A 144,179-nucleotide genomic window follows, 5' to 3' on the forward strand; every position below is an offset into this window, starting at 1 on the left:
TGCATTAGCAAAAATGGAGAACTGGGTATCCAATTGTTGGCCCTTTCTGCCCCCCTCAGTATTATTTTTCAAAAGTAAAGTTGAAAGTGATTCAGGGCTCCCTGCGAGAGCTGGTGGTTAAGTGTACCACATGGTGTGGTACTCAGCCATAAACAACAGGAAAGACTTGTGTTTCACTCCCAGCTCTGTGCTCAGTAAGTTGGTCTCAGCTGGGCTGATTGTGCAGCTGCTGTAATTGGCTTCAGCATCTCTGAGCTCAGGAAGAGAATGTTAGTCAGGTTTCCCCATTCCTTGTCATTATGTAATGACCTTACTGGAAAGTGCACGTCTATGGATGTTTGAGGAGAAGTTTGAGCTGCCCCATAAACATGCTGTTTTCTGAAAAAAGTTCCAACTCTAATTGTCCAAATGGTCATATAAATCCCGAATAGAGTTATTGAGACCTGTGAGGATCAGCAAAAATGATAATTACTTGCACATTGTGGTCATTCTGTTGAGGTGCATATTCAATACTTGTATTACAAAAAGAGTGGAGAAAAGGGATTTTCAAAAACCTTTTCTCAATTGGTGTCTGGTCACTCAATTCTTTAAGGCTAAGGCTTTCTTTTCTAAACTCAGGTCACAGACGGCAAAAACCCTATAAACACTTACAGCGGAGAAAGTGAGGCATGCAGAAAAGCGTTTGATAGCTACCATGTGAAAAAAGTCTTACTACGGGATAACATTACCTTGAATTTTTCCTTTCCATCATTACAGATACCCATTGAACTAGACTCAAGTATTTGTGTAAGGATGACCTTTATTGCGTTGCCAGAATACCTCTGGTGAATAACAATCTGGCTTTCTGCAAATGTAACCTTCATTATCTGGGTGGGTGATAGGTTTAACTATAGTTGCTTCAATTGTTTTATTATTATATTGAAAAACAGAAACAGAATTGTGATTATTATGGGTTTTACAGACGATTGTTTAAGCTCAGACCTTTAGACTGAGCCATGAATCAGAATTATCTGTAACACTCTGCAGCCAACATTCAATTTAAAACTTCGTCTGGAATTAATCTCAAGTTTTGAAACGTAAAACATACATTTTAGCCTTCAAATGAACCCCAAGGTTGAAGGTTATTTTTACCTAAAGAAACGTAAACGTAAAACTATATCTCTGTCAGATTGCTAAATTAATCTCTTATTTGTGTATGTCGTGAACTTTTATTGTTAATACAAGACAGATCAGAATCCTACTGCCAGAGTGATTTTCCTCTTCAGAGATGTAAAAAAAAATCATGCAATACGGAGGTGGTTTTTGATGGGAGAAAAAATAAAGTAGCGATTTATGAATAAGATTTTTTTGTCAATTTTTTGCCCCAGAACATTTGCTGCTTGTGTCCCCTCTATATCCTCTATTTATATTTTAACAGTAGACATTTTGACTACAGTGTGCCTGAATATCAGTGCATAATCATCTGAACATTTTGTTTTTAATATTCGGTAGTAGTTAATTATTAAAACTAGGTATTTGAATTATAAATATACTAGTTATGCAGTAGTAGGAAAAGCAGCCACATAGCCTCAGGCAAAATTCTTCCAGTATCCATTATCCTCCTGCCTTCATTATGCTGCCTCCTATCTTTATGTCTTTTCTAAAAACACAGAGACATTCCTTCAAACCAACCTCCCCATCCCCTTGCCACCCCCCCCCCCCCACCCAAAACCACAAAACCCTCCCCAATATGTATGGAGGCCATTTCCTTGAAGTGGGATGTCATACTTGTCCTAAATATAATAAATTGCTGTCTTCAAGGCATTTCTGCATCTAAAGTACTCCCCCTGAAACCTGCCTGGTCCTTTTGAATCTGCTGGGCTGGATGTCAGAAATCATAATGCAGAAAGCGATATACAAGGAATTATTAACATTGTCAGGAATGAGCCAAATAGAAAAAAAACCCACAGCAACAAGGAAAGAAAATGCTGTTGATGTAGCAGAAACAAGGAGCAGTAAGTGAATAGTAACCTGAACCTGGCTTGCTTTATCATACTTCCATCTCAAATCGAAAGAGGCAGCAGAAAAAATTGTAGAAAACGTGTCAGGTGGTAAAAGAGAAAGCAGTGATAAATTCACTCTCTTAAGTAGCCCATACTTTGATTGATTCCACACTGTAATTTTTGGAAATCAAGATAGGGGAAGTTTGGAGATGCCCCAAATTCTCCAAATGGACAAATAAGTACTACAGAATCAGACTGACAGAGCACTGTGACATATAAATCTTTTGAAGCTTTTCCATCTCGCTCCTTGGCGATGAAGTTCGTCAAACTATAATTATAGTAACCTGAATGAAATTGCACAATTCTGTATCGCATAATTTTTCATTCTTTTTGTTGAAAATCTGTGGAAACATTTACATTGGATTTAAAATACAGGAACATATGCAAGATGTCACATTCTCCCAGTTGTAGTGCATTGCATATATCTTTAAAATGTATCATTGAATTCATTCCATTCTTTCCAAGGGTTGTATGATTTCAGACATAGAAATAGAAATTGGAGGATTTTCTTGAAACTGCTCCACGATCATTTCTGTGCAAGGTGTACAATGTTTTATAATCTGCGGCTATCATGAAAATTGTAAAGGCTGAAAGTGCCTTCCATACTTCAAATTATCTTTTTTACTCGTCCTTTAACCTGCCAATTTTGAACTCCACGGTCTAGCTAATGTTCTGCCTTAACCTCACCCAGCTGAACACAATGTTAAATGGAATGAGGGACTCCCACACTGCTATTTGAAGAGATCATGAAATACTTACAGATTAGCTACTGGATTATTGCTTCTGGTACAATTGTATGTGTTTTTGGAACTTTCCTATTTGGCTGGTGTTTTCAATCTGGGATGGCAGGCCAGTGCTGGAGTATTTTTTTGCTCATTTTAAAGCTTGTGCTGAAATAGGTTGTTTCTGGACTCTGCTTGTCTGCCTCTGGCAAATAAGCATGATGGAAAGAATGAAGAGGATATAAAGAGCAAAAGGGAAAATCTTGCTTGAACAACCCGAGTGAATGTTTTGAAGATTTAATAGAAAGAGTAGACAATGCAGTTCATGTAATTTATCTAGATTTTCAAAAAGACTTTGAGATGCCCCATCATAGATTAATGAAAATAAGGTTGGAGAATATGGAGTCAGGGGACAAGTGGCAAAATGGATTGTGAATTGGCAGAAAGCAGGGAGTGAGACTGTAGGATAGTTATTCGGAGTGGCAGGGTGGTGGGAAGTGGTGTCCATAGGATCAGTGCTGGGAACATTGCTGTTCACAATTTACTTAATAATCTGGAATCCGAGTGCATGGGTGAATCCCAGGAGAGCTCCAAACTGCACTCCGCAGCGGGTGCCAGGTCGATTGCGAGTCACCCAGCTCACTCTCCTCGGTGCAATTTGGATCTCGCTCTTGCTGGGTGAGATCCAGATCTGCATATTTAAATGAGCCATTAGGATTCACCTGCTGCCCAGGAGTCACTGGATGAACCTCGGAGACCTCGCCAGGGTGCCAGTTTCTACTGGTTCACATAAACGTGGTCCAGGGGTAATGAAACCTCGAATGGTCTCACAGGGCATTAGAGACCACCAGGTAGTTGGGGTTAGGGCAGGGTTTTACCCTGGCACTCCCTCTGGCACCCAGGCACCTTGGCACTACCACCTAGCAGTACTGCCCTGCCATTTAATGAGATCATGACTGACCTGTGGCCTAACTCCATATCCCTTATTATCTTTGCTTAACAAAAATCTATCTATCTCACATTTAAAATTAACAACTGTTCTCGCTTCAGCTGCTGTTTGTGGTAGAGAGTTCCAAACCTCTACCACCCTTTGAGTAAAGAAGCGCTTCCTAACATCTCTCCTGATTGGTCTGGCCTTAATATTTAGACGATGCCCCCAGTTTTAGAATCTCCAACCAGTGAAAATGGTTTATCTTCATCTTCCCTGCCATTTCATGTCAATATCTTGAAGACTTTGACCAGATCACCCCTTAACCTTCAAAATTCTAGTGAAAACAGTCCTATTTTTTGTAATATCTCCTCGGAACTCAACACCTGTAGTTCAGATATTAAGTTTGTAAACGTATGTTGCACACCCTCCAAGGCCAATATATGCTTCCTAAGGTGTGGGCCCAGAACTGCTCAGAGTGCTCCAAGTGGAGTCTAAACAGGATTTGTACAGCTGCAGCATAACTTCTGTGTCTTTATATTCCAATCCACTAGATATAAAGGCTAGCATTCCATTTGCTTTTTTGATTATTTTATGCACTTATTTGTGGCATTTTAAAGATCTATGCACCTGAGCCCCCAGGTCTCTTTGGACATCCATTGTACTTAATCTCTTCCCATTTAGAAAGTACCCTGCTCTAGCCTTTTTTGGTCTAAAATGGATAACGTCACACTAGCTTACATTGAATTCTATCTGCCACAATTTTGCTCATATAGTCTGTCTATATTTCCTTGCAATTTTATGCCATCATTTAGGCTGTCTATAATGTCGCCTAACTTTGAATCATCAGCAAGTTTGGATATATGACTTTCTATACCACCTTCCAAGTCGTTAATAAATAATTGAGGCCCCAGCACAGATCCCTGTGGTACAACACGAGTCACAACCTGCCAATTAGAGTAATTACCCATTATTCCCATTCTCTGTCACTTGCCACTCAACCAATTTCCTAACCATGTCAAGTATTTGCCTTCAACTCTCTGGGCTTCCACCTGAATTAACAGTCTCTTGTGTGGGACTTTATTAAATGCCTTCTGGAAGTCCATATAAATAACATCCATAGACATTCCCCTGTCCATTACTGTAGTCACCTCTTCAAAAATTCAATGAGATTTGTCAGACATGACCTTCCCTTCATGAATCCACGCTGGTTCTCCTTGATCGACTGAGATTTTTCGAGATGCAAATGCAGAAACACAAAATTAAACTTACTTAAAGCTATACCCTATTTCTAATGCCCACAAATACAAATGTAGATTATTTAAAACTACCTCTGTTTCTGGACAGATATAATGTGGCTGGTGACCCACAATATTAGATTGGGCTGCTCCTTAGGCATTTTTCTGCCCTTCCAAACAGGTGTGCTTAATAAAAGAGATTCCTGCACAAACACTCGTGTGGTCTCCTTGCCGATGTGATCAAGCACATAGCGCACATCCTGCCAAAATGGTTGTGATCAAATTTCTAGCTCAAAGTATCTCCACTATCTACCTGGCTGTGATTGACTAACTCAACAGAGGTCAAGTGTTATATCTGAGACCGTTCTTGGTCTGTATAGCTAAGTAACACTCACTCAGTTGATTTCCCTATTGTAGTGTCAAGGGAGAAACTGCCAGCATACTTTCAGTAAATCCTGATGGCAAACCACATTTCCTATCATCTTAGAGACTAGCGCTGGCTAGGGGAAACTGATAGATAATGTTTGAAGACAATCATACATTGCAGAACATAGACAGATATACAGTGGGGAATATCAAGCCAAAGAGAGTTAACAACCATGTACTGCCTTAATTAGGAAAAAGGGGATTTGTTTTTTCATGATGAGGGAAATTCCAGCAAAATTATTTATTTAAAAGCCAATTTAAAAAATCATTAGGAATGTTCACTCCTAAAACATCAATGGTTATTTTGCTTTACTCTGTGCAACAGAATTCTGTTTAAATTTTAATGTAAACTTTATTTTCATTTTTGTAAGGATGTAATCAATGTCATGGTTTGGCGTTGCCACATGCCACTTGAGACCATCATTTTCCTATTTGGATGAATTGAACCATCTAACTTTTTCCCCTTCCAACAGGTACATAGAAATTAGTTTTAAAACCATAATGAAAGGACCACCTATGCAACACCACGAACATTTGAACACACAAGTTAGGAGCAGTAGTGGACCATTCGGCCCATTGAGCCTGTTCCACCATTCAATAAAATCATGGCTGATTGGGGCCTCAACTTCACATTCTGCTTACAGTTAGAACCCATGCTAACTGTAAGGTTCCTGGTTCGATGAGATGAGCAAACTCAGTCACGGCGGTAGGGATGCTGCAGTGATATTGGCACCATTGGGCCAAGATAGGAAATAATTTGAAACATGATCTACTCTTGCCTTCTCTGTGAGTTCAGCTGGAATTTGTATATGTGTGGGCAAAGATATTGTTGGCTGCGATGGCCTCCACAGAAAAGAGTCTCCTGACTAAAACTTTCTCAGCTTATGCATATAGAAAGGCTGTTTGGGTTACGGCACTGCTGGACTCCTTCACGTGTCCAGATATCTGTATCCTACAAGAGAAAGAGAGAGGGGTGATAATTGGGGAAAGTCCTATAGCAGTGGGCAGCACGGTAGCATAGTTGTGTAGCCACCTGGGTTGGCCACTTCCCGACTTGAAATGGAGATCCGCAAAGAATGCAGGGAAATTCAGCCAAGCCAGGAAAAACTAGCAGGTGCAAAGTTTCCTGTGTATTAGATTTTGCAGAAATCCAGACAGCACTGAAACCAACAGCCATCTGCATATTAATGAGTGATCCCCGGGAACAATTGGAAACAGTTAAGGTAAATAAGGCCAAGCCAGACTCCTCGGCGCCAGCAGAAGCCAAGATAAAGGAAGGCCAACGGACACTTGGGAACCGCCCAGCGATCAGGGAACAGCTCCAGTATTGGAGAAATCGATCCAAGTGATCGGAACGTAGTCCAATCACTTGGAACCAGAGACGGGGTCCGCCCCGAATGGCGCGAAGCCCCTGGGGACTATAAAGTAGAGTCCCCAAGTTCAATTTGTCCTTCTTGACAGGGTCACTCAGCAACTCAAACCAACCCTTGACAGTGACCTGCCTAGCTGCCGCATCAACCAAGTAAGTCTCCAGTCAACGCACGCTACGAGATAGGTGCTCCTAGCTACCAGTCGATACCAGCTTTGAATTCTGCAGACTCAGAATCGAACGAAAGGCCATTTGTTCCCCTGACCTGGTGGGCCAGTCCCAAAGCTAAGTATAGGCCTTTTAGTGTGAGAGATGGTCTAGTAAGTAGAGTTTTTTGCATGAGTAGTGATTGACTGTGTATAATAAATGTGTTTTGATTTGCATCTTACTAATTGGTGTGTCGAGTTATTGATCAGTACTTGAACTTGAACCTCGTGGCGGTATCATAAAGATACCTGGCGACTCTAGAGCAAAGGTTATAGAAACAGAGCAAATTAAGTAAAGACACAACAGGCAACAAATTAAGAGCCAACCAAAGTTAGCAACAGTTGTTAGCACAGTTGCTTCACAGCTCCTGGGTCCCAGGTTTGATTCCCAGCTGGGTCACTGTCTGTGCGGAGTCTGCATGTTCTCCCCGTGTCTGCGTGGGTTTCCTTCGGGTGCTCCGGTTTCCTCCCACAGTCCAAAGATGTGCAGGTCAGGTGGATTGGCCATACTAAATTGCCCTTAGTGTCCAAAAAGGTTAAGTGGCGGTTACTGGGTTACAGGGATAGGGTAGATATGTGGGCTTGAGTAGGGTGCTCTTTATAAGGGCCGGTGCAGACTCAATGGGCCAAATGGCCTCCTTCTGCACTGTAAATTCTATGATCTATGAAAAGCATTTCCTGATTTGTTTTTGTGATATTGTATTAGATTCAGCCAGTGTTTCACAAAAGTAATTGTACATGTTTCCGATACTTGGGACTTGATTTACATAAAAATGGATTGAAATAAAGGTGTGAAACAAATAATAGAGACTCTAGTTCCTACAGGTTTTTTTGGAGGGGGAGGTGCAGGACAATGTTGAAATTCTGGACGAGCGTTCGTGGGTCACGTGACCCGCACGGGGCCAATTGTTTGGAAGCGCATGAACGACGGCCAATGGCACGTGGGTCTGGGGAGCAGATGAACCCTTAGTGTGAGCCCGAGAGTCAAGTAGTAAAGACCTGGATTGTAGTTGCTGTGCCTGTATATAGTTTTACCTTACAGTTGTTTGAATAAATCACTTTGTTATTGAAGCAGCCTCCTCGTTAACACCTCGTGCTATTTCTTAGGTGATAACAGTAAATTGGACTGCAGTTGCGAGTTTCAGAATTCGAAGAGGAAGGAGAGACGCAACCGCGGGCTGCTGTGCTAGACATGGCTCGGCAGCCTGGTGGGGGTGGGGGGAAACCTGCCAGGGCCGGGGGGAGGGGTGATGGGGGAATGGGCCATGTGGTCGGGGTGATCCCCCACGGACTGCGAGGGCAGAGCCCACAGTGCCAACTGGGGCTATCATGTAGGCCTTTCATCACCTGCAGACAATGGGTATTGGACTACAACCAGCAATGGTGTCCTTCCTGTTAGTCGTCGCAGCCCTGGGGGATGCCCTGCGGCTGTACGCGCTTGGGCTACACGAGGAGGAGGAAGCTGCAGCAGCGGAGCCTGCCCCAGAGGAACAGGAGACAGCTTCCCAGGATGAAGAGCTGGCTGCCCAACAGGCCAAGGAGGAGGAGGTGCAAAGGAGGCACCGCATGTGGCTGTGTGTGTACTGGCAGCGTCTGTCATTCGAGGACCTTCTGGACAGGGCATGCTGCCGAAGCATCCGGCTGAGCAGAGAGACAGTGCGATATATCTGCCAGATCATGTCGCGCCTGGCACTGTGGGAGTATGGGGTAGGATCCCCTCTCCCGGTTGCGGTGATGGTCGGCCTGTACCTTTACGCGACGGGGTCCTTTCAGGCGCCGAGTGGGGGTCTGTCTGGCGTCTCACAGAGCTCGTGCACTGGTGCATCCATGCCATCACGGAGGCCCTACATGCCCAGTCGACACAACACATTCATTTCAATGTGGAGCGAGCCCACCAGGATGCCCGGGCGGTGGGGTTCACCACCATCGACCAGATGTCCCGCGTCTAGGAAGTGATCAATGGGATCCCCTACAAGCACCTGCAGGTGACAGGCCGTTCTACACAAACTGAAAGGGGTTCCACTCAATGAACGTGCAGCTGGTGTGTGACCATCAGATGCGTATCATACACATCTGCGCCCGATACCTGGGCACTGTTGGGGTGGTGGTCTGGGGGTTGCAAGCCGGCCAGTGGGGGGGAGCACTATTTGGCAGGCCGGGCACTATGTTGTACGGCGCGGCCGCTGCAGGCCGCGACTGTGCGCATGCGCGGCCACGGACGCAGCAGTTCTCCGGCCTTACACGACAGCTAGAGCCTGGTGCTCTACGTTGCTCGGCTACCTAGCCCCCAGCCAAATGGAGGGCCGGTGGCCGTTTTGCGCCACATTTTCGGTTGTAAAACCCCACCGTTCCCACGCTGGCGTGAGGACATAGCAGGAAAATCGGAGAATCCTACCCCAGCTTTGTGATTGAGCGGCGCTTCGGCCTCCTGAAGATGCAGTTGAGGTGCCTGGGCCGCTCTGGAGGGGCCCTCCAGTATGACTGAGAGGGACGCCCACATGGTGGCGACCTGCTGCGGCCTCCACAATATCACGTAGCAGAGGGGCGACGTGCTGGAGGATGCACACCAGTCCTTGTCCGACGAGGAGGATGCGGATGAGGGGGAGGATGGGCAGGATATGGGACCCAGGCAGGCACAGGGGGCCGCATGGTGTATGCACCAGGGCCAACGCACACGGCACACTCTGATCACCTCCAGGTTCACCGACTAGGGGCGGGGTAGGGGGGCGGGGGGAACTGGCTAGGGGCATGGACATTGGCCATCCCCTCTACCCCTGACCCCCTCTCTGACCAGCCCAGACCAGCCTACCCCTAACACCCATCTGACAGAGCACCGAAGCAGGTTATAACAGTGTGAAAACATATGTACAGATACAAGCCTTACCCCTTATAACTAAACTGTGCCCTGTCACCCGTGCCGACTTAACTGGTGTCTAACTTTCTGGCCTTATGGGTCCTAACGCTACTTCTAGGTGGATCCCCAGGTGGTACATCAGGAGTGGAGGCAGCCTGCTGTGATACCCGCCCTGTGTCCTGGGTCCTCATTGGCGGGCGTCTTCTGGGTCGACTGAGCCTGGATGGGTCCATCTGCTGCTCAGGTGTCCCAGGCGGTATGGTGCTGCCCTGTTCTGCCCCCACCAGATGCGCCAGGGACAGGAGCGGGGTGTCCGAGGTGCTACGGTGTTCCAGCACCTCCCCTGCGGGGTCACGGGCATGGGCCCCATCACCTCCCCCTCTCTCAGGGTGCCCCTGTGGCTACTCCATGGGACAGGGTTGGGAGCGGAGCTATCCCCTGAGGTTCCTCCGCCACCTGGCGCTGCCATTCCTGGAGGCCTGCTCTGTTCTCGACTTGGGTCAGCATGCTCAGGGCCATGGAGTACAGGGAGTGGACCATCACTGTCTGCGACTGAGCCACATCACCCATTGACTGCGCCATTACCTTCTGGGTCTGTGTCACATCAGTGTCTGCGCCACATCACTAGCGCCCGGGCAATGCCACCAATGCTCTCAGCCATGGCCTGCTGTGACTGGACCACTCTCAGAAGGCCGCTGCAATTTCCAGGTGGCTCTCGCACATGGCTGCCTGTGAGGTGGCAGCCCTGTCCTGGGCCTCGGCCAGTGCCGGGAGTGAGGTGTGTATATGCGACTGCAGCTTGTCAGCCTCCTGAGTATCAATTGCAAATCCGGAGAATTGGGCACCTTTTCTCATTGGAATCGATTGTGTTCCACGTGGCGCCGGTGCTAGCCCCTCAACAGTCGCTGAATCGATCCAGATGTGGTGCCAGTTTTATTGTCATGGAACCCCACAAATCCTGCCCCAGTGTCAACACTTAGTCTCAGGAATGGAGAATCCCACCCGTGGTCTGTGCAGTAACAGTGAGTGAGAAACCGTGCCCCTGATAGGAAAACGTGGTTCTTTTGACCAAGGGACTGAAGCCGGCACCAACACATAGAGAGACTTTGGTATGTTTTCACTGCTAATGAGATTACTGGGGAAGATAAACAAAAAGACAGCTTGCTTATGGTATGCAGACCAAAACCTATCTCTTCATTAGAAGTTTAACATTTCCAGAGGCTCTGGATACCAAGTCGTTTGATCAGTTAGTGGCGTTGGTGATGAGCATTACAATCCCAGACCCTCAATTGTATTGCATTTGTCGCAAGACTTCATCAAATAAGAACATAAGAACATAAGGACTAGGAGCAGGAGTAGGCCATCTGGATCTTCGAGCCTGCTCCGCCATTCAATGAGATCATGGCTGATCTTTTGTGGACTCAGCTCCACTTTCCCACCCGAACACCATAACCCTTTATTCTTCAAAAAACTATCTTGAAAACATTTAATGAAGGAGCCTCAACTGCTTCCCTGGGCAGGGAATTCCATAGATTCACATCCCTTTGGGTGAAGAAGTTCCTCCTGAGCTCAGTCCTAAATCTACTTCCCCTTATTTTGAGGCTATGCCCCCTAGTTCTGCTTTCACCCGCCAGTGGAAACAACCTGCCCGCATCTATCCTATCTATTCCATTCATAATTTTATATGTTTCTATAAGATTCCCCCCCCCTCCCCCGCATCCTTCTAAATTCCAACAAGTACAGTCCCAGTCTACTCAACCTCTCCTCGTAATCCAACTCCCTCAACTCTGGGATTAACCTACTGAATCTCCTCTGCACACCCTCCAGTGCCAGTACATCCTTTCTCAGGTAAGGAGACCAAAACTGAACACAATACTCCATGTGTGGTCTCACTACCACCTTATACAATTGCAGCAGAACCTCCCTAGTCTTAAACTCCATCCCACTAGCAATGAAGGACAAAATTCCATTTGCCTTCTTAATCACCTGTTGCACCTGTAAACCAACGTTTTGTGACTCATGCACTAGCACACCCAGGTCTCTGCACAGCAGCATGTTTTAATATTTTATCATTTAAATTATAATCCCTTTTGCTGTTATTCCTACTAAAATGGATAACCTCACATTTCTCAACATTGTATTCCATCTGCCAGACCCTAGCCCATTCACTTAGCCTATCCAAATCCCTCTGCAGACTTCCAGTGTCCTCTGCACTTTTTGCTTTACCAATCATTTTAGTGTCGTCTGCAAACTTGGACACATTGCACTTGGTCCCCAACTCTAAATCATCTATGTAAGTTGTGAACAATTGTGGGCCCAACACTGATCCCTGAGGGACACCACTAGCTACTGATTGCCAACCAGAGAAACACCCATTAAACCCCCACTCTTTGCTTTCTATTAATTAACCAATCCTCTATCCATGCTACTACTTTACACTTAATGCCATGCATCTTTATCTTATGCAGCACCTTTTGTGTGGCACCTTGTCAAAAGCTTTCTGGAAATCCAGATATACCACATCCATTGGCTCCCTGTTATCTACCGCACTGGTAATGTCCTCAAAAAATTCCACTAAATTAGTGAGGCACGAACTGCCCTTTATGAACCCATGCTGTGTCTGCCCAATGGGACAATATCTATCCAGATGCCTCACTATTTCTTCCTTGATGATAGATTCCAACATCTTCCCTGCTACCAAAGTTAAGCTAACTGGCCTATAATTACCCGCTTTCTGCCTACCTCCTTTTTTAAACAGTGGTGTCACGTTTGCTAATTTCCAATCCGCTGGGACCACCCCAGAGTCTAGTGAAGTTTGGTAAATTATCACGAGTGCATTTGTAATTTCCTTAGCCATCTCTTTTAGTACTCTGGGATGCATTCCATCAGGGCCAGGAGACTTGTCTACCATTAGCCCCATTAGCTTGCCCATCACTACTCCTTAGTGATAACAATCGCCTCAAGGTCCTCACCCGTTGAATTTGTGTTGCTGTTATGCTGAAATAGACTAGTTGAAATGATATTGATTGGGGTGATTATTTTTGTCTAAACAATCCAATCTATCCTCTGTTATAACTCTACAGGAGGCCCAGGGATATGCAACCTCAAAGTCCCTGTGGCCTCACCTGAGTGCGATTTACCCAGATGAGGCAGTGGGGCTACTCCCCCTTTTCCTCAGACTGCTGGGAAATCGCTTTTGAATGGTCGCTTGCCAAAGGCTTTACACTTTCCTTTATTGCTGTGGCTCTAGCTGCTGGGATAGCACGATGGTGCAACAATTAAAGTGGTATAAAATCCTGAGGAACAGAGCGAATAGTAAAGTTCCCTTAGTGGCATATTCATTCTGTCTCTGAACTGAGTCAAATTTTAATCTTGGCAAATAAGCTTCAAATGGACAAATTTAGGATCATTGAAGGTTTCAGATTCAATTTGATATTCATCCCTACTGATTATTTCATGATTGGATAGGTTATTCATTCATGCAATAGTTTAATATTTCAGTTTATCAAACCTATTCTAAAAATGTTACCACTCACTCATCAAGCCATAGTTTGATGTAAGAATATGCGAAGCTTACAGTGGACGAAAGCCAAATCATTCATACCCATGTGAAATCTAGCTTCTACATTCTAGTCCAACTATGCATTCATAGTTTTGTTTTCAAAACAATGTCAGGAGATTTATGCAGAATAATATCTGAATATATGCCACAGTGGACAGATTCTCCGTTGGCCGACGTAAAATCGGGAAAGGCGATTGGACGTAGAATCGGTCGTGAAACCAAAATAGTGGCCAGCCTCGGGCTCCCACCAGAATGCCTTGTCCCGGAGCCTCGACATTGACGTCAATGCGTTCTACTCCGCATTGTTATAAACGTTGTTCACATCTCATTAGTGGGCCTGATCCGGCATTCTCCGGGGCCTCCGATATACTCCACCTCCGCCAGGAGGGATTACCGATTTGTGGTTTCAAACATCGGGAAAGAGGCGCCGTGGCTGATGAGGGAAAGGGAGGAGGTAGGATTTGCAGAGGCGCAACCGTGGGCTGCCGGACCTGCCATTGACAGGGCTGGCTGCGGGGGGGGGGAGGGGGGGAACGTCTGCCAGGCCCCGGGGGAGAGGGGGGGCAGTGGGGGTGATAGGGAGTGACTAGGGATGTACCGTGGGGTCGGGGTGACCCCCCCCCCCACGGGACTGGGATGTCCGGGCCTGGACTGCCATTGCCGCAGCCTGCAAGGCAGCCATCTTACTGCACACCCACTGACTGCCCACCATGGCCCATAGTTCCGGCGAGTGACACCAGCGTATATGTGCACCCACTCCACCAGCCCGGAATTCAAACCCCCATCCTCCATCCCTCCAAGCCCCCTCCACCCCGCAACCGGCCTCCACCCACCAGCAGGGCAGCATGCGGCCCACTCTAGGGCATCAGCCACAATCGCCTCTCCAGGAGGGTGCCGCATGGGGGCCACAAAGCGTATTTCTAGCCAGGGTAGCGCCAGCCACCGGTACCCCTGGCAGCAGGGACAGCGCCATGGCTAGAGGCCACCCCGGTGCCAGTGGAATGGCTGGGGGTGGGGGTGGGGATGGAGGAGAGAGGCGGACATGTGGAGGCAGGGGCTGCAGTGCAGACCAGGGCCACCGTGTAGCCCGTTAGACCTGGTTGGGCACAGGTGCACGCACCTGGCTAACATGTCTGACTTTCGCCCCCCTACAGACAATGGACTTCGGAATTCAACCAGGAATGGTGTCCTTCAGGGCAGCACGGTGACGCAGTGGTTAGCATTGCTGCCTCATGGCACTGAGGGCCCAGTTCGATCCTGGCCCTGTGTCACAGTCCATGGTTCAGATGCTTGGACCGCTCTGGAGGTGCCCTCCAGTATAACGTAGGAGAGTCTCCCACATCCTGGTGACCTGCTGCGTCCTCCACAACATTGCGCAGCAGAGCCACCATATTCAGGCCTCGTCCAATGAGGAGGATATGGAGGAGGGTGAGGATGGGCACAACATGAGGCACAGGAGACTGCACAACCTGTGCACCAGGGCAAATGTGTACGAGGCGCTCTAATCACATCCAGGTTCACTGACTACGGAGCCTGGGCATTGAGAAGGACATCACACGCTACGGGCCCTAACACTATGCTTCAGTGGTTCCCTAGTCGGTACATCAGGAGTGGAGGCGACCTGCTGTGATTCCTGCCCTGTGACCTGGGTTGCCGGTGGCGGCCGTGTTCTGGGGCAACAGGACCTGGATGGGCCCGGCTGCTGCTCGGGTGTCCCAGGTGATGTGGTGCCTCCCTGTCCTGCCCGCTGCCCATCAGATGTGCCAGGGACATGGGGGTGGGGGACGGAGTCGGAGATGCTGTGGTGATCCGGCACCTCCCCTGCAGGAGTCACCGGCATGGGCCCCACCACCTCCTCCTCCCTCGGGGTGCCCGATGACCCACGTGTTGCACCATGGGACGGGGGTGCAAGAGGTGCTAACCACTGAGGCTTCCCCGCCCCTGCTCCCGACCCGACCTGGGTCTCGATGCTCATAGACATGGAGCACGGGGAGTGCACCACCTCCCTCTGGGACTGCGTCACATCATGCTGTGACTGTGTCACCACCTTCTGGGTCAGTGCCACATCATTCAGTGCCCGGGTAATATCGGCGACGCCCTCAGCCATGATCCGTTGTGACTGGGCCACACTCTGGAGCGCCACTGCAATGTCCAGGTGGCCCTGGTACATGGCTGCCTGTGACAGGGCAGCCCTGACCTGTGCCTCAGCCACTGCCCACACAGAGTTCCCCAGGCCTTGGACATGCTGATCCATAGCCAGAGTGAGACAGCAAAGAGTGAGTTTGGGAATTTGAATCTAGGTGGGAATTTGAAGCTGGGTGGGGAGGAGGTGCTTGTTATCCCCGGTAAGTGACTGGTAAGTAGTTTTTCTTTTCATTGTCTAATTTATTTATTTTTTCTTTTGTTTTTTGGAATTATAGTTGTATAAGTTTACCTAAGGTTTAAGACATGGCAGGAGATCTCAGACCCGTGTCCTGTTCCTCGTGTGCGATGTGGGAGCTCAGGGACACGTCCACTGTCCCTGGCTCCTTCACGTGCAAGAAGTGTGTCCAGTTGCAGCTCCTGTTAGACTGCTTGACGGCTCTGAAGCTGCGGATGGACTCACCTTGGAGCATCCGCGATGCTGAGGACGTCGTGGATAGCACGTTTAGCGAGTTGGTCACACCGCAGGTGAAAGTTACTGAGGGAGATAGAAAATGGGTGACCAAAAGACAGAGCAAGAGGAGGAAGGCATTGCAGGTGTCCCCTGCGGTTAACTCCCTGCAAAACAGATATACGGCTTTGGATACTGTTGAGGGAGATGGCTCACCAGGTGAAGGCAGCAGCAGCCAGGTTCACGGCACCGTGGCTGGCTCTGCTGCGCAGCTGGGCAGGAAGAAGAATGGCAGGGCTACAGTGATAGGGGACTCAATCGTAAGTGGAATAGACAGGCGGTTCTGCGGACGCAATCGAGACTCCAGGATGGTATGTTGCCTCCCTGGTGCAAGGGTCAAGGATGTCTCGGAGCGGCTGCAGGGCATTCTGGGGGGGGAGGGTGAACAGCCAGCTGTCGTGGTGCACATAGGCACCAACGATATAGGTAAAAAACGGGACGAGGTCCTACAAGCTGAACTCAGGGAGTGAGGAGTTAAACTAAAAAGTAGGACCTCAAAGGTAGTAATCTCAGGATTGCTACCAGTGCCATGAGCTCGTCAGTATAGGAATGTCAGGATAGATAGGATGAATGCGTGGCTCGAGAGATGGTGCAGGAGGGAGGGATTCAAATTCCTGGGACATTGGAACCGGTTCTGGGGGTGGGGGGGGGTGGGACCAGTACAAACCTGACGGTCTGCACCTGGGCAGGACTGGAACCGATGTCCTGGGGGGTGTTTGCTAGAGCTGTTGGGGAGGGTTTAAACTAATGTGGCAGGGGGATGGGAACCGATGCAGGAACTTGGAAGGTAGTAAAACAGGGACAGAAACAAAAGGCAGTAAGGGGGAAAGTGTAAAGCAGAGAAGCCATAGTCAAAAATCAAAAAGGGCGTCAGTACAAGATACAGTGACTGAGGGGAGCTCAGTGAATAGGCCCAGTAATAATGAAAGGAATAAAACGGGAAGTAAAAACATTAATGGTAAATGACGTGGCAGTTTGTTACATGAAGATATGGGTTGAATGACAAGGAAAATGAGGAGAAAAGTTAAGAGGAAATATAACTTAGGAGATGTTACTGATCGAGGTGTTAAGATTCAAAACAGAGGTAAAAAAGCCAACATAAGTGTACTTTACCTGAATGCTCGTAGCATTCGGAATAAGGTAAATGAGTTGATGGCGCAAATCATCGTGAATGACAATGATTTAGTGGCCATTACTGAAACATGGTTAAAGGATGGTCATGACTGGGAGTTAAATATCCAAGGGTATCAAACTATTCGGAAGGACAGAGTGGATGGTAAGGGAGGTGGTGTAGCTCTATTATTTATGGATGACATCCGGGCAATAGTAAGGGATGACATCGGTGCTATCGAGGATCAGGTTGAATCCATTTGGGCAGAAATCAGGAATAGTAAGGTAAAAAAGTCACTGATAGAAGTAGTCTATAGGCCACCAAATAGTAACATTATGGTGGGGCAGGCAATAAACAAAGAAATAACGGATGCATGTAGAAATGGTGCAGCAGTTATCATGGGGGATTTTAATCTACATGTCGATTGGTTTAACAAGGTCGGTCAAGGCAGCCTTGAGGAGGAGTTTATAGAATGTATCCGTGATAGTTTCCTAGAACAGTATGTAATGGAACCTATGAGGGAACAAGCGGTCCTAGATCTGGTCCTGTGTAACGAGACAGGATTGATTCATGATCTCATAGTTAGGGATCCTCTCGGAAGGAGCGATCACAATATGCTGGAATTTAAAATACAGATGGAGGGTGAGAAGGTAAAATCAAACACTAGTGTTTTGTGCTTAAACAAAGGAGATTACAATGGGATGAGAGAAGAACTAGCTAAGGTAGACTGGGAACAAAGACTTTATAGTGAAACAGTTGAGGAACAGTGGAGAACCTTCCAAGCGATTTTTCACAGTGCTCAGCAAAGTTTTAGACCAACAAAAAGGAAAGACGGTAGAAAGAGGAAAAATCGACCATGGATATCTAAGGAAATAAGGGAGAGTATCAAATTGAAGAAAAAAGCATACAAAGTGGCAAAGATTAGTGGGAGACTAGAGGACTGGGAAATCTTTAGGGAGCAACAGAAAGCTACTAAAAAAGCTATAAAGAAGAGTAGGATAGATTATGAGAGTAAACTTGCTCAGAATATAAAAACAGATAGTTAAAGTTTCTACAACTATATAAAACAAAAAAGAGTGGCTAAGGTAAATATTGGCCCTTTAGAGGATGAGAAGGGAGATTTAATAATGGGAGATGAGGAAATGGCTGAGTAACTGAACAGGTTTTTTGGGTCGGACTTCACAGTGGAAGACACAAATAACATGACTGATAGAAATGAGGCTATGACAAATGAGGACCTTGAGAGGATTGTTATCACTAAGAAGGTAGTGATGGGCAAGCTAATGGGGCTAAAGGTAGACAAGTCTCCTGGCCCTGATGGAATGCATCCCAGAGTGCTAAAAGAGATGGCTAGGGTAATTGCAAATGCACTAGCGATAATTTACCAAAATAGACTCTGGGGTGGTCCCAACGGATTAGAAATTAGCAAACGTGACACCACTGTTTAAAAAAGGAGGTAGGCAGAAAGCGGGTAATTATAGGCCAGTGAGCTTAACTTCGGTAGTAGTGAAGATGCTGGAATCTATCATCAAGGAAGAAATATCGAGGCATCTGGATGGAAATTGTCCCATTGGGCAGACGCAGCATGGGTTCATAAAGGGCAGGTCATGCCTAACTAATTTAGTGGAATTTTTTGAGGACATTACCAGTGCGATAGATAATGGGGAGCCAATGTATGTGGTATATCTGGATTTCCAGAAAGACTTTGACAAGGTGCCACACAAAAGGTTGCTGCATAAGATAAAGATGCATGGCATTAAGGGTAAAGTAGTAGCATAGATAGCGGATTGGTTAATTAATAGAAAGCAAAAAGTGGGGATTAATGGGTGTTTCTCTGGTTGGCAATCAGTAGCTAGTGGTGTTCCTCAGGGATCAGTGTTGGGCCCACAATTGTCCACAATTTACATAGATGATTTGGAGTTGGGGACCAAGGGCAATGTGTCCAAGTTTGCAGACGACACTAAGATGAGTGATAAAGCAAAAAGTGCAGAGGATACTGGAAGTCTGCAGAGGGATTGGATAGTTTAAGTGAATGGGCTAGGGTCTGGCAGATGGAATACAATGTTGACAAATGTGAGGTTCTCCATTTTAGTAGGAATAACAGCAAAAGGGATTATTATTTAAATGATAAAATATTAAAATATGCTGCTGTGCAGAGAGACCTGGGTGTGCTAGTGCATGAGTCGCAAAGAGTTGGTTTACAGGTGCAACAGGTGATTAAGAAGCAAATGGAATGTTGTCCTTCATTGCTAGAGGGATGGAGTTTAAGACTAGGGAGGTTATGCTGCAATTGTATAAGGTGGTAGTGAGGCCACACATGGAGTATTGTGTTCAGTTTTGGTCTCCTTACTTGAGAAAGGACGTACTGGCACTGGAGGGTGTGCAGAGGAGATTCACAAGGTTATTCCAGAGCTGAAGGGGTTGGATTACGAGGAGAGGTTGAGTAGACTGGGATTGTACTCGTTGGAATTGAGAAGGATGAGGGGGGATCTTATTGAAACATATAAAATTATGAAGGGAATAGATAGGATAGATGCGGGCTGGTTGTTTCCACTGGCGGGTGAAAGCAGAACTAGGAGGCATAGCCTCAAAATAAGGGGAAGTAGATTTAGGACTCAGTTTAGGAGGAAGTTCTTCACCCAAATGGTTGTGAATCTATGGAATTCCTTGCCCAGTGAAGCAGTAGAGCCTCCTTCATTAAATGTTTTTAAGATAAAGATAGATAGTTTTTTGAAGAATAAAGGGATTAAGGGTTATGGTGTTCGGGTCGGAAAGTGGAGCTGAGTCCACAAAAGATCAGCCATGATCTCATTGAATGGCGGAGCAGGCTCGAGGGGCCAGATGGCCTACTCCTGCTCCTAGTTCTTATGTTCCTATGTTCTTATAGCCAAATCCCTCACCCCCAAGGCCTCCACCCTGACGCCACCCATACAGTGTTGGCCTGGATGGCACGCATGATTGGCACAATACCCTGCTCCTGCAGTTTGATTCCTCCACCTGCACATGCTGATGCTGGGTGCTCGCTGAAAACTCCTCATGTAGCCCCTGGCTCTGTGACTGCATCTCCACAATCGATGGAACTGTCTGTTCCAGAAACCCGAAACCCGTCTCGATGGCAGCAAATCCCTGTGGTCGGACCGCCCTCCAACCTCCCGCCCCCTCAGGGGTTCCTACCTCCACCTGCTGTACCATGGCACATGTGTGGTGAGCACTAGATAGTGTGCCAAGAGCCTCTTCTCTAAAGTACCCAACCGCGATGAGTATCTCTGGGATTATGGAGGGTGTTGGAGACAGCTGTGTTGCGAAGTCAGTGTCGTCCCCGGACTGGTGCTCGGGGATGTCTCGGGCTGCGGGTCGATAGCTCCCATCACTGTCCGTGTCCTCTTCCTCGCTTCTATCCACTTGGGGTTGGGGTGTTCTTGTGATTGGGGTCGGTGGCGGGGGACAGCAGAGTGGCCAGCCTCATCACCAGAAGATCCTGCAAGACACTAGATATGACGCATAATTGAATCAAGAGTTGGGGTGGCGGGTGGTGGTGGAGGGAGGTGCGGGGGTGGCCGTGGTGGAGATACGTGTGTCATGATATTCAAACACACACATCATGATGGACACACCAACAGGCAAATCAGAGCACACAACACCACAACCAATCACACACAAGAACACCAACCACATAAAAAGCACGAGCACGACACCTGGTGGTCAGTAGGTCTGGGGACAAAGACACGGAGAAGAGCTGTTACAAAATCACAAACAGGGAATCCCCACGTGCAGAGTGTCAAGACAAAACTGTACATAGTAAGTTTAAATAAAATAGCGTTGTACCATATACAACCGTGTTGGCTCATCTGTGTGTCAGAACACCCAACACCACATGGTACAGGAGTGGATCGATACCTGCCAACTAACCTGCCATTCTGGACATGGACCGCACCGACAAACCGCAGCCGTTGCAAGTCGCGGGGAACCTAGGTACCAATTGGAAGCTCTTCAGGCAGCGATTTGACCTGTACATCCGAGCCACCGAAAAACAGAGTGCCTCGGATGAAACGAAGATTGCAATGCTCCTCTTCTACGCAGGTCAGCACGCCCTCGACGTCTTCAACTCACTGGTGTTCGAAGAAGGCGAAAACCAATCCAAATATGACACGGTCATCCTCAAACTGGACCAGCACTTTAAAGTTGAAGTAAATGAAAGTTTTGAAAGATACCTCTTTCAGCAACGCCTGCAAGGTAAGGAGGAGCTTTTTCAACCCTTTTTGACGCACCTCCGGATTCTAGCGCAGTCCTGCGGTTACGGCACCACCACAGAGTCCATGATCAGGGACCAGATTGTTTTTGGCGTTGCCTCTAGTGGCCTACGCCAGCAGCTTCTCAAAATAAAAAGCCTCACCTTAGCATCTGCTGTGGAAGCCTGTGTCCTCCACGAAAATGCTACCTGCCGTTTTGCCCGATTTCAGGCATCCGAGTTGGCACGGAGGGGGTCCCCAGCCGTCGAATCGGCAAGCCAGGCCGCCCACGACGTCGAACGCATCCAGGCCGTCGATTACTTCCCGACCCACGGCCCGGACGACAGCGGCCGCTTCCCGCGCTTTTCGCGGTCTCCCGCGCTGGTGCGCACCAAAAATAACGGCCACATCGAGGGACGCACTGCGCAGGCGCGCCCACCGCAAGATCGCACTGCGCATGCGCAGTGGCGCAACGAATGCCGTGACGTCATGACGTGCGGCAATTGTGGAGCTCTACATTTAAAAGGGCAATGTCCTGCAAAAAACCGACAGTGCCTCAGATGTGGCAAGATGGGCCACTACGCTGCCCACTGTCGTTCGGCTCAACCCATGGATCCGGCACATCCCCGACAATCTCGCAGACAAGTCAGGACCGTCCAGCCCACGCATCAAGACTTCCAGTTAAGTGATGCAGATGACCAGGATGCCTTCTGCGTTTCCGTCATCGATGTCAACAAGGTCAATGCCATCAATCCAGCCGATGAGTGGTGTGCCACCCTGACGGTCAACCCGAACTCGTCACAAGCCCATTAGACTGGACTTATAATACCGTTCATATGTCTAACAAGTTGCACAATTTTACATGATAACCTGTTGTTGTTTATCGTTCCAGATATCGTCTGACTGGACAACTGTTCAAGTTTTTTTTTTCTCTCGTTCGCATTCATGTTATGTTATGGTACAACTTGGTTCATGTGACGCACCCGACATCGCCCCATGTAAGTAGTTCCGTCATATGCACATGCTGTACACGACACACACACACTCTTAGATGCACTCACGACACGATCATATTTATTACCACGTAGGCACATATCTTTGTAAAAAGGGGGGATGTCATGATATTCAAACACACACATCATGATGGACACACCAACAGGCAAATCAGAGCACACAACACCACAACCAATCACACACAAGAACACCAACCACATAAAAAGCACGAGCACGACACCTGGTGGTCAGTAGGTCTGGGGACAAAGACACGGAGAAGAGCTGTTACAAAATCACAAACAGGGAATCCCCACGTGCAGAGTGTCAAGACAAAACTGTACATAGTAAGTTTAAATAAAATAGCGTTGTACCATATACAACCGTGTTGGCTCATCTGTGTGTCAGAACACCCAACACCACAACGTGTAGGGTTGATGAGGGGGTGATGGTCGTGGAGGGGGTTGAGGGTATGGTAGGGGTTGGGAACTGCGACTCAGCGGAGCCTCCCTTGCTCATCCGATGCTGACCTCTGCCCCGGCAACCGCCCCCTTTCTGGGCCCACCAACCAGGTTCAGTGCCTGCTGTTCTGCTGTGGTGAGGGATTGCAGGTCTGACGGTCCCCTCGAGTTCTTTCCCTCTCCCGGTGGATGTGAGCCATCTTACCCTCGGAGCGGGGGGGGGGGGGGGGGGATGCACAGTGTTAGACAGTTGGATGTATGCAACACAGAGGTTGGGTAGCTGGTGGCCTTCGTGGCCAGGGTACCCGGCCTTGACAGCCGATATGGGTACTGGCAGCTGGTGCAGGGTGGGGATCCAGTCCCTCTCCAGGGAGTGATGGAGAGGTGGGGTTATGTATGTGTGGGATGGGGGTTGGTGCCAGGGGCGTAGTGCTGCCTACTCACCCTGGCTGCTCTGAGGAGGTCATTCAGTTTTTTTCCGGCACTGCTGTTCGCTCCTGGCCATGTGGCCCCCGGCGCTAATGACCTCAGCCACCTGCGCCCAGACTCGGTGTACGATGGCAGGTGGCAACCTCCTTCCCACCCCAGGGTACAGAATGGCCCCACTGTCCTCCGCAGCGTCCAGCAGTGTCTCCAGTTCAGTGGCGGCGAACCAAGGTGCCGCTCTTCGTGCTGCCATCATGTTGGCTGGGATGAGTGTGTGTTGGGAGTGGAGTGCTGATATATGGCTGTAGCTTGCCAGCCTCTCGAGTGGCAATCCAGACCCCGGCGAATCTGTCAAGGTTTTTCATTGGAATCGATCGTGTTCCACGTGGTGCCGGTGCTAGCTCATTAACCGTTGGTGAATTGCTCCAGAAGCGGCGCCAATTTTGCTGTCGTAGGAGTCCATGAATTCAGTCCCAGCGTCAACACTTATCTCTAAAACGGAGAATCCCACCCAATATATTTGGGTTTCCAAAAGGTCTTTGATAAAATAATCATCTAGTCGACTAGTGACTAAGGTAAAGCTAGTGGGGTTGGGGATTATGTAGCAGAACAGGTAGCGAGCTAGCTGCGAAACAGAAAAGTGTGGCGGTTAAAGGTAATTACTCAGATTGGCAAATATTGGGAACTGGTGTTCCACAAGGATATGTTACTGGGACCAATATTGTTCTTTATTCATGTCATCGATTTGGATTCTTTCATCGCTGTTGTATTAGATCATGTTTGTTAATTTTGAAATGTTTAATAAAATATTATTTTAAAAATGATTTATATTCAAGGATCGGGAGTATGGGCTAGATTCTGACCCTCAACCGCGTGTTACTTGGCGGCACGCCGTTCACTGGCAGCGAGATCCTATCGTCCTGCTGCTTGCAACTATCCCATGCTGCCGGAAAACCTGCGGGGGCGGGGGTGTGCTGCAGGCGAAACGTGCATCACAGCAACCGGAGTATTCTGCCCTTGTTCTTCTAGGTGATAGAGGTCACAGGATTATAAAATGTCGAAGAAGAGGGAAATAGGATTCGAATAGTTAGGTGGTTGTTTTTGACAGGCACAGACTTGATGGGCCGAAGGGCTTTTTCTCTGCTGTATGACTCAAAGCCTTGGCGAGTTGATGCAGTGCACCTTGAGCTGGTACACACTGCAGCCATGGTGTGCCGGGGATGCATGGGCTGCAGTTCAATCAGACTGCTTTTCCTTGGGTGGTGTCAAGCTGGCTGTAGTTGGAGCTACTCTCATCCAGGAAAGAGGGGAATATTCCATCACATTCCTGATTTCTGTCATGTATGCGGTGGACAGGCATTGGGGTGTTAGGAGGTGAGTTACTTGCCACAGAGTCTCTATGTCTGACCTGCTCCTATGTCCATTGTATTTATGTGACGAGTCCAGTTAAGTTTCTGGTCAATGATGACCCTCCAGGATGTTGACGGTGGGAGACTCAGCAATAGGAATGCTGTTGAATGCCAAGTGGCGATGTTTAGATTCTCTATTGTTGAACATGGTCATTGCCTGGCACTTAGCAGTCCAACATTGAGTTTGTCTTGTTACATGTAGGCATAAAGTGTTTGATTATCTGAGGAGTTATGAATAGTCCTGAACACTGTGCGATCTTTGGCAAACATCCCTGTTTCTGTCGTTATGATGGAAGGAAAGTCATTGATGAAGCAGCTGAAGATAGTTGGGCCTAAGACATTACCCTGAGGAACTCCTACAGTGATATTAACCTCCAACAACCACAGCCATTTTCCATTGTGCCAGGTATGACTCCAGCTAGCGGAGAGTTTTTTCCTTGATTTCCAATGATTTCAATTTTAGTAGGACACCCTGATGTCACACTTGGTCAAATAATGACTTGATGTCAAGGGCAGTTAGTCTTGTCTCACCCCTAGATTGGGCTCTTTTGCCCTGGTGACACCTGGGAGCATCTGTAAGCAGGTTATTGATGAGTAGATACCACTTGATATCATAATTGCTGATCATTTCCATCTCTAATTGAAAGTAGACTGAAGGGGCACTACTTATCCAGATTGGATCCACATGCTTGTTGTGGACAGCAGATAGCTGAGCAATTTTCCACATTGTCAAGTTGCTAGTGTTGTCACTATTCTGGAACAGCTTGGCTAGGGGTGTGCCTATTTCTGGTGCACAAGTTTTCAGGATCCATAGCTCTTGCTGTACAGGGTATCCATAAGGCTTAGCTGTTTGCTGATATCAAGTGGAGTGAATTGAATTATTTGAAAATTTAGCATCTCTGATGCTGGGGATCTCTGGAGGGGACACACAAGAAACAACTATTTTCCTTATCAAACATATTTAAAAGTCAATATTAAATTTGTTCAACCCACAAGGTAAAGAGGAGAATTTCCCAGTGGGAATTTCTGTGGGTTTAATGCAGGCAGCGGGAGAGGAATCAATGCGATGGGAGCCAATTGCCATCGGTTTCCCTGGAGCATAAAATGATAGTGAGAACATGTGCTCCCGCCCGTCCTGTCAGATTGCTATTCCTGCCAGAAGCTGGCATGAGAACATTTTGCGGGGGAATTCCAAAGGACCGGACACCCTTAGAGTCCTGAATGGAAGTCCCAGCGGTGTCCTCCAGCCACTGTTTCTCCCTTTGGGTGTCCGTGGGCTCCACCTGTCTCTTTGAGGGAAAGGGGCATCTGGAGAGAGGTCGAAGTGCTCTGTACCCCCTTGTGTAGCCACTGCAAAATTTCACCTATGGCTACAATGATGGACTGCAGGCCTGTGACAATCTTTTGCAGTAACTGGGCATTCTGCTGTACCAGGTTCTCCTGTCCCAGAGGCTAGTTATCTCACTTGAACATCACAGACGCCCTTTTCCCAGCAGTCCTCCAAGTGCCAGAGAGCTTGACTTTTTCTGCTGCAGACACGTGTCCATGTGGTGACTACCAGAATGTGAGACCCTGCCTGAATCAGATCTATTACCCATTGAGGTGTGTGTCCGTGGGCTGGAGGATGGTGCAGGTGATTGCTGTGACATTTCCATGGGCGCACTTTCTCCTGCCTCCCCAATGTCCTCAGGACTCAGTGAGTTGGATGAACTGCAGGACAGGGTCTTCCCTTCTTCCCTTGTCCTCTTCCCGCTGGCAGCTGTAAGTGAGAGAAGAGAGAGCAAGTCACTGCATGAACTGTCTCCAACATGGAGAAATGCATGATCCTTAGATTTCTACGTGACATGCATGGTTCCTTACTGGGTGGAGGCCGCCCTCTGACCTGTCTATTACACCAGTTTCGGTCTGGTTCTTCAGCCGCAAGGTGGGCTGTCCGCTCCTTGCAGTCAGTGAGGTTCTTGAGGTCAGGCTGGCCCCCATCATCTCTCTCTCCTGCTGTGCCTCTATTTCTCCTGTGCAAAGAGAGGAGATGGAGTTGCGGGCAATTGGGTTTCAAGCTTCTTTCTCCTGCTTCCAATATTACAAGCAACTCCCTGGATTGTGTTTCATGTAATTGATACACTGCCAGTTGTCCAGAAGGTTTCTGGGCTGCACCCTCCAGAGCAGTGAGCCCATACAGATGGAAGCTTATGGCTGACAGAGGCATGTCATCAGTGGTGTTTGCCGGTGCCTTCAAGGCCTAACCCCCTTCCCGCTAACTCCCCACTTCAAACACCATTTGAGCTGTGTGTGTGGAAACATCAGGGACCCACAGTGGCATCTCCACATGCAAAGTAGATGGACAACAGTGGGTCAATGAGGCATCACCTTATCAGATTGAGTAGCTCTTTTATGCATGGGTCACACACATAGTGCCCTTGCCATGAGGCCCATGTTCCCTGTAGCATTCTGTGAGGTGAGTGTAAGCAGTTGAGGTTTCACTTATCCCGGTGGAAGATGAGATCGTTTATCCATTTGTGGCATTGCAGGGCAGTCCTATGGTGGAAGTCCTGGGCACTAACCACCCTAGAGACTTCCTCCCATGCTGGATTGGTCTGGCGGCTTGGCCTCCTCCTTCCATTCTGTGGAGAGAGGACATACCTCCTGGCCTCCACTGCATTGAGAAGGAAGCATCACTGAATCTGGGAATCTGAAAAGTTCCCTTTAGCCAGCGGGCCATGTCCTCCTTCAACGGTGGCTAAGTTGATATGCTTTTTAAATACAGTGCCCAATATGAACATGGGGAGCATGCCATCCAGCCCTCCTACCCACAAAAACATTGGGAAACCTCGACCGCATAATTAACGAGGCCTGCATTAGGCGATTCAGCACAAATTCCCACTGGCCTCTGAAGCAGCAAACAGTCCTTAGTCAGGGAATAGAAAATTCCACCCATAGTGCTTGTATTTAACTAGAAATGTAGTATGTCATCCTTTAAAAAAGAACTAACTGGAGAACATAATTTAATAAGTGTAAATATAGAATCCATACAGGAGGAGGCCATTCGGCCCATTGAGTCTGCACCGACCCTCTGAGAGAGCACCCTACCTAGGCCCACTTATCCATCCTATCCCCGTAACCCCACCTAACCTGCACATCTTTGGACTGTGGGAGGAAACTGGAGCACCCGGAGGAAACCCACGCAGAGGGAGAAAGTGGAAACTCCACGCAGATAGTCACCCAAGGCCAGAATTGAACCTGGTGCTGTGAGGCAGCATTGCTCACCACTGTGCCACTGTATCAGTAATAGCTCTTTAGAAACTAAATCAATGTGAATCATGTCCTTTATTAGGATTATTGCAATCTGATTTTGCAACAGCACAATTTGTAAATTTGTAAAGCATTGGAATTTTTATTGAATATGTTTAGGAATATGTTCAGGATTGTAGAACAACTTTAATTTTGCTATGTTCTTATTTCACTTTTGTGGTTACATCAAATTATCTGTATTAAATTTTACCTATTTTAATTTGCTCAGGATAGATAAATTGTACTCAGACTTAGCAACAACTCGCACTTACGTCTTTCCTTTGACACAGATAGAATCTCCCACAATGCCTCACAGAGGCATAACTGAGAAAACAAAATGGATTGCGTGTCCACTTGGAGCGATGAGGAGATGGTTTTTAAAGGTGAAGAAGGTAATTGGAGATGAAAGGAGCTTTAAGAAGGGGATTTCAGAGCATGAGGCCAAGGTGGTGAAAGACGTGGAAAAGGGAATGATCGGCAATCCAAGAGACACGCAGATACAGGTTAAACCAAATTTATTTGTACTCAATAGTAAAGTTGTAGCCATGGCATACAACAGTTGTGTCCCTGCCCAGCACTAACATGATTTCACAGGCAAGAAACTGTAAACAGAGGAGCATAGGGACTTAGGAGTAGGAGTAGGCCATTCAACCTCTCAAGCCAGTCCCGAGTATTTAATTAGATCATGGCTGATCTGTGGCACAACTCTGTACACCTGCCTTTGGTTGTGGTACTGCAGAAGGATGGGGATGGTGGGTTTGGGGGAGGACATAAAGTGATTCAAATTTGACTAAAAAGTTCTACATTTTATGGAACGTAAATGCTTGTAAGTCCTTAAACGAAAGAATAATTAAAACATAATAATGAATCCAAATCAACATAAGCAAATGATCTTACATATAAAATTATTACTGCCTCTAGTAATTGAAAAGAGAAAAACTTGTCTGTGCAAAGCACGATGAATATATTTTATTTGCATTGATATGTACGACATATCAGGAAATTATATTTCAATCAGAATTTACTTCTAAACTTCAGTTGATTGCAAAAATAAACATGTTTTTCTCATAACTCAGTTAGTTTAATTGCCTGCTACAGCAGAAAAGTATTTATTTTGGCAGAGGTTTGTTATGGTCATATGAAGTCCCTTATAGTTGAACTGTTGCAATTGCTTTGATTGTTAAAATTTCAATCCTGATAAGGAAGCACAGATGTTCTATTTTTCATAGGCTACATGATGCTATATATCAATGCATATCAATCCCATAATACCCCTCTTTTCTGCCAACATGAAAATAGAAATGTTTAAAACTGAATGTTTATCCATGGCAAAGTTCAATTACAAAGTGATATTACAATATTAAAAATTCAGTTATCAAGATAATGCCTCTAAGAATTTACTGAGGATAAAGCAACCCTTGCAAGTGTATGTACCTTAATATCTGTTCCAATTATATGGATGAAATTATTGATAGTATAATTTTGAAAGTGCTCTGATTAGAATCATGAAATTTCATGAGCTTAATTTTCTGGTCCTTTCTGTTGCTGGCCAATAGCTGGCCGGCTCCACCATTGGAAAACACACCACGGGGGATTCTTGGAGAATATGCTTTCTTTATGGAGGCAATCGTATCACATGAGAAAAATGTTCATTTGTGGACATGGGCACCATGTCAGAAGCAAGGTAAACCTCTGACACTTTTGGTGTGTAATTTAAACTTCCTTTGCCAACTATTTTTGGCCTTCTCCCCTGAGTCCACACAGCACTGGTTGATTGAGAGAGTCGATGGGTGATCTGCTGCTAGAGCTTTTACCGGTGCTATATTTCTTTTATCTTTTTTTAAAATAAATTTAGTGTACCCAATTCATTTTTGTCCAATTAAGGGGCAATTTAGTGTGTTCAATCCACCTAGCTTGCTCATCTTTGGGTTGTGGGGGCGAAACCCACTCAAACACGGGGAGAATGTGCAAACACCACACGGACAGTGACCCAGAGCTGGGATTGAACCTGGGACCTCAGCGCTGTGAGGCAACAGGGCTAACCCACTGTACCACCGTGCTGCCCCTCTACTGCTATATTTCAACTTACCTTTGATATGTATGGGAGAAACTTTCGATATTTTGATCTTCCCTCCTTTCCTGCCAAGGAATGCTCAGCCTTTGGATGTCCTACTAACAACAGAGTAAGACTTTTGCTCTTAAATGTTATTGTGAAAAATGAATGAATTGCATAATTCTTTGCATTAATATTTAATCTCTTGATGTGATCATGTGAGAGTCTGATCAATAATCATCAAGCAATTATGAAATAATACCTATGCAGCTTGAAACCTCAGCACATTATTTTCTGATAACACCAAGTGTTCATAATGGAGTAAATCTTGCAGTCCCGCCCGCCATGGGAATTCGCGGGCAGGGCAGAACATTTGACGGACCATTTAAAGGTTAACCTCGGGCGAGAATCTCCGGTCTTGGGGCGGGTGTGACCGGAAAAACTCGTCCAATGTGTTGCATCAAACACAAAACCGTTCAATTGTACAACATTTTTAAATCAAAATTTTAATGCAACATATCCAGTATTGATTACTTAAAAAATAAATGTATTTTATCAGGCATTTATTTTAGTAACAAATTACTTTGCAATTATCATGTTGTCATGCCCAGTAAAGGCATGCCATATTCATAACATATGGACTGAGATTGTATGGAAGCTTCTGGATCTGTCTTTTGTTTATTAAAATGGACACCGATGAAATGGTAAAATGGCTGCCAAGGCAGTCAAGTGACTTTTCCATATTAAACACAGACTATCACGGTTCCGGAAAGGTCAAAATAGAATAACCATGGGTGAGGGCCTATCTCTGGAATGGACATATTAAAACAATTGTTATTTGTGAAATTCATACCTGCTACTGTTCGAACTTACTCAAAACACGAAGTCATTGGGCCTATGTCTCCAGGTTTGCAATTCAACAAAGGAGAGCTGATGAGACTTGTTATTTACAAGTTAAGTGTGAAAGATCACCATCTATCTCCTATTGTATACCAATGGTTTTTAAGCCATGCTGGGTAGACAATGACGATTGGCTAAAACTGGCTTCTGATACTGAGATCGTTTATTACCCCAAGACACAGAAGAGACCTGGGTCGACTGGAGAAGAACACTGACAAGGCAACAGCTGCAGAGAAATACTGTGCAACCTTTGCCTTTCAGAACCACGAGTTGTCAGCCAGTCTGAGAACCAGACTCTGAAGCTAGCTGCAAGTCATCAGTAAACTAAAGTACTTAACCAGTTCCAGTTTCAAAGTTAATCTGAGAACCAACCTCCTTGATATTTGACGACAATATATCTTGCAACATGCTGTGAACCCTTTGCTTTACAAGACCCTCACTTCAACTTTAAATGCCATATGGGAGACTGGAAATCGTAAATCAGATTGAATTAACTGTAACCTGTAAAAGTGCACTCTCTTTATCTGTACACAATATTTCTGCGCATGTATGCATTTGTGAGACTGGGTGTATGACGTTCTGTTGTGTGTGATATTATGTGATTGTGTGAGAATAAATAACCTTCTTTATTTTAAAACACCCAAAAGCTTGCTGCTGAATTTCTGAATGGAATATAACCACCAAGGGTCAGAAAAGACATACATCCTTCCAGACAAAACATATTGAATGCAGTCAGTAAAAAAAAATTCTGTCTGTGACAATACTATTAATTAACTAATATTATAATAAAACATAACTATTCTTAAACATGAAGAATCACAAACATGCTCATAATGTTTTCATTTATTTATTTTTTTAAAAAATGTTTTATTCTCCATTTTCACATTTTCCTTCAAAATTTACACCCCACCCACAAACAGTAAACGGTAACAAATACAAAATCAATCCCCTTAACAATACCAACGATCCCATCCTCCCACTGCCCCAAACAACGGCACACCTGTCAATATATGCATCCAATAAACCAAACCCTCCCACGGTGGAAACAAAAGACAAAGGAGAAAAAGAAAAAGGAGTCCGGGGCCGCCCATGGTCACCATTAACCTATAGAGTCCACTCCATCCCCCCCCCCGCCCCCCTCTACACTCAACACCATCAAACCTCTGAAAGAGTACCGTACACGATACCCAAGAGTTGTAAACCCCCCCTCCCCAACTCCTCCCTTCCACTGCCTCTTGTAAAACTCCTCCCCCCAACCTTGGTTTCTTCCCCTCAACTTTCCACCCCAGCTAGACCACTCGGACCCTGTTCTGCCAGGCTCCGATGGCCGCAGCCCCTCCCCCACCTCACTCCCGTTCACTGGCCGGCTTAAACCGGCCAGCGTGGAGGCCCCCGCCCGGGTTATGTTTTCATTTATAAGTACCCTCCCTATCTATGTAAACAGGAAATTAGTGTAGAAATCTCCTCTGCAGTATTTGGTATCCTTTTGTTTTGTTGTATTAGACCAATTCATTTTAGCTGAGAGGGCCTGGCAGAAAGGAAGATCCAAAAATGATAGACTCTATGGATCAATGCACAATAATAAAATTAATGATGAGGATAGCACTTTATAGTCAAAGTACTCGTCACTATGATATTAATTTTCAAGGCGCTTTTCTTCCATAACAAATTGCTGGTTGATATCTAATTCATCAGCTTCATTAGGGCATCCAATCCAGAATTGTCTTTGGTGTTTTGACCAATTTAGCTAGTTCTGAAAAAACACTACATCAGCTCAAAGGACTTTTTGAAACTCTTAAAGACCTTGTTTATCGGGACTTCCAGTTGCGGCTATGCCTAGGTCGGTCGCACGTTCGGCAGCTCCCGCCGGGAACGGACTTTTGGGCTCATCAGAGGGGCCCAATGGCAATTGTTCGACGACTTCCAGTGTGGGAAGGTGACAGCAAGGTCCCCCCGACATTATATGGATTGGACCAGGAGTGGAGCGGCTAAAAAAGTGATCCTGGTGCAGCGAAAAGTGCGAGGGAGGAAAAGCAAGATGGCGGCGGTTGGAGACCAAGCAGCGTGGGCGCAGTGGTCGCAGGAGCAGCAGGAGTTTCTTAAACGCTGCTTTGAGGAGCTGAAGACAGAAATGCTGGCGCCAATGAAGGCGGCGATTGAGAAGCTTGTGGAGACCCAGAAGGCCCAAGGGGCGGCGATCCGGGAGGTGCGGCGAAAAACTTTGGAGAACGAGGATGAGATCTTGGGCCTGGCAGTGAAGGTGGAGGCGCACGAGGCACTGCACAAGAGGTGGATGGAAAAATTTGAGGACCTGGAGAATAGGTCGAGGAGGAAGAAACTTCAGATCCTGGGTCTCCCTGAAGTAGTGGAGGGGCCCGATGCCGGTGCATATATGAGCACGGTGCTCAATTCGCTGATGGGCGCGGGAGCTTTCCCGAGGCCCTGGAGCTGGATGGGGCTCATCGCGTCCTGGCAAGGAGACCCAAAGCCAATGAGCCGCCAAGGGCTGTAGTGGTGAGGTTCCACCGCTTTGTGGACAGAGAGTGTATCCTGAGATGGGCCAAAAAAGAGCGGAGCAGCAGGTGGGAGAACACGGAGATCCGTATTTACCAGGACTGGAGTGCGGAAGTGGTTAAGAAGATGGGCTAAGGCGGTGCTCCATCGGAAGGGGGTGAAGTTCGGGATGCTGCAGCCAGCGCGATTGTGGGTCACGTTCCAAGATCGGCACCACTATTTTGAAACGCCTGATGAGGCATGGAACTTTATACAGACTGAAAAGTTGGACTCAAATTGAGGGTTTGTCGTGGGGGGATGTTTACTGTGTTTACCGCGTTTGGAGAATGTTCTTTTTGCTTGAGTGCTGGGTGGGGATGTGTTAATGGATTTGATGTGGGGGCTGTGGGAGAGTGTGGGCGTTGGTGTTGGAGGTGCACGGCCCCACGGAGGAAGAGGAGGGTTGGAGGCCCCGGGGATGGGGAGCTGGGGTTTAGGCCGCAAAAAGGAGCTGCGCCAGACGGGGCGGGGCCGGCTCAGGAAAGTGTGAGCTTTTTCCCGCGTTAGGGAAGGATGGGGGTGGGGCTGGGGGGGAGGGGGGGGGGGGGGGGAAGGGCAGTGCTGGAGAGGAGCGCACACTGATTGCCAAGTGGTAGGGGGGATTCTCACACTGGGGGGGTCGATGGAATGGCGGGAGAGGCCGTTGTCAGCAGGAGTCAGCTGACTTACGGGAGTGTCATGGCAAAATGGCTAGATGAGGATCTAGCGGGAGGAGGGGGGGAGGGAGGGCGGGGGGAACTGGGTTGCTGCTGCATTGGCCAAAAGGGAGCTGGAAGTAGGAGAGGTAGTCGGGGCGGGGGTCCGCCACCTGGGGGATTGGAGGGTGCGGGAGGCGCGGGCAATTGGCTGGCCTAGAAAAGGAGATGGCTAGTCAGCAGGGGGGGGGGGTGAGTAGCCCCCCGATCCGGCTGATAAGTTGGAATGTGAGGGGCCTGAACGGGCCGGTCAAGAGGACCCGGGTGTTCGCGCACTTAAAGGGACTGAAGGTGGACGTGGTTATGCTCCAGGAGACACATCTGAAGGTGGCAGATCAGGTTAGGCTGAGAAAGGGATGGGTAGGGCAGGTCTTTCATTCAGGGCTGGATGCGAAGAACAGAGGGGTAGCAATACTGTACTGGTGGGGAAGCGGGTGTCGTTCGAGGCACTGAATATTGTAGTGGATAATGGAAGTCGATATGTGATGGTGAGCGGTAGGTTGCAGGGGGTGCGGGTGGTACTGGTGAACGTATATGCCCCAAATTGGGATGATGCCGGATTTATGAAATGCATGCTGGGTCGGATTCCGGATCTGGAGATAGGAAGCTTGATAATGGGAGGGGACTTCAACACGGTGCTGGACCCAGCACTGCACCGTTCTAGGTCCAGGACGGGTAAGAGGCCGGCTGCGGCCAAGGTGCCCAGGGGCTTATGGACCAGATGGGGGGAGTGGATCCATGGAGGTTTGCCAGGCCGCTGGCCAGGGAATTTTTCTTCTTTTCCCACGTCCATAGGGCCTACTCCCGGATAGATTTTTTCATTTTGAGTAGGGCGCTAATCCCAAAAGTGGAGGGAACGGAATATTCGGCCATAGCCATCTCGGATCACGCCCCGCATTGTGTGGAGCTGGAGTTGGGGGAGGAGAGGGACCAGCGCCCGCTGTGGCGCCTCGATGTGGGACTGTTGGCGGATGAGGGGGTGTGCGGGTGGGTGCGGGGGTGTATTGAAAGATATTTGGAGGCCAACGACAACGGGTGGGGATAGTCTGGGAGGCGTTGAAGGCAGTGGTCAGGGGAGAGCTAATCTCCATTAGAGCCCACAGGGAGAAGAGAGAGGGGAGGGAGAGGGAGCGGTTGGTGGGGGGATTCTAAGGGTAGACAGGAGGTATGCAGAGGCCCCTGACGAGGGGCTACTTAGGGAGCGACGGAACCTCCAGATGGAATTCGACCTGTTGACCACGGGGAAAGCAGAGGCACAGTGGAGGAAAGCACAGGGGGCAACGTATGAATATGGGGAGAAGGCGAGTCGAATGCTGGCACATCAGCTTTGTAAGAGGAGATTGGTGGAGTTAGGGATAGAGGGGGGAATACGGTACGGAGTGCGGTGAGAATAAACAAGGTATTTAGGGGCTTCTATGGGGATCTGTACAGGTCTGAGCCCCCAGCGGGTGAGGAGGGGATGCGACGATTCCTAGATCAGCTGTGGTTCCCGAGGGTGGAGGAGGAGCAGGTGGCTGGTTTGGGGGCGCCGATTGGGCTGGAGAAGCTGGTTAAAGGATTGGGGAACATGCAGGCGGGGAAGGCCCCGGGGCCGGATGGGTCCCGGTTGAATTCTACAGGAAGTACGTGGACCTGCTGGGCCCATTGCTAGTGAGGACTTTTAATAAGGCGAGGGAGGGGGGGGGACCTTGCCCCCGACAATGTCCAGGGCGCTGATTTCTTTGATCTTGAAGCGGGACAAGAATCCATTGCAATGTGGGTCGTATAGACCGATCTCGCTCCTCAATGTTGACGCTAAGTTGCTGGCGAAGGTGCTGGCTACGAGAATTGAGGACTGTGTCCCGGGGGTGATTCATGAGGACCAGACGGGATTTGTGAAGGGTAGGCAGCTCAACACTAATGTGCGGAGGCTCCTCAATGTGATTATGATGCCCTCGGTGGAGGGGGAAGCGGAGGTAGTGGCAGCTATGGACGCGGAGAAGGCCTTTGATCGGGTGGAGTGGGAGTATCTTTGGGAAGTGTTGTGGAGGTTTGGGTTCGGGGAGGGGTTCATCAGTTGGGTCAGGCTGCTATATCGAGCCCCGGTGGCGAGTGTGGCTACAAACCGGCGGAGGTCAGAGTACTTTCGGCTGTACCGGGGGCTGGCACTGGCAATTGAGCCGCTGGCCATGGCACTGAGGGAGTACAGGAAATGGAGGGGACTGGTCCGGGGGGGAGAGGAACACCGGGTGCCGTTGTATGCCGACGACCTGTTGTTGTATGTTGCGGACCCAGTGGAGTGGATGGCGGAGGTCATACGGATCCTTAGGGAGTTTGGGGACTCTTCGGGGTATAAACTCAACGTAGGGAAGAGTGAGCTCTTTATGGTGCATTCAGGGGACCAGGGAAGGGGATAGACGAGGTACCACTGAAGAGGGAGGAAAGGAGCTTTCGGTACCTAGGGATCCAAGTAGCTAGGAGTTGGGGGGCCCTGCACAGGCTCAATTTGACGTGGTTGGTGGAGCAGATGGAGGAGGATTTTAAAAGATGGGATATGCTGCCACTCTCACTAGCGGGTAGGATGTAGTCGGTCAAAATGACGGTCCTCCCGAGGTTTCTTTTTGTGTTCCAGTGCCTTCCCAATATGATCCCCAAGGCCTTTTTCAAACGGGTAAGCAGGAGATTCATGGGATTCGTGTGGGCGAATAAAACCCCGAGGGTGAAGAGGGTGTTTCTAGAGCTTAGCAAGGACAGGGGGGGGGGGGGCTGGCGCTGCCGAATCTATGTGGCTATTATTGGGCAGCCAATGTGGCGATGATCCGTAAGTGGGTAATGGAGGGAGACGGGGCGGTGTGGAAGAGGCTAGAGATGGCGTCCTGTGTGGGCACGAGCCTGAGGGCACTGGTGACGGCATCGCTGCCGCTCTCGCCGACAAGGTACATCACGAGTCCGGTGGTGGCGGCGACGCTGAAGATCTGGGGGCAGTGGAGGCGACACAGGGGTGAGGTGGGAGCCTCGGTTTGGTCCCCGATTCGGGAGAATCATGAGTTCGTCCTGGGAAGGATGGATGGGGGGTTTCGGAGCTGGCGTCGGGCAGGGATTAGAAGAATGGGGGACCTGTTCATCGATGGGACGTTTGCGAGCCTAGGGGCACTGGAGGAGAAGTTTGGGCTACCCCCAGGAAACGCTTTCAGGTACATGCAAGTGAGGGTGTTTGTGAGGCGGCAGGTGAGGGAATTCCCGTTGCTTCCAGCACGTGGGATTCAGGACAGGGTGATTTTGGGTGTATGGGTTGGAGAAGGCAAGGTTTTGGCGACTTACCAGGAGCTGAAGGAAGAGGAGGAGGCCTTGGTGGAGGAGTTAAAGGGCAAGTGGGAGGAGGAGCTTGGGGAGGAGATAGATGAGGGTGTAGCGCACAAAGACTCCCGAGAGACGAATAGAGGTGAAGTCGATGAGGCTTTATTAAGTGTGACTTGTTCCCCGCAGTTCAGTAACAGACTGGCCTGCGGGGGAGAACTCCTGGTTCTTATACTCCGCCTTCAGGGCGGAGCTAGAGGTCAACAGCCAACCAGGACCCGGGATCTGTCAGCCAATGACATCACGGCTTCACAGTCCCACATGACCCCTAATGCATACTACCACAGACGGTCTGTGGGCTGATGCCCTGAGTCGGGTTAATTCTTCCTCCTCTTGCGCCAGGCTCAGCCTAATACAGTTCAACGTTACTCACAGAGCGCATATGACAGCGGCGAGGTTGAGTAGGTTCTTTGGGGTGGAGGACAGATGTGGGAGGTGCTCGGGGAGCCCGGCAAATCATATGTTCTGGTCGTGCCCAGCGCTGGATGGGTTTTGGAAGGGTTTTGCGAGGACTATGTCTAAGGTGGTCAATGCCCGGGTCAAGCCGAGCTGGGGATTGGCATTATTTGGGGTATCGGACGAGCCGGGAGTGCAGGAGGCGAAAGAGGCCGGTATTCTGGCCTTTGCGTCCCTGGTAGCCCGGCTGAGGATTTTGCTACTATGGTAAGTTGCGAGGCACCCTAGTGTGGAAGCTTGAATCAATGACGTGGCAGGGTTCATCAAGCTGGAGAGGATAAAGTTTGCCTTGTGAGGGTCTGTGCAAGGGTTCCTCAGGCGGTGGCAACCGTTCCTAGACTATCTCGCGGAGTGTTAGGAGGAGGTCAGCAGCAACAGCCCAAGGGCGGAGGGTGGGGGGGGGGGGGGGGGGGGAGAGGTGGGAGGGAGGGGGGGGTTTCTTTTGGGGTGGCGTTTGGGTGAAGGTGGGGGGGGGGTTCCCTACTTGTGTTCTTAAATGTTTTATGGGGGGTTATTGAATATGGGGGAAATCCAATGTATAATTTCTGATTGTTGTGTTCTTGTTTCTTTCTTTTTGTTGGGGGGGGGGGTTTGTTGAAAATTTGTTGAAAAATTTGAATAAATATATATTTTTTAAAAAGAGCTTGTTTATCATCTTCCCTAACAATCTCAATTCAGGCTGAGATTATCTAGGAAGGAACTTTGGTCTGCTGTCTGGACAATTCATCTTATTCCCCATGGTCGTATTCACACAAAAATAAACATCTGTTAGATTGCGTTATGTAAGTCATGACCAATAAACTAATATGCCCAGGAGGCCATTATCGTAGGCACTGTTAACAATATATATATATAGAGAGAGCCTACCACATGGTTCTCAGAAATGCTTTGGCAAAACTTAGCTTGTTAAAAGGATTTTCTGACTCCGTGTTTGAATTACACAAAAACGCCTACTGTACTGTGTCACATAAAAGTCTGCTGGGTAAACCGATATGGCCTGAGAGATTGTACTTTAGGCATCAGTAAAAGAAGAGATTGACCTCACCACATGATGACATGAGTATATTGGTTGCATGTGGTTGGCTGTCAGAAAAGTGAAAAAGGCAACGCCTGGGATTGGGAATTAGCCAAGATTGTGGATATCACAGTCTTCTGTGTTCACTTAAAAAAACAGACAAGTGAGGAGTACTCATTGGAAACGGCACTGAAATCAGCAAAGTGGCTCCATACTTGCTCATATGGAAAAATACATTTTTCTATGTGTGGTGATTAGAGGTGGTTCAGAGGAGAAATGCTGTTGTTCTTCAGGGAATAGTAGGGGCACCCAGGGTTGGAGTGGTTGGCAGAGAGGGCCTCAGAGACCACCCTAAAGAGACTGGGAGCAAATTGTCAGGGATGTTTTGTTTCCCGACGTCTGTATCTGAGAACCTGGCAACATTGGCACAAAAAGACTATTGGCCGGACACAGGTGACCAAGGTCAGTGAATGCACGATCACCTGACATCTTCGACCCCATTGCTCCACCAACCACTCATGCTTAGTGCAGAATTACCCCATACTCACCCAGGACTCGCCTAATACCATCCAGATACTCCACTTGGCCCTCACACAGCTACCAATGCTGCCAGTCTCTCAACCTCTTGCTGCCCTGTATACCTCCAGCCGTTCAACTATGGCAGGCACATCACCCACACACAGTCACTGAAAATGTTCCCCTTCTGTGGTAGGACAAGGTAGTACATAAAGGGAGCGGAGGAGAGTTGACTGGGTATTCCCAAGTCTGAGGGAGGAGATTGTTCTCTGTACCTGGACTGCAGTGCTTCAAGAAGGTAGCTCACCACCACTTTCTCAACGGTATTTAAGGGTGGGGAAAAAATACTTGGCCAACCCGCAATGTCCACATCCCAGGAATGTTTTTTAAAAAGTATCATGGGGTTGGCTGTGACAAAGCCCGTGACGTTTAGTACCGCTGAGAACGACCGGAGAATGGTATGTTCCTGCCTTATTCTGGTTATCAATCCCCATCTCACTCCCAATCTACTATCTGACATGATGTGCAAACTCCAGATGGTGTGACTATGCTTTCCACTCAACCTATCTTCACTCACCCCAACTTTTGGTTCTGTTTTCAGGTCTCGAAAACCACTGCCTCAAAACCCCAGGAGGTGGAAAGGGAGCGATAGCAGAGTTCTGATGCGGACGCCTGTCTCTTGGTTTGATAACTCACCTGTCACCAGCTCATATATTGGCAAGCACTTTAAAGTTTGGTATAGATTTTGGATCTGCATGTGATGAGTAACTGGACCTGAGTGGACTACAGCCAGGCCAGGAGTAAGGCTGCTTCATGAGACAACTCACTAGAGAGAGAGGATAATTCTGCTCCATGGGACTCCGGAGAGGACTTTGATGGGGTGGCATACAGGAGACGACTGATGGCCATGCGTACTGTAGAGCTAGTTGCAGTGTGGTCAGAGGTGTGACTCTAGAATCAGGCTCATCAGCCATGCAAGGATCCAAAGAACCCATGATCCGTGCTGTGGAGTTTCGTCGGTAGACAATCATATGTGTTAGTGAGTGATTGCCGAAGAAGAGAGTGCTGGGTGCATTGGCTTCTATGCCAGGTAAACTTGTGTTACTGTGAAGGAAGATGTAAGGTTGTGGCACCAGGCACCACACAGATCTTTCCCCTCTGCAGCCTCTGAGTGCTTGGAGAGCCTATAGTTCCCTGTTGCTTTCTCCATGGTAATGCCTTGGCCAATCAGAGTCGAACTGCCAACCAATCAGAACTATTTTCTCCTGTTGTGATTTTTTGAAATTTTATATTCTTGCATTTGTCCTGATGAGCGCAAGAAAAAAAGATTCCGCAACATGTCTCTCTTTTCAGCAATGTTGAAAACAAGTTACATTGTTAAACAATTGGAGTCAATATTGAGTGGTATATATTTGGATGTACAAATATTCAAAACAAAATTTCACAGTTAGAAGTTAAAGCTAAGGAGTATGATTTAGTAGCAAGAAAAGAGGAGTGACTTAGGGTTGAAAGAAGTGGCCATAAATGTTCCTGCTGTAACTTTTCAGTAGAGGTCGAGAAGGGAAAAGGAATAGTGGGACAACAATGTTAGTAAAGGATCCTGCCAGGACACTAAAAAACAATGATTTTGCATTAATATGGAATCAATGTCAATGAATTTAAAGAATAGAAAGGGAGACAGTACAGTTTTCAGTGTGTATTATAAGCCACCAAACAGATGCGATGAGGATCCATAGAGATATATAAGAATGACAGGGTAATATGGGTGATTTATTATCCCAAGGTGGACTGACATAAAATTAATGTATGCTGTCAAAATGTAGAATGTTTTTAGACTGATTCTACAACTGTCTCCGAAATCAGTGTGGTCAGAGTTCCTTTGCATTTCATTGAGCCTTTAAATCGAGAATCCCCATTCCACTTCTGCATTATCCAATGTGACTGTGCGTGCCAGAAGTGCACACAAGATATGGCCACTGCCATGTCATTTTAGGCACGAATTTGGCATCCCTAGCAGTTGCTTGTAATGAATAGAAGCCTTATTAAAATACATAAATTAGCATTCTACAATTGAATTCAGACCGGTCTTGGAAATGCTTGTCACTGAGCGTTTCAATCACTCCTCTCGATCATCAGCAAAGTGATTGAAGGTCTGCTTTGCTTGTGCCTTCCAAACCTACCATTTCTACCACCTGGAAGGGCAAGGGGAGCAGATGCATGGGAACAGCACCACCTGAAAGTTTCCCGCCAAGCCACACAACATTTTCACTTGGAACTGGATTACCGTCCCTTCACTCTCACAGGGACAAATTCCTGGAAATCCCTTCCTGGCAGCACAGTGGGTGTACCTGCACCACATGGAGTACAGTAGTCCAAGGAGGCAGCTCGCTCAAGGGCAATTAGGGATGGACATCAAATTCTGGCCCAGCCAGCGATGCCCGCATCCCATGAAGAATTAAAAAATATTATGCCTTCCTAGTAAAACCTGGAGCTAACAAGGCAGTGGGCTGAAGCAGAGACATTTAACATGGTTCGTACCTTCATTAAAGTAAGCCTTTGAATCATGGCCTTTTACAATAGGAATTTGTGGGACCATTTGTTTGGTTGAAGTTTTGTATTTTTTGCAAGCACACAGCATTTGGTTTAGAACTGCCATTGGTTGTAGCTGCAATTCTGGATACAGGAATATTGGAAAAAGTGGGTGTGCTGCTGGGTTTATCAGTGAGTCAACCACAATAGCTGTATAGACCCGTGGAGGGTCAAAGAAGATAGAAAAAAAAGAAAGGAGATATTACAGCATGCACGTCTCCTGGGACAGGATGACTTACCTTAACATAAGGACGTTACACTTCAGCAGCAAATGGAACCAAACATCAGTGTTTACTGCCTGTGGTTGTGAAGTTAATGGTTTGCATCATATTTATTACATAAAAACCGGTCCAGGCCAGTCTATACTCCCCACAAGTTTCTTCCCACTCCATTCATCCAACTCATCAATATATCCTTCTATTCCTCTCTTCCTTATGTATTTAGCTAGCTTCCTCTTCAATGCTATATCTCAAGTACTTCTTGTGGCAATGAGGTCCACACTCTAACCACTCTGTGGGCAAAGGAGTTTCTCCTGAATTGCCGACTGAATTTATTAGGGACTATTTTATATTTATGGTCCCTAATATTGGTTTCCCCTGCAAATGGAATCGTATTCTCTCCCCTAATTTTAAAGACCTGCATCAGTTGACCTCTCAGTCTTCTCTTTTCTACAGAAAAGAGCCCCAGCCTGGTTCATCTTACCTAGAAAGCCAAAGATAGAAGGACACATGGGGACACCACCACCTGAACTTTTCCCTCCAAGCCACACTCCATTCTGACTTGGAAATATATCGCAGTTCCTTCATCGCCATTGGAACTCCCTGCCTAACAGCACTGTGGGTGTACCCACGCCACATGGATTGCAGCGGTTCAAGAAGGCAGCTCACCACCACCTTCTCAAGGGCAATTAGAGATGAACAATAACCACATCCTATGATAGAATAAGTTAAAAAATATATGTTTCTGCACCTTCTCCAGTACCTCTGCACCCTTTTTATGATAGGGAGACTAAAACTATTCCTAGTATTCTAAGTGTGATCTAATCAAGGTCTAGTACAAGTTTAACCTTACTTCTCTGCTTTTTAATTCTACGGCTTGAGTAAATCATAGAATTTACAGAGCAGAAGGAGGTCATTCAGCCCATCGAGTCTGCACCGGCTCTTGGAAAGAGCACCCTACCCAAGGTCAACACCGCCACCCTATCCCCATAACCCAGTAACCCCACCCAACACTAAGGGCAATTTTGGACACTAAGGGCAATTTATCATGGCCAATCCACCTAACCCGCACATCTTTGGACTGTGGGAGGAAACCGGAGCACCCGGAGGAAACCCACGCACACACGGGGAGGATGTGCAGACTCCACACAGACAGTGACCCAAGCCAGAATCGAACCTGGGACCCTGGAGCTGTGAAGCAATTGTGCTATCCACAAGGCTACCGTGGCCCCACAGTAAAGAATGCCTGCAGTGAGTGAGGGATACTTTTTGTGACTTTATTGACCTGTGTGGTTACTTTTAGTGATCAAAGCATGTGTGCCTCAGTTCCTTTTGACTTATTTTCCAAGGAATATCTGCCTTCCTTACTCCTCCAACCAAAATGTACTACTTTACACATATTTGTATTGAAGTTCATATGCATTTACGCATCCATTCTGTGGGGTTATTGATCTCTTTCTGTAGTTTATTACAGTCCTCCTTTGTATTTACTACACACCTCAATTTGGCATCATCCACAAATTTTGAAATTGTAGCAATAGCTCTTTTAATTCAGAGTCTCAATTCTCAACAGCTAACAATCTATATTTATATAGCGCCTTACTTGGCAGATATCAGAAAGCAAAATTCAACACTGAGCCACATAAGGAATATTAGGATAGTTGATCAAAAGCTTTGCCAAAGAACCAGGTTTTAATGAGCGTCTTCAAGGAAGAAACAGAGGGAGAGAGCTGGAGAGGCTCAAGGAGGGAATTCCAGAGCTTAGGGTCAAGGCCGCTTAAGGCATGACCACTAAAGGTGGAGCAAATGTGGAATTGGCTTGAGTAAGGGAACAAGTTGCAGAGTTTTACATGGTCCTTAATTTTGCAAAGGGTAGAACATAGAAGATTGGCTCATCAAGCCTACAGATTACAAATTCATGGATGAGGGTTTCAGCAGCAGGTGAGCGAAGGTGGATGATGGTAAGGAATTGGAAATAGGGCAGTCTTGATGATGGCGCAGGTATGTAGTTGGTATCTCATCTTGAGTTCACATGTGACTTTGCAAGTGTAAGAGGTTGAAAAAAAAAATCTGTACTCGTTAAACACTTGTAGCTTTCTCTTTCTGAGATGATCATAAATGCATTAAAGCAAAATTCTGCGGACATTAGAAATCTGAAATAAGAACAGAAATTGTTGGATATATACAACGGGTCTGGCAGCATCTGTGGTGAGATAAACTGAGTTAACATTTCTGATCTATGACCATGCATCAGAAACAGTGAACTACAAAAATGTATATTTTTCTTTTATATAAATTGCATTAACTTGTCGAGAGTGGCAAGGGAGGAGAGGGGGGGGGGAGGTTGGGGGGCGGGGGGGGGGTGCTGCTGGGGGGTTGTGGGAGCTGAGCCAAAGAAGGTAAATGGGAAATAAGAGAATTCCTTTCTTCAGGCTAATCAATGTTCAAACAGAGCGCTTTGAATTTTGAAGCTAACCAATTATTCCAACCTATTTTTTATTGACATTTAGCAAAGGTCAGTGGTATTGTCTTAGACCTGTGAGATGCAGGTTCTCACATATGAGATGGTGGAGGGAGGAATTGGAACGAGAGAGGAATAGAAAGGCAGACAGACATTTACGTTCTTCATTCAAGTTAGATTAATTGTGATGAACTTCAATTTGTTGAATTTTGAACACATCAAAACATCTTTGAGGGAAAGAAGTAGGAAGGGAGGGGGAAGAGAAGAGGGTGTCGATTGAGAAGGAAGGAATTGAAATATAGAGGAAGGGTTGAGATAAAGGGGCACAGGCTTGAGACGAGAGAGCTAGAGAGATTAGTTTCAGTAAAAGAGGTAGTGATTGAGGGGTGTGAGGGAGCAGGATGAGATTCAAATGGAAGGTATTTGTTGAAAAATGAAACAAAGAGGGCAGTTGATTGAGTGAGGAGGAGGTAGAGAAGGAGGGCTGAGGGAGAAGATCGGGTGAGAGATGAGAGTGAGGTGACGGACTTGACTGAGAAATGGAGATATGTGCCAGGGATTTTGAGAGGTGATTAAAAAGGAAAAATGTTTGCGAGTGAAAATGGAGATAGAAAGAAGAGGATGAAACTATGGAGTTCAGAGACGAACAGAGAAGTGGAAGTGGGGTGTGTGGTATTATCAGGTATTGCGGTACCTAAGAGGCTGATGACCATTGGTTAAACCTAGGAGTTTACCATTGGCTGTTGATACGTAGCTCCGCCCTGAGAGGCGGAGTATAAGAACCGGTGCCGTCCCAGCAGCCTTCACTTTCTGTACCGAAGCTGCTGGGGAACACGTTCTAGTCGATTAAAGCCTTCAGTTATGAAATCACTTTGTCTTGAGTGTAATTGATCGTACATCAGAGGGATTGAGTGAGAGAGCAACATATTTACGTAGCTGAGATTCATTCTACTTTTGAACATTGGAATTTTGATAATCATCATAGATTGAACTCATGTAGAAGGAGACAATTCAGGTCTTCGTATGGGTGCCACCACTTTGAAAGAGTTATCCACTTAGTCCCACTCCCTGGCACTTTGCCCAAAGTCCAACACTTTTTCTTCCTTTTCAAGCTTATATCCATTTTATTTTTCACAGAATCACAGAATACTACAGTGCAGAAGAGGCCTTTTGGCCCATTGAGTCTGCACCAATGCATGAAAGACTCTGACCTGCCCACCTATTCCCACTTGCTGGCACTTGGCCCATAGCCCTGAATGTTATGGCGTGCCAAGTACTCATCCAGGTACTTCCAGACCATCACCACTCTCTGGGTAAAAAAGCTTTCCTCAAATCCCCCCTAAACATCCCACCCCTTGCTTTGAACTTGTGTCTCCTCATAACTGACGCTTCAACTAAGGGGAACAGTTGCTCCCTATCCACCCTGTCCATGCCCCTTGTAATCTTGTACACCTCAATCAGGTCACCCCCCAGACTTCTCTGCTCCAGAGAAAACATCCTAAGCCTAGCCAACCTCTCTTCATAACTTAAAGTTCCATCCCAAGCAACATTCTGGTGAATCTTCTCTGCATCCCATCCAGCGCAATTACATCCTTCCTATAATGTGGTGATCAGAACTGCACACAGTACTCCAGCTGTGGCCTCACCAATGTTCAATACAGCTCCAGCATGACCCCTCTGCTTTTGTAATCAATGTCCCGATTGATGAAAGTGAGTGTTCCATATGTCTTTTTCATTACCCTATCAACCTGCCCTTCTGCCTTCAGAGATCTATGGACTAACACACCAAGGTCCCTTTGGTCTTCAGAACTTCCCAGTGTCAAACCTTTCATATTATACTTCCTTGTTAAATCACTCCTTCCAAAATGTATAACCTCACACTTTTCAGGGTTAAATTCCAACTGCCACTTATCCGCCCATTTGACCATCTATATCTTCCTGTAACCCAAGCCACTCAACCTCACTGTTAACCACCCGGCCAATCTTTGTGTCATCCGCAAACTTACTGATCCTAATCCCCACTTAGTGATCTATGTCATTTATATAAATGACGGATAATAGGGGACCCAGCACGGATCCCTGTGGTACACCACTGGTCATTGGCTTCCAGACACTAAAGCAGCCGTCTGTCATCACCCTCTGTCTCCTAAAGCTAAGTCAATTATGAATCCACCTTATCAAATCACCCTGTATCCCATGTGCATTTGCCTCCTTAATAAGTCTCCCTTAATAAGGGACCTTGTCAAAGGCTTTGTGAAATCCATGTAAACTCCATCAACTGCACTACCCTCATCTATACACTTGGTTACATGCTCAAAAAATTCAATCAATTTAGCATGGCCAATCCACTTACCCTGCACATCTTTGGGTTTTGTTGGGGTGAGACCCATGCAGACATAGGAAGAATGTACAAACTCCACACAGACAGTGAACCGGAGCCGGGATCGAACTCGGGTCCTCAACGCCGTGAGGCAGCAGTGCTAATCACTATGCCACCGTGCTGTCCTTTCCTTGGTTTTCCTCTTCCCGTTGATACATTTATAGAATATCTTGGGATTTTCCCTACTTTTACAAGTCAGCACTTTCCCATATCCCCTCTTTGCTCTCCTAATTGATTTCTTAAGTTCCATCCTGCACTTTCTGTACTCCACTAATGCCTCTGCAGACTTGTTCCCTTATGCTTGTTAAAAGCCTCTTTTCCTTCTCATCGTGGGCGGGATTCTCCGACCCCCCGCCGGGTCGGAGAATCGCGGGGGGCGGCGTAAATCCCGCCCCCGCCGGCCACCGAATTCTCCGGTGCCAGAGATTTGGCGGGGGCGAGAATCGTGCCACGCTGGTCGGCGGGCCCCCCCCGGCGATTCTCCGGCCTGCGATGGGCCGAAGTCCTGCTGCTGTCATTCCAGTCCCGCCGGCGGGAATTAAACCACCTCTCTTACCGGCGGGACTGGAGGCGCGGGCGGGGTCCTGGGGGGATGTGGGGTGATCTGGCCCCGGGGGGTGCACCCATAGTGGCCTGGCCCGCGATCGGTACCCACCGATCTGCGGGTGGGCCTGTGCCGTGGGGGCACTCTTTTCCCTCCGCCTCGGCCAGAACCTCCGCCATGGCCGACGCGGAAGTGACCCCTCCTCTGCGCATGCACGGGGATGGCGTCAGCAGCCGCTGACGCTCCCGCACATGCGCGGACTTCCGCCAGCCGACAGAGTCCCTTCGGCCCCAGCTGGCGTGGTGCCAAAGGCCTTCCACGCCAGCCGGCGGGACGGCAACCACTCCGGCGTGGGCCTAGCCCCTAAAGGTGATGGCTTGGCCCCTAAAGGTGCGGAGATCCGCACCTTTGGGGCGGCCTGATGCCGGAGTGGTTCACTGCACTCTATCCCGCTGGGAACCCCTGCCCCGCTGCGTAGGGGAGAATCCCGCCCCATATTCTGAATGTCTCTGGTCATCCATGGTTCTCTGGGTTTATTACACCTTCCTATTGCCCTAGAGGGAACATGTTGGGCCTGTACCCTCCCCATTTCATCTTTGAATGCCCCCCACTGCTCTTCTGTAGGTTTCCCCACAAGTAACTCTTTCCAGTCTATCTGGGCCAGATCCTGCCTTATTTTGTTAAAATCTACTCTTCCCCAATCCACAACCTTTTTTTGCAACTTGTCTATTTCTTTGTCCATAACAAATTTAAATTGCACCATCTTGTGGTTCCTATCACTAAAATGCTCTCCCACCAACATATCAATCACCCGTCCAGCTTCATCCCTCAGAATTAGGTCCAGCACTGAACCATCCCTTTTTGGATCCTTTACATATTGAGCTAAAAAGTTCTCCTATATACATTTTAAGAACTCTACTGCATCTAAGCCCTTAACATGATGGCTACCCAATTAATTTTGGGAAAGTTGAAATCACCTAATATAGTTACCCTCTTATTTTTACACCCTTCCGTGAATTGCACACACATTTGCTCCTCAATTTCCCGCTGACTATCTGAGGGTCTATAATAATCACCTAGCAACATAGCTGTCCCTTTTTTTATTCCTTAGCTCTGCCCACAAAGCTTCATATGATGCCCACTCCAAGAAATCATCTCTCCTTACCGCAATAACTGCATCCTTAACTAATACTGCAATGCCTCCTCCTTTTCTGCCTCCTCCTCTGACTTGACTGAAGTTTCTATATCCCGGGATGTTGAGATGCCAATCCTGCCCCTCACTCAACCATGTCTCTGTGATCGCTATTAAGTCATAATTATACATGTCAATCATCGCCCTTAACTTATCCGTTTTACCGTTATTACTCCTGGCATTAAAGTAGAGGCCATCCAGCCTTATCCTACTCCCTTGAAACTTACTACCGCTGTAATCCCTCTGACCTGATTTTGTTTTGATGTTATTTTGTGTCCCTATTCTGCTAGTGGGTCTTCATCCCCTCCCCCTGCCAAACTAGTTTAAACTCTTCCCAACAGCACTAGCAGACCTGCCAGCAAGGATGTTAGGCTCCCTTGTACAGATCGCATCTTCCCCATAAACGGTCCCAATGATCCAGGAATCTAAAATCCTCCCTCCTGCACCAACTCTTAAGCCACACGTTCACCTGTGCTATTCTCCTATTCCTGTACTCACTAACACATGGCACTGGGAGTAATCCAGAGATTACAACTTGAGAAGCCCTGCTCTTTAGTCTATTGCCTAACTCCCTGAATTCTTGGTGCAAGATCTCATCCCTCTTTCTACCTATGTCATTGGTAGCAACATGCACCATAACCTTTGCCTTATCACCCTCCCCTTCAGGATGCCCTGCAGCGACACCCCGGACCCTGGCACCAGGGAGGCAACACATCATCCTGGAGTCTGTTTCGCGACCACAGAAGCGCCTATCTGTGCCCCTGGTTATGGAGTCCCCTATGATTATTGCTCTTCTGCACTTTGACCCACCCTGCTGAACAGCAGAGCCAGCCACGATGCTACTATTCTGTCCGCTGCTGTTGTTTTCCCCCGATAGGCCATCCCGCCAACAGTATCCAAAATGGTATACTTGTTAGAGAGGAGGACAGCCACGGGGGACTCCTGCACTGACATCCTGCCCTTTCTAGTGGTCACCCATCTGTCTGCCTGCACCTTGGGTGTGACCACATCTCTATAACTCCTATCTATGACGCTTTCTGCCATCTCCATACTCTTAAGTGCATCCAACTGCTGTTTCACCCGAACCACATGGTCTGTGAGGAGCTGCCATTGGGTACACTTCCTACATTGTAGTCATTCGGAACGCTGGAAGCATCACGGACCTCCCACATCTAAAAGTTAGAGCACTGCACCCCACCGACTGACATTTATATACTAATTAATGAATTATGTCAAAATAAATTGTTATTAAATTTAGTGCTACAGTAAAATAAATACTTATTAAATTTAAATTAAACTTAATGATATGGTCCCTTGTGCTAGATTTCTCCGATAAATATTAAATGCTAAATACCCCAATTCTCCTAGTTACTACTCTACTTATTTAATTACTCTAATTTTTCAAATTGAGACAGATTCCCAACCAGCCAATCAAGTCACAGCTTTACTGAGAAGTCACTTTTCAGATTTTTAAATTCTTATTGTTATGAAGCTCCTCCTCCCCCAGTTTGCACCAACTCCTCTCCTTGCTGACTAGTTAGATTAAGTCCAATTTTCTATGGCCCTTCTTGGCTTGTCCTCATTACTATCAATTGGAGCCCTTACAGATTATAAACCATGAAACTTATTTTCAAACTATAATTGATGATAGTTGTAAAGACTTACCGGCCTGGTCCACTGCTTACCAATCAGCTCTCTCCCTTGCATCCTCAACTACAGCAGGGCAAGACCACTTTCTGAAGATTTAAAAGTTACAAAGCAAGGGGCAAAGAGCACCTCGTCCCGCTCTGCTCCGAATTCCCACTCTGCTTCAAATTTCTTAAAACTCACTCTGAATGTGGCCTCTCTCCCACTGCTTGTGCGCAAATCTCACGTGAGCACGCTTTGAAGCTCTTTACTGAAATAGAGCTGAGACCGTCTATGATGACTCACACACGAGTTAAGCTTCAAATGTTAGTATTGAATCTAGTTCCACTACCTTTCCATTCTCGATCCTACCAACTTGCAACAACATAAACAAAATCTCCTTCTCTTCTTTCTGCTTCCTTTGCTAATTAGCTTGAATCGGTTTCTCCGGTTACAGATCCACCTGTCAGTGAATATATCTACATAAAATGGACAGAATTGGGACTTCTGGTGACGGCGGGCGGGAGACAGCGACACACTGGAGGGCTCCCACTCGGGAATAGAAATTTTGGTGTTTTAACGCCCGATCCCAGGGGCAACGGAGGCTGAAAAAGCTGTAAGAAGGCACAGGGAGGAGAAATGTCCAAGCTTGGGAAAAAAACGGCCGCGTAAAAGGGGGTTACTGAAAGTCCGCTGGTGAGCGGAAAAGTCAGCACAGGAGCTGTAAGGAAAGCGGAGGCTGGAGCACCAGGGGAGGCCGTATTGCTCACAGCAGAAGAAAGGACCAAAGTGATGGTTGTGGAACTTGAAAAACAGTTCACAAAGCACATGGAAGCGATGAAGAAGGAGATGGGGGCGGTATTGAAAGTGTTGCAGGAGGAGGCGATTGCCCCGGTGAGGGCGGCGGTATCAAACGCAGCGGCGGAGGTGCGGGAGCAAGGTGAGACACTAAAGAAAGTGGAAGAGGTATTATTGCAGCACAGTGATCAACTCACCTTGATCGGGAAGGAGTTGCGGAAGGTGACAGAGACCAACAAGGGTCTGCGAGCCAAAATGGAAGACCTGGAAAACAGGTCCAGGCGGCAGAATCTGAGGATCGTGGGTCTGCTTGAAGGGATGGAAGGCCCGAGGCTGACGGAGTATTTTGCCACGATGTTGGCGGAGCCATTGAGGGAGGGGGACGATCCCTCTCGATACAAACTGGATCGGGTTCATCAGTCGTGGAGGCCTATACCAAAGGCGAGTGAGCCGCCAAGAGTAGTAACTGTGTGTTTCCGAAGGTACAGCGTGAAGGAGAAGGTCCTGTGCTGGGCAAAGCAGAGGCGGGTGGTGCAATGGGCTGGAGCTGGTATACGCATATACCAGGACTTTACGGTGGAGCTGGCGAGGAGGCGGGCTGCCTTCAACCGGGTGAAGAAGGCACTGTACATCAGTAAGGTGCAGTGCGGCACAGTATATCCAGCTAAGTTGAGGGTGACCCACAAATCCAAGGACTTTTATTTTGGGACGGCGGAAGCAGCGGACGAGTTTGAGAAGGCAGAAGGACTGTGGCAGAATTGAGAAATGGGACTGAGAGCTTGTCGTGTACCGATGTAGCCGGCCAGTGAACGGGAGTGAGGTGGGGGGAGGGGCTGTGGCCATCGGAGCCTGGTAGAACAGGTTTCGGTGAGTCTAGCCGGGGTGAAAAGCTGGGGGAAGGAACCGAGGTTGGGGGAGGAATTTTCAAGAGGAAGTGGAGGGGAGGAGTCTGGGAGGGGAGTGGGGCGGTGTCTACAATTCACGGGTGCCATTCACGGTACTCTTTCGAGGATTGGATGGCATTGAATATTAGGGGGGGGTGGGTGTGTGGACTATATGTGTCAACGGTGACCAGGGGCGATTCCTGATTCCTTTTTCTTTTTTCCTCCTTGGGAGGTTTAGTTTTATTTAATGCTTATATAGTCAGGTGGGCCGTTATTTGGGGGGTGGTGGGAGGATGGGATCGTTGTTGTTGGTAGGAGGATTGACATTGTATTCGTTATTGTTTACTGTTTGTTGGTGGGGGGTAAATTCTGAAGAAAATGGAGAATAAAAATATTTTTTTTAAAAAATAGACAAAATTGATGACTGTGAATCCAGTTTCAAATAGCTTTACAAGCTGCACAACAAGGTTTTCTCCCACCTCTCGCAGAATAACCTGAACCTTGTGCTTTACCCCTCTCAGATATCGACCAGGGCGGTGAACCGATGTAGGAAACATTGCTGATGAGGATGCTGTGTCACCCGATTTCACATTCTCAGATACTGACATTGTGCACAATTTAGAGGATGTCATGGAGGTGAGATCTATATGTGACGCGAAACTGGGAATGAGTGATCTGGAGCCAGGGCAGGGGGCAAGGAAAGTGGAGGTCCCAGTTCCCCAGAGAGGAAGGTCGCACACAAGTTCTGCTACAGAGGACTTGGATAAGCATTTTAATGGGGCAGTTCACAGAGCAGCACTGGGGATGGAGAACAAAATGCTTGGTGCATTGGGAAACTCTGAAGTAACCTGTGGTCAGTAAGGACTTGGAGGAGTCCAGCACAAACTTGGAAAAAACTTTGGACAGAGTTTGGATTCCATGCTTTCCAGCAAGGTCAAAGTGCTCAAAAACGTTGGCACACTTGGGCAACCACCCATGGTGAAGCAACTGATGATCAATGTTGCAACTTCCATTGCAGCACAAACCAACACCATATCACATCTGAGTGCTGGAGTGGGGTAGTTCAGACTATAGCCGAGAGGGATTACGAGAGGGTAGTTCAGACTATAGTCGAGAGGGATTACGAGAGGGTAGCTCAGACTATAGTCGAGAGGGATTACGAGAGGGTAGCTCAGACTATAGTCGAGAGGGATTACAAGAGGGTAGTTCAGACTATAGTCGAGAGGGATTACGAGAGGGTAGCTCAGACTATAGTCGAGAGGGATTACGAGAGGGTAGCTCAGACTATAGTCGAGAGGGATTACGAGAGGGTAGTTCAGACTATAGTCGAGAGGGATTACGAGAGGGTAGTTCAGACGATAGTCGAGAGGGATTACGAGAGGGTAGCTCAGACTATAGTCGAGAGGGATTACGAGAGGGTAGTTCAGGCTATAGTCGAGAGGGATTACGAGAGGGTAGTTCAGGCTATAGTCGAGAGGGATTACGAGAGGGTAGTTCAGACTATAGTCGAGAGGGATTACGAGAGGGTAGCTCAGACTATAGTCGAGAGGGATTACGAGAGGGTAGCTCAGACTATAGTCGAGAGGGATTACGAGAGGGTAGTTCAGACGATAGTCGAGAGGGATTACGAGAGGGTAGTTCAGACTATAGTCGAGAGGGATTACGAGAGGGTAGTTCAGACTATAGTCGAGAGGGATTACGAGAGGGTAGCTCAGACTATAGTCGAGAGGGATTACGAGAGGGTAGTTCAGACTATAGTCGAGAGGGATTACGAGAGGGTAGTTCAGACTATAGTCGAGAGGGATTACGAGAGGGTAGTTCAGACTATAGTCGAGAGGGATTACGAGAGGGTAGTTCAGACTATAGTCGAGAGGGATTACGAGAGGGTAGTTCAGACTATAGCCGAGAGGGATTACGAGAGGGTAGTTCAGACTATAGTCGAGAGGGATTACGAGAGGGTAGTTCAGACTATAGTCGAGAGGGATTACGAGAGGGTAGTTCAGACTATAGTCGAGAGGGATTACGAGAGGGTAGTTCAGACTATAGTCGAGAGGGATTACGAGAGGGTAGCTCAGACTATAGTCGAGAGGGATTACGAGAGGGTAGTTCAGACTATAGTCGAGAGGGATTACGAGAGGGTAGTTCAGACTATAGTCAAGAGGGATTATGAGAGGGTAGCTCAGACTTTAATCGAGAGGGATTACGAGAGGGTAGCTCAGACTATAGTCGTGAGGGATTACGAGAGGGTAGCTCAGACTATAGTCGAGAGGGATTACGAGAGGGTAGTTCAGACTATAGTCGAGAGGGATTACGAGAGGGTAGTTCAGACTATAGTCGAGAGGGATTACGAGAGGGTAGATCAGACTATAGTCGAGAGGGATTACGAGAGGGTAGTTCAGACTATAGTCGAGAGGGATTACGAGAGGGTAGTTCAGACTATAGTCGAGAGGGATTACGAGAGGGTAGCTCAGACTATAGTCGAGAGGGATTACGAGAGGGTAGTTCAGACTATAGTCGAGAGGGATTACGAGAGGGTAGCTCAGACTATAGTCGAGAGGGATTACGAGAGGGTAGTTCAGACTATAGTCGAGAGGGATTACGAGAGGGTAGTTCAGACTATAGTCGAGAGGGATTACGAGAGGGTAGTTCAGACTATAGTCGAGAGGGATTACGAAAGGGTAGCTCAGACTATAGTCGAGAGGGATTACGAGAGGGTAGTTCAGACTATAGTCGAGAGGGATTACGAGAGGGTAGTTCAGACTATAGTCGAGAGGGATTACGAGAGGGTAGTTCAGACTATAGTCGAGAGGGATTACGAGAGGGTAGCTCAGACTATAGTCGAGAGGGATTACGAGAGGGTAGCTCAAACTATAGTCGAGAGGGATTACGAGAGGGTAGCTCAGACTATAGTCGAGAGGGATTACGAGAGGGTAGTTCAGACTATAGTCGAGAGGGATTACGAGAGGGTAGTTCAGACTATAGTCGAGAGGGATTACGAGAGGGTAGTTCAGACTATAGTCGAGAGGGATTACGAGAGGGTAGTTCAGACTATAGTCGAGAGGGATTACGAGAGGGTAGCTCAGACTATAGTCGAGAGGGATTACGAGAGGGTAGTTCAGACTATAGTCGAGAGGGATTACGAGAGGGTAGTTCAGACTATAGTCGAGAGGGATTACGAGAGGGTAGTTCAGACTATAGTCGAGAGGGATTACGAGAGGGTAGCTCAGACTATAGTCGAGAGGGATTACGAGAGGGTAGCTCAGACTATAGTCGAGAGGGATTACGAGAGGGTAGTTCAGACTATAGTCGAGAGGGATTACGAGAGGGTAGTTCAGACTATAGTCGAGAGGGATTACGAGAGGGTAGCTCAGACTATAGTCGAGAGGGATTACGAGAGGGTAGTTCAGACTATAGTCGAGAGGGATTACGAGAGGGTAGCTCAGACTATAGTCGAGAGGGATTACGAGAGGGTAGTTCAGACTATAGTCGAGAGGGATTACGAGAGGGTAGTTCAGACTATAGTCGAGAGGGATTACGAGAGGGTAGTTCAGACTATAGTCGAGAGGGATTACGAGAGGGTAGTTCAGACTATAGTCGAGAGGGATTACGAGAGGGTAGCTCAGGCTATAGTCGAGAGGGATTACGATAGGGTCGTTCAGACTATAGTTGAGAGGGATTACGAGAGGGTAGTTCAGACTATAGTCGAGAGGGATTACGAGAGGGTAGTTCAGACTATAGTCGAGAGGGATTACGAGAGGGTAGCTCAGACTATAGTCGAGAGGGATTACGAGAGGGTAGTTCAGACTATAGTCGAGAGGGATTACGAGAGGGTAGTTCAGACTATAGTCGAGAGGGATTACGAGAGGGTAGTTCAGACTATAGTCGAGAGGGATTACGAGAGGGTAGTTCAGACTATAGTCGAGAGGGATTACGAGAGGGTAGTTCAGACTATAGTCGAGAGGGATTACGAGAGGGTAGTTCAGACTATAGTCGAGAGGGATTACGAGAGGGTAGTTCAGACTATAGTCGAGAAGGATTACGAGAGGGTAGTTCAGACTATTGTCGAGAGGGATTACGAGAGGGTAGTTCAGACTATAGTCGAGAGGGATTACGAGAGGGTAGTTCAGACTATAGTCGAGAGGGATTACGAGAGGGTAGTTCAGACTATAGCCGAGAGGGATTACGAGAGGGTAGTTCAGACAATAGTCGAGAGGGATGACGAGAGGGTAGTTCAGACTATAGCCGAGAGGGATTACGAGAGGGTAGTTCAGACTATAGTCGAGAGGGATTACGGGAGGGTAGTTCAGACTATAGTCGAGAGGGATTACGAGAGGGTAGTTCAGACTATAGCCGAGAGGGATTACGAGAGGGTAGTTCAGACTATAGTCGAGAGGGATTACGAGAGGGTAGTTCAGACTATAGTCGAGAGGGATTACGAGAGGGTAGTTCAGACTATAGTCGAGAGGGATTACGAGAGGGTAGTTCAGACTATGGTCGAGAGGGATTACGAGAGGGTAGTTCAGACTATAGTCGAGAGGGATTACGAGAGGGTAGTTCAGACTATAGTCGAGAGGGATTACGAGAGGGTAGTTCAGACTATAGTCGAGAGGGATTACGAGAGGGTAGTTCAGACTATAGTCGAGAGGGATTACGAGAGGGTAGTTCAGACTATAGTCGAGAGGGATTACGAGAGGGTAGCTCAGACTATAGTCGAGAGGGATTACGAGAGGGTAGTTCAGACTATAGTCGAGAGGGATTACGAGAGGGTAGTTCAGACTATAGTCGAGAGGGATTACGAGAGGGTAGTTCAGACTATAGCCGAGAGGGATTACGAGAGGGTAGTTCAGACTATAGCCGAGAGGGATTACGAGAGGGTAGTTCAGACTATAGTCGAGAGGGATTACGAGAGGGTAGCTCAGACTATAGTCGAGAGGGATTACGAGAGGGTAGCTCAGACTATAGTCGAGAGGGATTACGAGAGGGTAGTTCAGACTATAGTCGAGAGGGATTACGAGAGGGTAGTTCAGACTATAGTCGAGAGGGATTATGAGAGGGTAGCTCAGACTATAGTCGAGAGGGATTACGAGAGGGTAGCTCAGACTATAGTCGCGAGGGATTACGAGAGGGTAGCTCAGACTATAGTCGAGAGGGATTACGAGAGGGTAGTTCAGACTATAGTCGAGAGGGATTACGAGAGGGTAGTTCAGACTATAGTCGAGAGGGATTACGAGAGGGTAGCTCAGACTATAGTCGAGAGGGATTACGAGAGGGTAGTTCAGACTATAGTCGAGAGGGATTACGAGAGGGTAGTTCAGACTATAGTCGAGAGGGATTACGAGAGGGTAGCTCAGACTATAGTCGAGAGGGATTACGAGAGGGTAGTTCAGACTATAGTCGAGAGGGATTACGAGAGGGTACTCAGACTATAGTCGAGAGGGATTACGAGAGGGTAGTTCAGACTATAGTCGAGAGGGATTACGAGAGGGTAGTTCAGACTATAGTCGAGAGGGATTACGAGAGGGTAGTTCAGACTATAGTCGAGAGGGATTACGAGAGGGTAGCTCAGACTATAGTCGAGAGGGATTACGAGAGGGTAGTTCAGACTATAGTCGAGAGGGATTACGAGAGGGTAGTTCAGACTATAGTCGATAGGGATTACGAGAGGGTAGTTCAGACTATAGTCGAGAGGGATTACGAGAGGGTAGCTCAGACTATAGTCGAGAGGGATTACGAGAGGGTAGCTCAGACTATAGTCGAGAGGGATTACGAGAGGGTAGTTCAGACTATAGTCGAGAGGGATTACGAGAGGGTAGTTCAGACTATAGTCGAGAGGGATTACGAGAGGGTAGTTCAGACTATAGTCGAGAGGGATTACGAGAGGGTAGCTCAGACTATAGTCGAGAGGGATTACGAGAGGGTAGTTCAGACTATAGTCGATAGGGATTACGAGAGGGTAGTTCAGACTATAGTCGAGAGGGATTACGAGAGGGTAGTTCAGACTATAGTCGAGAGGGATTACGAGAGGGTAGCTCAGACTATAGTCGAGAGGGATTACGAGAGGGTAGCTCAGACTATAGTCGAGAGGGATTACGAGAGGGTAGTTCAGACTATAGTCGAGAGGGATTACGAGAGGGTAGTTCAGACTATAGCCGAGAGGGATTACGAGAGGGTGGTTCAGACTATAGTCGAGAGGGATTACGAGAGGGTAGTTCAGACTATAGTCGAGAGGGATTATGAGAGGGTAGTTCAGACTATAGTCGAGAGGGATTACGAGAGGGTAGTTCAGACTATAGCCGAGAGGGATTACGAGAGGGTAGTTCAGACTATAGCCGAGAGGGATTACGAGAGGGTAGTTCAGACTATAGTCGAGAGGGATTACGAGAGGGTAGCTCAGACTATAGTCGAGAGGGATTACGAGAGGGTAGCTCAGACTATAGTCGAGAGGGATTACGAGAGGGTAGTTCAGACTATAGTCGAGAGGGATTACGAGAGGGTAGTTCAGACTATAGTCGAGAGGGATTATGAGAGGGTAGCTCAGACTATAGTCGAGAGGGATTACGAGAGGGTAGCTCAGACTATAGTCGCGAGGGATTACGAGAGGGTAGCTCAGAATATAGTCGAGAGGGATTACGAGAGGGTAGTTCAGACTATAGTCGAGAGGGATTACGAGAGGGTAGTTCAGACTATAGTCGAGAGGGATTACGAGAGGGTAGCTCAGACTATAGTCGAGAGGGATTACGAGAGGGTAGTTCAGACTATAGTCGAGAGGGATTACGAGAGGGTAGTTCAGACTATAGTCGAGAGGGATTACGAGAGGGTAGCTCAGACTATAGTCGAGAGGGATTACGAGAGGGTAGTTCAGACTATAGTCGAGAGGGATTACGAGAGGGTAGCTCAGACTATAGTCGAGAGGAATTACGAGAGGGTAGTTCAGACTATAGTCGAGAGGGATTACGAGAGGGTAGTTCAGACTATAGTCGAGAGGGATTACGAGAGGGTAGTTCAGACTATAGTCGAGAGGGATTACGAAAGGGTAGCTCAGACTATAGTCGAGAGGGATTACGAGAGGGTAGTTCAGACTATAGTCGAGAGGGATTACGAGAGGGTAGTTCAGACTATAGTCGAGAGGGATTACGAGAGGGTAGTTCAGACTATAGTCGAGAGGGATTACGAGAGGGTAGCTCAGACTATAGTCGAGAGGGATTACGAGAGGGTAGCTCAGACTATAGTCGAGAGGGATTACGAGAGGGTAGCTCAGACTATAGTCGAGAGGGATTACGAGAGGGTAGTTCAGACTATAGTCGAGAGGGATTACGAGAGGGTAGTTCAGACTATAGTCGAGAGGGATAACGAGAGGGTAGCTCAGACTATAGTCGAGAGGGATTACGAGAGGGTAGCTCAGACTATAGTCGAGAGGGATTACGAGAGGGTAGCTCAGACTATAGTCGAGAGGGATTACGAGAGGGTAGTTCAGACTATAGTCGAGAGGGATTACGAGAGGGTAGTTCAGACTAAAGTCGAGAGGGATTACGAGAGGGTAGTTCAGACTATAGTCGAGAGGGATTACGAGAGGGTAGTTCAGACTATAGTCGAGAGGGATTACGAGAGGGTAGTTCAGACTATAGCCGAGAGGGATTACGAGAGGGTAGTTCAGACTATAGTCGAGAGGGATTACGAGAGGGTAGTTCAGACTATAGTCGAGAGAGATTATGACAGGGTAGTTCAGACTATAGCCGAGAGGGATTACGAGAGGGTAGTTCAGACTATAGCCGAGAGGGATTACGAGAGGGTAGTTCAGACTATAGCCGAGAGGGATTACGAGAGGGTAGTTCAGACTATAGTCGAGAGGGATTACGAGAGGGTAGCTCAGACTATAGTCGAGAGGGATTACGAGAGGGTAGCTCAGACTATAGTCGAGAGGGATTACGAGAGGGTAGTTCAGACTATAGTCGAGAGGGATTACGAGAGGGTAGTTCAGACTATAGTCGAGAGGGATTATGAGAGGGTAGCTCAGACTATAGTCGAGAGGGATTACGAGAGGGTAGCTCAGACTATAGTCGCGAGGGATTACGAGAGGGTAGCTCAGACTATAGTCGAGAGGGATTACGAGAGGGTAGTTCAGACTATAGTCGAGAGGGATTACGAGAGGGTAGTTCAGACTATAGTCGAGAGGGATTACGAGAGGGTAGCTCAGACTATAGTCGAGAGGGATTACGAGAGGGTAGTTCAGACTATAGTCGAGAGGGATTACGAGAGGGTAGTTCAGACTATAGTCGAGAGGGATTACGAGAGGGTAGCTCAGACTATAGTCGAGAGGGATTACGAGAGGGTAGTTCAGACTATAGTCGAGAGGGATTACGAGAGGGTAGCTCAGACTATAGTCGAGAGGGATTACGAGAGGGTAGTTCAGACTATAGTCGAGAGGGATTACGAGAGGGTAGTTCAGACTATAGTCGAGAGGGATTACGAGAGGGTAGTTCAGACTATAGTCGAGAGGGATTACGAAAGGGTAGCTCAGACTATAGTCGAGAGGGATTACGAGAGGGTAGTTCAGACTATAGTCGAGAGGGATTACGAGAGGGTAGTTCAGACTATAGTCGAGAGGGATTACGAGAGGGTAGTTCAGACTATAGTCGAGAGGGATTACGAGAGGGTAGCTCAGACTATAGTCGAGAGGGATTATGAGAGGGTAGCTCAGACTATAGTCGAGAGGGATTACGAGAGGGTAGTTCAGACTATAGTCGAGAGAGATTACGAGAGGGTAGTTCAGACTATAGTCGAGAGGGATTACGAGAGGGTAGTTCAGACTATAGTCGAGAGGGATTACGAGAGGGTAGCTCAGACTATAGTCGAGAGGGATTACGAGAGGGTAGTTCAGACTATAGTCGAGAGGGATTACGAGAGGGTAGTTCAGACTATAGTCGAGAGGGATTACGAGAGGGTAGTTCAGACTATAGTCGAGAGGGATTACGAGAGGGTAGCTCAGACTATAGTCGAGAGGGATTACGAGAGGGTAGTTCAGACTATAGTCGAGAGGGATTACGAGAGGGTAGTTCAGACTATAGTCGAGAGGGATTACGAGAGGGTAGTTCAGACTATAGTCGAGAGGGATTACGAGAGGGTAGTTCAGACTATAGTCGAGAGGGATTACGAGAGGGTAGCTCAGACTATAGTCGAGAGGGATTACGAGAGGGTAGTTCAGACTATAGTCGAGAGGGATTACGAGAGGGTAGTTCAGACTATAGTCGAGAGGGATTACGATAGGGTCGTTCAGACTATAGTCGAGAGGGATTACGAGAGGGTAGTTCAGACTATAGTCGAGAGGGATTACGAGAGGGTAGTTCAGACTATAGTCGAGAGGGATTACGAGAGGGTAGCTCAGACTATAGTCGAGAGGGATTACGAGAGGGTAGTTTTGACTATAGTCGAGAGGGATTACGAGAGGGTAGTTCAGACTATAGTCGAGAGGGATTACGAGAGGGTAGTTCAGACTAGAGTCGAGAGGGATTACGAGAGGGTAGTTCAGACTATAGTCGAGAGGGAATACGAGAGGGTAGTTCAGACTATAGTCGAGAGGGATTACGAGAGGGTAGTTCAGACTATAGTCGAGAGGGATTACGAGAGGGTAGTTCAGACTATAGTCGAGAAGGATTACGAGAGGGTAGTTCAGACTATAGTCGAGAGGGATTACGAGAGGGTAGTTCAGACTATAGTCGAGAGGGATTACGAGAGGGTAGTTCAGACTATAGTCGAGAGGGATTACGAGAGGGTAATTCAGACTATAGCCGAGAGGGATTACGAGAGGGTAGTTCAGACTATAGTCGAGAGGGATTACGAGAGGGTAGTTCAGACTATAGTCGAGAGGGATTACGAGAGGGTAGCTCAGACTATAGTCGCGAGGGATTACGAGAGGGTAGCTCAGACTATAGTCGAGAGGGATTACGAGAGGGTAGCTCAGACTATAGTCGAGAGGGATTACGAGAGGGTAGTTCAGACTATAGTCGAGAGGGATTACGAGAGGGTAGCTCAGACTATAGTCGAGAGGGATTACGAGAGGGTAGTTCAGACTATAGTCGAGAGGGATTACGAGAGGGTAGTTCAGACTATAGTCGAGAGGGATTTCGAGAGGGTAGCTCAGACTATAATCGAGAGGGATTACGAGAGGGTAGTTCAGACTATAGTCGAGAGGGATTACGAGAGGGTAGCTCAGACTATAGTCGAGAGGGATTACGAGAGGGTAGTTCAGACTATAGTCGAGAGGGATTACGAGAGGGTAGTTCAGACTATAGTCGAGAGGGATTACGAGAGGGTAGTTCAGACTATAGTCGAGAGGGATTACGAGAGGGTAGCTCAGACTATAGTCGAGAGGGATTACGAGAGGGTAGTTCAGACTATAGTCGAGAGGGATTACGAGAGGGTAGTTCAGACTATAGTCGAGAGGGATTACGAGAGGGTAGTTCAGACTATAGTCGAGAGGGATTACGAGAGGGTAGCTCAGACTATAGTCGAGAGGGATTACGAGAGGGTAGCTCAGACTATAGTCGAGAGGGATTACGAGAGGGTAGTTCAGACTATAGTCGAGAGGGATTACGAGAGGGTAGTTCAGACTATAGTCGAGAGGGATTACGAGAGGGTAGTTCAGACTATAGTCGAGAGGGATTACGAGAGGGTAGTTCAGACTATAGTCGAGAGGGATTACGAGAGGGTAGCTCAGACTATAGTCGAGAGGGATTACGAGAGGGTAGTTCAGACTATAGTCGAGAGGGATTACGAGAGGGTAGTTCAGACTATAGTCGAGAGGGATTACGAGAGGGTAGCTCAGGCTATCGTCGAGAGGGATTACGAGAGGGTCGTTCAGACTATAGTCGAGAGGGATTACGAGAGGGTAGTTCAGACTATAGTCGAGAGGGATTACGAGAGGGTAGTTCAGACTATAGTCGAGAGGGATTACGAGAGGGTAGCTCAGACTATAGTCGAGAGGGATTACGAGAGGGTAGTTCAGACTGTAGTCGAGAGGGATTACGAGAGGGTAGTTCAGACTATAGTCGAGAGGGATTACGAGAGGGTAGTTCAGACTATAGTCGAGAGGGATTACGAGAGGGTAGTTCAGACTATAGTCGAGAGGGATTACGAGAGGGTAGTTCAGACTATAGTCGAGAGGGATTACGAGAGGGTAGTTCAGACTATAGTCGAGAGGGATTACGAGAGGGTAGTTCAGACTATAGTCGAGAGGGATTACGAGAGGGTAGTTCAGACTATAGTCGAGAGGGATTACGAGAGGGTAGTTCAGACTATAGTCGAGAGGGATTACGAGAGGGTAGTTCAGACTATAGTCGAGAGGGATTACGAGACGGTAGTTCAGACTATAGCCGAGAGGGATTACGAGAGGGTAGTTCAGACAAGAGTCGAGAGGGATTACGAGAGGGTAGTTCAGACTATAGTCGAGAGGGATTACGAGAGGGTAGTTCAGACTATAGTCGAGAGGGATTACGAGAGGGTAGTTCAGACTATAGCCGAGAGGGATTACGAGAGGGTAGTTCAGACTATAGTCGAGAGGGATTACGAGAGGGTAGTTCAGACTATAGTTGAGAGGGAATACGAGAGGGTAGTTCAGACTATAGTCGAGAGGGATTACGAGAGGGTAGTTCAGACTATAGTCGAGAGGGATTACGAGAGGGTAGTTCAGACTATAGTCGAGAGGGATTACGAGAGGGTAGTTCAGACTATAGTCGAGAGGGATTACGAGAGGGTAGTTCAGACTATAGTCGAGAGGGATTACGAGAGGGTAGTTCAGACTATAGTCGAGAGGGATTACGAAAGGCTAGTTCAGACTATAGCCGAGACGGATTATGAGAGGGTTGTTCAGACTATAGTCGAGAGGGATTACGAGAGGGTAGCTCAGACTATAGTCGAGAGGGATTACGAGAGGGTAGTTCAGACTATAGTCGAGAGGGATTACGAGAGGGTAGTTCAGACTATAGTCGAGAGGGATTACGAGAGGGTAGTTCAGACTATAGTCGAGAGGGATTACGAGAGGGTAGTTCAGACTATAGTCGAGAGGGATTACGAGAGGGTAGTTCAGACTATAGTCGAGAGGGATTACGAGAGGGTAGTTCAGACTATAGTCGAGAGGGATTACGAGAGGGTAGTTCAGACTATAGTCGAGAGGGATTACGAGAGGGTAGTTCAGACTATAGTCGAGAGGGATTACGAGAGGGTAGTTCAGACTATAGTCGAGAGGGATTACGAGAGGGTAGCTCAGACTATAGTCGAGAGGGATTACGAGAGGGTAGCTCAGACTATAGTCGTGAGGGATTACGAGAGGGTAGCTCAGACTATAGTCGAGAGGGATTACGAGAGGGTAGTTCAGACTATAGTCGCGAGGGATTACGAGAGGGTAGCTCAGACTATAGTCGAGAGGGATTACGAGAGGGTAGTTCAGACTATAGTCGAGAGGGATTACGAGAGGGTAGTTCAGACTATAGTCGAGAGGGATTACGAGAGGGTAGCTCAGACTATAGTCGAGAGGGATTACGAGAGGGTAGTTCAGACTATAGTCGAGAGGGATTACGAGAGGGTAGTTCAGACTATAGTCGAGAGGGATTACGAGAGGGTAGCTCAGACTATAGTCGAGAGGGATTACGAGAGGGTAGTTCAGACTATAGTCGAGAGGGATTACGTGAGGGTACTCAGACTATAGTCGAGAGGGATTACGAGAGGGTCGTTCAGACTATAGTCGAGAGGGATTACGAGAGGGTAGTTCAGACTATAGTCGAGAGGGATTACGAGAGGGTAGTTCAGACTATAGTCGAGAGGGATTACGAGAGGGTAGCTCAGACTATAGTCGAGAGGGATTACGAGAGGGTAGTTCAGACTATAGTCGAGAGGGATTACGAGAGGGTAGTTCAGACTATAGTCGAGAGGCATTACGAGAGGGTAGTTCAGACTATAGTCGAGAGGGATTACGAGAGGGTAGTTCAGACTATAGTCGAGAGGGATTACGAGAGGGTAGTTCAGACTATAGTCGAGAGGGATTACGAGAGGGTAGTTCAGACTATAGTCGAGAGGGATTACGAGAGGGTAGTTCAGACTATAGTCGAGAGGGATTACGAGAGGGTAGTTCAGACTATAGTCGAGAGGGATTACGAGAGGGTAGTTCAGACTATAGTCGAGAGGGATTACGAGAGGGTAGTTCAGACTATAGTCGAGAGGGATTACGAGAGGGTAGCTCAGACTATAGTCGAGAGGGATTACGAGAGGGTAGCTCAGACTATAGTCGTAAGGGATTACGAGAGGGTAGCTCAGACTATAGTCGAGAGGGATTACGAGAGGGTAGTTCAGACTATAGTCGCGAGGGATTACGAGAGGGTAGCTCAGACTATAGTCGAGAGGGATTACGAGAGGGTAGTTCAGACTATAGTCGAGAGGGATTACGAGAGGGTAGTTCAGACTATAGTCGAGAGGGATTACGAGAGGGTAGCTCAGACTATAGTCGAGAGGGATTACGAGAGGGTAGTTCAGACTATAGTCGAGAGGGATTACGAGAGGGTAGTTCAGACTATAGTCGAGAGGGATTACGAGAGGGTAGCTCAGACTATAGTCGAGAGGGATTACGAGAGGGTAGTTCAGACTATAGTCGAGAGGGATTACGAGAGGGTACTCAGACTATAGTCGAGAGGGATTACGAGAGAGTAGTTCAGACTATAGTCGAGAGGGATTACGAGAGGGTAGTTCAGACTATAGTCGAGAGGGATTACGAGAGGGTAGTTCAGACTATAGTCGAGAGGGATTACGAGAGGGTAGTTCAGACTATAGTCGAGAGGGATTACGAGAGGGTAGTTCAGACTATAGTCGAGAGGGATTACGAGAGGGTAATTCAGACTATAGCCGAGAGGGATTACGAGAGGGTAGTTCAGACTATAGTCGAGAGGGATTACGAGAGGGTAGTTCAGACTATAGTCGAGAGGGATTACGAGAGGGTAGCTCAGACTATAGTCGCGAGGGATTACGAGAGGGTAGCTCAGACTATAGTCGAGAGGGATTACGAGAGGGTAGCTCAGACTATAGTCGAGAGGGATTACGAGAGGGTAGTTCACACTATAGTCGAGAGGGATTACGAGAGGGTAGCTCAGACTATAGTCGAGAGGGATTACGAGAGGGTAGTTCAGACTATAGTCGAGAGGGATTACGAGAGGGTAGTTCAGACTATAGTCGAGAGGGATTACGAGAGGGTAGCTCAGACTATAGTCGAGAGGGATTACGAGAGGGTAGTTCAGACTATAGTCGAGAGGGATTACGAGAGGGTAGCTCAGACTATAGTCGAGAGGGATTACGAGAGGGTAGTTCAGACTATAGTCGAGAGGGATTACGAGAGGGTAGTTCAGACTATAGTCGAGAGGGATTACGAGAGGGTAGTTCAGACTATAGTCGAGAGGGATTACGAGAGGGTAGCTCAGACTATAGTCGAGAGGGATTACGAGAGGGTAGTTCAGACTATAGTCGAGAGGGATTACGAGAGGGTAGTTCAGACTATAGTCGAGAGGGATTACGAGAGGGTAGCTCAGACTATAGTCGAGAGGGATTACGAGAGGGTAGTTCAGACTATAGTCGAGAGGGATTACGAGAGGGTAGTTCAGACTATAGTCGAGAGGGATTACGAGAGGGTAGTTCAGACTATAGTCGAGAGGGATTACGAGAGGGTAGTTCAGACTATAGTCGAGAGGGATTACGAGAGGGTAGTTCAGACTATAGTCGAGAGGGATTACGAGAGGGTAGTTCAGACTATAGCCGAGAGGGATTACGAGAGGGTAGTTCAGACAAGAGTCGAGAGGGATTACGAGAGGGTAGTTCAGACTATAGTCGAGAGGGATTACGAGAGGGTAGTTCAGACTATAGTCGAGAGGGAATACGAGAGGGTAGTTCAGACTATAGCCGAGAGGGATTACGAGAGGGTAGTTCAGACTATAGTCGAGAGGGATTACGAGAGGGTAGTTCAGACTATAGTCGAGAGGGATTACGAGAGGGTAGTTCAGACTATAGTTGAGAGGGAATACGAGAGGGTAGTTCAGACTATAGTCGAGAGGGATTACGAGAGGGTAGTTCAGACTATAGTCGAGAGGGATTACGAGAGGGTAGTTCAGACTATAGTCGAGAGGGATTACGAGAGGGTAGTTCAGACTATAGTCGAGAGGGATTACGAGAGGGTAGTTCAGACTATAGTCGAGAGGGATTACGAGAGGGTAGTTCAGACTATAGTCGAGAGGGATTACGAAAGGGTAGTTCAGACTATAGCCGAGAGGGATTACGAGAGGGTAGTTCAGACTATAGTCGAGAGGGATTACGAGAGGGTAGCTCAGACTATAGTCGAGAGGGATTACGAGAGGGTAGTTCAGACTATAGTCGAGAGGGATTACGAGAGGGTAGTTCAGACTATAGTCGAGAGGGATTACGAGAGGGTAGTTCAGACTATAGTCGAGAGGGATTACGAGAGGGTAGTTCAGACTATAGTCGAGAGGGATTACGAGAGGGTAGTTCAGACTATAGTCGAGAGGGATTACGAGAGGGTAGTTCAGACTATAGTCGAGAGGGATTACGAGAGGGTAGTTCAGACTATAGTCGAGAGGGATTACGAGAGGGTAGTTCAGACTATAGTCGAGAGGGATTACGAGAGGGTAGTTCAGACTATAGTCGAGAGGGATTACGAGAGGGTAGTTCAGACTATAGTCGAGAGGGATTACGAGAGGGTAGTTCAGACTATAGTCGAGAGGGATTACGAGAGGGTAGTTCAGACTATAGTCGAGAGGGATTACGAGAGGGTAGTTCAGACTATAGTCGAGAGGGATTACGAGAGGGTAGTTCAGACTATAGTCGAGAGGGATTACGAGAGGGTAGCTCAGACTATAGTCGAGAGGGATTACGAGAGGGTAGCTCAGACTATAGTCGTGAGGGATTACGAGAGGGTAGCTCAGACTATAGTCGAGAGGGATTACGAGAGGGTAGTTCAGACTATAGTCGCGAGGGATTACGAGAGGGTAGCTCAGACTATAGTCGAGAGGGATTACGAGAGGGTAGTTCAGACTATAGTCGAGAGGGATTACGAGAGGGTAGTTCAGACTATAGTCGAGAGGGATTACGAGAGGGTAGCTCAGACTATAGTCAAGAGGGATTACGAGAGGGTAGTTCAGACTATAGTCGAGAGGGATTACGAGAGGGTAGTTCAGACTATAGTCGAGAGGGATTACGAGAGGGTAGCTCAGACTATAGTCGAGAGGGATTACGAGAGGGTAGTTCAGACTATAGTCGAGAGGGATTACGAGAGGGTACTCAGACTATAGTCGAGAGGGATTACGAGAGGGTAGTTCAGACTATAGTCGAGAGGGATTACGAGAGGGTAGTTCAGACTATAGTCGAGAGGGATTACGAGAGGGTAGTTCAGACTATAGTCGAGAGGGATTACGAGAGGGTAGCTCAGACTATAGTCGAGAGGGATTACGAGAGGGTAGTTCAGACTATAGTCGAGAGGGATTACGAGAGGGTAGTTCAGACTATAGTCGAGAGGGATTACGAGAGGGTAGTTCAGACTATAGTCGAGAGGGATTACGAGAGGGTAGCTCAGACTATAGTCGAGAGGGATTACGAGAGGGTAGCTCAGACTATAGTCGAGAGGGATTACGAGAGGGTAGTTCAGACTATAGTCGAGAGGGATTACGAGAGGGTAGTTCAGACTATAGTCGAGAGGGATTACGAGAGGGTAGTTCAGACTATAGTCGAGAGGGATTACGAGAGGGTAGCTCAGACTATAGTCGAGAGGGATTACGAGAGGGTAGTTCAGACTATAGTCGAGAGGGATTACGAGAGGGTAGTTCAGACTATAGTCGAGAGGGATTACGAGAGGGTAGTTCAGACTATAGTCGAGAGGGATTACGAGAGGGTAGCTCAGACTATAGTCGAGAGGGATTACGAGAGGGTAGCTCAGACTATAGTCGAGAGGGATTACGAGAGGGTAGTTCAGACTATAGTCGAGAGGGATTACGAGAGGGTAGTTCAGACTGTAGTCGAGAGGGATTACGAGAGGGTAGCTCAGACTATAGTCGAGAGGGATTACGAGAGGGTAGCTCAGACTATAGTCGAGAGGGATTACGAGAGGGTAGTTCAGACTATAGTCGAGAGGGATTACGAGAGGGTAGTTCAGACTATAGTCGAGAGGGATTACGAGAGGGTAGTTCAGACTATAGTCGAGAGGGATTACGAGAGGGTAGTTCAGACTATAGTCGAGAGGGATTACGAGAGGGTGGTTCAGACTATAGCCGAGAGGGATTACGAGAGGGTGGTTCAGACTATAGTCGAGAGGGATTACGAGAGGGTAGTTCAGACTATAGTCGAGAGGGATTACGAGAGGGTAGTTCAGACTATAGTCGAGAGGGATTATGAGAGGGTAGTTCAGACTATAGTCGAGAGGGATTACGAGAGGGTAGTTCAGACTATAGCCGAGAGGGATTACGAGAGGGTAGTTCAGACTATAGCCGAGAGGGATTACGAGAGGGTAGTTCAGACTATAGTCGAGAGGGATTACGAGAGGGTAGCTCAGACTATAGTCGAGAGGGATTACGAGAGGGTAGCTCAGACTATAGTCGAGAGGGATTACGAGAGGGTAGTTCAGACTATAGTCGAGAGGGATTACGAGAGGGTAGTTCAGACTATAGTCGAGAGGGATTATGAGAGGGTAGCTCAGACTATAGTCGAGAGTGATTACGAGAGGGTAGCTCAGACTATAGTCGCGAGGGATTACGAGAGGGTAGCTCAGAATATAGTCGAGAGGGATTACGAGAGGGTAGTTCAGACTATAGTCGAGAGGGATTACGAGAGGGTAGTTCAGACTATAGTCGAGAGGGATTACGAGAGGGTAGCTCAGACTATAGTCGAGAGGGATTACGAGAGGGTAGTTCAGACTATAGTCGAGAGGGATTACGAGAGGGTAGTTCAGACTATAGTCGAGAGGGATTACGAGAGGGTAGCTCAGACTATAGTCGAGAGGGATTACGAGAGGGTAGTTCAGACTATAGTCGAGAGGGATTACGAGAGGGTAGCTCAGACTATAGTCGAGAGGGATTACGAGAGGGTAGTTCAGACTATAGTCGAGAGGGATTACGAGAGGGTAGTTCAGACTATAGTCGAGAGGGATTACGAGAGGGTAGTTCAGACTATAGTCGAGAGGGATTACGAAAGGGTAGCTCAGACTATAGTCGAGAGGGATTACGAGAGGGTAGTTCAGACTATAGTCGAGAGGGATTACGAGAGGGTAGTTCAGACTATAGTCGAGAGGGATTACGAGAGGGTAGTTCAGACTATAGTCGAGAGGGATTACGAGAGGGTAGCTCAGACTATAGTCGAGAGGGATTACGAGAGGGTAGCTCAGACTATAGTCGAGAGGGATTACGAGAGGGTAGCTCAGACTATAGTCGAGAGGGATTACGAGAGGGTAGTTCAGACTATAGTCGAGAGGGATTACGAGAGGGTAGTTCAGACTATAGTCGAGAGGGATTACGAGAGGGTAGCTCAGACTATAGTCGAGAGGGATTACGAGAGGGTAGCTCAGACTATAGTCGAGAGGGATTACGAGAGGGTAGCTCAGACTATAGTCGAGAGGGATTACGAGAGGGTAGTTCAGACTATAGTCGAGAGGGATTACGAGAGGGTAGTTCAGACTATAGTCGAGAGGGATTACGAGAGGGTAGTTCAGACTATAGTCGAGAGGGATTACGAGAGGGTAGTTCAGACTATAGTCGAGAGGGATTACGAGAGGGTAGTTCAGACTATAGCCGAGAGGGATTACGAGAGGGTAGTTCAGACTATAGTCGAGAGGGATTACGAGAGGGTAGTTCAGACTATAGTCGAGAGAGATTATGACAGGGTAGTTCAGACTATAGCCGAGAGGGATTACGAGAGGGTAGTTCAGACTATAGCCGAGAGGGATTACGAGAGGGTAGTTCAGACTATAGCCGAGAGGGATTACGAGAGGGTAGTTCAGACTATAGTCGAGAGGGATTACGAGAGGGTAGCTCAGACTATAGTCGAGAGGGATTACGAGAGGGTAGCTCAGACTATAGTCGAGAGGGATTAAGAGAGGGTAGTTCAGACTATAGTCGAGAGGGATTACGAGAGGGTAGTTCAGACTATAGTCGAGAGGGATTATGAGAGGGTAGCTCAGACTATAGTCGAGAGGGATTACGAGAGGGTAGCTCAGACTATAGTCGCGAGGGATTACGAGAGGGTAGCTCAGACTATAGTCGAGAGGGATTACGAGAGGGTAGTTCAGACTATAGTCGAGAGGGATTACGAGAGGGTAGTTCAGACTATAGTCGAGAGGGATTACGAGAGGGTAGCTCAGACTATAGTCGAGAGGGATTACGAGAGGGTAGTTCAGACTATAGTCGAGAGGGATTACGAGAGGGTAGTTCAGACTATAGTCGAGAGGGATTACGAGAGGGTAGCTCAGACTATAGTCGAGAGGGATTACGAGAGGGTAGTTCAGACTATAGTCGAGAGGGATTACGAGAGGGTAGCTCAGACTATAGTCGAGAGGGATTACGAGAGGGTAGTTCAGACTATAGTCGAGAGGGATTACGAGAGGGTAGTTCAGACTATAGTCGAGAGGGATTACGAGAGGGTAGTTCAGACTATAGTCGAGAGGGATTACGAAAGGGTAGCTCAGACTATAGTCGAGAGGGATTACGAGAGGGTAGTTCAGACTATAGTCGAGAGGGATTACGAGAGGGTAGTTCAGACTATAGTCGAGAGGGATTACGAGAGGGTAGTTCAGACTATAGTCGAGAGGGATTACGAGAGGGTAGCTCAGACTATAGTCGAGAGGGATTATGAGAGGGTAGCTCAGACTATAGTCGAGAGGGATTACGAGAGGGTAGTTCAGACTATAGTCGAGAGAGATTACGAGAGGGTAGTTCAGACTATAGTCGAGAGGGATTACGAGAGGGTAGTTCAGACTATAGTCGAGAGGGATTACGAGACGGTAGCTCAGACTATAGTCGAGAGGGATTACGAGAGGGTAGTTCAGACTATAGTCGAGAGGGATTACGAGAGGGTAGTTCAGACTATAGTCGAGAGGGATTACGAGAGGGTAGTTCAGACTATAGTCGAGAGGGATTACGAGAGGGTAGCTCAGACTATAGTCGAGAGGGATTACGAGAGGGTAGTTCAGACTATAGTCGAGAGGGATTACGAGAGGGTAGTTCAGACTATAGTCGAGAGGGATTACGAGAGGGTAGTTCAGACTATAGTCGAGAGGGATTACGAGAGGGTAGTTCAGACTATAGTCGAGAGGGATTACGAGAGGGTAGCTCAGACTATAGTCGAGAGGGATTACGAGAGGGTAGTTCAGACTATAGTCGAGAGGGATTACGAGAGGGTAGTTCAGACTATAGTCGAGAGGGATTACGATAGGGTCGTTCAGACTATAGTCGAGAGGGATTACGAGAGGGTAGTTCAGACTATAGTCGAGAGGGATTACGAGAGGGTAGTTCAGACTATAGTCGAGAGGGATTACGAGAGGGTAGCTCAGACTATAGTCGAGAGGGATTACGAGAGGGTAGTTCTGACTTTAGTCGAGAGGGATTACGAGAGGGTAGTTCAGACTATAGTCGAGAGGGATTACGAGAGGGTAGTTCAGACTATAGTCGAGAGGGATTACGAGAGGGTAGTTCAGACTATAGTCGAGAGGGAATACGAGAGGGTAGTTCAGACTATAGTCGAGAGGGATTACGAGAGGGTAGATCAGACTATAGTCGAGAGGGATTACGAGAGGGTAGTTCAGACTATAGTCGAGAAGGATTACGAAAGGGTAGTTCAGACTATAGTCGAGAGGGATTACGAGAGGGTAGTTCAGACTATAGTCGAGAGGGATTACGAGAGGGTAGTTCAGACTATAGTCGAGAGGGATTACGAGAGGGTAATTCAGACTATAGCCGAGAGGGATTACAAGAGGGTAGTTCAGACTATAGTCGAGAGGGATTACGAGAGGGTAGTTCAGACTATAGTCGAGAGGGATTACGAGAGTGTAGCTCAGACTATAGTCGCGAGGGATTACGAGAGGGTAGCTCAGACTATAGTCGAGAGGGATTACGAGAGGGTAGTTCAGACTATAGTCGAGAGGGATTACGAGAGGGTAGCTCAGACTATAGTCGAGAGGGATTACGAGAGGGTAGTTCAGACTATAGTCGAGAGGGATTACGAGAGGGTAGTTCAGACTATAGTCGAGAGGGATTACGAGAGGGTAGCTCAGACTATAGTCGAGAGGGATTACGAGAGGGTAGTTCAGACTATAGTCGAGAGGGATTACGAGAGGGTAGCTCAGACTATAGTCGAGAGGGATTACGAGAGGGTAGTTCAGACTATAGTCGAGAGGGATTACGAGAGGGTAGTTCAGACTATAGTCGAGAGGGATTACGAGAGGGTAGTTCAGACTATAGTCGAGAGGGATTACGAGAGGGTAGCTCAGACTATAGTCGAGAGGGATTACGAGAGGGTAGTTCAGACTATAGTCGAGAGGGATTACGAGAGGGTAGTTCAGACTATAGTCGAGAGGGATTACGAGAGGGTAGTTCAGACTATAGTCGAGAGGGATTACGAGAGGGTAGCTCAGACTATAGTCGAGAGGGATTACGAGAGGGTAGCTCAGACTATAGTCGAGAGGGATTACGAGAGGGTAGTTCAGACTATAGTCGAGAGGGATTACGAGAGGGTAGTTCAGACTATAGTCGAGAGGGATTACGAGAGGGTAGTTCAGACTATAGTCGAGAGGGATTACGAGAGGGTAGTTCAGACTATAGTCGAGAGGGATTACGAGAGGGTAGCTCAGACTATAGTCGAGAGGGATTACGAGAGGGTAGTTCAGACTATAGTCGAGAGGGATTACGAGAGGGTAGTTCAGACTATAGTCGAGAGGGATTACGAGAGGGTAGCTCAGGCTATCGTCGAGAGGGATTACGAGAGGGTAGTTCAGACTATAGTCGAGAGGGATTACGAGAGTGTAGTTCAGACTATAGTCGAGAGGGATTACGAGAGGGTAGTTCAGACTATAGTCGAGAGGGATTACGAGAGAGTAGCTCAGACTATAGTCGAGAGGGATTACGAGAGGGTAGTTCAGACTGTAGTCGAGAGGGATTACGAGAGGGTAGTTCAGACTATAGTCGAGAGGGATTACGAGAGGGTAGTTCAGACTATAGTCGAGAGGGATTACGAGAGGGTAGTTCAGACTATAGTCGAGAGGGATTACGAGAGGGTAGTTCAGACTATAGTCGAGAGGGATTACGAGAGGGTAGTTCAGACTATAGTCGAGAGGGATTACGAGAGGGTAGTTCAGACTATAGTCGAGAGGGATTACGAGAGGGTAGTTCAGACTATAGTCGAGAGGGATTACGAGAGGGTAGTTCAGACTATAGTCGAGAGGGATTACGAGAGGGTAGTTCAGACTATAGTCGAGAGGGATTACGAGAGGGTAGTTCAGACTATAGCCGAGAGGGATTACGAGAGGGTAGTTCAGACTATAGTCGAGAGGGATTACGAGAGGGTAGTTCAGACTATAGTCGAGAGGGATTACGAGAGGGTAGTTCAGACTATAGTCGAGAGGGATTACGAGAGGGTAGTTCAGACTATAGCCGAGAGGGATTACGAGAGGGTAGTTCAGACTATAGTCGAGAGGGATTACGAGAGGGTAGTTCAGACTATAGTCGAGAGGGAATACGAGAGGGTAGTTCAGACTATAGTCGAGAGGGATTACGAGAGGGTAGTTCAGACTATAGTCGAGAGGGATTACGAGAGGGTAGTTCAGACTATAGTCGAGAGGGATTACGAGAGGGTAGTTCAGACTATAGTCGAGAGGGATTACGAGAGGGTAGTTCAGACTATAGTCGAGAGGGATTACGAGAGGGTAGTTCAGACTATAGTCGAGAGGGATTACGAAAGGGTAGTTCAGACTATAGCCGAGAGGGATTATGAGAGGGTAGTTCAGACTATAGTCGAGAGGGATTACGAGAGGGTAGCTCAGACTATAGTCGAGAGGGATTACGAGAGGGTAGTTCAGACTATAGTCGAGAGGGATTACGAGAGGGTAGTTCAGACTGTAGTCGAGAGGGATTACGAGAGGGTAGTTCAGACTATAGTCGAGAGGGATTACGAGAGGGTAGTTCAGACTATAGTCGAGAGGGATTACGAGAGGGTAGTTCAGACTATAGTCGAGAGGGATTACGAGAGGGTAGTTCAGACTATAGTCGAGAGGGATTACGAGAGGGTAGTTCAGACTATAGTCGAGAGGGATTACGAGAGGGTAGTTCAGACTATAGTCGAGAGGGATTACGAGAGGGTAGTTCAGACTATAGTCGAGAGGGATTACGAGAGGGTAGTTCAGACTATAGTCGAGAGGGATTACGAGAGGGTAGTTCAGACTATAGTCGAGAGGGATTACGAGAGGGTAGTTCAGACTATAGTCGAGAGGGATTACGAGAGGGTAGTTCAGACTATAGTCGAGAGGGATTACGAGAGGGTAGTTCAGACTATAGTCGAGAGGGATTACGAGAGGGTAGCTCAGACTATAGTCGAGAGGGATTACGAGAGGGTAGCTCAGACTATAGTCGTGAGGGATTACGAGAGGGTAGCTCAGACTATAGTCGAGAGGGATTACGAGAGGGTAGTTCAGACTATAGCCGAGAGGGATTACGAGAGGGTAGTTCAGACTATAGCCGAGAGGGATTACGAGAGGGTAGCTCAGACTATAGTCGAGAGGGATTACGAGAGGGTAGTTCAGACTATAGTCGAGAGGGATTATGAGAGGGTAGTTCAGACTATAGTCGAGAGGGATTACGAGAGGGTAGTTCAGACTATAGCCGAGAGGGATTACGAGAGGGTAGCTCAGACTATAGTCGAGAGGGATTACGAGAGGGTAGTTCAGACTATAGTCGAGAGGGATTACGAGAGGGTAGTTCAGACTATAGTCGAGAGGGATTACAGACTTTTAACATCTAGTGTTTTAATATATATGAGTATTATGTGTGTTTACCCTCATATAATATTACCTACTAAATATAAAAATGATGAAACACATTAATGGTCTTGTTAAGGATTGGATAATGTTATAACCCTCAAGGAGGTCACAAGATCAGGACAATTAGATTCCAGGTGAACCCCTCTGAATATAATCTCGCCTGGAATGAGGGGGACAGGGTTTCCCCTTTAATTGGGAGATCAGACCTCCAGTATAAAAACCCAGATTCGGTGGGTGGGGCGGGGGGGGGTGGCGGGGGGGGAGCAGACCCATTGGGGAGCGGGGAGTGTAATATCGTAAATAAATATAATCTTTGTTTTCTACCTGCCTGGTCAATGTGTGCTGATTTAGTGGATTCTATACTGGCGACGAGGATGGGATTGGCTGGGCAGTCAAAGTGGATATACAAAATGCAAAGCACAACAGATACAGCCACCATAGATAGACTGCGGCAATTGTTCAACACGCACAGGACACTGGAGGTGCTGGTCTCAGATAATGGGACATCCTGTTCATGGCCGCCAATGGGATATGACGTGTACAAACTGCCCCATATCACCCAGCACCAAATGGATTGGTGGAGTGCGCGTCCAGACTTTTAAGAACAGAATGATGAAGCAGATCTTATGGTCTTGGGAGACGCAGCTGGCTCGGTTCCTTTATTGCGACAGGATGACGCCACGCGCCACAATGGGGGGACATTCAGACAAATTGTTGATGGGCCGTTGCCTGCGAACATGTTTGAGTTTAGTCCTCCCGGACATTGGCAGGAAAATCCACTGGGGCCAGGATTGAGCCAAGACTGATGCCAGACAATGTCCGCCCATACGAACCATTGTGGTAGGAGACCTGGTGTATGTCTGAAATTTTGGAGAAAGAGCCACGTGGACACCAGGCGTCATGTTGGCCCAGACAGAACAGGACCAGTCTCATATTGAGTACGGGCATAAGGACGTGAATCGAACCGGCATGTGGATCACCTCTGAGGACGCATCCAAGAGACGCAGGATCTGATTCAGGGGTTTTTGGACAAAAACCGCCCTAGCTTGAACTGTCGTCTCTGCCCCAGTCGCCGCCATCGGCCCCAGGCGTACCTGCCGTGGAGAAGCCGATTTTGGATGTAGAGGACGGCAAAATGCCGGACAAAGACCCACTACACTCTGATTCTGAGGCCGGCATGGACCTATTGCTACTGCCAGAGCCAACGGTGTCAACAACTCAGCCACCACACCACCAATTACTCCGCCGAAATGCTCCAAGTGGAAGTGCCGCTCCCCAGTTTGGTTCACGCCATCGGATGTCACACGTTTGGCCCTCAATGGCCGCTTCCGGGCCAGGACGCCTAAGGCACCATTAGACCCAGCTGCAGACATAGACATGGACGTATCTCCAGCTTGGGATGGGGTGGGAGGGGCGGGGGCAGTGGTGGAGGCATGTTGTAACACTCAAGGAGGGATCAGGACAATTATATTCCAGGTGACCTCCTCTGAATATGAGCTCTCCCAGTAACCAGGGAGCGGGGTTTCCCCTTTAACTGGGAGAGCTCTCTAGTATAAATTCCCCGCCCTGGCAGCAGGTTGGGGAGGGAGACCCTTCAGGGAGTGGAGAGTGTAATATTGTAAAGAAATATAATCTTTGTTTTCTACCAGCATCGTCAATCTGTGCTGGTTTAGCAGATTCTACACATGACAAATTCACATGCACCAAAATTAGCATCTGCTTCAGTTCTGTCAGCAATGTCCAGAATATTTTAGCTCCATTTTGTCTGCAATTTTGAAACTGGATTTGAAAACTGACTAATCAGAGATATCGAAAACCCAGCTCTTCATTAATGCGATCCCACAGCCTCCTCCCTCGAATCCAGGCAGAATGACTTAAAACTAAAGAAGATTTAAGAAGATTCAATTGGACAGCTAAGTTTGAAATATAATCAAACATTATCCAATTCTAAAACAAATGTGTACTTTTGTCCTCCTCCCATTATTTTTCTTATGCTGTGTTTTCTTTGACTTTGAGCTGTTGTGTGGCTGAGTGTGGGCAGCCCACATGCTCCCAACCATTTTGCATGAACTCCGAGGAGATGTATAACCGTGGCTGGTGCTAGCTTGCTGTATGTTCTTCTTTGACTGGAGACTCCTGACCTGTGCTTGGTAACTCAACCCATGAATGAATAGCCAAGAAACAGTCCATGTTAAAGCCGATGCGCTGTTAGTCTGCACAAAGCACATCGGAGCATTAATGTAATACACCTCAGTAGTGGCATCAGCCTGTATGGTTATAGCTATAGGCATTTATGTGTCTCGACAGCCACTCTGTCTAAATAACCCAACTAAAGTAGCGAAATTTGGTTTGTGCTTTGACATCATGCTTTCTGCAAGCAGATTGTCAGGAACTGAGCCTATAAAATAATTCTGTTCAGAGCCGTACTTTGAGGGACAATAACATATTACTGAGACAATGTTGATGTATTGAGAGCGTATTGCTTCATGATTTTAAATTGGATGTTCTGTAACGATTAGAGAAAAAGCTTCCGATAAAATTCTGTGCAGACCAATTCTCCATTAATATCTGTGTGCATAAACTAACTTCTCTTTACACCCAGCTTGTAATTGCTGTCCTTTTTGATTCTTCTCATTCACATTTCACTGGCTTGTGCCTGAAGTCAACTAATCTCACGGGAAGCTTTTTAAAATCTCTAAGTGCGTATCACTTGCCTTTCCTATTCTGCATTCTGCATTGCCTACAATGCCGGCACTTAAAAGTTCTTATACCCCCAGGCATCAGAATTAATCACAAATTTTAAATGAAAGAAAGGCTATCTGGTCATTGCGGCCACATTAAAGTTGGAGATTTGAGTCTGCAGGATCTGGATGTTAACATGGGTGGTTTATGTAATTGGAGTGATGGAGTTTGGGACGGGAAATGACAAGTCAGGGTTTCCTGCATGCTACAGAACTATAGCATTTTTCTTTTGCCACGGGCATGTCCCACACAGGAGGTCAGTCTGACTGACAGGTTTGATTTCCTGTTGAATGGGGAACACTCTGGAGCGGGCTGCAGGGACAGATTGATGAGACCCAATTTTGGGAGGGAGGGCGGGTCAATCCCTAACCTGGTGAAGATTGGCGGTCATGTTAAAATCCCATTATTATTTGTATGGGATGGTGTTCAGGTATTTGTGGATTTTCGGGTGGCACGGTGGCTCAGTAGTTAGCACTGCTGCCTCACGGCGCCGAGGACCGGGGTTCGATCCCGGCCCCGGGTCACTGTCCGTGTGGAGTTAGCACATTCTCCCCGTGTCTGTGTGGGTCTTGATGTGTTATGTACGCTGGGATAACACAGGCTGCAACTGGATGCAGCTTTAACCAAAAGATACTCCAGACCTTGAAGTTGGTTCAATCTGATTTATTGAACCAGTAGCACAGTTAGCACAGTTCTCTATGAGTTCGACTCTCTGCTAACCTAAGTGTGGTTATTCTGTCTGACTGAACCAGACTAGCTCTTAGCCACGTGCTGGAGGTGTGATACTGTAAATACCCTGACTCACTCTGTAGATGTTCATCAGTGGAAAGAGGTGGAGTGTGAGTGCTTCGTGTCTTTTATAGTGAGATACCACCCCTGAGTGTCCTGCCTGCTCATTGGTCATGTCCTGTTCTCTGTGTTCATTAGCTGCCTGTCTGTACCTGTCTGTATACCATTATCAGCATGTCTGCATATCATGACAGGTCTCACCCCCACAACCCAAAGATGTGCAGGTTAGGTGGATTGGCTATGCTAAATTGCCCTTAATTGGAAAAATATAATTGGGTACTTTAAATTTATTTTTAAAAACATATTTGTTGATTTTGATGGGGGAGGAGAGCTTGGGGGGGAAAGGGGGGAAGCTTTCCTTTCTCTCCTGGTCCCCAAGAAGTGCCATGAAGTCACATCCCTTTTTCCTGAAGTTGTCTGATATTCCTTCACCTGAAGGCTTGGGAAACCTGGCTGTCCACTCTAAAACCAGCAAAGCAGCTTAATCAGAAGCTGCCAAACTCATTAGAATATTTACATTGTCAACCTGCCTCCTGGGAGCAGCTTAGTTCTTTTCCACTGGTTCTGTCCCTGTTAAACTCGGAAGTGGATGGTTTTGAGATAGGTGTGGGTTAGCTTTTTATGTTAATGTTAAAATTTTATGTTAAAATGCTAATCTCTGTCCCCACTCCAACGCACCTGCTTTGTCTGTTAAAATTTGTCCTAAGTCTTTCATAAGCTCCTCTTTGTTATACTTTTGGCTTGTTGAGAAAACCTAGATTTATACAACTTCTAATTTTACATACACTACGTGGAAGCTATTTCCCGTTGCCACTTATCCCATATCATAATTCTACTGCTTTCCCTTTAAGCAGGGTGACACAGCACATGACTGTTGTAAAGCTTTAGTCCACTACTTTGAGATATTTGAAGAATTAATAAAAGGTAGAATGTTAAACCATATAGCATGGTGCAGTTTGTATGGTCACTCCTCAAATTACCATAATTTGTACACATTAAATAAACCCAAACCCATTTATTAAAATGGGCATTATCTGTGAGGTATCAGTAAAAATACTGGGCAGGATTCTCTGTTCCCCCCAGTCGCCTGTTACTCGGCTGCGCGGCATTCACTGGCGGCGGGTTTCTCCACTCCCGCCGCTTGTCAATGGGGTTTTCCATTCAAGCCACTCCACGCTGCCGAGGAATGCACGGGCGGGACTGTGCTGCTGGTGGGAAAAGAGAATCCCAACAGAAGAAGCATTCCGGCCAGTATCTCTTCAGGATATCCACAAAACGGAAATTCCCTTGAGACCTGAGTTTTATCCAGAACTCAGTACATAATTCAATGACTCACCACTTTTTCATCAAATAATATACTATCCGGTGATTGATAAGGCATTAGGGTAGAGATAATGGGCTAAATTTTAACATTTCGAACCGCTTGCAGTGGAGTCTGGAGGTTTGAGCAGTGGGTTTCTCTTTGACTGTTGAAGCTTCACCATTTAAAAAGGATCCTGTGAGGGGCGGTATAGAAATATCATACAACTGCCAAGAGGAGCCAGTTACTTGTAAGGTGGAGGACCAACAAGGGAAGGCTGTTATTCCCACCGCACCCTCTGGTTCTCTGAGACATCGCTCGGCAGCATGCTGCAGGCAGATATTTCATTTACAGCATTGGTTGGTACCTCAGAGGTCAAACAGCATGGCAATAGAGATCAAAGCAGGAGTGTGGTTCCTCACTCCTGGATACAATGCCACAATAGGTTCAATGACCCCTTTAGAGTAGGGAGAGCTGAGTGGTAGACTATATTCAAGTGCCAACTCCATCACTTTGACTTCCTAAGCCTTTCCTGCACAACACTCTTCAAGCCAAAATGCCTTGTAGGTACAACCATTCCTCTCTTCAGAGTCACTCCTCAAATCCCCATCTGATCTGCCAGCACTAACACACACCCTCATTGTTGTCAATTCACTGTTACCCCCGCCAAATGATGTCCTTTTATCATTTAAGCACATTCTATTTTTCACAATCATAACTCTCCTCTTATGCCAGGAGAGGAGGAAAGCACAGAATTCAAGGAAGATCCGGAGAACTGAGAGATGGTCCCCCAATAATCACCACCCTGACCATGATGTGGATCACTAGGGTGGCAGAGTTCATGACCATTGAAGACCAATGAAGAGATGAGGGTTTTCTAGCCAATAACGCAATGAGATATCACTTAGCCACATGCCACACTTGTTCATGTTGAATTGATGCCAACAAGCAATGAAAAATGATGATCTGTGAAATTATTACTGAAATCCACCTCATCTTCACACTTTCTCTTCATATCTTTCATCTTTCACAGGCCCCGCAAATGGCCATCAGGCATTAGCAGTCGAGAGGAGGATTAAAAGCCCTCAGAGGATGTCATATATTCTGAAGAAGTATTGTCACATAACCCATGTGCATTCTCCACCAGTTGATGAAAAATACAGATGGAGGGCTTGTCACAATGTGAGCCACAAATCACAAGCCGGAAGGAACAGGTGATGGAGACAGTAACGGCAGAGCGGAGGGTCATCAAATTCTGTTCAACTGGATTCAGCTGCTGAGTCTGAGAGGTTATCAATGATGAGGAGCAACGGAAGATACGTGAAGCACTGTGAGAATTTCTAGAGGCAATGCACATGATTGGCAAGAGATTAGAACGTTCAATCTCAACACTGCATTCAATAATATCTCAGGCCTTTGTGCTGATGCTCAGGTCTGTGGAAAGAATAGCCACTTGTGTGGATATTCAGACAATGCAGATAACTGATTGCATGCTCCCCCGGCCTATGACCTGTGCACTCCGTCTGCCACCTTTAGGATGATAGAGGGAAACCTGACCTTGGCCATTCGGCATTTCGCTGAAGTTCAGCAAAGTGTTTTCTTGCCCCTAGCTAGCAGGGAAGCACATGTGGATCATGAGAGGGAAGGTGGAAAAGGAAGACATGGAAGTGGGATCCTTCTCAAAGCACTCCCACTCCTCCAGTCTTATGCCTCTCCCACCACCCCCACCTCATAATAATAATAATCTTTATTGTCATAAGTAGGCTTACATTAACACTGCAATGAAATTACTGGGAAAATCCCCTAGTCGCCACATTCCGGCGCCTGTTCGAGTACACTGAGGGAGAATTCAGACCATCCAAATTACCTAACAGCACGTCTTTCAGGACTTATAGAAGGAAACCGCAGGAAACCCACGCAGACACAGGGCGAACGTGCAGACTCCGCATAGACAGTGACCCAAGCCGGGAATCGAACCTGGGACCCTGGAGCTGTGAAACAACAGTGCTAACCACTGTGCTACTGTGATGAAGTCCCTCATTCCCCCTCCTGACCAGATGACTCAGTGCAGGTGGGGCAGTCATTGGCAGGGCACTCGTGGGTTCCAAAACGGAGCGGACATTGGCCACGAGCATTCAGGCAGTCAGAACAGGAGAACATGCAGCCAGGCTGTTGTTCAGCTGAAAGATCAGGGGCAGCACTATGTTGGGGTAATCAGAAAAGGAAGAGAAAGAAATTGCCATTGCACAAGGTGTTAAAATGCTAATTTAATATATCAATCATAAACATTCAAAACTCTGTTCCATCCACCTCATTATTGCTTGCTGCTTGCCAAGTGGTCCAAGCCTTTGAGGAAAATAGTATGTGAAGTGTAGAAGATGACCAATGGGTATCAATGAGAGAGAGGATGGAGTGTCCTGGGGGGAGTTGACAGGGAAGCAAACTGGGTTTAGTATTGGTATTCTATTGTCATCAGTCCAGCTAAAACATGCCTGAATGAGTCTGTCCTGGGCATTCCTGGCAGGTAAACGAGTGATTGCAGGAACCCTGGCCGCATTAGCCTCCTGTTCCTTCTCCTGTTGCTCTTTACTCTTCCTCGAGGATGCATAACAGTCACCACCTTCCTCTTACTGAAACTCCAGCCTTCAATGCAGCACTATGTTGTGGAAGGCGCGGCAGACCACTATCATTCTGAACAGCCATGCTGGTGGGCACTGAAGGGCACCCCCACATCTGTCCAGGCACCAGAATCGCATCTTCAGCATCCCCATGACTTGCTGAGTGACCTGTCTTCTGTTCATCTGGCTTAGATTGTACCTTTCCTGGGTATCGATGGTAAGGCTCCTCACAGGTGTCACCTGCTTTGTCCTCAGAGGATGGCTCTTGTTTCCAAGGATCCATCTGCTGGGTCTGCTTGGAGGTGCAGATGCCTGTGAGAACCTCGACTGCCACAGAATGAAGGCCTCATGGCAGTTTCTTGGGTAGCTTGCACAGACATGTATGGTAATCTTTTTGTGGTCTCATGTTTGCTGGGCATTAATGGAGTGGAATCCCTGCTGATTGACTGCTTGTTGATCTGAGAATGCCTTCATTGCCACATGTGGGTAATCTCTCTGACTCCTGGACATGTGGGAATCCAATCAGAGCTACAACACTCAGGAGCTTCTCATTCTGACTGGGCTCTTCAAGGGCCAAGTGGACATAGGTGGCGACCAAAAAACATGGCACCCATCACCTGTGTGCAACAATTTGTGAGATTCTACCCACGTCACCAGCCTGGAAGGCACTGGAGGTGAAGAAACCTGGGGCTGCTGTGACAAAATGGGGTCCCGATCTCTCGCTACAATGGGGAGTTCCAGCGAGCGGAGGTCCCCATTAAAAGAAACAGGGCCATGTTCCCCGTTCAGGCCCCTTATTCAAAGCGAGTCGCATTGAATAGCCATGCAAGTGCTGGAAAACACGCGGCTTAACGCGCTCACTCGGGGACTTTGTTCCATTTTGGGAAGGTCGCGCCCTTTGTTCCATTTTGGGAGAATTGCACCCCTAGTCATTTTTTGGGGCCCAGGGGAATTTCTCTCAGGGCTACATCGCGCTTAAGGTGCGATTCTCTGGCCAGAAAATACTGTGAAGTCTCCCGCGGGCATCCCGGCAGCCTCCGCACCTCACGGGATTCAACCAAGTCTCGTGAGACGTCGGAATTGGAACTCCAGCCAAAAGGGGCGGGACCAAATGGCGCTCACTAAAGTAGGCCGCAAACGTGCTTAGGCCTACCTACCCAGGATCTATTGACTTCACCCGATTCACCAGCCTCCCCAGGGAGGCTGCAGCCGAACGCCGATCAATGCTGGTCCACAAAATGTGGATCACCTGGGACATCAGAGGCCCCTGAGTGGTCAGGTTCAGTGCAGGGTGGCCCCCTGGCCCTTCCCCTGGAACTCGGGCACCTTGGCACTGTGCAGCTGGCACCTTAGCACTGCCATCTTGGCACTGCCAAAGTGCCTGGGTGGCACTGCCAGCTGGTAGGAGCAATACCTGGATGCCAGGGTGGCAGTGCAAAGGTGCGCAGGTGCCAGGATGGCACTGCCAAGCGTCCAGGTCCAAGGGGGGGCCATGCCCATGAAAGGAAGGTGGAGGGGGGTTTGAAGGGTTGGGGTGTGCAGGGCAGGAAAGTAGGGACCTCCAAGAGGTTGGGGGGTGACTGGTAGGGATCCTGAAATGGGGGGGTGCTGTATGGGAACTGGGGGGGGCCTGATAAAGGGGGACCCCCAGGGTCTCCATCGCAGGATGTCCTCACTTGGGGGTGTAGGGTCGTGCCCAAATGTGGGGTTGTGGGGGACAACCACTTAGAGATCAGGGCACCCTTTGAAAATGGCGGCCCGATCTCTGAGTTCAGTTCCCCAGTGCTGAAAATAGTTTAAAGTGTGGACTAAACCGGTGAGAAACTGCCCAGGGCCCAAGTGTCATTGGATAGTGGTGGGTAACTCCCTGAAAAGCCTGACACAGATGAACTTAGACTTTTTTCCATCACTGGGGAGCTGAATCTGCTGGCCAGACTGCCTCCTCAGAGATCGAGCCACCATTTTAAAAGGGGTGTCCTGATTTCTAAGTGAGATTCATGGTCCCCCACAACCCCCACCCATGGGAAATGCCACCCCCCACACACATGGACATTATTCCACACCCCCCCAAGTGAGGACACCCCGCTATGGGATCATTGAGGGCCCTCCTTTCCAGGCCTTCCCACATCTCACTTGGGCCCCTGCCCCCTTCCGGAACCCCCACACTTCACCCCCAACCCTTCCAGAGACCTCTTCATACCCGCCTTCACCCCCCTTGTCCTTTCTTTCATGGGCATGATGTCCCTCAGGTCCTGACCCCTAGCAGTGACACCCTGGTACCCAGGCACTGCTACCCTGGCAGTACTTCTGTCAGACAGGCAATGCCATCTGGACACTTTGGCAGTGCCATGATAACATGCCAAGGTACCAGCCTGGTAGTGCCAAAGTGCCTAGGTGCTAGGTGGAGAGCCAGAGTGCCACCCTGTCCTGTCCTTGACTGCCCAGTGGCCTCCAGTGGCCTGGGAGACCCCCCAGGTGCCGTTCTGCCTAGTCCACATTTGTGTGGACCAGTATTAAATGGCGGCCAGCTGAGGTCTCCCTGGGGAGGCCGATAGATGCCGGGAGCTGATTACATCCGGCGTCAGCACGGTTAAATGGGTTCTTAAATGTGATGCCTCGCAAAGCCTCACGAGATCTGTTTAGATCTCGCGAGGCACAACGGTCATCGTGAAGCCCGGGAGGCCTCTCCCTGCATTTACCAGCCACGTCCCACTGCGATTCTGGTGGGATGCAACCAACATATTGCGCCTCAATTTGTCCAAATCCTCTTGAAGCCGCTTTGTATCTTCCTCGCAACTCACATCCCCGCATGGTGTGTTATCCGTGAACTTGAAAATATTATGTTTGGTCCCCCCATCCAAATCATTGATATATATTGTGGACAGCTGGGGCCCCGAGTATTGATCCTTGCGGTATCCCACTCGCCACAGCCCCATTATCTCGCTGTTTAAAGCTGTACAAACTTGCCAATGACTCAGTCCAGGCGATCCCTGTTCTCCCTTGCTTTGGTCAACCTGGAGAGTTCCAACTACCTGGGGAAATCCAAGCAGTGATGGTTAAAGACAGAATTCAGGGGCAGCACGGTGGCGCAGTGGGTTAGCCCTGTTGCCTCACGGCGCCGAGATCCCAGGTTTGATCCCGGCTCTGGGTGACTGTCCATGTGGAGTTTGCACATTCTCCCCGTGTTTGCGTGGGTTTCGCCCCCACAACCCAAAGATGTGCAGGCTAGGTGGATTGGCTACGCTAAATTGCCCCTTAATTGGAAAAAATTAATTGGGTACTCTAAAGGTATAAAAAAAAAGACAGAATCCAGGATGAAAAATCCATTTATTTGCCTGATTATAGAAATAAATTTCAGCCATGTGTGTTCCACAGTGCTGTCCCACATGTTATCAAACGTGCACAAATTAAATACAGAAATTAGCAGGTTCCAGCCAGCTTTCCAGAATGCTGGCAATTTTTGCTTTTTTAAGCAGCCATTCTTGTCAATCCCGCCAACCTTGGCAAGTTCAAATGCTTCTCAGTCCGGACATGGGGTAAATACAAAGGAGTGAATGACCCTTGGAAGTCTTCCATGACACAACGTAACTTGGCTATGTCAGATGGGAGAAGTCCCATGTAAATTCCAGTCAGAGAGCTTTGGAGGTGCCAAAGTCATTCAACTTGAGAATTTCCGATATCAGACTTCATTAGTCGTTGTGGGTTTCCAGCTTCTACTTGAACTGACAGCCAAGCACTGAACCAGCAGCCATTATCATGATTCATGAATGCAATTTCCATTTAATCTGAATATGGTGGTTCACCACCTTTTTGTTCCTTGCTTTGGATGCCATTGTGCAATCCATCTGTAAATGGACTGTGAGATAATTGCTCTTCCAGTGATGAACTAAAACTTTGGCAACCATACAGACCTGGGCTGGGAAGTAAAAAAGAGAAATAAAAATCTGTATTTGTGCAGCGTTTTATCAGGTTTCACAGAGATATCTTGGAGACCTATACCTGCAATGAATCATTCTGTTATACAGGTAATAAGGCAGCCAATTTGTGCACAAGTAGAGTGAAATGGATTAATCTGCATTGGTAGAACTGATTACATTTTGAATGTTAGCCCAAACACTGAGACAGCTCTTTGCTCATTGGTCTTTAACCAATGCTCTTTAACCAAGGTACCAGTCGGGTAGTGTCAAAGTGCCTCGGTGCTAGGTGGAGAGCCAGAGTGCCACCCTGTCCTGTCCTTGACCGCCCAGTGGCCTCCAGTGGCCTGGGAGACCCCCCAGGTCTTTAATGTTCACCTGAACATCATGGGGCCTTAGCGCAAAGTCTCCGTGATATTCTAACAATGAAACACTTCCATAGCACTGGAGTGTTGCCCACCTGGGATTATGTATTCAAGTCTTGGAATGAGAAATGTACACGCATGTTATGGCCCAGCAACAAGAATGCTACCAGAGAAGCTTAAAATGGCACTCTGTAACACTACCAAATGAGACAGACATACCATTGCAAATCTTCTAAGCAGTGGCATGATTTAGCCTCAGGCCACTTCATTAGAAAGTATCATATATAGATGGGGGTCACTCAGAGACAGGCTTCGAAAGACGAGAAATGAAATATCTTATTCAAATTCATGGCTGTTTTCTAGAGTGGAAATTTTTCTGGTGGCATTCCTCCTCCACCTGCTGATAAACAGATTATCTTGAAAATTTAGGAAAGAAAGGGTCAAGTTCATTCCACGAGTACCTCTTCGGCCATACGCACTTTGAAACTGGTCTACGAATGTTACTAACCTGCAAACAGGTTAGCAAGTAGAGACGATTAACTGTGCAGATTTTATCAAAGGAGATAATTGAGAATTGTCGCTTGGTGGTACAGAACAATGGGCGAGATTCTCCGACCCCCCGCCGGGTCGGAGAATCGCCGGGGGCTGGCGTGAATCCCGCCCCCGCCGGTTACCGAAGTCTCTGGCACCAGAGATTCGGCGGGTGTGGGAACCGCGCCACGCCGGTTGGCGAGCCCCCCCGCTCGATTCTCCGGCCCGGATGGGCCGAAGTCCCGCCGCTAAAATGTCTGTCCCGCCGGCGTAAATTAAACCACCTACCTTACCGGCGGGACAAGGCGGCGCGGGCGGGCTCCGGGGTCCTAGGGGGGCGCGGGGCGATCTGGCCCCGGGGGGTGCCCCCACGGTGGCCTGGCCCGCGATCGGGGCCCACTGATCCGCTGGCGGGCCTGTGCCGTGGGGGCACTCTTTTCCTTCCGCCTTCGCCACGGTCTCCACCATGGCGGAGGCAGAAGAGACTCCCTCCATTGCGCATGCGCGGGAATGCCGTCAGCGGCCGCTGACGCACCCGCGCAGGCGCCGCCCGGAGATGTCATTTCCGCGCCAGCTGGCGGGGCACCAAAGGCCTTTTCCGCTAGCTGGCGGGGCGGAAATTCGTCCGCCGCCGACCTAGCCCCTCAATGTTGGGGTCGGCCCCCAAAGATGCGGAGCATTCCGCACCTTTGGGGCGGCGCGTTGCCCATCTGATTTGCGCCGTTTTGGGCGCCAGTCGGCGGACATCGCGCCGTTTCTGGAGAATTTCGCCCCTGAACCTTGCTGAAAAGAGAGACATGTTGTTGAAGCTTTTCATCTTACACCCATAAGGACAAACACAAGAATGCCAAATCTCAAACAATTATAACAATTTATACTGCAGGAGAAAAGGGTGCTGACAGTTTGGTAAGCCAGCACTGATTGGCCAAAGCATGCTATAGAGAAGGTAACAGGGAACTACAAGTCCGAAGATGTGCAGATTAGGTGGATTGGCCGTGATCAATGTGCGGTGTTACAGGGATAGGGTGGGCGAGTGGGCCTAGGTTGTGTGCTCTTTTGGAGGGTCAGTGCAAACTCGATGGGTTGAATGGCCTCCTTCTGCGCTGCAGCGATTCTATGGATTCTTTGGTTCCCTCAAGCTCCCAGGTCATTAAAAAAAACACACAAGACTGGAACATACTCTTGGTGGAAGTGACATACACAGGGATCTGTTTGCTGCAAACAAAAGGGAAATGTTTAAGCCTTGCACCTGTTTTTCAATTATCCAGGAGCTTGGGGAGCCTATAGTTCCTTGCTGCTTCCTCCATTGTAACACCTTCACCAATCAGAGTCAATCTACCAACCATTCAGCGTCCTCTTCTCCTGTAGTATAAATTGTTGTGATTGTTTGAAATGTGGCATTCTTGTGCATGTCCTGATGGGTGCGAGATGAAAAACTTCAACAACGTTTTTCTCTTTTCAGCAATATGATTGAGAACATTATAGGGTCCAACTACTAGTTGTACAGTCGGAATAGTTTCAGAAGCTTGACAAAATGAAAAGGAAGCCCCATTGTTTATACTATCCCGTGGGTTTTTTCATTCTCTCAAAAATTGACGGATCATAGCTTAAAAGTTTTATTCCATTGGTATTCATGTTGCAAAAAATATATATTCTTTTCTCTCCAGCAGAAAGTAGCTCAGTGGGGAGCACCCTCTGGTGTCAAGACAAAACCATATCGAGAAGCCATAACTCGAGCTTTGAGTTGAACATTGTTGTGCATAAGCTCATATATTTAACTTTTTCTTCTTCTCAAAACCCCCCTGCTTCACTATGATCGGGACAGAAAATATGTTTCCCAGAATAAAAGATAAATAAATAGGATTGGAGACCAGAATCCAAATCAAGGATCATTGTTGCCTTGGGTGCTCAGCTGTTGAGATTTCACAAGTTTTGGGGCTGTTAGAATACTCGACTTTGAGAATCGTTTTAGGAAAGAAATAAGCTGGCAACACTGTTGGGTGCGATCTAAAGACCGCGTTGCACCCGGATCCATGCGAGACAGTTAGTTCACGGGAGAGGCCAAAATCGGGATACACGCCGGGGGCGATTGGTTTTCGATCTTACCGGCATGCTCCCTTTTGCGGGATTGAGATCCCGTCTAGATGTGGCGAGATACCAATAATCACCAATTAAGTCCAGTCATCATATTGTTAACGGGATGGACCCCCTATCTAATGGCCTCCCGTGATCTAACCGGCTCACTGGCGACCTTTAGCACACCTATTTACAAATGTGTAGCTGCCGCAATGGCTGCTGAGGGGACCGGAAGAGTTGAGTAGCCATCTTTGAAATCGGGCAATCAGCCCTGGGACACTGAGGTTCCTGCTCCAGTGCTTGGGGCTGGGGTGGAGAGGGAAGGAGCCCCTTAAGGAGCCCAGGGAGGATGAGCCTAGTCCGGGGGGGGGGTCGGGTACCATCGATGGGGGGTCGCCACTGGGCTCGGGGAGTGAGGAGCTCAGCACCCACGGGTCCATCAGCAGCCCCCCTGGATCGTATATCCCCATAACAGAGGCAATTTCAGCTGCTGCCTGTCTGTCCCACCGAATACTTTCTGAACAGCGGCCAGTCCGTGATAATATGGTGACGATCACTGTAACCCTCGCTGACCATGGCGGCCTCTGCCTGCACAACTGAAGGCTATCACTAATACAGAATTGGCATTGTTAGTTATATGAGGACATGGCACAGCTCCCAAGTGGATTCACGTGGGTAGACGTGCCATGTCACAGGTGAGTGTTACTGCCTGGCATCCCAACCAGACTGTGAGGCTTGGCCACTTTTGCCTGACTACTGGAGACGTCAACACATCAACAGAGGCAGTAGCCAACAATCAAACACCGAAATGCTGGGCCACAGCACTGGGTATATTCCCTCAACCAGAGGGTGGGTGTGTGGATCGGGGAGGGAATCTGAGCCCGGTACAAGCAAGTCCACTGTGATCTCCAGGGCCCGTTCCTGAGCCCGGTACAAGCAAGTCCACTGTGATCTCCAGGGCCCGTTCCTCATAGGGGGTGAGGACACTGATGTCCAGCACCCCATTGCCCATCTGGGCCCGTTCCCACTGATTGTGTATCAACTTCTACTGTGGGGTCAAAGAAAGGGCTTTGCGAGTCGCATGCTTCATGCATTGCAGAGTTGCTGGAGGGGGAGGCTGGACTGGAGCCAGGAGACCGATGCCAACTCACCGATGCAGTCTGGTGGAGGTCATTGAGCTTCTTATGGAACTGGGTGGTGATCCTCCTTGTGACACTCCCCGCGCTGACGGCCGCTGCCACTCCCAGGCGGCACTGGCTGACCTGTGGTTAAACCTCCGCCTCCCTTGGGGGAACCGGGTGTTTCCTCGTGACTCCAATGCATCCAACAGCCAGGCCAGGTTGGCATCACCAAATCGTGGGGTTGGTCTGCAAGGTGGCATGGCTGTGTGCTGTCTAGGGTTTGCTCAGAAGGAACGGTTTAAGATCTGCTCCCCCAGGGAACTGCTGGGGAATCAGGTCCAGGTGAATCAGCTGGCGAAACAGCCATTTCCAATGTGAAGCCTGTGGGACATCCTTATCAGCCCTAATTCGCATTAGATACCGGTCGCAGTCTTGTCGGATCGGCCATCGGGAAGCACCTGTAATTCTCGCTTGCTACCGCACTTAGTGCTTCTTCCGCTCGATCGTACCCATTATTTCTAAAGTTCTAAAACTATTTTGCATCAGTCTGGAAGCTTAGAAGTGTACTGTTATTGTTTGTCCAATAATATTATAAGCCTAATCATTTCACACTTTTATTTAAGATTTTTCCTTTCCCCATATGAATCAAATAATAATAATAATCTTCATTGTCACAAGTAGGCTTACATTAACACTGCAACAAAGTTACTGTGAAAAGCTCCTGGTCACCACACTCCGCCGCTTGTTCGGGTACACAGAGGGAGAATTCAGAATGTCCAAATTATCTAACAGCTCTTCTTTCAGGTTTGTGGGAGGAAACTGGAGCACCCGAAGGAAACCATTGCATCCCTATGCAGTCCAAACCAGTAAAAATTAATTTGTATTTTTGCATGAGTCTTCCTCACCCCTAACTGACCCCCTACTGGAACTTCATGGGCTACCCACAAAACCTCCTTTCTATAACCCACCGGTAAAAACACTTGCCCATTTCTCATCCGCTTGAATATGTAAAGATCTTCATTTTCTCATTAATACATTATTTCTAATGTAATAACATTCTGGTATATACTCAGATTCCATTTCTGTATATACTTTCTGGTATAACTTCTTTAGTTCTGAATCTTTTTGTTGTAATTCAACCAACTTGCTTGAACTAAAGACATCCACTTCAACAACCACCTCCTCTGATGCTGAACTACACATCTGAACAAACATGGGGCGTCATTCTCCGCCGGCGGGAGTCTCCGTTCTGCCGGCACCAGGGGGTTTCCCGACGGCGTGGGGCTGCCCCACAATGGGAAACCCCATTGACCGGCCGGTGTTACGGAGACTCCCGCCGGCCAGTCGACGCAGAAATGTGGCGGGGCGGGTAGGAGAATTTCGCCCATGGTTCCTGACAATTCATCCACCAACTGCACTTGTTCTTTACTAACCATCTGATCAAACATAGTTCCTGACAATTCATCCACTACCTTCTCTTTGTCTTGACTAACCATCTGATCAAATATGGTTTCTGACAATTGAATCTCATCCTCCCAATCGGCACCCCCCCTCAAGTTCTCTTCATCCTGTCTCACCCTGTGGCTTTGTGATCGGGTTACCACACAATCAGGAAACACTCCTGGATATACCTCTTGCAACATTTCTGCAGTTTGACTTTCCACTGGCTTTTTGACTGCAATAAGTTACACTCCTACCTGTGATCCAGCTATATCATTACCCAGGATAAATTGTACCTCTGGCAATGGTATTTCTTCTATTATTCCTATTACCATTTCACCACTTTTCCACGGACTCTCTAGTCTTACCTTAGATAGTGGCACGCTACTGCTCTCACCAAAAATCCCATATATTGCCACCTTTTCCAACAAGGTGCCTTCCAGCCCACATATCTCCTTATCTCTCACCTTTAAAGATTGACTTGCTCCTGTATCCCGTAAGATCTTAATCTCCTTACCTACTCCACCCTGTACATATGAGTAAACTTCACCCTCACAAATAACATCCTTCTGATATCTGCTTATCCACCAGCTTCTGAACAGTCTGTACATGCAGTGCCACCTCTTCCACTTTAGCCACGAACACTGCGACTTCACATGTCCAATTTTATTACAATGAAAACACTTGCATTCTCTTGTCCCTCCACCACTATCATTGGTTTATTTTTTCTTTGAGGCACACTCTCCTTAACATCACCAACTACACCTACTTTGCATGGACCCCCTGTGAACTTCACATGTCCCCCAGTTTCTATCCTTCACAGATTTAACTTGATGTCGGACACTGAACTTTGCTTTATGGACAAATTGAAAATTGTCAACCATTTCTGGGGCTTGTCCATCCATTTTAACTCTCTACTCTTCCACACAAGTTCTCACTACTGCGGGAAGTGAATCTTTAAATTTGTCTGAAATGATTATCTCTCAAAGAGAGCCTCATACATATGGGGCTGGATTTTCCGACCCCCGACGCCAAAATCGCGATCGGGGACGGGGCAGAGAATCCCCGGGCGCCGCTTTTGCGATGCTCTGCGGACCCGGCAATTCTCCAGGCTGTATCGGCACCTACTACGCTGCCTGGCTGCTAGCACCCCCCCACTCCCCCGCCCCCCATCCCCCTCACCCCCCGAACAAAGAATTGCACCAGTTTTCCTGGCGTAAAACGCCACCATTCTCACTCCGGTGTGGGGACATAATGTCCAGAACGGAGAATCCAGCCTATGATTTATTTTTGGTGCCCTTGTCCATCTAAAAAGTTAGCTTGTTTGATTCTTTCCAATTGTATATAGTTTCATTTCTTAGATTTCTAAACTTCTGGCAGTAGGCTTCTGACACTAATTTGGAGGCACGTAATATGGTTTTCTTCACCACATCATAATCCTCAGATACCTCCTCTGATAGTGAGGCAAATCCGGGTGGGATTCTTCGCGAACCAGTGGGGCGGGCCACTCCGGCACCGAGGAGTGGCGTGAACCACTCCGGCGTCGGGCCGCCCCGAAGGTGCGGAATCCTCCACACCTTCAGGGGCTGGGCCGGCGCCGGAGTGGTTTGCGCTGCGCTAGCCGGCGCGGAAGGGGCTTGGCGCCAGGCCAACCGGTGCCAAAGGGCCTCCACCGGCGTCATCCCAGCGCATGCGCAGGGGGAGTTCATCTCCGCGCCGGCCATCGTGGAAAGTTACACCGGTCGGCGCGGAGGAATAGAATGCCCCCACGGCACAGGCTGCCCGTGGATCGGTGGGCCCCGATTGCGGGCCAGGCCACCATGGGGGCACCCCCGGGGCCACATCCCCCTGCGCCCCCCCCCCCCCCGAGGACCCCGGAGGCCGCCCGCAGAGCCAGGTCCTGCCAGTAAGTACCTGGTGTATTTTACGCTGGCGGGACAGGCCTAAAAGGGTGGCCGCTCGGCCCATCGCAAGCCGGACAATTGCCGAGGGAGTCGCTGACAATGGCCCTCGACCGGCACGGCGTAATTCCCGCCCCCGGCGATAAACCAGCGCCAGAGAATTCTGCAGTCAGTGGGGGCGGTATTCACGCCGCCCCCCGCCGATTCTCCGATCCGGTGGGGGACGGAGAATCCCGCCCCACATCTCTACATAACCAACTTTATTTGAACCAACACCACCCACATACTCTTGCCAATTCAATTGTTTAGCTACTTTCTCAAAGTACGCTTCGACATCGCACTCACCGAATCTTGGCAAGGCTTGCATATATTTAAATGTGTCCCGACTAAACCTTCTTCCTCTAGACCTGCCTGAGCTCCTGCATTTGCCTCCAACATTTTAAATTGTTGCAGTCCTTGCAGTGCCGGTTTCTGAAGTTCAAGTTCTCTTTCTTTTTCTTTGCTTCATTTGCCATCTCCATTTCTCTCAGTTTTTGCTGCATTTCCAATTCTTTCATTTTTAATTGGATTCGAGTTAATTCTAATGTATTAGACTGTAATACTGGTAAGTTAAAATATTGAGCCATGGTTTGCATCATCTCTGCCTTCTTTGCTCCTTTTGGCAGGGCCAACTGCAGTTTCACTGCCAAACTCAACAGGTTTGCTTTCAATTCCCGTTGTAAATCTTCCCAAGTGATTTCCAGCCTCTCCCTATTCAATATTTAAAATCCGGAAAGAATGCAATCAATCCACACACACTAAGTATCCTTAAGTTCGATAACTCCAAGCCAAACAAGGAATTATATGCAAAAATCCCAGCCACGAGCCTGCAATTTGTTATGGATGCCTGTTCAGCTCTCGACAGTGGCTAATAGACTGGACCAGGTGCCTTAACCTTTTTCTAAGTTTTAATGTGATGCAGAAAGATCGATTCCCTTCCAGGAGTGATAATATAGGAAATGTCACCATCTGTCGTGGTGGGATTCGAACCCGGGTCCCCAGTGTATTACCCTGGGTCTCTGTATTACCAGTCCAGCATCCATACCACTATGCCACTGCCTTCCATTGACAGACAAATAGGTCATCAGACTCTGTGATGGGCTGATGGCTAGTTAAACCAAGTTGTCCTGAATGACAATGGATCTTGAGTGGATCATCCTGGCTGAACTGGGACATCCTGTGTATTCCTACTAGGTTAAGTCTGAATGGGACAAGCTAAATCAGGCTGTGGGTGTATCCCTCTGATTCTGCTGCTGGCAGTCTTTTCCTTCAGTCTGTTTAACGCCTAAATTACCTGCTACATCTTGGACCCTGTTTATGGACCCAAGTTCCTAATATCTCCCTATAATGACAGGGGACCATCAGAGCTGGAGGAAAAGCAGCCCCTGTGGCCTCAACATTCCCATGGGATGCCCCTCCAACCCATTGTCACTGAATTGTTTTGTTAGTAATCAATTTAGCTGCAAGCGCCCTGAGGTCAACCAGCTGTCTGAGGAGCACCTAACTCACCAGGTGGCCAGACTGAGATTTCAGGGCTGCCATTCCTGAATTGGGCTGGCTGTAACAGGAGCTTTGGACCTACTGGCAGCTATTTGAGGCTGCCTGTGGTAAAATGGCTGAGCACGTCCTGCTGCCAGACACTGTGGGCTTGGGAACAGCTTTCTTTGCCCTGAAACTGGGTTCGCAAAGCCCATGGTAAAATTCAGCCCCTTCATAATTATCTTCATAATTTACATCATACTTTGTGTGTCAGAGTAACTTCACTTATTGCCTCCTCTCAGCAAGACACAAAGTTTAAAAGGAATGTGTGTTGGAAAGTCAGCATGACAGCATTGTTTCCTTGTTTGTAACCTTGGCACCATTCAAGTTGTGGCCCAGCCAGAGAGTATGGAGAAAGTGCATTTGTATTCAGAAATCATGATTATCTTTTCTTTTGGTTCCTCAGTTTTGAGTTCCATTTTTTCACTAAACCTGCACACATTTAAACCTTTATACTTCAAAGTGTCTTTGTGGAGGTATCAATACGAATGGATATGTCTATGTTGACTCCAATATAATATGATACAAACATTGATATCATTGTTCTGCTCTATTAAACGTGTTTGAAGGCATGGAGGGAATACAGTAACAGCTTTACAATACATCACATTAGATCATTTCACTCTATGCTCAAATCAAAGCAATGCTAATAATTTACTCCAGAAGTTGTTGTCCACCTCCAGTTACTTTCCTAGCTAAATGATTGAATACAGTCTTTTTCTCAGTGGTTTTCTGGACACTATGGAACTTTTTATGGACGATCCAGGGCAGCATTTTGGGCTTTGGGATGGAACTCCGATGTTGGGGTCAAATGGAGGTCCCGGCTCTGCACTCACCAGGCAGTGATTTTCCCTGAATTGGCCGATTACTGATCAGAGGGCATGCTCACCATCTAAATAAGGATGATGTACAGGTCTGGAACCTGGATATCCAATCGGAGTCCCTTCAGAACTGTAGAAGCTACAGGCTATTGTTGCAATTTGAAGAGAGAGAGAGTACTTCCCAAAAGGGAACAAAGTCCCCTAGTGAGCACGTTTAACCATCTGTTTCCCCGCACTCGCAGTGCCGAGAAACACATGGCTATTCAATGCGACTTGCTTTGAATAAGGGACCTGAACGGGGAAGGCGCGGCCAAGGCCACACACGGCCTCTTTTTTTACAATGGGGAGCTCCGCTCGCTGGAACTCCCCGTTGTAGCGAGAGATCAGGATGCCATTTTTAAATGGTTTGCCACTAGGAAGTCTGTTCCTGGCCCCACTGAAATTTTCCAGTCAGTATCTGATAATTCGCCTTAAACTTACCTTAATGGGTTATCCGCACCTTGCAAATTGCACCATATTAGATGAAAATGATGCCCTTTGCCAGACTTTTCTGCCCATGCAGATTACATTTATCATTATGCAACTTCTTTCCAGGCTTTTCATCCCAGTGTGTGAGTTGAGAGAATTTCTAAATCGTACCAATCCAGTGACATCAGCCTCGTTCGGAGTAGGATCAAAATGAGGACTAAGAATGGATTCCCTGTTTCTTGGTATTTTCCAAACAGCTCTGCTGGTGTAGATCCAGTTCAATTACATAATTATCAAGTGCTTGGTTTTCTCCTCTTTTAGGTGCTAACCTTTGATGACTTAGTGACCGTATGTCTTAACTTATTAACAACATTAAGTTTAGACATGTGTGGTATTTTCCAGTATTCTCACCAGGTAGTAAGCTCCTCCATTTATCCCTGCCCGGCCAGCTGCCCACATTTCCATAATACTCACGTTGTGCCTCCCATGTCACTGAAGAATACGTGCATCCCCCTTCGGAGTGTAATCTGCCTGGAAATTCCCCAACATGGAGTGAGTCAATTGACAGGATTTGTTTTATATTTTATCACATTTTAAAAATGATTGTGAAAGAAAAATAGGTTTGGCTGAAAATCTGCAAATGGCCAGTTTAAAGGATTTTTCAGATCTTAAGCAGTGTCTGGATTACATTTCTGAATAGTTAATATAATCATGGTTCACTGACCAGTATATTGGCACTTTGTATATGCAGTTATAACTAACCCAGAGAAGTCTTTGATTAAAAGCTGTAACACATTTACTGATAGCATGTAGATAAATGGCTCTATCTTTGGCATTGCTTTTCCCAGTTAAGTCAGATCATTAATCTTGTCCAATGACAGGAGTAGTAAAAAGATACAGAAGAGAGTATCCCTTCATAAAATGACAAAAGAATTCATTCAGAAACACCTGGGAAAGCAGGACAATTGCTGATATTTGCAACAAAAACCAAACAATTTAGGTCAATTGATCAAAAAAATCTGTTAACATACTGAGAATGCTTATTAAAGATTTGGAAGATTCCATTGAATCAAAATGAAAGTAATAGTCAAAGTCATTGAGAGTTTTGCATAATTCACAAAGCACATTACAATCCTTGCTGCAAATGTCTGAACGTGAAAACCAAAAACTATATTGCTCATGGGATTCACCTGGACAATAACATCATACTCACCAAAATAGTCGGTGAGGTTTTTTCAATACCTGATTTAAAAAAACAAAAACTTATTAGCTTTTGAATTTCATTTGTAATGTTGACCACTTGCTTAATCATCTAATTGACAATTGCCTTTCTCATTTTGTATGTATTTACAAACAATATGGCTCCGTAGAATGTCTTTTACTTTTAATGGCTCCAGGGTGGATATAAAAATCATTTTCTTCAAACCGCTATTAAGCAATAAGGTTTTTCAGAGAAAGGCAAAGTTAATGCAAAATCCTAATCACAATAAATCCAAAATGAAGAATGTAGCAGTTTTGCTCTGTATCTTTAAGTGGACCAAACACACTCATAATTCTCTTGGCTTCATTCACTGCTAATGCATTATCATTGATATGATAAATAAACCATAAATCACCCCAGTAAAAATAAACCCACTGCAACTGTGAAAGTTCACATGGTCAGTGAAGAAGATAACAACTGTTATCCAAGCAAAAACAAAACCATTCCAATCTATGTAACTTCCCCGTTCACACACGCACATTTTGAAAAAAAAGAAATTTTAGGAAGAAAAATCTAAAACATAAACAGAAGATTGATTTCAATTTAACCTAGACTGGTGTTTGGCCAGGTTGGCGCTCATGGGAAATTCAGAATGCATTAGTTGTCCTTGGTTTCAGAACTGGGACACTTTAATTTACTTGTCTCATCTAAATGCTGCGACTTCACCTTACTTCCTGACTGGATTGGCTGGGGAAAGGGTGCCAAGTCGGTGCTGCTAAATGGAGGTTAGATGGCTAATGACAGCACAGCAGTCTCCAAGGTGGGGTGGGTGGATTTGGGGGAGAGTTGGGGGTGACAATTTAGGGTCAAGCATGAGGGAAGGATCTGGAGTCTGGTGAGAGGTGGTTGTGATTTTACTTCTGGGGCCACTTCGCCCCACAGGAAATATTTTCATTCATGTGGAACGTACCATTATTTTTCCCGCTGAAAGGTTGTGAAAGGCACAATGTTAATGTAAATCTTTTTTGCAGCCCAGTGCAAGAGCTGACATTTTCATTGCTGACCCCCCAGTTAAAATGCCTGCAAGGCTAATCCTTTTATTTATTCAAGGGATGTAGGCATCAATGGCAAGACTAACCTTTGTTGACCATTCCTAATAGCCCTTGCAATGCCAGTGACTTGAATGTGGTGTAAATACGCCCATAGGGAGTTCCTGTATTTTGACCCAGCGATAATGAAGGAGCGGCGGGCGTTATGTTTCTAAGTCAGGATGCTGTGTGATTTGGAGGGAAACTTGCAGGTGGTGTTGTTCCCATGCACATCTTGCCCTTGTCCTTCTGGGGGGATTTGAAAGTTGCTGCTGAAGGAGTCTTGGGAGCTGCTGAAGTGCATCTTGTAGACAGTACACTTGGCTGCCACTGTGCGGTGCTGGGGGCAGCCTTAATTAGTTAAGAGAGAAATTCCACCCTCTGAGGGCAGGAAGTACTGCCCTCATTGACTGGCAGCGCCAGGATTGAGTCGTGGCCACTACTGGGACAACAAGCAGTACCTGAAGACAAGGGGTAGAATTCTCCCATCCAGGACCCTGCCTATTCACGTGTCTATCAAGATACATCTTAAATGTTACAATCATGCTTGCCTCCACCACTTCCACTGGCAACATATTCCAGGCACCCACCACCATTTGTGTGAAGCATTTTTCCCGCACATCTTCCCTAAACTTTTCCCCTCTCACCTTGAACCTGTGCCCCCTTGTAATTGAGTCTTCCACCCTGGGAAAACGCTGCTGACTATTCACCCTGTCTATGCCTGTAATTTTGTAGACCTTAATCAGGTCTCACCACAGCCTTTGCATTTACAACAGAAACAATCCGAGTTTGGTCAACCTCCATGGCGGGGATGGGGAGTCTTTCTGCTGGAGAGGTCAACGAGACACCACGCCATATCTTCTGGTCCTGACCTAATTAATTATGCATCCAAGGGTTTAGTGCCGTATTCTGTGGTGGGGTTGGCTTAATTGCACGCATACAGCCATCATATCTGAGTGCCATATTGAAAAGGCACCTAACATCACTGACTCACCAGAGAAAAAAGAAGATGGACCTTCAGGAACAGTCTGAGCCAAGAAGATGGGCTTCCTTGATGATATTGAGTCTGGAAGACTCACCAGATAGATGCCCCCCACCCACTGCTTTAGTGTCCCGGGGTCACTGGTGGCCTCCAAACCAAACTCCGAAGACAGCCCTAGACCTTTTTCAGTTTAGTCCTGACCTCTGCTCGCCACATTATTTCAGACATGTTCTGGACTAGGGTATTTTTCAACTGTCATCATGAAGAATCAGGTATAGGGGGACAGATCCCAGTTGGGCCTTCATCTGCATCCCATTAGCAAATCAGAATAGAGAAAATTGTATCATCTTTGCTTCATTTAAATCTTTTTACTCAATGGAAGTGTGTGTACATATATGTATATTCACAAATACAATTAACCCTTTCAATAGCAAGATGAGATTTACAGAAGTCTTTATATATGTAGCTTTATGTGTTGTTGGAAGATCAGCCTTGAAACTAAAGGCCCTAAAGCTGACCAAGTGAATGCACTCCCAGTCTGGTGCAAGGTTTAACAGCTTGGGAGAGTCGCAGGGGCACTCTCTGTTCTGTGCTGAGTTACCTGAGCATAGACAGAGAGCAAAGATTCTCCAATTGGCTACAGCACCACTGGGGGAAAAAATGTCAGCCTGGCTTCCTGTTCCATGTGCAGTTCTGTTGGAATCAATAGAAATAAAAACTGGGCAGGTGAGAGATCTGCACTACCGATTAACTGACTGGATGATGAAAGTGGAAATTGTCCCCTCACCCTCGAGTTTCAAACAGAAAAAGTAGCAACTTGCAAAATGTGTCGGAGGTTGGCATTCACTTGGTCAGCTTTAGGGCCTTTATTTTCAAGGCTGATCTTCCAACAACACATAAAGCTACATATATAAAGACTTCTGTAAGCACCCATGAAGCTGTGCCTCACAATGGTCCGCAGAAGGAGAAAAGGGAAGGGATGAATTTGGAAATAAATATTACAAAAATAATGATTTAAAAAAATATTTAGCAGCCGTAGTTTGAAGCCAGCAGAGTAGTCATTCCAGCAGGATTATGATGTTTGACATCTGGCATTTTCTTGTTGAATTATTTCATATCTGAATATCAAATGTTTAAAATATTAAAGAAGAGACATTTGTTCTTTGGTGGTTTAGTGATAGTGCGGTTTAAAAAGGTCTGGGAAAACACAACATAAAAAGTTCTAGCTAATTGCAGAAAGTGTCCAGGCTTGATTCAGCCACGATTCTTTGCACCTAAGAGAAAAAGATAAATATTAGGTAAGTATACTTGCCACTAATACTAGGACAAAAATTGTCGGTTTTATCTAATGTGCACGGACAGTAAAAGTAACCTGTTCATTTTCTATCATCTGGCTTAATATTTACTTTAGTGTTTTATCTTCAAGCTTTGTCAGAGCTCGGTTTGTCAATATAGGGGAAGGCTAGGCAGAAACAAAGACAGCCATTTACTTAAGGAAGCAGAACTTTTTGATTGGCAAGGGCTGTGCTCTATATAAATTACTCCAATGTTACAGGTAGCAGATTGCTTCTTCATTAATTGAGAGTGCCTGTACCTGTTCCAGATAAGTGAACTCTGGAAGCCAGATTGTAATGAATCTGCTAATGATAGAACACATGGATGAGAGCTTCTGTGATGACCAGTTCATACGCTAGTGAATGCAAGGGGAATGAATAAACAAATCACAAGTGACTAAAAATATGTTGAAGAGAATCGTAAAGAAAAAATGTGGGTTTGAAAACTCAAGAGATCAATTTTTTACGTAATCAAAAACGATTGGTCGAATGCCTATTGTAGGCCTACTGACTAAAGTTTCATGAAATTAGATTGAATTGCAGCTCATTCAAACTTCCTTTGCATTTGACTATCAAAAAATAAAATTATTGATCTCTTTTTGAAACTTATTTTCTCAGAGGAATCTTTTTTGCAGAAGGTACTTGCTGGCATTAAACAGTCACCAAAGTTCAAATGGAAGTATCAGTTGGGGGAGGGGAGAGGGTGCACTCATGAGGGTTTAAATTATCACCAATGAAACTTCAAAGGCTGAAAGTTCCATCCAATGTTTAGGAACTGCCAAACTTTTCCAAACATTACATGCAGTAATATGTTTCATATCAAACTAGATAGACCATAAAATGTCTCCATTGTAACAAAATTGTGAATTATGTTGAAAACTAATCAATAAAGAGGATCAAAATTGATTGCATAACCAGGAATTAACTATTATGCAAAATCATTCCACCACAAAAATTGCACATTGAAGTGCTTGTGAATTTTTGGAATTTCAACGAAGCAGTTAAATTATATATGAAATGTGTAAATGATTTAGTTAGTGTATTCATAAAGATAGTTTATTACGCTTAATTCTGGAAATGGTAAACCTATTTTTTTCCTTTTTTAAAAAAAAATTCCCTAACAAAGAGAACATTATTACAGATTCTAACGTATCTGCTTGCCTATTATCATTAGTCATAAGCTAAGCCCTGCACTAAATGTCTAGCTAGCACAGATAATGTTCATTTTGTCTGGAAGACAGGTTGCCGCCTGTCAAGAAGAGATGGAATAAATGACAGGTTTGGACTTTGTGCCTTGCAGGCATATTAAGCTAAGAAATCGGCAACATGATGAAAAATTATTTTGTCAAAAATTTGTAGGTCACCCATCACTGTCTAATGTATTCTGTGATTAATTGCTAGCATAGATCAGCATTATGTCTTTCCACTGAATCGCTTAATTGTTGCCTGCTCAATGCTCTTAACGTAATGACAGGGCATCTGGTCCTTTCAAATATGCATTTAAATGGTGAATTCTCTGCATCCAGGTTACAAGAACTCTAACATTAACCGAATAGTCCTTGTGAAAAATGAAAATTTACAGAACGTACTCTCTTTATGTTTTTTAACGGTTATGCACATGGAAGGCTGAGTGTTAGTGTTAATATATGTAGATTTCATTTCTGATGAGTGATTATTTGACTGCTCATTTTACGAAGATTTATGGTGTGCTTTCTATCTCCTGACTGCAGTGCTACTCTTATCTTTAATAAAAGAGATGAGGACATTAATCAGCTGTTGTCAGGAGACCTGACTAAGACATTAAATGTACTGTATGGGATAGGTAAACACGCTCCAGATCTCGCTCTACTTCACTAGATCAGGCAAAAACCTTCATTATATTTATCATAATTTCACATCTGCTGTTTTTGAAGCAATGTACCATGAGGCCATAAACTGTGTTACAACCGTGCATAAATTCAACTGATTTGTGGTTGGAGTAACTAATTCCTAAAGTACATTTTAGAAAAACAAGCAGTGAGCCCTGAAATTGCGATTGCGTATAGGTACTAAATTACTCACTGCAGATTCAGGAATTTGGTTGATGTGGCTTTGCAGTGGCCATATTACAAAAAGAGGCAGCAAATGTGTGATGAAGTCGTTGAAACAAGAATGAAAGAATAAGAGACACCGGGGACAAAGAAAATAAGACAAAGAGTGAAAAGGAGACAGGAATGTGTATTTCCTTAAGAAGCAATGGATACAATAATTAATTGGTTCCTTGATATTAAAAGATCATCCTTGTACTCTAAATTCTCATAACCTTTTATGCAATATATAGCCTTGTAACAACTGGTCTTTGTATATCTGCTTAATACATAGGGCTTAATTGCTATGCAACATTCTGAGCACAAAGCAAAGATTAGCATTTACTCTTAATAACAACTGAATGTGCAGTAATCTATTTCATTACTAATCATTGAAAATGTAAAACAAAATGTTTTTAATGCACTTTGATAACTTTTTTTTCTATTAATGAAACTTTATGTTGGAAATACAAATCCTTTTATTTTGCCCACTAATTACATTTTGAAAATTACTTTAAACCATTGCAAAATCTATTCAATGTGTCGCCATTACTGTCCAGTACATAGCAGACAGTGTAATATTATAATAACTTCTCTGCAGTGTATAAAACAAAGTGCTCAATTCCCTTTATTAAAATATCTAATAATAATTGATTTAAAGACTGTAAAATGTGTTCATTAGAGGGTTTATACTCAAGAAATATTGAAAGTATACCTAAAACTGTCATTTTTATTGTGAATGAACAGGATAATATAATTTGAAAAGTGTGTGATCATACTGAAGATTTGTCCTGCAGCATTATCTGATAGCTCGTAAAGCGCTGAAATTTAATATGATGCATTCAGTCAGTTTAATTGAAATTTAATTGCCACTTTGGGCAGAAGGTTTAGATCTGATCAATAAAATATTAAAGAATCTGTGCTTTCGGTTGGAACAGCTTCAGACCGAATGCAGCAAGGGAGGTCTACATCTGAAAATTATCTGTTTATTATGCATCAGACAAGCTCTTGAACTGACTTCCTTATCTTCATGTGGGCAGAGAATTGGTTCTTTTAATATGCAGCATAGATAAATAATAAAAATGAATGATTGCAGATTTTATTAATTGCACTATGGTTAAAAACCACCAATCACCTTAAGATCTATAAGGAATGCAGTAATGCAGAAGAGCAATAAATATTTTGAAATGTCAGACCTCAGAAAGACAGAGTCCAGCATTATGAACCTCATGATTTTGTGCTGTCTGGCCTTAAATCAAATGCTTAGAAGAACTCTGGAAAAAAGGTGGCTCTCTAGTATTTTAGAAATAATTACTAATATAAAAAGGACAATGAACTAAACTATAAATCAAATTAAACAAGGGATTAATAGAAGTTGTGTTTGTGGGGTTAAGCCTAATTCTTTTCGAGTGACCACATGGAACATTTGTCCACTTTTTTTATATCAGCGCAGCATAGGAATACGTTTGAAATGAGCTTCAAGATCTGTGATAGATTAAATTAAATAAGCCATTTTATCAGACATAGATTTTAAAAAAATACTGGAATATCTGAATTATGCAGAAGCATGGATTGAATTACATGCAACTGCTATGTACACACTGACCTTCACTGACTCTGGATGTTCATTGTTAGGTGATGTGCTAGTAACAGGAAGTACTAGTGTTACTGTTCTATTGCAGCACTGTTGCACAGCTTGGTGTCAGTTTTTCCAACCAGCTCATGTTGTGGTTGCAATGTATAGCTGCTGCTCATGTAGAGAAGACACCACTGCCACCATGACTGTTATAAAAACTTGGACAACATTCTGATCAGCATGTAGCTGAGCAGTGTAACCAATATATATATGTGTGTATTAATGAACTGCATCTGTATGCACCTGCAATTTAGTAATTGGCACAGGGCTAAACTTCTGCACGTGAAATCTATGTATGATACTGAAACCCTACACCTGAATAATTAGGTTGTCCACAAATTAATCTCCTACAAAACAACATACCACTCAGAAACACGCATTTCTAAATCCATTTCACATTTCTTCCCTAAATGTGTCTGACCTCCACTCAATTTCTTTGCTGCCAATTCCCTGTGTGTCAGGATAACAACCATGCTTACATATGTGCCAGACAAGCTCCAGAATATTGAAGGGAATGTATTAAAATAATGCTGCCATGTCCCTGTCTGAGTCTGCTCAGGAGGGAAAATAACAATACAGTCATATTTATAATGGACAATTGTGTTTGACATAGTATCCATATGCCTAGCTTAATATGCAACCTATGAATGTCATTGCAACCTTGGCTGTTACTTTTTGTATTGAATGATAATGTGAATTTTTTGTGTCAGCATGATAATGTATCTGAAAGACAAATGCTCTTCTGTAAATACATGCAATCCGTGTACAGTAAAAGTGACTACATTGAAAATTATGCAAAGATAGGTATTTATTTAAGTTCTATATACGGCACAACAAATAGATTTACACCAAGGTTGGTCAGGTGATTTTTGGTCATTTTCCCATAGTTCCTTAGTCACAAATTACAAATAAGCACGGTGGCACGGTGACACGGTGGCACAGTGTTTAGGGCTACTGCCTCACATCGCAGGGACCAAGGTTTGATTCCAGCCTTGAGTGACTGTGCGGAGTTTATACATTCTCCCCGTGTCTGCGTGGGTTTCCTCTGGGTGCTGTGGTTTCCTCCCAAGGTCCAAAGTTGTGCTGATTATGTGGATTGGCCACGCTAAATTGCCCCTTAGTATCCAAAAGTTAGTTGGGGCTACAGGATTACAGGGATAGAGTGCAGGAGTAGGTAGGGTGCTCTTTTGGAGGGTCGTTGCAGACTCGATGGATGGGCTGAATGGCCTCCTTCTGCACTGTAGTGATTCGATAATTCAATGTATGTAATTTTATAGGTAGAATACTTGCATAAATATCTTGTAACTTGTGTTTGTCTGTAACACATCGATGTCATGTTTCAACTTTTCAAAATGCAAAAATATTAGAAAATGCCATAATTTAATGCAGGTCTCTGCTGACCAAAAACATACATCCACCAATCAAAATTCATTCTTCCTGCAGGTGAGAAATGGACAGAAGCATGGTGGCAACCAGTTTCACATCTTATCCAGTATTCCTGTTTATTGCTTTCAATGCTGACTTGCTGTCCCCTATACCCTGGCCAGTGGGTACAGTTAAAATTGAGCCCCATGACCTCATGCTTCTAAATCCCGATTGCAAAGCTGACAACTCACAGCCTGAATAATCAGATCTAGAAAATAAAACACTATAATTTGCAGGGCTGTTGGCAAGTAATGGCTGACAAATTCTCCCAGAAGGTGAGGCCAGCCAGGAATTGAGTAAGCCAGAGTGGCATTGAGTAGGATAAATTACCTAGGAAAATCATGGGAAAATGGCAGTCACTCCAAATTTTTGTTAATGTCCACTATCAATATTCAACTTCCAGATGCAATTCTTTACAGACAAGATGTAAAGCTTTCATATTGATCTGAAAACAAAGGACATTCTTCTCATTCATTTTATTTGAATCAACATTCATTATGTAAACATTCTTCAATAGATTTCATTTCTATTTTCCTTCAGCTCTGAAGAAAGGTCATCAACCTGAACCGGCAACCCCGTCTCTCTCCACAGGTGCTGTCTGACCTGCATTTCCAGCATTTTCTGTTTTAATTTCAGATTTCCAGCAGCCGTAGCATTTTATGTTTGCTCTTTATTAGATAACTATTTTGCACACCAGTTTACTTTGATCTATGGATCTGAAAGTCTATTTGCGTTGGGATTTTAAAAATTCATTCTTGGGATTTGAGCGTTGCTTGGCAAGGTCAGCATTTATTGCCCAATCCTAATTGCCTTTGAGAAGGTGGTGCTGAACTACTTCCTTGAGCTGTTGGCGTGAGGAAGGAGGTTCTAAGACTTTGAGAGTGATAGTGAAGGAATGGTGATATTTGCAAGCCAGGGTGGTGCGTGACCAGCTTGCTCGCTGCCTGTGTTCTTCTCGGTGGTAGAGGTCGTGAGTTTGGAAGTTGCTATTGAAGGAGGTTTGGCAAATTCCTGCGTTGCACACCGTTTGCCACTTTGTGCCGGTATTGGAGGGAGTGAATGTTTAAGGTGGTAGATGGGCGCTACCAGCTGCTTTGTCCTGGATGGCTTTGAGTTTCTGGAATGCTCACCCAGACAATTGGAGAGTATTCCATCACATTCCTGGCTTGTGCCTTCAAGATGGTGAACAGGCTTTGGGAAGTCAGGAGGTGAGTTACTCTCCACAGAATTCCCGGCATCTGACTTGTTCCTGTAGCCACATTTCTATATATATATATTTTTTTCTTTATTCATTCATGGGATGTGGGCATCGCAGGCAAGGCCAGCATTTGTTTCCCATCCCTAATTGCCCTTGAGCCGAGTGACATTTTAAGAATCAACTACATTGCTGTGGATCTGGAGTCACATGTAGGCCAGACCAGGTAAGGACGGCAGATTTCCTTTATTAATGAACCAAATGGATTTTTCCGACAATCGGCAATGGTTTCATGGCCATCATTAGATTTTTAATTCCAGAATTTTTATTGAATTAAAATTTCACCATCTGCCATGGCGTGATTCGAACCCGGGTCCCCAGAGCATTACCCTGGGTACCTGGATTACTAGTCCAGTGACAATACCACTACGCCCCCGCCTCCCTTAATCCAGTTATGTTTCTGGCCAATGGTAACCCCCCAGGATCTTGATGTGAATGGTGCTGAAGCTGTGCAATCATCAGTGAACATCCCACATCTGACCTTATGATGGAGGGAAGGCCATTGATGAAGCAACTGAAGGTGATTGGGCCTTGGACCTGAGGAACTCCTGCAGCAATGTTCTGGGGTTGAAATGTTTGGCTTCCACCAATTACAACCATCTTCCTTTGAGCCAGGTATGACTCCAGCCAGAGGAGAGTTTCCCCTCTGAGTCACATTGCCTCCAGCTTTGCTAGAACCCTTCAGTGTCACACTCGATCAAAAGTTACGTTGATGTCAAGAGCAGTCACTATCACCTCACCGCTGGCATTTAGCTCTTTTTTCCATGTTTGGATCAAGGCTGTAATGAGGCAAGGGGAAAACTGGCTCCGACAGAACCCAAATTGAGCATTGGTGAGCAGGTTATTGCTGTGCAAGCACTGTCACCAACACCTTCCATCACTTTACTGATGATTGAGAGTGGACAGATAGGGTGGCAGATGGCTTGATTAGATTTTACTAGCCTTTTGTGGACAGGCTATTGTTGGGTAGATGCCAGTACTGTAGCTGCTCTGGAACTCTTAGCAAGGGCTAGGTGTGGAGCACAAGTTCCCAGTACTATAGCCATGATATTTTCAGGGATCTTAGCTGTTGGTATATTCAGTGACTTCAGCCGTTTCTTGCTATCATGTGGAGTATCATGTGCCTTTGGATTTCGGCGGCAGCGGTGCGCAGGGGCCTTCTTGGAGGTGAGTAGTGAATTTAAAAAGCCTTACCTTTACAGGAGCAGCCCTTTGGATTTCGGCGGCAGCGGTGCGCAGGGGCCTTCTGGGAGGTGAGTACTTACTTTAAAAATTTGTTTTTATATAAGGCGGGAACTGGAAGTTCGACCCGCGGACCTCTGGCAAGTCCCCCCCCCCCCCCCCCCCCCCCAACCAATAAATTCTGGTGGAGAGGAAACCCGAGACACTACACGTGTAGTGTCTCCCACCCGCCCTCCTCCTCTAACCTAATAATAAGACCCATTGGTGTAAGGTAAGTGCCATATTATATTATTATTATATTATTAGCATTGTGCAGGTCAAGGTTCGGAGGTGGAGGAGCAGTCTCTGTCAGCGAGAGAACCTGAGAACATCTAAGACACTCAGAATGTGAGAAGGTAAGTAAGTGATTTTTACTTATTTTTACTTTTATACCTTTTTTCAAATTGTGTGTGTCGGGGGGAAACTGAAGTGACATCACAGAAAAGCTGTGGCCAGAGTGGCTGGTTGGGATTCTAACCTAAATTTAAAAATTCTTTTTGAGTATTTGGTAACTAATTAAACATAATAACTTAATTATAATTTAGAGGATATCTAAGCCAGAGATCGGAGAGTATTATAGTTAGCTATCGCATTTCTATTAGAAATCTAGTGCTAGGAAACAGATAGTTGACAGTAACTTTGAAATTTTAAAAAAAGTATTTAAAAAAAAGACAAATTTTAATTTTAATTTTAATTAATTGACGCAATGTCAGTTAGAGGGGTGCTGTGCTCTGACTGTGAGATGTGGCAGGTCCGGGAGGCTTCCAGCGTCCCGGATGGCTTCATCTGCAGAAAGTGCACCCAACTGGAGCTCCTCACAGACCGCATGGTTCGGTTGGAGCAGCAATTGGATGCACTTAGGAGCATGCAGGTGGCGGAAAGTGACATAGATCGCAGTTATGTAAATGTGGTCACACCCAAGGTGCAGGCAGAGAAATGGGTGACCACCAGAAAGGGCAGGCAGTCAGTGCAGGAATACCCTGTGGTTGTCCCCCTCTAGAACAGATATACCCCTTTGGATACTGTCGGGGGGGATAGCCTATCAGGGGAAAACAGCAGCAGCCAGAGCAGTGGCACCACGGATGGCTCTGATGTTCAGAAGGGAGGGTCAAAGCGCAGAAGAGTAATAGTAATAGGGGACTCTATAGTCAGGGGCACAGATAGGCGCTTCTGTGGACGTGAAAGAGACTCCAGGATGGTATGTTGCCTCCCTGGTGCCAGAGTCCAGGATGTCTCCGAACGGGTAGAGGGAATCCTGAAGGGGGAGGGCAAACAGGCAGAGGTCGTTGTACATATTGGTACTAACGACATAGGCAGGAAGGGGCATGAGGTCCTGCAGCAGGAGTTCAGGGAGCTAGGCAGAAAGTTAAAAGACAGGACCTCGAGGGTTGTAATCTCGGGATTACTCCCTGTGCCACGTGCCAGTGAGGCTAGAAATAGGAAGATAGAGCAGATAAACACGTGGCTAAACAGCTGGTGTAGGAGGGAGGGTTTCCGTTATCTGGACCACTGGGAGCTCTTCCGGGGCAGGTGTGACCTGTATAAGAAGGACGGGTTGCATCTAAACCGGAGAGGCATAAATATCCTGGCCGCGAGGTTTGCTAGTGTCACACGGGAGGGTTTAAACTAGTATGGCAGGGGGGTGGGCATGGGAGCAATAGGTCAGAAGGTGAGAGCATTGAGGGAGAACTAGGGAATAGGGACAGTGTGGCTCTGAGGCAGAGCAGACGGGGAGAAGTTTCTGAACACAGCGGGTCTGGTGGCCTGAAGTTCCTATGTTTTAATGCAAGGAGCATTACGGGTAAGGCAGATGAACTTAGAGCTTGGATTAGTACTTGGAACTATGATGTTGTTGCCATTACAGAGACCTGGTTGAGGGAAGGGCAGGATTGGCAGCTAAACGTTCCAGGATTTAGATGTTTCAGGCGGGATAGAGGGGGATGTAAAAGGGGAGGCGGAGTTGCGCTACTTGTTCGGGAGAATATCACAGCTATACTGCGAGAGGACACCTCAGAGGGCAGTGAGGCTATATGGGTAGAGATCAGGAATAAGAAGGGTGCAGTCACAATGTTGGGGGTATACTACAGGCCTCCCAACAGCCAGCGGGTGATAGAGGAGCAGATAGGTAGACAGATTTTGGAAAAGAGTAAAAACAACAGGGTTGTGGTGATGGGAGACTTCAACTTCCCCAATATTGACTGGGACTCACTTAGTGCCAGGGGCTTAGACGGGGCGGAGTTTGTAAGGAGCATCCAGGAGGGCTTCTTAAAACAATATGTAAACAGTCCAACTAGGGAAGGGCGGTACTGGACCTGGTATTGGGGAATGAGCCCGGCCAGGTGGTAGATGTTTCAGTAGGGGAGCATTTCGGTAACAGTGACCACAATTCAGTAAGTTTTAAAGTACTGGTGGACAAGGATAAGAGTGGTCCGAGGATGAATGTGCTAAATTGGGGGAAGGCTAATTATAACAATATTAGGCGGGAACTGAAGAACATAGATTGGGGGCGGATGTTTGAGGGCAAATCAACATCTGACATGTGGGAGGCTTTCAAGTGTCAGTTGAAAGGAATACAGGACCGGCATGTTCCTGTGAGGAAGAAAGATAAATACGGCAATTTTCGGGAACCTTGGATGACGAGTGATATTGTAGGCCTCGTCAAAAAGGAAAAGGAGGCATTTGTCAGGGCAAAAGGCTGGGAACAGACGAAGCCTGTGTGGCATATAAGGAAAGTAGGAAGGAACTTAAGCAAGGAGTCAGGAGGGCTAGAAGGGGTCACGAAAAGTCATTGGCAAATAGGGTTAAGGAAAATCCCAAGGCTTTTGACACGCACATAAAAAGCAAGAGGGTAGCCAGGGAAAGGGTTGGCCCACTGAAGGATAGGCAAGGGAATCTATGTGTGGAGCCAGAGGAAATGGGTGAGGTACTAAATGAATACTTTGCATCAGTATTCACCAAAGAGAAGGAATTGGTAGATGTTGAGTCTGGAGAAGGGGGTGTAGATAGCCTGGGTCACATTGTGATCCAAAAAGACGAGGTGTTGGGTGTCTTAAAAAATATTAAGGTCGATAAGTCCCCAGGGCCTGATGGGATCTACCCCAGAATACTGAAGGAGGCTGGAGAGGAAATTGCTGAGGCCTTGACAGAAATCTTTGGATCCTCGCTGTCTTCAGGGGATGTCCCGGAGGACTGGAGAATAGCCAATGTTGTTCCTCTGTTTAAGAAGGGTAGCAAGGATAATCCCGGGAACTACAGGCCGGTGAGCCTTACTTCAGTGGTAGGGAAATTACTGGAGAGAATTCTTCGAGACAGGATCTACTCCCATTTGGAAGCAAATGGACGTATTAGTGAGAGGCAGCACGGTTTTGTGAAGGGGAGGTCGTGACTCACTAACTTGATAGAGTTTTTCGAGGAGGTCACTAAGATGATTGATGCAGGTAGGGCAGTAGATGTTGTCTATATGGACTTCAGTAAGGCCTTTGACAAGGTCCCTCATGGTAGACTAGTACAAAAGGTGAAGTCACACGGGATCAGGGGTGAGCTGGCAAGGTGGATACAGAACTGGCTAGGCCATAGAAGGCAGAGAGTAGCAATGCTTTTCTAATTGGAGGGCTGTGACCAGTGGTGTTCCACAGGGATCAGTGCTGGGACCTTTGCTCTTTGTAGTATATATAAATGATTTGGAGGAAAATGTAACTGGTCTGATTAGTAAGTTTGCAGACGACACAAAGGTTGGTGGAATTGCGGATAGCGATGAGGACTGTCGGAGGATACAGCAGGATTTAGATTGTCTGGAGACTTGGGCGGAGAGATGGCAGATGGAGTTTAATCCGGACAAATGTGAGGTAATGCATTTTGGAAGGTCTAATGTAGGTAGGGAATATACAGTGAATGGTAGAACCCTCAAGAGTATTGAAAGTCAAAGAGATCTTGGAGTACAGGTCCACAGGTCATTGAAAGGGGCAACACAGGTGGAGAAGGTAGTCAAGAAGGCATACGGCATGCTTGCCTTCATTGGCCGGGGCATTGAGTATAAGAATTGGCAAGTCATGTTGCAGCTGTATAGAACCTTAGTTAGGCCACACTTGGAGTATAGTGTTCAATTCTGGTCGCCACACTACCAGAAGGATGTGGAGGCTTTAGAGAGGGTGCAGAAGAGATTTACCAGAATGTTGCCTGGTATGGAGGGCATAAGTTATGGGGAGCGATTGAATAAACTCGGTTTGTTCTCACTGGAACGAAGGAGGTTGAGGGGCGACCTGATAGAGGTATACAAAATTATGAGGGGCATAGACAGAGTGGATAGTCAGAGGCTTTTCCCCAGGGTAGAGGGGTCAATTACTAGGGGGCATAGGTTTAAGGTGAGATGGGCAAGGTTTAGAGTAGATGTACGAGGCAAGTTTTTTACGCAGAGGGTAGTGGGTGCCTGGAACTCGCTACCGGAGGAGGTAGTGGAAGCAGGGACGATAGGGACATTTAAGGGGCATCTTGACAAATATATGAATAGGATGGGAATAGAAGGATACGGACCCAGGAGTGTAGAAGATTGTAGTTTAACCGGGCAGCATGGTCGGCACGGGCTTGGAGGGCCGAAGGGCCTGTTCCTGTGCTGTACATTTCTTTGTTCTTTGTTCTTTGAGTAAATCAAATTAGCTGAAAACTTCAACTAGATCATGACTGATCATCTATCTCAATGCCATTTTCATATGCTATCCCCATATCCCTTGATGTCATTACTGAGTCACTCTTGGTGATGGACATTGAAGTCCCTCACCCAGAGTACATTCTGTGCCCTTCCTTTTCTCAATACTTCTTCCAAATGATGTTCAACATGGAGGAGTACTGATTCATTAGTTGAGAGAGATATTATGTTGCCCTTGTTTGGCCTGTTGCCATTAGACGTTATGGGGCATGGAGCCAATATTGAAGACCACCAGGGCTCTTCTCTCCTTATCTTATACCACTTATCCTGCCACCTCTGGTGGGTCTGCTCTTCTGGTGGGACAGAGCACGCCCAGCATTGGTGATGGAGGAGTCTAGGAGATTGGCTGTAAGGTATGATTCAATGACTATGACTATATTGCTTGACTAGTCTGTAGGACAGCTCTCTCAATCTAGGCAGAAGTTCCTTGATTTTAATAAGGAGGACCATGTGTAGTCGAGAGGGCAGGATGTGCCTTTTCTGTTTCCAGTCTCTTGGTCAATGCCAGTTCACTTCTGCAGTGGTTTGATACAACTGAATTGCTTGCTAGGCTAATTCAGAAGATCGTTTAGAATCAATCACATTGCGGCACATCTGGAGTTATCTGTATGTGAGAGCAGGTCAGGGTGACAGATTCCCTTCCTTAAAGAACATTAGTGAACCAGATGGGTTTTCACGACGGTCTAGTATTCTCGTGATCATCATGACTGAAAGTAGCCATTTAAATATTTTTATTTATTAATTACATTTCAATTCACTCAGCTTATGTGGTGGAGCATTCTGGAGCATTTGTTTTGGCATCTGGATTACTGGCAGAGTAACAACTGTATGAGTCTTTCCAGCTCATTCCCCTTATTTCCACTTTCTTTTATTTTGCAGTTTTTATTTTTGATCCGTGGATGATTAGTGAACATGTGTCTTTAAGGTAAGCAGCCTGTGTCTTTAATTCAAGCAGAACAATCCAGAGGGTTAAGCAGAGATCACTTTTGGGTTTAAACTGGAGCTGCAGACCTTTCGGCACCAGTGCGCGGGGTGGGCTGGGACTCAGTTTGATTGACTGGATGGTGGCCAATGAATTGGCATGGAGGGCTGTGTTCTGTTCGGTGGTGGGTGGTGATTGAATCGTATCCCACTGTTGTGCTTTTCAGAGTCCCAAGGTTTTAGTTTTGAAAAAGGATCCAGCTAACTGCCTCCAGGAAAGCTGCTGTAAGTGCTACCCCTCCACCCAGAAAGCCTGCATTTTCCTGAAAATACAGAGACCGCTGAATACAAACCATGAAGTGAAAGCAAAGTTTGAAGAGAAGTAAGGTGCCTGTCTAGGAAAGGTATGAATACTACATTTCTAAACCACAAAGAACCTGTATGCATGGATCTACAGAGAAGACCATTACGTGCTGCAAAACAAAGACTTTAACCTGCAGACTTATTGTGAAGAAAAGTGTGCTAAAACTAGCATCTTAATCATCTTTTTCCTTTCACTTCTGATTTTTACACCTTTCCACCCCTCCGTATTTGCCTGTCTTTTGTGTTTGTGTATAGAGGGTGTGGGCAAGTTAGAGTGGCAATTAGGAATTAGCTAATAGTTAACCATCTGTCTTTACTGCATATTTCATTATAGTTCTTGTTATTAATAAACAGTAATTGCGTTTAAACTTACAAATCTGGTGACTGTAATTATTGGGCAGTCAAGTGTGACTTTGGATATTTTTCTTAGAATTATTGGTTAATTTATTTGTGTTGTGACTCTGGGACCAGTGGGGCTGGAACTGACCATGTAGCCCAGGGTGTCGTAACACAACACCACTATTGTACCGCCCCCATGTTAAATGGTTCTTGTCTGACACCCTAGGGATATTTTAGACAACTTCTGAGGTCAAGTTTCCAATCTGTTAAACCCAGTTGATTAGCATGAAGTGAGAGAAGACCAACTACTGTAGATTTTCACTCATTCCATGCCAATCCAATTTTCTGGTCAGGTTTTGTGTTAGAGTTGGAACCAGTGCACCATATGAAGCCACTCCACCCCCAGTGGATTTAATTTGCTATATGTCCATCATATTATTGAAACTGGAAGGATGCCAATATATATAGATAATTATATTAAAGGTTTGTCCCTGCCATTTATATTCATTACAGTTTTACAATATGTACACCAGTCTAGTCAAGTAGACTTCTATCTACCTGTCCTCTGAGTGCATCAAGCAGTGCAGCGTATGAAAATATATGGAGAAAGGTTGCTGGAAGTTTTGACACTAGGTCTGAATTATTTTCTCTTTTTTGTTTGGTTTCCATCTCGTTGTTTGAAGTGTTTTTCTGGTGCTGCTGTTTCTTTGTAATGCCTTTGATATTAAGACAACGTGTTCCCCCAATAATCCATAGCTACTTCGCAACAGGTGCCATCACTGAAAACAGCAATCCACATCAACACCTGATAGCCATTTCACGTGCAAGACTTGTGGCAGAGGTTGCCTCCCAGGTATTAATCTCTTCAGCCATCAGCAAAAGTGCACCATATGAAGCCACTCCATCCCCAATGGATTTGATTTGGTGTATGTCCATCAACTTATTGTAACTGGAAGGATGCCAATGTGGACAGCTTCCCCAACTGAAATCCTCCTTTACTTATTTTGAGTCATAGAGTCATGGAGCTTTAGAGCACAGAGAAAGGCCCTTTGGCCCATTGCATCTCTGCTGGCCACCAAGCAAGAAGAATGGATAGTTGCCTGGAAGGGATGCAACAGGAACACTTGTTCTTATCTTTAACATATATTTACGGAAAAGGTTTACCAGAGGCATTGACTGTTTGGGATTGGGTACACAGGTTTCAAACCAGCTAAAAGCCAAACAATGCTATCTTCTTTTAAGATGTGGCGATGCCGGCGTTGGACTGGGTGAGCACAGTAAGAAGTCTTACACCAGGTTAAAGTCCAACAGGTTTGTTTCGAATCACTTGATTCGAAGTGATTGGACTTTAATCTGGTGTTGTAAGACTTCTTACCATCTTCTTCTAAGTTCATTTACAGAATGTGGGTGTCGCTGTTGGCCAGCATTTATTGTCCACCCCTAGTTACTTGAAGGCCAGTGGAAGTAACAGCTCACTGTTTCTTCACATTCTCCATGTCAAGCTGACATAATGTCCTCTGGAGAGGATGCCTTGCTGTATGAAGCAGGGCTGCCCTCCTCATTGCCATATCATTCTGCATTGGCTCCGTGTTTCCAGCCATCAGTGGTGCACAGGGCACACTTAACCAGAACATGAATGAATGGGTTCTTCCCAGAAGTGGAGGACAAATGTGAACGGTGCCAGGGAAGCCCAGCCAACCACACCCACATGCTCTGGTCTTGCCCCAAGTATTTTGGGTACTGGATGACCTTCTTTGAGGCCATGTCCAAGGTAGTGGGGATGAGGGTCGAGCCGTGCCCACTAGTGGCTGACTTCAGGGTATCAGAGCATCTCTTTATGGGAAGAGGGGCAGATGCCCTAGCCTTTGCCTCCCTGATCACCCACTGCAGACTCCTGTTTGGCTGGCAATCGGCAGCGCCACCCAAGGCCGCAGACTGGCTGTCTGATCTATCAGACTTTCTCAAGTTGGAGGAGATAAAATACACCATCCGAGGAAAGCTTCCACAACAAGAGGAGACTATTCACCAGCCTGTTTGTAACCAGAAACCAATAAGCAAAGAGGACTTGGCAGGGGTGGAGGGGGCGGGGGAGGGGTGGAGAAACAAGACAGACAATGAAAGAAAGAGAGGAAGAGAGGGGATAGGTGAGGGGAGGGATGAAGGGGGGGAGGATATCAAGCAAAATACAGGGAAAGTTAGGAGCCAGAAGAGACAAGCAGCAGGGATGTGCACAACTGCAACCACAACAGCAACGTCAAGGTTGATGCCAAACATGCCCCGGTATGTTCTAATACCAGGAGGCAGCATTTACATAATCAAAGCAGTTCAATTGTAGCAACTGACCACCGGGGCACCAAGGTAGGGGCCTCCACACTTTTACATCTATCACTCTTTTTAAAATTTAGTTACGGGATGTGGGCGTCACAGGTTAGGCCAGCATTTATTGCCCTTCCCTAGTTACCCTTCAGGAGGTGGTGGTGAGTTGCCTTCTAGAACTGCTGCAGATCTTGAGGTGTAGGTACACCCACCGTGCTGTTAGGGAGGGAGTTCCAGGATGTCGCCCGAGTGACAGTGAAGGAACGGCGATATATTTCTAAGTCAGGGTGATGAGTGACTTGGAGAGGAACCTCCAGGTGGTGGGATACCCAGGTATCTGCTGCTCTTGCCCTTCTAGACAGTGGTGGTCGTGGGTTTGAAGGTGCTGTCTAAGGAGCCTTGGTGAGTTACTGCAGTGCATCTTGTAGATGGTACGCACGGCTGACACTGTTCGTCGACGGTGAAGGGATTGAATGTTTGTGGAAGGGGAAGCAATCAAATGGGCTGCTTTTTCCTGGATAGTGTCAAGCTTCTTGAATGTTGTTGGAGCTGCATTCATCCAGACAAGTGGAGAGTATTCCATGACACTCCTGACTTGTGCCTTGTAGATGGTGGCCAGTGTTTGGGGGGTCAGGAGGTGAGTTACTTGCTGTAGGATTCCTAGCCTTTGTAATGCCCTGGTAGCCACAGTATTAATATGGTTAGTCCAGTTCAGTTTCTGATCAATGGTAACTCCCAGGATGTTGATTGTGGGGGATTCTGCAATGGTAATGCCATTGAATGTCGAAGGGCGATGGTTAGATCCTCTCTTGTAGGAGATGGTCAATGTCTGGCACTTGTGTGGTGCGAATGTAACTTGCCACTTGCTAGCCCAAGCTTGGATATTGTCCAGGTCTTGCTGCATTTGGATATGGACTACTTCATATCTGAGGACTAGCGAATGATGCTGAACATTGTGCGGTCATCTGCAAACATCTCCACTTCTGACCTTATGATGGAAGGGAGGTCAGTGATGAAACAGCTGAAGATGGTTGGGCCTAGGACACTATCCTGAGGAGTTCCTGCAGTGAGGTCTTGAAGCTGAGGTGACTGACCTCCAACCACCACAACCATCTTCCTTTGAGCCAGGTATGACTCCAACCAGCGGAGAGTTTCCCCCCGATTCCCATTGGCTCCAGTATAGCTAGGGCTCCTTGATGCCATACTCGGTCAAATGCTGCCTTGACGTCAAGTGCAGTCACTCTCACCTCACCTCTGGCACTCAGCTCTTTTGTTCATGTTTGAACCAAGCTTGTAATGAGGTCAGGTGCTGAGTGACCCTGGCGGAACCCAAACTGAGAGTCCGTGAGCTGGTTATTGCTGAGTAAGTGCCGCTTGATAGCACTATTGATGACTCTTTCCATCACTTTGCTGATGATGGAGAGTAGACTGATAGCGTGGTAATTAACTTGGTTGGATTTTTCCTGTTTCTAATGCACAGGACACAGTTGGGCAATTTTCCACATTGCCAGGTAGATGCCAGTGTTGTAGCTGTACTGGAACAGCTTAGCAAGGGGTGTGGCAAGTTCTGGAGCACAATTCTTCAGTACTAATGTCGGGATATTGTCAGGGCCCATAGCCTTGGCAGTATTCAGTCCCTTCAGGCGTTTATTGATGTCACGTAGAGTATTAGCTGAAGGCTGACATCTTTTTAAAAACAATATATTTATTCAAATTTTTCAACAAATTTTCAACAAAACCCCCCCAACAAAAAGAAACAAGAACACAATAATCGGAAATTATACATTGGATTTCCCCCATATACAATAACCCCCCATATAACATTTAAAAACACACATCGGGAAATCCCCCCACCTTCACCCAAACGCCACCCCAAAAGAAACCCCCCCTCCCTCCCCCCGCCCTTGGGCTGCTGCTGACCTCCTCCTAACGCTCCGCGAGATAGTCTAGGAATGGTTGCCAGCGCCTGAGGAATCCTTGCACAGACCCTCGTAAGGCAAACTTTATCCTCTCCAGCTTGATGAACCCTGCCATGTCATTGATTCAAGCTTCCACACTATGGTGTTTCGCAACTTTCCATAGTAGCAAAATCCTCCGCCGGGCTACCAGGGACGCAAAGGCCAGAATACCGGCCTCTTTCGCCTCCTGCACTCCCGGCTCGTCCGATACCCCAAATAATGTCAATCGCCAGCTCGGCTTGACCCGGGCATTGACCACCTTGGACATCGTCCTCGCAAAACCCCTCCAGCGCCAGGCACGACCAGAACATATGGACTTGATTTGCCGGACTCCCCGAACACCTCCCTCAATGTCCTCCACCCCAAAGAACCTACTCAACCTCGCCCCTGTCATATGCGCACTGTGAGTAACTTTGAACTGTATTAGGCTGAGCCTGGGGCAAGAGGAGGAAGAATTAACCCTACTCAGGGCATCAGCCCACAGACCCTCATCTATCTCCTCCCCAAGCTCCTCCTCCCACTTGCCCTTTAACTCCTCCACCGAGGCCTCCTCCTCTTCCTTCAGCTCCTGGTAAATCGCCAAAACCTTGCCTTCTCCAACCCATACATCCGAAATCACCCTGTCCTGAATCCTACGTGCTGGAAGCAGCGGGAATTCCCTCACCTGCCGCCTCACGAACACCCTCACTTGCATGTACCTGAAAGCGTTTCCCGGGGATAGCCCAAACTTCTCCTCCAGTGCCCCTAGGCTCGCAAACGTCCCATCGATGAACAGGTCCCCCATTCTTCTAATCCCGGCCCGATGCCAGCTCCGAAACCCCCCATCCATCCTTCCCGGGACGAACTCATGATTCTTCCGAATCGGGGACCAAACCGAGGCTCCCACCTCACCCCAGTGTCGCCTCCACTGCCCCCAGATCTTCAGCGTCGCCGCCACCACCGGACTCGTGGTGTACCTTGTCGGCGAGAGCGGCAGCGGTGCCGTCACCAGCGCCCTCAGGCTCGTGTCCACACAGGACGCCATCTCTAGCCTCTTCCACACCGCCCCGTCTCCCTCCATTACCCACTTACGGATCATCGCCACATTGGCTGCCCAATAATAGCCACACAGATTCGGCAGCGCCACCCCCCCCCCTGTCCCTGCTAAGCTCTAGAAACACCCTCTTCACCCTCGGGGTTTTATTCGCCCACACGAATCCCATGAATCTCCTGCTTACCCGTTTGAAAAAGGCCTTGGGGATCATAATGGGAAGGCACTGGAACACAAAAAGAAACCTCGGGAGGACCGTCATTTTGACCGACTACATCCTACCCGCTAGTGAGAGTGGCAGCATATCCCATCTTTTAAAATCCTCCTCCATCTGCTCCATCAACCACGTCAAATTGAGCTTGTGCAGGGCCCCCCAACTCCTAGCTACTTGGATCCCTAGATACCGAAAGCTCCTTTCCTCCCTCTTCAGCGGTAACTCGTCTATCCCCCTTCCCTGGTCCCCTGAATGCACCACAAAGAGCTCACTCTTCCCTACGTTGAGTTTATACCCCGAAGAGTCCCCAAACTCCCTAAGGATCCGCATGACCTCCGCCATCCACTCCACTGGATCCGCAACATACAACAACAGGTCATCGGCATACAACGACACCCGGTGTTCCTCTCCCCCCCGGACCAGTCCCCTCCATTTCCTGGACTCCCTCAGTGCCATGGCCAGCGACTCAATTGCCAGTGCAAACAACAAGGGGGATAAGGGGCACCCCTGCCTCGTCCCCCGGTACAACCGAAAGTATTCCGACCTCCGCCGGTTCTTAGCCACACTCGCCACCGGAGCTCTATATAGCAGCCACCTGATGAGCCCCTCCCCGAACCCAAACCTCCGCAACACTTCCCAAAGATACTCCCACTCCACCCGATCAAAGGCCTTCTCCACGTCCATAGCTGCCACTACCTCCGCTTCCCCCTCCACCGAGGGCATCATAATCACATTGAGGAGCCTCCGCACATTTGTATTTAGCTGCCTACCCTTCACAAATCCCGTCTGGTCCTCATGAATCACCCCCGGGACACAGTCCTCAATTCTCGTAGCCAGCACTTTCGCCAGCAACTTAGCGTCAACATTGAGGAGCGAGATCGGTCTATACGACACATTGCCTTGCCCCGCTTCAAGATCAAAGAGATCAGCACCCTGGACATTGTCGGGGGTAAGGTCCACCCCTCCCTCGCCTTATTAAAAGTCCTCACTGAAGGCTGACATCTGTGATGTTGGGGAGCTCTGGAGGAGACCGAGATGGATCATCCACTCGGCACAACTGGCTGAAGATTGTGGTGAATGCCTCAGCCTCGTCTTTTGTACATATGTGCTGGGCTCCTCCATCATTGAGAATGGGGATATTTGTGGAGCTTCCTCCTCCAGTGAGTTGTTTAATTGTCCAGCACTATTCACAGCTGGATGTGGCAGGACTGCAGAGCTTAGATCTGATGCGTTCATTGTGGACTCGCTTAGCTCTGTCTATTACGTGCTGCGTTGTAGCTTCACCTGGTTTACACCTCATTTTTCAGTATATCTGATATTGCTCCTGACATGCTCTTCTGCACACTTCATTGAACCATGACTGATCCCCTGGCTTGGTGGTAATGATAGAGTGAGGGATATGCCAGGCCATGAGGTTGCATATTGAGGTTGAATTCTGCTGCTGCTGATGGCCCACAGCGCTTCATGGATGCCCAGTCTTGAGTTGCTAGGTCTGTTCTAAGTCTATCCCATTTAGCATGGTGGTAGTGCCACACGCACAATAGAGGGTATCCTCTTGTGACGATGGCTCTTTGTCTCCAAAAGGACTCTGCGGTGGTCACTTCCATCAATACTGTCATGGACAGATGCATCTGCAGCAGGCAGATTAGTGAGGATGAGGTCAACTATGTTTTTCCCTTTTGTTGGCTTCCTCACCACCTGCTGCAGTCCCAGTCTAGCAGCTATGTCCTTTAGGACCTGGCCAACTCAGTCTGTGGTGGTACTACCGAGCCACTCTTGGTGTTGGACATCGATGTCCCCCACCCAGAGCATATGCGATGTTCAACAGAGAGGATACTGATTCATCAGTAATGGTGGTCGGTTCATGGTAATCAGGAGGAGGTTTCCTTGCTCATGTTTAACCTGAAGCCATGAGACTTCATAGGGTCTAGAGTTGATGTTGAGGACTCCCTCCTGACTGTATACCACTGTGCCACCACCTCTGCAGGAATGGTAATAGTGATGTCAGGGACATTGTTTGTAAGGTATGGTTCTGTCACTATGACTCTGTCAGGCTGTTGCTTGACTAGTCTGTGAGACAGCTCGCCCAACTTTGGCACAAGCCCCCAGACGTTAGTAAGGAGGACTTTGTAGGGTCGATAGCGCTGGGTTTGCTGTTGTCGTTTCTGGTGCCTCGTTCGATGCCGGGTGGTCATTCCGTTTTTGTGTTTTCGTACAGGTTAAACACAACCAAGAGGCTTGCTGGGACTATTTCAGAGTCAACCACATTGCTGTGGATCTGGAGTTACATGTAGGCCAGACCAGTTAAGGATGGCAGATGTAGTGAGCCAGATGGGTTTTTAACGACAATCGACAATGGTTTCATGGTCATCATTAGATTTTTAATTCCAGACATTTTATTGAATTTAAATTGCACCACCTGCTGTGATGGGATTCTAACGCGGGTCCCCAGATCATTATCCTGGGTCTCTGGATTACTAGTCCAGGACAATACCACTATGCCACTGCCTCCCTCTCGAATGTATACTTGTTCATTTGTTGTGGAATTCCGTTTCTTTTTGGGGATTATTCCTTCTTTTATACACATTTTTTTTTCTTTTGGAGATTCCTCTTTAGTGTGGTTTGAATTAACCTGGGGATGGCATGATGAATCAATGTAGAAACAATAAAAACATTTTTTTTCCAGCCATCAAGCAATGAATAGTAGTACAGTGCCATTCCTTCTAGGTGTGTACCTCTACATTTTTTGTCCCAAACTCTGTTGGGCATTTCTGTTACCCGAACAACAATTTGCCAATGCTGCAACATGGCATGTAAAATAACTTCAGTCCTTGTAAAGGCCTGCTTAAATTCAACTCCCTCTCCCTAGCTGAGTGAAATTTTAATGTTAGTCTCAGGATGGGCGAGGATACAATGCGATTGTGTTAATACGAGGAAGGTCTGCTCACGCATATACTTGGCAGGTGTTAATGATGAGATCCAATTGGAAAACCTAGTTCTCTTTCATTCTATATTTGGTAACTTCACTGAATTTGACGACAGAGTCTATTCATGTCCTTTTTCCTGTTGAACATCAAATGCTTTCAGAGATATCAGAGGAGATGTAACTTTGGTTCACCGGGTCTTCTGAGGGTACTCAGATTCAGGGTTGAGCTTCCACGGGTCCAACAAATCCAACGCACGAGTCATTTTATAGATACAGACCCAGGTTTAGTGTGAGTGAAGTTTCGGATTATTTGAGGGAGCACACATTTAATGAATAAACAAAAATGAAATATACTGCAAAGATAATACAAACTTGTTTATTATCTTTGATACTAGTTCTTATTAATGGCTGCACTTTATATTATATTATATGAAGACCCCCTGGGCCAGAAGGTGGTCTATTCCAGCCCCACATGTCCCAGAGTCACAAAACAAGTGAATTTACCAATAATTCTGATAAGAAATCCCAAAGTCTTTGGCCCCTGACTGTCTAATAATTATAGTCTTCGGGCTTGTAAGTTTAGACATAATTACTTTTTATTTATGACAGGAACTATAAGATATGCAGTAAATACAACTGGTTAACTATGATTCAACTACGGACTTCACCTTAACTGCCTCCACCCTCTATCCACACACAAGACAAACAACCACAGGGGGGGGGGGGGCGGGGGAAGGGGTGAAAAATTATAAGGATGAAAGTCAAAAGGTAAGAGTCTTGGCTTCAGATGCTGTTTTATTTTAACAGCATTGCTTCAGTCCCAGCCTTCAGTTCAAGACTTTTACTATGGGTTCATCCAGGTATCTGTGGTTTCAGAAATAAACACACACAGTCGCTCTGGAGAAAAAGTAGATCCTTGTCCTTATCTACAGCCTGTGATGACTTTCCTGCAGATTGATTCAGTCAGGTTTTCTGTGGTTTCAGGCACTCACTTTAGCAGCTTTCTGGAGAGAGTTATATTAGGCCCTAGCCTCTGTGCTGGCAGAATCAAAACTGAAACAAAATTGAAACCTTGGGACTCTGAAAAACATCCCAGTGGAATAGGATCCAATTGTCACCTGTTACCGGGCAGAGCACAGCCTTTAGGGCCAATCCATTGGCCACCAGCCAATCAATCAAACCGAGTTGAAAACCTCTTTCAGAGGGTAGACTTTATGGCCAAATAGCTTCCTTCTGCACTGTAGGGATTCTATAGATGTACATCTTGGAACATAGGGAGCCAGGGCTTGTTGATGGAAGTTCTGTCTGGCACCAAATTCGGAACTCAAAAAAGCAATAGTGATGACAGGAAATTTGGTTTAAATGTCAACTTCATAACAAAAACATGTCATTTAAATTTTTACGGTTTAGAGATAATTGAGCAGTAGTGAAAATATCAATTCAAGTCCTTCAACTGGAAGTTACGAGGAAACCTTGAGGCAAAGTAAGACTGCAAGCTGATGAAGTAGTGAGAGTCACACAGGAAAAGGAAAAACAATTAGGCGGGATTCTCCGTTGGCTAACAGCGAAATCTGGAAAGGCGATTGGGCGGAGAATTGGTTTAGATGCCGAAATCGTAGCCAGCGCCGGGTTCACGCTGAATTGCGATTCTTCGGTGCCTCGACAGTGACGCACCACTCCGCATAGAATTTACAGTGCAGAAGAAGGCCATTCGGTCCATCGAGTCTGCACCAGCCTTTAAAAAGAATACCCTACTCAAGCCCACGTCTCTACCCTATCCCCGTGACCCAGTAACCCCCACTTAACCTTTTTTTGGACACGAAGGGCAATTTAGCATGGCCAATCCACCTAACTCGCACATCTTTGGACTTTGGGAGGAAACCGGAGCACCCGGAGGAAACCCACGCAGACACGAGTAGAATGTGCAGACTCCGCACAGACAGTGACCCAAGCCGGGAATCGAACCTGGGAACCTGGAGCTGTGAAGCAACTGTGTTAACCACTATGCTACCGTGCTGCATGTACAGTAAACGCCGTTTGCATATCATTATCGGGACTAACCCTGTATTCTCTGGGGCCCCCGCGATCCTCCACCTCCACCGGAGGAAATTACTGACGCCAAGGTTTGCTTGTGCTTTCAAAAATCAAGAAACAGGCGCCATGTCTGATGAGGGACAGGAGGAGGTAGGAGATGCAGAGCCGCAACCGTGGTCTGCCGGTCCTGACGCTGGCCAGGCTGGTGGGTGCGGCGGACCCTGTTAGGGCCGGAGGTGCAGCGGGTGAGAGGGGGATGACCAGGATATGGGCCTTGGGGCGGCATGACCGCCCACAGGACCAGTGTGCCCAGGTATGGGCCAGCATCGCCGTGGTCCGCAAGGCAGCCACCTTGCTTCGTACCTCACTGACCACCCACCATGACCTATAGTTCTGCAGAGTGATACTGGTTGTGTGTGCCCCCACCCCACAACCCCCCGCCGCAACCCCCCGCACCCCAGTCCCTACCCTCTCCCTGCATTCCAATCCTCCCCCTCCCACATCCCACCCTCCACCCACCCCCTCCAGAACCGGCCACTGTTCACTGGTGGGGCATCAAGTGACCCACCCAAGGGCAACACCCACAGTAGCCCCTACAGCGGGGACCGCATGGGGGCTATGGAGCATATCGCTGGCAAGGGCAGTGCCAGCAATGGTACCCCTGGCAACATGGAATGTCGCCAGGGCCAGAGCCCCCCATGGTTCTGGGCACCGACGTGCCCAGGAGTGCGGAGATGTGGTGTAACCCGTTGGACCTGGTTGGGCACGGGGGTACGCATCATGCTAACATGTCGGCCTTTCACCCCCTGCAGGCGATGGATATTAGAATTCAACCAGCAATGGTGGCCTTCCTCCTAGTTGCCATGGGAGATGCACTGAGACTGTACGAGCTAGAGCTGCTCGGGGTGGAGGACCCTGCAGTAGTGGAGCTAACCCCTGAGGAACAGGAGGCAGTTGGTGAGGATGGAGAGCTCAACAGGGTGAGGAGGAGGTGGGAAGGCGGCACTGCATGAGGCCTCGAAGATCTGCTGGACGGGCCATATCGTCGAAGACTCTGGCTGAGCAGGGGGCAGTGTGACATATCTGCCAGATCATGGCGCACCTGGCACCACAGCGGAATGGGACGGAAGGGGGGCTCTTTGTCGCCCTGAGCTTTTACGCCACGGGTTCCTTCCAGGAGCCAAGTGGGGACCTGTAAGGGATCTCACAGTGCTCGGTGCACAGTTCCCGTATGCCCGGTCGGCACAATGCATCAATTCCTATATGGACCGAACCCAGCAGGATGCCAGGCAGTTGGCGTTTGCCGCCATCGCTGAGATGCCCCGGGTCCAAGGGGCAATCGACGGGATGTATGTCCCCCTATAAGCAGCTGCAGATGACAGGCAGGCCTTAACACACTGATTGGGGTTCCACTCGGCAAACGTGCAGCTGGTGTGTGACCATCAGATGCACATCATGCATGCCTGGGCCCAATATCCGGGCAGTGTGCATGCCATTTTCATCCTGGCATACTTGACGGTTCCTGGCCTCTTTGAGGCACACCCCTGGCTGAGGGGTTAGCTCCTGGGCAACAGAGGGTAGCTGCTACAGTCACGGCTGATGACACCTAGCCGGAGGCCACAGACCGACGCGACCAAGGGTTTGATCGAGCGGTGCTTCGGCATCCTGAAGATGCGGTTCAGGTGCCTGGACCGCTGTGGAGGGGCCCTCCAGGATGATGCTGAGAGGGCCGCCTGAATTGTGGCAGCGTGCTGCGTCCTTCACAACATCGCGCAGCAGAGGGGCGGTGTGCTGAAGGAGGAACATCGGGCCTCCTCCGATGAGGAGGAGGGAGGGGGAGGTAAGGCAGGACAGCCTCCCAGACTGGCAAGGGAGGCTGCACGACGTGTGCACCTGGGCCAACTTGCACGGGACACTCTGATCGCCTCCAGGTTCACCGACTGGGTGGGTTGGGGAGGTGAATACTGGCCAGGGGCACGGACACCGCCCCCCCCACCCCCAACCCCTCCCTCCCCTCCCTGGCCACCAACCCGCCAGCACTCCCTCCATGAGGCATACCTGCCGCACGACGGACCCTGGGTTGACACTAACAGCAGGTTTGGTCCTTGGGATTGAGGATGATGACAACCCACTCTGCGATGAGCTCTGGTTCTCCGCATCGTGTGGCAATGTCTGACTCCTGCCCACGGTAGCACTTTCCACCGTCCACCTGGGTGATCCCTGCATGCGAGCCGGCCATTCCATCACACGGTCCCATTGAATCCCTGGGATGATGGTGGTGGGAACGGTCTGGGGAGGGGGGGAGCCCATTTCCCCCCCCCCCCCACACCCCCTCTCTGGCTAGTCCAAAAAATCCCACCCATCACACCCATCTGACAGAGCACTGAGGCAGGTTGTAACAGTGTGAACAGGTGTTTAATGTGACAACGTATATACAGATTTGTGTCCAAACCCCTTTAACTAAACTTTGCCCTGCAGCTGTGCCAACTTACCTTGTGTAATTTCTGCCCTACGGCCCGTTGGCAGGCATCTTCTTGGGCGATCGGGCCTGGATTGGCCCGGTTGCTACTCGGGTGTCCCAGGTGGCATGGTGCCGCCCTGTTCGGCCTGCTGCCCACCAGATGCGCTAGGGACAGGAAGGGGAGAGTCCGAGGTGCTGTGGTATTCTAGCACCTCCCCTGCGAGAGTCACCGGCACGGGCCCCATCACCTCCTCATCCCTCGGGGTGCCTGATGGCCCCCGGGCTACTCCATGGGACGGGGGTGCGAGCGGAGCTATCCCCTGAGGCACTCCCGCCACCTGGCGCTGCCAGTCCTGGGGGCCCGCTCTGGTCTCGACCAGGGTCTGCATGCTCATAGCCATGGAGCACAGGGAGTGGACCATCACCGTCTGGGACTACGCCACATTGATTGTGCCACCACCTTGTGCGCCATTGTCACATCAGCCAGTGATTGTGCCATCTCCCTCTGGGACTGGGCCACCTCCCTCTGTGTCTCCGCCACATCGGCCAGAGCCTGGGCAATGCCGCTGACGTTCCAGCCATGGCCTGCTGTGACTGGGACACGCTCAGAAGCGCTGCTACAATTTCCAGGTGGTTCTGGCACATGGCTGCCTGGGAGCACAGAATGCCCCAGGCCTTGGACATGCTGATCCATAGCCAAAACCATCGCCCCCAATGCCTCCACCACAGATGCCACCCGTGAGGTGTTGACCTGGGTGGCACCACCTCCTGCTCCTGCACACGGTTGGACTCCTCCAACTGCATCTGCAGGTGCTGGATGTTTGCTGACAACCCCTCATGTAGTCCCGGGCTCTGCGACTGCACCCCCGCAATCTGGGGTCGGCCTACCCTGCGACCGTCTGCCCCCCTCGGGTGTTCCTACCTCCACCTGCTGTACCGGATCAGCTGTGTGGTGCGCACCAGGTAGTGTCCAGTACCCTCTTCACCGAAATGGCCAATCGAGGTGAGTGTCTCTGGGACCGGCTGGGGGCGGAGGATACCAGATAAACCCGCCCCATCACCAGCAGATGCTGCACGACACCAGACAAGACGCTTGATTAGAGTGTGGGCCGGTGGGGGGGGGAGCGGGGGTGGTCGTTGTGAGGGTGAGGTTGGGGGTAAGGGTGGTGTGAGGGTGAGGATGGTGATGAAGGTAGAGTTGGGGCTGGTTGCACAGGGAATCACAACTCAGCAGGGTCTCGTTATCTCACCTGTGGTCGATCTCCACCCCGGTGATAGGGTGGGGGTGGGGTTACAGGTGTATGGGAGGGGGGTTGATGCCGGGGGGCACAGTGTTGCCTACTCACCCTGGCCGCCCTGAGGAGGATGTGAAGTTTTGGACAGCACTGCTGGCCGGTCTGGACAGTGTTGCTGGTGGCGTTGAGCGCCTCTGCAACCTGCTCCCAGGCACAGCAAATGCCGGAGTCCGGCAGCCTTCTTCCCGGGCTGGGTGACAGGGTTAACAGCCTCTCCTCTACCGCGTCCAGGAGGGTATCCAGCACGTCGTCATTGAAGCGTAGTGACGTGAGTCTTGCTGCCATCTTGTTGGGTGGGATGGTGCGTGTGGGGAGTGAAGTGTGTATATGTGGCTGGAACTTGTCAGCCTCCTGGGTGTCAATCACGAAACTGGCGAATCCGGCACCGTCTCTCAGTGGAATCGATTGTTTCCATGTGGCGCTGGCGAGCCCGTCAACAGTAGCTGAGTCGGTCCAGGTGCGGTGCCAGTTTTGCTGTTGTGGAACTCCACGAATCCTGCCCCGACATCAACACTTATGGCGCGATTCTCCGGCCTTGTTATGCTCTCGTTCAAGCATAATGAGTTCCAGTGATAGTGGGAGAGGCCAAAAACGAGATCAGCGCCAGGCACCAAACAGTTTACGATGCAACTGACCCGCTTCCGTATGTGAAATTGGGAAATCACCGTAGCGTGGCGAGAAACCAATTATTACCACTTAAGCCCCATTTCCATACAATTAATGAGAGCCTCCCGTCATCCAATGGCCTCCTATCATTCAGCGGCCTCCCCAGCAAGTACTCACACTGGCGCCGATTAGTACGCCTTTTGAAAAACGTGAACTTGGAGAAAGGGTTTCTCTGGGGGGTCGAGGAGGTGAGTAGTCATCTTTGCTCACAGGCAAAGAGCCCGGGCACACTGGGATTGCCACCGCGGTGCTCGACAGGGGGTGGGGGACCCTCCGCAGGGTTGGGCCGCCATGGGGGTGGTGCGCGGGGGAGATGGGCAAAGGGTCCGGGGGTGATCCCGCATTGCAGAAGGGAGTGACAGAGACATCATAATGATTTTTCAAAAAGGTGTTTAATGTGCTGTTCAAACCTCCCCCCCCCACCCTGCCCTCCACACCCCCTAACTACCCCACTCCCCTCTCTCGGTGCCCTCAGTGGTCCTCGACGTGCTTGGCTTTCCTAGCTCTCACACTGTGTCTCGGAGTTTCCCCAGGATGTGCATCTGAGGTGGAGGCAGCCAGCTGCTTACCTTGTCCCGTGGCCTTCGATGCCCCTGGCGGGTGTCCTCTGGGAGCTCTGGGGCCAGAGGGCCACTGCTCACGTGTCGGCGGCACATGCACAGCCGTGCCACCCTGTCCAGTGTGTTGACTGCGAGACGCAACCTCGTCAGAAGGGTGTAACTCAGGGGAGCTGGTGGCCACCATCGCCACTCGGGACGGATCCGGCTAGGCACCTCCTCCCACTTGGTGCCCATAGGGTCCTGGGGTTCACCTTGGGATGTAGGGGCAGCTGGTTCGAGCTCCGGCTGCCCCTGCATCATCTGGCGCTGCCAGCTCTGGCGGTTCCCCAATATCTGCACCATGATGTTGATGCCCTCTGCGATGCTCCTCAGTGACTGGGACATGCTCAGCAGCGCCTCAGCCATGCCCATCTGAGTGGGACATGTGCCCCAGAATCTCATCAAGGTCAGCCTGATGCCGGGTGACATCCCCCAGCGAGTCAGCCATGGCCATCACCGACGGCGCAATGCTTTGGACATCTTCACTCATGGTGCCGACGCTGTGCACCAGGCTCTCCACTGCATTCGCCACCCTAGCAGTGTCGGCCTCGGTGCCACACAATGCCAGCGACATCTGCTGTGCCCCTAGCCTCTGGGACTCCTCCGAGCGGCTATGGATCTGGTGGAGTGACGCTGACATCTCCCTCTGAACGCCCAGGTTGGTCCCTATCATCTCCGGGTAACTCTGTTCCACAGACACAGCATCAGGCTGTGATCCAGTTGGGTCCTGGGATACAGCAGACCTCTGACAGCTGTCTCTCTTTGGGGTTCCTGCCTCCAGCTTATGTGCATCAGCAGCAGTGTGGTGCTCACCAGATTTTTCCCCAGAAGCCTGACCACTAACATTTCCCACCGAGGTGTGTGTATCTGCGAGCTGGCTGGGGTTGACTGAGCAAGTGCAGCTTAAGTGATAGCTGTGCCGTGACCACGGTTGCATCTTCAGAGCTCTCCTCCGGGGTATTCTCCCCGGAGTCAGGAGAGGGGGCTGCCCAGGATGGGCTGGCGCCATCGGCTGGAGGACCTGCAGGAGAATGGACATGTGGTCAGTGGGGGGGATGGGTCAGTCTGTAAGACAATCACTATTCATGTTTGACGGGTCCTCCTGGTGAAGCCCGATAGTTCCTGACCGTTGCGGTGTCCACCAGCCTCCGCATGGCTAACCGCTCTATCCCCGGCTACACCAGTCACCTCCAGGGCCCGCTCCTCTAAGCAGCTGAGGATTCTTAAGTCTGGCACCCCTGCGCCGGTCTGGGCCCTCGCCCGATGATTGTGGGAGAGGTTTTCCTGCGGAGACACAGAAAGGACCTCGTTAGCCACTCGCATGGTTCACAATGTCGGGAGAGGGGATGTGAATGCGGGGTTGGGGGGGCGGTTGAGGGGTGGGATGGGCGGAAGGCCTGGTGTGTCACATGGGGAGTTGGGGGGATAGGCGCTCACTTGCGGGGGGGGGGGGGGGGGGGGGCGCTGGTGCCTACTCACTCGTGCTGCCCGGTGTAGGTCATTGACCTTCTTCCTGCCCTGCTGGCTGTCCCCTTGGTCACATTCCTCAAGCTGGCAGCTGCCGCCACCTCATTCCAGACAGCAGTTGGTACTTGTGGCTGACCCTCCGGGACCCCCGAGGGAACAGGACATCCCTCCTGGCCTCCCAGCTCAGCATCTTCGAATCTTGGGGCCGGTCTCTTGGGTGCCATTGCTGCGAGCTGGCTGGGGTTGGCTGAGCAAGTGCAGCTTAAGTGCTGCTCGACCTTGTTAGCGGGTACTGGTGAGTGCGGCCCCGGTGAATCGGCTGGCAAGCCTTTATTTGCGGCAAGAAGCCTGTGAGGCCGTGGTAAGTGGACCAATTCATGATGAATCGCATTGCCGGCCACTCTGGCCAAGCACCGGGATGCTCACGGCAATTACCGCTCGCTACCAGAATTAGACATTTTCCTGAGAATTACGCCCTCAGTCTCAGAAATGGAAAATCCAGCCCTCAATTTTTAAAAAATAATAGAACATTTTAATTCTTGCCAGACTACCCACTCCTAAAGTGGGTATTAGTTGCAGGGGTTAATGTTAAGGGGTCATGGAAGGGTAGCTTGGCCAGGGGTTAATGTGAAGAGGCCATGTCGCTGGTGAATGTATTTGTGACTGTGCGACTTTCCCTAATTCCAAATATGTGCATAGATTTAACTAGAAAAGACTTGTTTACATTTGATCACCTCTATTTATTGGCAAAACAAGGGGCGTTGACATTATGAGAATGCTTGGGATTCCCTGATGCATTTGGAAGGTCACTAGGGGCTTCACGGATCGGAAGGTTTGGGAAACCCTGACATAGATGGATTTTCTTTGGCTTATGAATTGTTAACCATAGCAGAAATGGGATTGTGGAATATGCAGGGAGGTTTGCACCGTCCACCAATGGGAAAACTTTAGATGCATTTCAACCACAGCTGGTACTCTGCACAGACTATGGGCAGGATTTTCCAGCCCCTTTGTGGCGGGACCCGCCGTGGGCAATCCAAAAGTCCAATGACCTTTGGCCGGACTGGAAGATCCTGGTGATGGGTGGGGCTAAAATGTTGAATTTAAACTCCGGCAGAGTGGGGAGTGTGTGTTCACTGTAAATCTCGGCAGGAGATCTTTGGGAACACTGAAGAAATGGAGTCTCTGCAGATCTTTTGCCAGAATTACAATTGAACAATTCGGAAAATCACGTGGAGGTCCAGTTGCATAGACCTACCGCCTGTGATTAAATGCCTGAAACATGGAGGCAGAAATCCAAGAAGTTTTAGAAAGTTTTCAGTGATGCTTATCGGGATCGATAATGTTATCGGATGCCAACATTATTAAGCGTGGAGGCCTGAGGTTTAGTCTGTGCTCCGCAATGAGCACTGCACATGTCAACCTGATTTGGAAGTGCATCGACCCGATATACAGGCTGTGCATAAGGCTTATTAAAGGCCTTATTATTACGTTAAAGTGGGGAGGTCTCCATAATATAATTATCAGCGGCACATTATAGGCTAAGTGACCATATGCACTTCAAAGGAAACCTGTTCCCCTCAATTGGATCCTTGTTATTAAAGGCATTTGTGCTGTATATCTTAGCAGCTCTGTTTCTGAACGTTATTGTTATTGTTGGACAAAAGATATTATGGCAACATTTGCAATATTTAATGAGCCATGTGCACAGTCTGTGCAGACTCCAAGTGCTTTCAGGTCATGTTGACATATGCATGTGGGGAGTAAGGTAAACCGTTTGAAGCTTTCCCGCAGCTCCTCTCAATGCCTGACTATATAGTTATTGTGATCGTGGGTTCACTTCCATGAAGCTGTGGTTTTGCTAAGTGCAAATCTCTCTGTAGGTTTCTGGAGGAGTATCTCATCAAAAACACAACCGGCAAGGATATCTGCACCTTGGACACTACAATCAGCACTGTCCTTATAACAACACTGCAGGGTGGCACGGTGGCGCAGTGGTTAGCACTCCTGCCTCATGGCGCCGAGGACCCGGGTTCCATCCCGGCGCCGGGTTACTGTCCGTGTGGACTTTGCCCATTCTCCCCGTGTCCACGTGCGTCTCACTCCCACAACCCAAAGATGTGCAGGGTAGGTGAATTGGCCACGCTAAATCGACCCTTAATTGGAAAAATAATAATAACACTTCAGTGTAGAGTTCCAGGTCTCATTTGGAGCTGCTCAAAGTCAACTGCTTCCACAGATGATGGCTCCTGAAGGATGAATGCTCCTGCAGCCAGACAGAACAAATTGTTCCAGCCAGGATCTGCTCTTTCTGTAGGCTCAAATGTTACAACTGCTTTGTGCAATTCCGCGACATGCTCCTTTCAGCCTTGTATATGGGAGATTTATATCACATCTCCCAACCTTCAGTGAACAAGCTTGTCACTGATGCTCTCTTTGTATGGAGCCAGTGACTTCAACAATTTCTCTTTGGAAAACAGCCAGAATCAGAAACAAGGTCTCCACTTCTACGTTGTGGTTGGATTCTTACAAGTTCAGGGCACCCTCACCATGAATATAGCCGGTCAATAGGAACAGAATTATGCACTCAGTGCCTGTTTCCCTGGCAGCTCCAGTAACGTGTCTATCATGTGGGTCAATGATGCCAGCATTATTTAAGAAGCCAAGAAGTTGAGAAATCACTTCTGGGTGATTGAGAATATGCACTACCACCCTGGCTTACTGCACCACTGCATCATTCAAGAACAAGACATGACAAGCACTGGGACTCTGCACCTTACTAAAAACACAACCGCAGGAGATGGCAATGAAGGAGCTGGGCTTGGATGACTGAAGTGATCAAACTCAAGTCCTGGTTGACTTGGCTGGAAAGGAACTGGGGAATGCCGCTGCATGTAGCCTGAGGCCTAACAGGGAATCACTTGTGCACTGAATCCGGAGGCAGTGACGGAGGTTCTTGGGGGCAAAATGGAACTCAACCTGAAAATGTTTGGAGGGAATCATGACCCTCTCCTCCCCATTGGCTCAGTCAATAGATGTTATTGCTCAGTTGAGGATACATATTGGGTTCAGCCTCTGCATGACTTCTGTACAGAAAGGTGGATGATAAAATATTCCGACCATAGGTCATAGACTGCGGAATAACCATAAATTCCAATGTTCAATTTGTAATCATAAAGGGATACCAAACCAATTTCTGGCCTTCTGCCTAACAGAGAAATTCTTTCTACTATACATAACAACAATTCTCAATGCGTAGTGCCTTTAATACCTGGGGATTCATGGAAGTGTAAGGAGTAAGACAAGGTATTAAGAAATAAGGGGCACGATTTAGCGGCCTCTTCGCGTGCGACTTGGTGTCGGGATGAGGCCACTGAATCTCGTGAGAGGCCTCTCGCAAGATTTACGACGCTTGAAACGCCAGCAGGAAATGACTCAAGTGCGGCCTTGGCTGAGAAAAACTCCTTGAGACCAAAATAACGGAAAAGTGCCATTGAATAGCTGGGTTGTTTCTCGGCACTGCAACTGCCAAGAAGCACCCCGCTAAACATGCCCAAAACTGGACATCCGGTTTTCTTCTGTTAAATTGCGCCCAAGTTTTCAGAATGGTTTTAAATCAGGAGGGGAAGTGGAGTTGTTTAGCTGAGAAATTGCAGACCATGGTGACTGAAGGTATGTTCACCAATGGTGAAATGAGGAGTTGAGGGGTGCACATTAGACTAGAAAAAGAGATTCTACAGGAAGAAATTATATAGTTAGGGAGCAATGAGGCTCCGGATGGATGAGGCTGTGGAAGGATTCAAGCTTAAGGGGTTGTATTCCTTGGAGCAGAAGAGACTGAGGGGAGACATGATTGTATAAAATGTATAAAATTATGAGAGGCATAGATAGTAGACAGGAAGACACTTTTACCCTTGGTGGAGGGATCAATGACCAGGCGGCATAAATTTATGGTAACGGGCAGGAGGTTTAAAGGGGATGTGAGGAAAAACATTTTCACCAAGAGGGTGGCAGGACTTTGGATTTCGCTGCCTGAAAGGGTGGTGGAGGTGGAGACCCTCATAACATTTAAGAAGTATTTAGACGTGCACTTGCAATGCCACGGCATACACAAGGTTATGGGCCAAGTGCAGTAAAATAGGATTAGAATAGTTAGGTGGTTGTTTCTGAACAGCGCAAATGCGATCGGTTGAAGGGCCTTTTCTGTGCTGTAGACCTCTATGGCTCTATAACTGATATAAATGTTAAATTTGAGACATTAGACACAGTTGAACAGTGAGGATAGGGAAGAAAAGTATCTTCCTATTTTGGATATTCCGAGCTAGTTCATCCACAACAGAATTTCATGCATTTACAAATCATAGAATTTACAGTGCAGAAGGAGGCCATTCGGCCCATCGAGTCTGCACCGGCTCTTGGAAAGAGCACCCTACCCAAGGTTAACACCTCCACCCTATCCCCATAACCCCATAACCCAGTAACCCCACCCAACACTAAGGGCAATTTTGGACACTAAGGGCAATTTATCATGGCCAATCCAACTAACCTGCACATCTTTGGACTGTGGGAGGAAACCAGAGCACCCGGAGGAAACACACACACACACACACACAGGGAGGATGTGCAGACTCCGCACAGACAGTGACCCAAGCCGGAATCAAACCTGGGACCCTGGAGCTGGGAAGCAATTGTGCTACCCACAATGCTACCGTGCTGCAGGATAAGATACTGGCAGTAGAATATGTTGGAATGAACTGAAGTTTATAGAGGGTGAAGGATAGGAGGGCATAAGGAGAACATTAAACCATCTAGTCTAGAGATCTGGGCATGGATGAGCTATTCAGATGCAGTGTGGTGCTGCATCTAGTTGATATTTACAATGGAAAAGATATGGGTCAGAATGTCAGCCTTGGGTCAGTTAGGATGTTGAGGTGTAGATTAACCTGGATCAAACAAAGGCAATTGGCGAACGTAAGATGGAATGAGTAGCGGAGGTATAAAATTATCAGAAGCAACCAATGCTTTGGTGTGGAGGAAATAACTATTCATCTAAGAATGGATATCAGAAAAGTAGCATGTAGACTGTGAAGGGTTGGGGGATATAGTGGACAAGCAGAGCTCTGAACACATGAAAGTACATCCCATATCTGTGATGGCGTCGCCAAGGTTCTGTGTGCATTTGAGGAAGCACAGCGGCAAAGGATGGATTTTTGTGGGACACTTTGTGATGGTGCTGGGTGGGAAGAGAAGCTATTGTTGGAAATTCTTTGGCTACAATTAGAAATGCGAGAGTAAAATTAAGCAAAGACAATCCTACTGTGCAGATGATAAGCTTTATAAAATTTACAGTGCAGAAGGAGGCCATTCGGCCCATCGAGCCTGCACCGGCCCTTGGAAAGAGCACCCCATTTAAGCCCAGAACTCCGCCCCATACCTGTAACCCAGCAAACCCACCCAACCACTTTGGACACTAAGAGCAATTTAGCATGGCCAATCCACCTAACCTGCACGTCTTTGGACTGTGGGAGGAAACCGGAGGACCTGGAGGAAACCCAAGCAGACATGGGGAGAACGTGCAGATTCTGCACAGACAGTGACCCAAGCCGGGAATCGAACCTGGGACCCTGGAGTTGTAAAGCGACAATGCTAACCAGTGCTACCGTACCGCCTTTAGAGAGAAGAATGCCGAGAACAATCTGGTAAGAATGGGATTGAAGGAACAGGAAGTGGATTTCGTACATCAGATCGACTTAGCGTGACCATGAGGCATCTTGGGGAAGAAACTGGTTGGACAGGTGTTACAACTGGATGAGGAGGTGTGAGTTGGCTCCTCTTCTATTCAGCCCCCTCAGTTGGTCGCAGCAAAGGTTTCCCTTAAATGCCTTTTCGGATCCAAATGTATTTATTTGTTAATAAGGAATGAAGAAGGTTTTCTTGAGTCAGTGAAAGAGTACGTTTATTTGTTACTAAACCCAAGAAAAATAAAAAAGATTCGACGACACACAGATATCAGAAATAAGAAAGTTAGAGACCAATAAAAAGTTAAAAGAATATACGATTAAGTCATTTGCTTGCCTTTGAGGTGTAGATTGTTGAACGTTGCGGTCGTTTGAAGTTAGTTGGTTTCTTGTAGCATTCTGGAGTTAACCTCGTTCAGGCACAGACACTGGTTTTAGCTTCATACAGAGAAAGAGGGAAAAAGATCTTTCCTGCTCTTTTCCAGACATGTTTTAAATGAGTGACATGTTTCTTTCTCCTCCTGCTTGTTCTTTCTCTTTGTTTCTGCTTAGCAGAACCAATTAAAAAAACTTCTCTCTGTATATTCCCAGAAGGGAATTCATTTTGCATATCTAGCATTTATTGTTCTGGACCAAGTAATCCCACTTTTTGACCATTGCACCTTTGAAACATTTGACACATTTCAAGATATAAATCAACAGGAGATTAGGGTTATTTCATCCTCCACAGGGGTTTTGAATGACTTAAAAGTATCTGATCAAAGCCCAGCACTTTGCATTTTAATGCCTTCCTTTCAAGTGTCTCCCGGTGTGAAGTGGACCTTGACACCCACTAGGTGTGAAATTGCATGCAACAGGTCTGCAGTTCATTCCAATAGTCCGGAATTCTCCAGCCACTTGCTGGTGGTGAGATTCTCTGGTCCTGGGGGCAGCGTACCCCCACCCGTGAATTTCCATGTGGCGTGTGGGAGCTTCAATGTAATTCCCATTGGCAGCAGCGGGAGCAGAGAATCCTGCCACCAGCCAATAGTAGGGAACACGCAGCTGGAAGGCTGAATAATCCTGCCCATAGATGTTCTAGAGAAGTGGTCAACTTTACAGTTTCAGCCATCAGGTGACTTGCAGCAGCCATTTTTGACCAGTATATATTTTTTTAAAAGCAGGTCTTGTTTAAACAGTTCGATATGTCTGTGGTTAGCTGCTGAAGTAGTGGGGAGATCTCACACAGTCACCGTTTTGAGTTGCCGTCATATGTGGGTTGAGGGAAAATATCTAAGTGAGGTCTAGGGATTGTTCTGGTTGATGGGCAGGGATTACAGTTGAATAAATGATCTCAAACTTAGTTACATAAATATCCATGAGTTCTTTACACTTATTAGAGAGGAGTGTGAAACAAGCATTGGAGAAAGGCTTAAGAAAGCAGTTTGTAGTGGGTTGAATATGCCAGCAGTTATCTTTGCTCCACAGGATGATCCTGGAGCGTAGACAGTTTTGTCAGAGGAGGTTGAATTCTTGTAAGTGACCCTGTTAGATGTGGTAGTGGATGGAAAAAGCCAGTTGTGTGCTAGATGCACACATGTTTGAATCATTGGACTTGAGGGAGTGAAAACAGGGATTGTACTGGTAATTTGGTGAATGCTTTGCCAAGGAAAATGACGTGCAGTTTTTGAAGATTCCCATATGAGTTCACCTCTGAAATTGTCCTGCATACCCAGTACATAATAGTTACACCTGAGCCAATTCTATGCAATTATCAAACATTCATGATAGAAATGAGTTCACTTATCTTTGCTGATTCATCAAAGTTGAGCGGCACGGTAGCACAGTGGTTAGCACTGCTGCTTCACAGTGCCAGGGATCCAGGTTCGATTCCCGGCTTGGATAACTGCCTGTGTGGAGTCTGCACATTCTCTCGTGTCTGCGTGGGTTTCCTCCGGGTGCTCCAGTTTCCCCAGTCCAAAGATGTGCAGGTTAGGTGGATTGGCCATACTAAAAAAATTGCCCTTAGTGTCCAAAAAGGTCAGGTGGGGTTACTGGGTTACGGGGATAGGATTGAGTTGTGGGCTTAAATAGGGTGCGCTTTCGAAGGGCCGGTGCAGATTCGATGGGCCGAAGGGACTCCTTCTGCACTGTAAATTCTATGATTCTATGATAACATCAATACCAGGGATATGTTATAATACTACTTTATTCACATTATCTACGCTAGCACAACAAATATAATTGCAATACTAAGCGTGGTGAATTACTAAAGGCACTTAGGTAGAGGTTATTAATTAACTGAGCATAAATTATTATGGCACAAATCAAATTAAGTCTCACACAGTATCCCAGCATTAATGTAATTATAACCTGGCCATTTGGATTGATTGACATGTAACCTCAGTATTTGACTTCCTGGGAGAAACCCTGCTTCTAGAAATGCCTGTGATGAATCCCTGTGCCATCTTTTTTCTTCAATCTTCATCTTCTTATCCTGGTTCAACTAACCTTAACTTTCTGTTTTTGCTTCAAAATTCAGGTGTGCCTCAGATATTCTGTAACGTTCCATCATACCAGTCTTTCAGAAATGTCTTCGTCTTATCTTCAGGAGTGAGCCAGGTTTTATCAACATTTAATCAGGCAATTGCATAAGCCAGGGTCATAATAATAGTTAACCCCTTGTTTTCTGAACTGGATTTTAAGCCTGTTGCATGTGCCCTTAAGTGCACTTCTGCAGTCTCTGGATAGATGGATTGAAAACATCAGTGAGACAGGTCAAATCCGAGCTGTTAAGCTGCTCCATTTTAAAGGTAGCAAGTGGGTGTATGGAGTGAAGATATAATTGAATCCCTGCTACCTCACTTAACTTCACTGCCATACACATCCATAAGAAACATAAATCACATCACACTATTCTTGTAATTGTGGGCGAACTGAACATTTTCTTTTCTGTCAGTTTTCTGGTTCTGACTGGCTCTGAGCTTAAGGTGAGTGAGCTTTCCCTCACTGAATCAATCTTCCTCTGCATGGGGAACTGTGCTGACTGACTTATATGTCCCTTCATTTCCAGGAAGTGGGAGTGCTGTCCCTTGACTGGATTTAGGCGGATTAACTAAAATAGTGACCCACTTCCCAGTTGTATATTCTCAGTAGACTTGTATATGAATAGACCAGGCTGAAACAAACATTATGTGGATACACTATAAGATGTCCAGATTAGGTTGTACTGACGATAGCATTATGATTCATACAGATTGGCTTGATCCTAATCTTCATTTCCCAGCTCTGCTCTTCTATGAATTTTAATCCATTATAGAACTGGCTTTCTAGTACAGGTACAATGTCTCAAATCCGGCTGCCCAAAAACCAGAGTTGTCCAAAAGTCGGACTTTCTTTTTTACAATGAACCGTTTTAATTGAGTAAAACAAAACAAAAACTTACCTGCACAATTTGGCTCGGTGCTGAATTGGCATGGCGTAGCACCAGACTAGTTATCTGCACTGCTGCTTGCTCACCGCTCTATTCCAGTGCTCCAAGCAACCCTTGGTCCCAGCCAACCTGGCTTGGCTGGAACTGCTCATGGCTTGAACCGTCTAATTTAAAATCTGGCAAGATCCAAAATCCACCATGGCCTTGGCCCCAAGGTTGCCGGTATTGAGATACTGTACTTTATGTATCGTGTTTATATCAAAATGGCATCCAGATCCTCCTTGGAGACTGAATCAGAAATCCTGAAATGTGACCTATTTGTATTAATTATTAGATATAAATATTATTGTATTAATATGCACCATTATTGCCCTCAAACTAGGTTATCAATTAAGGTGACAGACAAAAAACAAAATATTTCATATAAATCACTCTTTATTAATCTTTAAAGCACTTGATAAACACTGATTACACAGCTCTTCACTTTACTGAAATCACTTATTAAAACACTAATTACTTGTTACAATAAATCAGGATTGGAGATAATGCTGCCCATTGAAAGGGGAGGTGTGATCAGCCTCCCTTTGATGGGTGTCTTCTTCACTGAGTCCCGGACTCAGGGCGGTCATCACAATGGAGGAGAGGGGATGGTCCTCACAATGGGGGAGGGGGGCAGTCCTCACAATGGGGGTGGGGAGGGGTCCTACAGTTATCGCTGGAGAGGCCTTGAGTCTTCTCCTTTTATCCATTTTCTTCCAGCATCAAGAAAGTTCTTTAGTCATGTACACGGATGACCTGTTACCCGTTTCCCTCAATGTTAGTTTGCAAAAACAGTACATATCTGCTGGCCTTAGGGCTTTCTTTATCTGTCTGCTGAGTACATCTTATCATACTTGCTCGCAAATAATAACTGTTTCACATGCCTTGTGTTCTGTAAGGTTGGCTACTTTTCCCATCACGTTTTGCAAAGTTTTAGCTGTTGGCCATCCAGCCATACCATCTGTATAATTATTAGAGAAATACATTTTTAAAATACCATCTTTATAACTTAATTTTTTTAACATGAAACCTTCAATCTTCTTGATCTTCCAGTTTCACCATTAGCTCTTTCCCTGTTCTATCAGTTTGGGGGTTTATTTACAAGCTGTCTAACTTTCATTTGTTAGATCTGTTTCCGAGGTAGCCTTTCTGCTCGCCTCTTCACTCCTTTCATCTTCCTCTGCCTTTCTGCCTGCTTATTTGAATAGGCAAATGCTTGGTTTTATGTTCTGTGGGATGAATCCACTGCAGGGCTAAAACTTCAGGATTGAATGAAGTGGAATTAACTCTATAATCTGGATCCTCTCTAAGGAGCTTGTCAATTCAATAGGCATGTGTCAGGAATTATTATGATCAAATTTTAAAACGTTGGATTACAACCCGATCCTGTAGGTCAATTCACAACTCAACAACCCTTTGCAATTTTCTGTAACTGGAATGGACCATTCTGATTTTGATGTTTACTTTAAAGTCCTGTTGGCCCGGATCTTCCAAGTAACAGCAATGGGTGGATTGCTGCAGTGTTTGAAGATTCCCCCACTTGACCCTACTGTGCATTTCTTCTGGGATCAGTCACAGAAAAGTGCAACAAGGGTTATTCGAGAGACGCTGTTGGAGCAGAGTTGTGGGAAGACAGGAGATACCC

Source organism: Scyliorhinus torazame, chromosome 2, assembly GCF_047496885.1.
Source record: "Scyliorhinus torazame isolate Kashiwa2021f chromosome 2, sScyTor2.1, whole genome shotgun sequence".
Taxonomy (NCBI): Eukaryota; Metazoa; Chordata; class Chondrichthyes; order Carcharhiniformes; family Scyliorhinidae; genus Scyliorhinus; species Scyliorhinus torazame.